The sequence below is a fragment of the Oxyura jamaicensis genome, chromosome 5 (assembly GCF_011077185.1).
Source record: "Oxyura jamaicensis isolate SHBP4307 breed ruddy duck chromosome 5, BPBGC_Ojam_1.0, whole genome shotgun sequence".
Lineage (NCBI taxonomy): Eukaryota > Metazoa > Chordata > Aves > Anseriformes > Anatidae > Oxyura > Oxyura jamaicensis.
The window spans coordinates 8,511,207-8,653,631 of record NC_048897.1 but is presented as its reverse complement, the minus strand read 5'-3'; the positions used below and the strand labels follow the sequence as shown (position 1 = coordinate 8,653,631).

General features: G+C 39.2%; 6 protein-coding genes and 1 long non-coding RNA gene across 9 annotated transcripts in view; 3 read left to right on the top strand and 4 right to left on the bottom strand.

Annotated features, from left to right (window-relative positions):
• Positions 1-1,472: 1,472 nt before the first annotated feature.
• Positions 1,473-13,522, bottom strand: LOC118167756 (acyl-CoA (8-3)-desaturase-like). The gene is made up of 12 exons (XM_035327540.1): positions 13,423-13,522; positions 10,603-10,751; positions 9,933-10,130; positions 8,913-9,014; positions 8,594-8,722; positions 6,735-6,792; positions 6,247-6,323; positions 5,202-5,299; positions 4,611-4,707; positions 3,373-3,452; positions 3,054-3,179; positions 1,473-2,228 (listed from the first exon to the last, which is right to left on the bottom strand). The coding sequence occupies exons 1-12, from the start codon at positions 13,520-13,522 to the stop codon at positions 2,177-2,179; spliced, it is 1,266 nt and encodes a 421-aa protein (XP_035183431.1). The 3' UTR covers positions 1,473-2,176.
• Positions 13,523-20,059: 6,537 nt separating this feature from the next.
• On the bottom strand, positions 20,060-35,842 carry ZDHHC13 (zinc finger DHHC-type palmitoyltransferase 13). 2 transcript variants are annotated; one of them, XM_035328767.1, is made up of 17 exons: positions 35,682-35,842; positions 34,935-35,077; positions 34,430-34,552; positions 33,895-33,972; positions 32,646-32,790; positions 31,381-31,445; positions 30,617-30,779; positions 29,476-29,601; positions 28,993-29,126; positions 28,157-28,257; positions 25,374-25,498; positions 24,232-24,294; positions 23,762-23,855; positions 23,271-23,354; positions 22,103-22,260; positions 20,891-20,988; positions 20,060-20,277 (listed from the first exon to the last, which is right to left on the bottom strand). In XM_035328767.1, the coding sequence occupies exons 1-17, from the start codon at positions 35,703-35,705 to the stop codon at positions 20,142-20,144; spliced, it is 1,860 nt and encodes a 619-aa protein (XP_035184658.1). In that variant the 5' UTR covers positions 35,706-35,842; the 3' UTR covers positions 20,060-20,141. The 2 variants fall into 2 exon arrangements, with proteins under 2 accessions (XP_035184658.1, XP_035184659.1); XM_035328768.1 differs by lacking the exons at positions 34,935-35,077; positions 35,682-35,842 and having other exon boundaries at positions 34,384-34,518.
• A 1,335-nt stretch (positions 35,843-37,177) lies between these two features.
• On the bottom strand, positions 37,178-40,287 carry LOC118167823. Its single transcript, XR_004751261.1, has 2 exons — positions 40,232-40,287; positions 37,178-37,301 (listed from the first exon to the last, which is right to left on the bottom strand). It is a non-coding gene; the product is annotated as an uncharacterized LOC118167823 (long non-coding RNA).
• Positions 40,288-48,144: 7,857 nt separating this feature from the next.
• DHCR7 (7-dehydrocholesterol reductase) lies at positions 48,145-55,242 on the bottom strand. Its single transcript, XM_035327635.1, has 8 exons — positions 55,184-55,242; positions 54,021-54,123; positions 52,923-53,145; positions 51,929-52,019; positions 51,022-51,235; positions 50,410-50,614; positions 49,399-49,530; positions 48,145-48,846 (listed from the first exon to the last, which is right to left on the bottom strand). The coding sequence occupies exons 2-8, from the start codon at positions 54,113-54,115 to the stop codon at positions 48,382-48,384; spliced, it is 1,425 nt and encodes a 474-aa protein (XP_035183526.1). The 5' UTR covers positions 54,116-54,123; positions 55,184-55,242; the 3' UTR covers positions 48,145-48,381.
• A 1,286-nt stretch (positions 55,243-56,528) lies between these two features.
• Positions 56,529-76,240, top strand: NADSYN1 (NAD synthetase 1). Of its 2 annotated transcripts, XM_035327634.1 has the most exons (21): positions 56,529-56,694; positions 56,806-56,866; positions 57,405-57,521; positions 58,442-58,495; positions 58,911-59,000; positions 60,205-60,256; positions 60,611-60,699; positions 62,711-62,828; positions 64,308-64,439; positions 65,270-65,344; positions 65,516-65,640; positions 65,810-65,858; positions 66,525-66,627; positions 67,245-67,413; positions 67,787-67,922; positions 69,371-69,477; positions 70,209-70,340; positions 70,784-70,853; positions 71,539-71,667; positions 72,340-72,516; positions 75,314-76,240. In XM_035327634.1, exons 1-21 carry the CDS (start codon positions 56,610-56,612, stop codon positions 75,368-75,370), a joined length of 2,127 nt encoding a protein of 708 aa, XP_035183525.1. In that variant the 5' UTR covers positions 56,529-56,609; the 3' UTR covers positions 75,371-76,240. The 2 variants fall into 2 exon arrangements, 1 of the variants encoding a protein (XP_035183525.1); XR_004751260.1 differs by lacking the exon at positions 75,314-76,240 and having other exon boundaries at positions 70,784-70,882; positions 72,340-72,476.
• A 1,495-nt stretch (positions 76,241-77,735) lies between these two features.
• Positions 77,736-108,338, top strand: TPCN2 (two pore segment channel 2). The gene is made up of 25 exons (XM_035328465.1): positions 77,736-77,920; positions 79,671-79,735; positions 80,887-80,963; positions 81,403-81,580; positions 82,247-82,363; positions 83,418-83,524; positions 84,358-84,430; positions 87,484-87,583; positions 87,934-87,999; positions 88,670-88,734; positions 91,901-91,998; positions 92,302-92,383; positions 93,537-93,623; positions 94,686-94,805; positions 95,104-95,163; positions 95,252-95,380; positions 96,030-96,079; positions 97,546-97,645; positions 98,557-98,628; positions 101,327-101,400; positions 101,752-101,842; positions 101,967-102,049; positions 103,225-103,306; positions 104,951-105,036; positions 105,766-108,338. The coding sequence occupies exons 1-25, from the start codon at positions 77,848-77,850 to the stop codon at positions 105,842-105,844; spliced, it is 2,214 nt and encodes a 737-aa protein (XP_035184356.1). The 5' UTR covers positions 77,736-77,847; the 3' UTR covers positions 105,845-108,338.
• A 19,652-nt stretch (positions 108,339-127,990) lies between these two features.
• Positions 127,991-142,425, top strand: part of SMIM38 (small integral membrane protein 38) — a 22,860-nt gene continuing 8,425 nt past the window's right edge. Inside the window, exons 1-2 of the mRNA XM_035329014.1 lie at positions 127,991-128,376; positions 137,620-140,003. The gene's annotated coding sequence lies outside the window, so the exon portion shown is untranslated. The remainder of the gene's footprint in view (positions 128,377-137,619; positions 140,004-142,425) is intronic.

The following is a 142,425-nucleotide window of genomic DNA, read 5'->3' as shown; positions in this document are numbered from 1 at the left end:
CTTTTCAATGACATCTGTTGGCTATTTTTAGGAAATAAACAAATGAGTGCTATTAGTACCTGCACACGCAAGTTGTAAATAAAGAGATGTTCTTAAAAACAAACAAACAAAAAAAAGAAGTCCAAACTCCTTCTGCTTTTTCTCTTTGAATCTTTAACTTATTGGGTTGGTAATATTTGTCACTTAGAAGAACACTGACATTGTCTGTAGCTGGTAATGCATGCAATTTGCTCCTCAATGGGTTGTAGATGTGTCTGCTTGTCCACAATGATATTTCACTTTAAGGTCTTTTATGTTTTCCTCTTCCGAGTGGTTTGTTCACTGAAAGCCTGAGGCACAGAGTTCTGGATTTGAATAGCAGAAGAGAATTCCTTTTCTTCCACTTGGTCTTTGCTCTTGCAGGCACATTGTCTACTTATTTGTCATTACAGACTGTATTCACAGTTTTAGGTCAGTTAGGTAAGTACACTACAATACAGGTTCTGCTAGTGTGGCTCAGTTGTCTCATAATGGATTACATTTTTTATAATTCATTTTAGTGACAATTCAATAATTCCTTTGCAAGGTCAGCAAGAATAATCAGAGGTCATATGCTCTTTCTAAAAGAGATATCAGTCTAAGAATCAAGATGTACTTTATTATTATTCTTAGATTTCTCTTTTTTTCTTTATCCCAGCTTTTCCAAATAACCACGTTATCATTACTCAGCTGTTACCGCCTTCTTTTTGTTTTTGTCCTGCTACTAACTGATATGCACACATCTCCTCTGTTCTTTCATACCTCCTCTATTTTGTCTCAGCTCTTGTCTTCTCATTTACAGTTTACCTTTCCCATAACTTTAAAGCACTTTCAGTGAAGATATTCCACTGCAGGCCTACTCCTCCTAGCTTCTCCATTTTGTTGGCTCTCTCACAAACCAATAGGAGAATTCTGCTGTTCTGAGACCTACTGTACCTTCCACACAGAGTGTCATTATACTTTCCACTAGCATAAAATGCACAGGACCATAAGTAGGGAGGGGCTAGGTCCTTCTTGAGGCAGGGTACAAAACCTATGAGTTAGTTCCAGGAAAGGAGCTGGTTCCTGGAGATGCTGAAGTAGAGGAAAAGTTTGTGAGGACCAGAGAGGCCTGCATGGAATGAGAGTTTGATTTATAGGAATGATTATTTATTTATTTATTTATTTTTTTCTGGATACAGGAAATTTGCCTAACAGCTTAGGTATGCAGATTCCCCTATGTCCTTGAAATCACTTGGAAATAAGTATTTAGATAAAAATTAATACATATAGAAGTCAATAAAATCAAATATAGGACCCCATATAACCTTGTTGTCTGGGACCACTCCTCAATGCCTAGGTTCCTGAGTCTCATTCAGAGCTGGTCTACTGAAATTAAGAGTTTTAGAAGTAGTCTAACATCAGCAAAAATGTATAAAGCATCAAATCAGAAAGCTAATCAGACAGCACAGTCACCACTCAATTAAATACATATGTTTATACGTATAAATAATACATACTATACAGACTTTTTGGACTGTATTTAAACTAGCTATTTTAGGTGTAAAATTTAGCATCCAGTTATCTACTTCCCTATGTAATCCATGAACAGTATGTTTTATAACACCTAATTTCACTAGCTAGAGCAAGTAGTGCACATATGATCACTAGTGCTGGCAACATACCCCAGACCATCTTGTCCTTTGTATACCTATTTTATCTATTCTAGAATACCCTTTAAAGATCACCCCCCCATCCTAATGTGTTCTGACTTCCTGCAGTTTGATTTGTCCTATCCACTTTCATTGAGCCACTAAGCCAGAACCACTATGGATTTCCATTTAAATTTTCCTGTAAGCAAGAAGCTGGGCTGCTTTCATCCCCCACCTACACAGCAAATCGGCCAAGCTGATTCAATATCCCCCCAAATTTAAAGGCCCACTTTAACATGGCTCTGAATGCTGAGTTTGAGAGCGGCACAAAATAGAGATATCGTGGTTCAGAACAAGGAAAAAAAAAAAAAAAAGTATCTTTAATCCATTCCCCACCCCTTCCTTTCTGAAAGCAGCTTTGCCCAGCTCCCAAATTCCTATGCCAAAAGCCACAGACACTGTTTGTCTGCACTGACTCTTTGCAGCAGCTGTCTGGTGAAGAGGTTCCCTCTGAGAGCCACCAGTTTCTATCCATGCAGATAGGCTTCAAGCCAGTGTTCCCCAGACTCCTTCAGTGAGCTGCCAGAAGAGAAATTAAAAATACAAACAACACTTATGGAGAGGCACTACTCGGGTTCAGGGGAGGCAAGTTACCAACAGTAGCAGTTCAGAGGGGAAGAATATATTTGCTTAAGGAATTAAGATGGTTTGAAATGTGGAAAACATGAAAAAAAAATAAATTAAAAACTGCATTGAGACAGTTATTCTAGAAACAGGAGAACTGGGAAGAATATAGTTATTACAGCAGACGAGTGGAATAAGCTGTGTCAGATACAGCAGCAGCGCCTGGAAAGGCTCCAATATACTGTGCCTGAGCTAACAAAGCAGAATTTGGGCTCTGGATAACACCAGACATTTCTCCTGTTCCTGACAGGTGGCATATGCAGCAAGGTGTGGTGGAAGGGGAGCTCAAAACATTCCTTCTTATTAAGAGAGTATCTCTCTTGGCTTCCCCAAGTGGGCTTGACAGTTTTAATCCCAGGCTTGACAGTTTTAATCCCAGGCATTATGCTAAATAGCTAGCAAACATTTTTAAATAGAATAAAAAAGCACATGACAGATATATGGAATGTTGTTTCCTTAACAGAAACAGCACTTCTACATATAAGGATGCCTGTATCATGGCTGAGGGCTGGAACACTATGATGGACCTGATACTGGGAATTCCCTCTCAATGAGATCATGGTCTCTCTCCATGTTATCAACTGCAATTAAAAGTGCTTTAAGGAAGAAATAAACAGGTTTGATCACGCCATGGATATCAATTTAAAATGGTTGCTAATGTGCATGTCCCTCACTTGCATGCTATTACAGAGCAAAACTGTTGTGTTAATTGATACTTACTGCAAAATATCTACAAAGGCTCTGAGTAAAGTCTTGCTTTTATACTCAATGCCATGCTTCTCACAAAGGGCTTTCACAAGAGGAGCTGCTTTCCAGTAGTTATGTCGAGGCATTGTGGGGAAAAGGCTGCAGAATTGAATAAGATAGAGCTATTGTAGTGCTTAGCTTGCATTATGCCCTGGTCACACCGTTCAAAGTATTTCCCAGCCATCCCCCAACATGAGAGCAAAGGATCTTCTGATGAATATGGTTTCACATGAGACTACAAGACTTTTATCACTTTTAAGTGCCCCATATTATTCCCACTAATCATACTCACTGGTGTTCAATTTGAAAGTTCAAGTGCCCAGTGAACCAGTCATTGAACTGAGATTGGTTCACATTGCACGTTGCATGGAGCTGAGAGGAAAAGAGACATGATTTAGGCATTATATTCTTGTTCTGAAAAATCAGGGTAATTGAACCCCAGCAACCATTTCCCATCCTTATCTAACATAAAAGGCAACTCCGTGTCAGGGATCATTACCTTCATTGCCCTTTAGAATTAAAGAAAGTATAGATTGAAATGGATCATTAAGATATAAGTTAATTTGGTTCTTGGCTCAGGAATAGTTTCTTCACTGACATCCACATAGGCCTGAATGTGATTCTTTTAAGAGCTTCTCCTCACTTCTTTCATTTGGATAGAAAGAAAAGATGCCTAAGAAGAAGAAGAAAAACATTCTTCTGGACTCCTCCAACTCAAACAAGTGGAATCAAATGGAGAAGTATGAGGACAAAGATCTGTGTGCACATGGCAGATGAGCTTCTTCTCCAATAACTTACACATCTTTAGTCTGAAATCTGCATCTGAGCTCTTCAGAATCCCTTTGGCGTCAATGGAGAAAAATAGAAATGTCTGTGGTGCCATTAATCTGATCTGCTTTAGATCTTTATTTCAGGACAAGATGAATCATGCTGTAGAAATGGTCATTTTCTTCAATTAATATTACAAGTATTCAGATGTAGACATTCAGGACAGATCAGATGAACACTAATCTTGGTCTTTTCCCCTTAATGTATGCTTAAAACCCATTCTGCAGGATTATACTGCTTTAAGCAGTATAGATGCCTTGTATAAATAAGTTGTATTTAAATACCCATTTTTATCAGACCTAAATTTAGTCTGATTTATCTGCAGAAGACCTGCTACCTGTATATTCAAAAATAATGGTATCTAATTCCAGTTTGCTTCTCTTTAGCTGGCCTAAGAAGATTAAGTTCTGTCACTGTCTGCACTTTTTCATGATGTTACCAAAGGGAAAAGTGTTGTGAAAGATGTGTCAAAAGCATTCAGTAGGGAGGAAAAAAAATATTTCTTACGATGAAAAATAGGACACTTAAATCTAAGAGTTTAAATCTTTTTGACTACTACAGAAATACACAGCTGAATGCAGAAAACAGCAATGACAAACCTCATTAATAAAGCATTAACGTTAGCTATGAGAAGAACAATGCTATCTTTGTCCTATAATTCAGGACTACAGATCCAGTTTCCAGAAGAAAGAAGATTCTTACCTGAGTAGATACCCAGTCTTTGTTCTTATCATAATCAATGTTCATTGGAATGTGATTCATCTGCGAGACCCAAATAAACCACGTACTCTCTAGATACCTGACCAGATAAACACAGGAACACAGTTACGGTATCTCTAATCCCATCCAAACTTGTCATTAAAATACAGTTAGGCAACTGACACAAAAAGGGCCAGGGAGCAGGAGGAAGCTTGCTTTCCACTGGCAGTTACTGAGGAGGCCCCAAAAATCAATTGTCTACTATTTGTCTATCCAGCCTCTTTTAAGTCTTGTCTTATGTAACAGGGCACTTTTACATAATTCAGTATTTTCTGTTCCCTTCCTTTGCCTCATAACTATTGGAGGAGTTGCCTTCTAAGTTTCTTTGGGAACCACTAAATCTGTAGTTGCAGATGGCCCTGAACAGCCTCCCCTCCATCTCCAGCTTATAGTATTTTTCTTGCCTATTTATTTCTGTGAAAAAATATAATTTTCTAAAGCCTGACTAGCATACATACTATGACCAGGTTTTATTGATGCTCATTATTGTTTACTGATATTAATTGTGGGGACTTTGAATATACTGTATGTTACCTGGACATCCAGTAATACACCATGAAATTGTTAAATCCCATTAAAGGAACGTACATTAGACAAACTCGAATGTTGAAAAACACAATCAAGAACAGTTCCTGTATAAAAAGAAAGAAAAAATGCCTTTGTTAAGGAAGTCCCTCTGTCCCTCCACATCCTCCTCTTCTCTTCACTTGAACTGCAGCATAAAACACGTTCTTTGTGCAATCAAGAAGTGACATCATCATTCTGCCTCCTGAGCGTATCCCTGAAATATTCCCATAGCACTCACTTTATCATCAGTAACTAAACACCAGCAAACAGACCCGTAATCCCACTCCATCTAGGTCTGATAGCTTTATGTTAGCTTTTTTTCTGCTGCTGAAAGCCTCATCCCAAAAAGTCACTCTGGACTTGTTGAGAGAGCGGCATTCCTGCTGCAGCACGTCTCAAATCAGCCTTTTCTACCCCTGACCCCACAGTCCCTAAGAGGCAGCTAAGCACCACACAGCCCCTTGCTCACTTCCCCACTCCCAGAAGATGGGGTAAGAGGAAAGGAAGAGTAAAAGCAATAGAACTTGTGGGTAGAGATACATATTGCTTAATAAATGAAGAATTGTAAGACAGAAAAAAGATACAAAACAAAGCAAGCAATGCAAAAACAATCACCACCTCCTACAGGTAGCCTGACATCCAGCCTGTACCCAAGCAAAAGATTGCTGATCTCCTTAAGTCTCTTCTTCTCCTTTTTATTGCTAAGCATGACATTTTATGATGTGGAATGTCTCTGGTTAGTTTGGGTGATCTGCCTGGTTGTATCTTGCACTAGTCACTGGTGGGTGTGGGGGGATGAGGGGCAGAGTGAGAAACAGAGAAAGCCCTGATACTGTGCAAAAGTGGTTTAGCCAGAGCTAAAAATGTTACTGTGTTATCAGCATTTTTGTCACAAACCTAAAACACAGCACTACATGATCTGTTATGAAGAAAATTAACTCCATCCCAATCAAATACAGTACAAGTGGCAACATTTGTTGAAAGATTTCTAGTCAGTGCAAGCAGTGCTTACCAACCACTTTTTCCTCTTGATTGCAAAGTAGAATATAGACAGCTGGAAGAAGGGTACAAGGGCAAGTGGGGCCAATACTGAAGGAAAGAATGAAAGCAGAGAAACATTTATAACACTCCATCATAAGTCTTACAGAAAGATTCTTATTTGCAGTGAAAGAAAAATTGCTATCTCCCATTTACACTAACCTTTGTGTTTCTATACATTCTGCTCCTCTTCTCATTCCAGCATCCACCACCTCTTCTTTTCTTTCCCATCCAGTTTTCTTTCCTATCCCTTTCTTCCTCACACCTGATTAACCCTTTTATAGTACCCAACATCACATAACCAGGGGCAGTTACTCTTTACATGAAGTGTCCTTAATGAGATTGTCCCTGTAGCTGTGACTTTAATGGGAGTATCTTTAATGCCATCATTTTGGGAAGGAAATGCAGGTGTGATTATTGGGTGGGGTTCCTACAGCACTCCAAGAAAGCAGAAATACTCACAGATGAAATATTTATGCTGATAATTGTAAGGCATGAACTTCTTCTTTTTTTTTCCAAGCTGGAAAAAACAACAACAACAACAAAGACATTGTGATGGGCGAGTTGGAGAACTGAGACACTTCATGAGAAATTACTTATTCTTGTATCATGAACTTATTTAACATACCTCTTATATCTATCTAATCCTACCTCTCTACTTGAAAAGCAGGTACTGAGTTCCCAAAGAAGTGGAGAGAAACAGATTTCATCGGAGCCTCTACATCCAGATATCAATACATGCAGATGTCAGAACACAGCAACTTTTAGGAAGAGTTCCAAAACTCATGACAGGATAGAAAAATACTCAAAAACAACAAAAATGCTCAGAAGGCATTTGAATTTTGCAGGGGAAGTTTTCAGTGATGGTGATGAACATCCCAGGTTTTTGAGTGGTAAAGCAGATAGTGGTCAGAAAATACATGAGAATTTGGATGTTATATCCCTATAATCCCATAATCCCTGTTATGTCCTTATAATGACTGTAAAATCATTTCTACAAGATACAAGTAGTATATACGACATAAAGGCATCTGCCTTTTTGTCAAATATTTTAACTTCATGAAACAGCAAAGAGATTAAATATCTATATAGCATAAATACTTTTATTGTTTCAGTGTTTTTTTTTTCACTATTCACACAAAAGGATTCTTGATATCATCTGCAAATTTTGTGCTCCTGATTCTCCAAAGGACAAAATAATGAGGTAGAGCAAACTATTTCCATAGCTCCTCTGTTACTGAGAAAAAAAATCAAAAATATTTACACTAGATCCAACCAACTGAAACCAACCAATCAAACTGAACTGAATTAAACCACCAAAATCCATTTAACCCACCCACAGCGTGCCTGACTCATTTCTGTTAAAAGCAGAAAGAGATGAGAACTAATTTCCTATACTTTCATTCTAGATACTGCATGTTCATGCTCATATGCAGCTATGAGAGATTTTTCAGAAGATAACTGGCTAAATTCTTCCAGGTTTCAGTTTTTTTTCTATGAATAAATACTTCATATCAGCTCTCTTCCAAGGAGTCTTTCTGAGACCGTGGAGCTGGAATTTTCTACATGCATTGGAGAACTGCGATTTCTTTGCTTATTACTAGCTGAAGGAGAAAGACACAGAATTTAAAGAGGATGCTTTAGCTAACCAAGAGGCCCTTTCTTCGCCCTGTGTGTAAGCAGAATTGCTGAGGAAAGAAAAGATAAAGAGACCTTACTTAGCCTAATGATATCTCAAAACACAGGAATGAGGGGGAGCTGTGTTCATGGTTTTAATTTTTATGAAAGTAAAAAAAATATGATTAAGGAATAATTTTGCTATAGTGGTGCAAGATTTAGGTGTAAAGCAGCTCCCACAACCAAAAAGACCACAAGGGAACATCTGACTATCTACAATATCACTAACAACATCTAACACCGATCAAGTGGACTGAATCACTCTTTGGAAGGGTTTCAAGGTGCTTACCGTGCTCTTCTAGCAACACAGAGAACTTAGGTACTGATTGTAAGACTTTACTTCCCAGGACCTAGCGCCTAAGCATCATGATAACCAGGTCTGAGGTGGGTGCTTAAGTTAGATAAATCAAACTGGAACCTTGGCATGAATGATAGACCAACAGATAGAACAGATAGACCATGAGACTGTCAGACCTTCAAACATTTTGGAAATTATCAGAGGTTTAGGCAGAAAGCAACAGTCCATGTTTTTATACTTCAGTCTATAGCTTTCTGTCTTTAAAATCTTTTATGGCATAATGTTTTTATGACTATTTGCTTCTCCAGGCTCTATCTTAGCATCGTCCAGGTGCCTCCACACTCACCTCCACTGAGAGCGTCTTTCCCAAGCTGAACAAGAGAGGGTGCATATTGAGATCAGGGTCTTTGCGGAAGCAGTTGGGTTTGGCATGGTGCTGGTTGTGCAGATGATTCCACCAGCTAGCAGGTAACCCCTGCAGGAAATGTCAAAGACCAGGAATTCAAATTCGAACAATGTCAGCAATTCCATCGCTATTTATTCACCTGTTATTGAACGCTGCACTGCACTTTCCTCACAAGTAGTGCTGCCTGAAAGTAGGGACACTCCCATTCATTGCTTCGACCAGATTAGCCCCAGAGAATATTCCCACAGTGAGGCAATACCTTCAGAATATTTATCACAACGATCTGCAGCAGATGATTCCATTTAGGCTTCCTGAAGACAGAGCAGTGTCCCAGATCATGTTGGAACCAGCCCATCTGGATCTAGAAGACAAAAGGATCACCAGAGAAACTGAATCACAGCAGCGCTGTATTAATTTGCGCATGGAAGCCTCTGTAACTCCACAGTGTTGGTTCATCTCCCTTCTGCTTTGAGGAAGAAACACTACTTGCAGTCCTATCTGCTCAGTGCTGAGAACTTTCTTCCTGGCCACTGTCCATCAAAGCTGCTCAATGCCAGGTATGGATTTTATTGTAGCAGCAAAGTGTCATTACAATTAATATGACTGTTACAGTGTATGTCTATGACTGACATTGCAAATATATATAATTTCCAAGTAACCATATAGAAAGTGTAAGACTTTCTAAATCCAGAGCCTCCACTCATTTCATGAATGGATGGACTAACGTAGGGTTTCAGCACTACTAAGAAAGTCTTGCTTTCCTCTCACCCTCCAACTTCTCCCACCCAAGGGCATAGAGTCCTGTTTCCTCCTTTCCTTTCCTACTCTGACCCTGGCATATTTCATGCTTTTCTATGAATTGAGTTAGTTTAGTAATCCAGCAGAAAACTCTTCAGGGTTAGCAAGTGGAGTGAGCTCCTAAAGGACCCAACAAACACCAGAGCCATCAGACAATAAGCAGAACCTGGAGCCGGAAGAGGAACTGGGAATGAACACTGCCTCTTCTCTCTAGTGTGAGTGATTAGATCAGCTCAGCTCATCTTGTGAAACTGCCAGCTCAACCTCCCAGCACCCCACCAGCCATAGTGAGCAGCTTGTCAGCAAACCTAGACTTGCTGGAAGCAATGAAAATTGTGATGTAGAACATGGTTGTCGTCTTCAGACAGCTTATTAGATCTAAGAGGAGGCAATAAAGTGATGACTGGAATATATTTCATTAATCCTCTCCATCTGGAAGAAATGACATATCTGTACTGATGAACTGCTGTCAGTGTTTTACCTGAGCAATGGTGAAGAATGCCATGCCAACAAGGAAAGGCACTAAGGATATCCCAAAGTACCAGATCGTGAGCCAGGATGCAGCATCCAGTACCAGGAGATGAAGAAAAATCATGAAGAAAAAGGTGTAATTTGGCTGAAGAAGTCCCATCTTCTCAATAGTGCAGCGCAGCTCACGAAAGTCCTCTAAAAGTGATTTCTGTGGGTAAAGTGAGTATTAATGGACTAGCTACTTTAAAAACATAATGCAGCAGACACAGGAATCCCAGACTAGCCATGGAACTCAGTGGAGATCTCTATCAGAAAGGTCTCTGTGCAAGAATGAGCACAAGATCAATAGATCTCAGCTTTGCTTTGACATTGGAAAAGAAGTTGCTGATGGGCTCTGTTAGTGAGACATCAGAGTAGGAAGAACTGAGAAGACTTTGGCCATTTGTCACACCCAGGTGTGGATCTAGCTTTTCTGGAACAGCACTGCATGTTTCCATGTGTGACTATGGGCAGCTACCTCCCCACCACCCAGCCTACAGCACAGTGTCAATTAAGCAGTTTCAGAAATTATATCTGCTACCTTTTTTTATTTTTATTTTTATTTTTATTTTTATTTTTCCAGTTTCTCCTCCCCTACTGAACTGCAATCCATTCCCACAGCTAGATTCTAGGACACTCACTTTTTTATTAGACTCAAAGCTGGGTTGATCTGGTGCCAGCTCCCCGATCAGCAGCGATTTCAAATATTTTCTCACCAGAGCCTTGTCATTGTGAAATGCTACAAAGGCATCCTGATAAATACACAAACAAATGCAATAAGAAAGGTATACTGTTAAATGCCAGATGCCAACCTTTTTTTTTTTTTTTTTTTTTTTTTTTCCCCAGATCATTGATACAATACACGATCCTGACTCCTTTTTTTCAGAGACCTTAAGATTTTTGTTCCTTTAGTTGCTCTTGTAGTTCCTTGCCAACAACAGGAGCTAGGTCCAAGGAAGCTGGAGAAGTTTCAAGAAACTAGATGGCATAAAAATATCTGGGTGAGGCTGGTAATAAGCATGAACATGTTTGATGAAAAACTATTTGCAGAGGGAACATGCTCTTTCATCTGTTAGTTTCAACACAGTCCTTCCTTAGAAGGCTTCAGCCAGCAGCCCTGCCCTATGGATAGGACTCAGGAATAGGAAAACACATCAGTGAATGACGTGTCTCTGCCATGCTTAGAATACAATGATGTTTTTGAAATCCTGTCTTTATTACACTAGAGCCAAAGGAAACGTATGCTGAAGTTCCATACACAGCAGGAATAACTGGTTATCTCTTACAGTTCCCTCTTTTCAGAATAATTGATATTCTGGGCAACTGAATTACACCAGTGACACAAACTGATCTGTTCAAGAACCATTCAGAGTACCAGTTTCAAAATTAAATATAAAATATGTAATAATAATAATAATAATAATAAATCACAGGAAACTCTAAACAAACCACAGCTCTTCTGTAACTCATCTCCTCAGTGAATGTTCCAGAAGAAAAGTGAAGACACTGACTGTACTCCTTTATCTTCCAGAAAGAGTAGATACAGCAAAACCCTCAGTGTCTGACCACCCATGCTCATGCTTATTTTAGCTCTGATAATAAATGGGGGTGGTCTGTTAGTCAGGACAAAATCAAATCTTCACACTTCTGGACAAGAATAGGATTTCCCTTGTGCAGTCATTCCTCTTGACTCTCTGTTCAGATAAGGCCCATCTTTGAGCATTTTAGAAGTCAGAGAAAGGTGACATTTTGAACCGATGAGCTTTCTACAGACACCTAGTGGCCTTTTGTCAAGGTGAATAATCAGAAACCCTGTCCAGACCCATAGGTCTGGGGAAATCTTTCTGTTATGTTTCTGTGCTCCTCATACTGTATTTTTTTGTACGTCTTTATGTAGGTTCCTCTACATAAGGTTCCTCTACATGTAGGAGCCTAAAAAAGGCGCCAGAGGCCTTTTATGCATAAGCTCCTATAGACAATTTCAGTATCATAGATCTTTATCAGAGAAATTAAAGTTTTTCCATGCAACATGTTGTTTATCCTCTTTGCTCTTAGGTTCTGATTAACATCTTATGAGAGGTTAACTTTTAGGAAATCATCTGCAAGGCACCTGACCCCCAACATTTGACATCAATGTAGTGCTCTGCAAAGCATATTGTCTATATATGCAAAGTAATGCATATAGAGGAAGATAATTCTCACCACATATTATGACAGATTATGAACTGTATTGGTCAAGATTACTTGGTAAAAATAAAAAATAAAAAAACTTTAGGCAATGCCATGTACCAGATAAACTCTTGAGACATCTTCCAGTTCAGCTTTTATGTAAAAGTGTGTATTTCTCAAAATCTATGAACAAGGGATTTAGCAGCACTTTAAAAACAAGGATAATAATAAAGATTAGCTGAGTAAAAAAATCAAAAACATGACAGAATGTCATCAAAATGAATAAATCCATAGTGCTGGATGACTGCAAGTAGTTCTGGTCCTTCTGTCTTCAAAAGAGTGTAGTATAGCCATACATAGGAAACAAAGATGGCGACAGCTTTCTTAATAGAAAATTACCTTGGAAAAGAGGTAACAGGTTAAAGAGTTTTCAAAATCATGAGTAGCATTCAGAAAAGGATGGAAATATATTCACAATTTCATAACGTAATATGATCAGGAATAGGGTTTAAAATGTACGACAGTAATATTGAGACATAATGAGGAAAAAAACAGATTGTACTATTATTGTTGCAGGGAATACCACAAGATAAAAGGTCATTCTTTGAACTCATTCATACCAGACAAATTCACTGTTGATAACACCTATGTGTGTCTATAAAGCATGATAATCTAAACACAGTATTGAGCTAGAGGTCCCTAGCAGTGGTGGCTGTAGAAGCTGGGAGGGCACAGCCTGGGGAAAAAAGCATTCTAAGTATTCCGTATTCCTATAATCCTTTTGCAAAAGCCCAGTAATGGAAACTGCAGGAGACAGCAACAGGGATCACCAAAATGTCTTCGTCTGTCTGGTCTTACGTTCTTAAGTTAGGCAGCCTCAACGTTTGTCCCTATTGCTGCAGCAAGCTCATTACAGCATGGCACAAAACATCAGCTGACAGGGTTGTGTGCATTTGAAATTGGCACATTAATCTTTAAAAACACAGTTTTCGTGGAAAGAAAGACTTCTAGCATGGGCAGCATGCTTAACTCTTTTTAAAGACTACATTGAGTTGGTATACACAAGTTTTACTTGAAAAGAATGACAAAGATTACAGGCTGGTAAGAGAGGTGACAGCGGCTGGTGGGCAAGATTGGCGCCCCTTCTTCAGCCAGCTCTTGATGCAGCACTATTGGCAACCTCACATCATCCTATACAGATGCTGCACAGTGGACAATCTTCCCTTTAGATCAGTGATGAAACTGCCAGCCTGTGAACCTACCAGAGAGCTAGAGAAGAAGACAAATGAGACCCAGAAGTTCTTCTTCATTTGAGAACACTAGGTATTTTTCTGCTTCATTTTCAGCTAGGGTGAAAGGAATGATTTCTGAGTAATAACTGCTCTGATCCATTTTGGTCAATGAGTTAGGAAATGTTATCCTATTTTACAAACTGAAAAATTATGAATAATCAACTTTCTTGAAGTTAGAAAGTCTTTCATGACTTTTCATGAAAAATAAATTGGGGTTCCCATAATGCAAGTTTATGTCCTAATCTTGGTCGTGCTTCTAATGCGCATATGACAATTCAGAAATTCAGTATCAACTTTTAGCAAATAGTCTAATTAAAATTTGTTATTTCTGTCAGTGACCAACAAATTAGAGAAATCCTGTAAATCAAAGGTTTTTGCAAATAATTCTGGAAAATCTACATTCAGATAATTATTTGTATAATTTTTCCCCATCTTATGCAGCCAAATGTCATTCCATTGATTTCTTGGTCATTTTTCCTGTATTTTACTTCTTTTTCTCCATCCTTTGAAATAGACATTTTGTCAGGACTTTGTTTTCCATCACCCACCTGTACAAAAAAACAGTCCTTCCCTTGATGACCTCCTTTTCTTGCTCTACTGCCCCCCCCCCAAATTAATTTATCTTTATGCTTGAGTATTACCTCCTCCTTATTCACCACCTTCCTCTCTCTTCGAATTTTGTTTGCTTATCTCATATCAACGTTGCTCAGAATCCACAATGAGCGTACCACCTCCCACCTTTTCACGCTGCTGCAACAGGAACACTTTTCAGGCACCTGGAAGACAGCCTGCCTGATCATGCCTGGTGGCAAGGCAACGTGCACAGCTACGCGCTGTTTACATCGGCAGGTTATGCACCCAAAGAGCTTTACAATTTGCATAGCTGGTAACTCTGACCTTGAGGATAACCAGAATGGTATTTTTACAGACAGCACAGACATATCCACTACGTTATCTGACCAAGCACCATGCCAACCAGCCCAGGTGTTCTCTGCTGCAGTCCCACCATGCCATCCTACCACAGCAATGGCACCACCTTCCTCCACTGTCACCCTACATCTTACCGTCGCATCTTGCCCAGCATAGTGGCTAATAACTCGGCTGCCTCCAGGGTGCTGTTTGGAAAACGTGCTGACATCGTAAACATTCCTGTCAATCACCAGCCACTGCTGCTGACTTTGGCCACGGCCGTTGTGGATTTTGATCTCTTCCCAAGTGAGGTGCTGTGGAAAGGCTGAAATGGGTTTTGCCTCCTTTTCAGTGGAGCCAGTCTGTGGAGCCATCTGCGCAGCCAGCTGTGCATTCAGCACTGAGATTAACTAGTCTAAGCTATGCCACACTGCGTCCAGACAGGTGAACCATGTCAGCCTACCCGTTATACAGTCCCACTGGTAACCACTCCCTGTGCTTCTAGGGCTGGTGACTCCCCACCCCTCCATAGCTCCCTCCTCTTTCATGTTCGCACCAGACTCTGACACACCCTTACATAAAAGTTGTTTCTTCTTGCCCTTTCTTAGTTGCCATTGGAAGGTCTGATTACTCATAAGACCTGTAGGCTACATCATGGAAGACAAATATGCATAAGCAGAAACCTTTTAGGAAGATAATGTACAAGTCTGTTATTCAGTTAAATGAGATGGCAATATAACAGAAATATATATACATTAATGACCTCCTTCATAGAGCATTAGGAACTGGATAAAGTAAACTCAACTTCTTTCCATAGTGCTGATTGAACATGGAGTTAGCCAGAAGAGAAATCTGAGGAAGATTGTTGGCTGCTCTTCTGCAGGAAATATTCCCTGACCTTCTCAGAAAAGTGAAGCACTATCAGCACCCTGTAATGCTTGAATTTGTCATTAATGTCAAGAAATCCTACATTTAAAAAATTTACTGTGGAGCTTCATAATGCCGTAGCCAAAATATATGGCTGCAAGGGAGCTTGTGTGGTGAGCCAAATGTTACCACTAAGTATGTCTGCTAACATATCTCATCCAACTGTAATTCAGTTTCATTTATTTTCTAAAACTCTGTTTAATGACACTGTAAGTCCTGTGGAAAATGACACTTGAAGTATTGTGGAACCAAACCTGAAATATCTCTGCTGTTCCACAGCATATACTAAAGAGGTAAGAATTATCAGCTGTGATAAGTAGAAAAGGCCCTGCTTTCTGATGGTGATTGGAAAATAAGGCTGTGCTTTCCAATGGAGTCACGTCATTTTTGCAGCTGACCCAGGAAAAATTAAGTCGACAATATATGAAATATTGCCCTGCTTCAGATTCAGGAATCACTTAATCTTGTTATTATTATTATTATTCTGAAATTACCACCCTTGGGTGCTTTTGAGGAAGGTACAAGCAGTAGGTGCCAGCCATGGTATCCCAGGCAGAAAACCATGGCATCCACATCTCTTGCAGCCTCTCCAGCCACAGTCACCGATGTGGCTACCTAGACAGAGGTCTCGGGGAAACATGTGGCCACCCAAGTCTTGAGCTGCAGGGTGTCCCTGTGTCTCCTGTCAGTGTCTGACAGCAGCAGCAGGGAGTATGCCTGTGGGAGGTCTGCCCACGTTGAAGAATTGCTCAGCCTGATGGTGGAGCTTCAGTAGATGAGTAGGCTAAGGAGCATCAGGGAGTCAGAAAGGGAAATTGACTGGTGGAAGCATACTCTACCCTCCCTGAGACAGACTCGCGAGCTTGCCACAATCTCCTGCTACACAGGACACAGTTCCCCCATCCCACCAGGCAGTAGGAGGGGACCAAGCCAAGGGGGGGAATGGAGGCAGGTTCCTGCTCGGGGTGGTAGGCGAGCCCTCTCCCTGCCCACCTCACCTTCCCATCTACCCTTATACAACAGGTATGAGGCTCTAGAACATGACAGTCAAAACAACGATGTAGACAAAAGGCCATCCCAGTTGGAAGGGGTGCCTAAGGCAAGGCAATCTACCCCTCGCATCACTACATCTTCTGTCAAGAAAGAAAGAAGGGTTATCGTCATGGGGGACTTCCCTTCTGAAAGCGACAGAGGGCTCGATATGCCATCTGGACTCAACCCACAGGGAAGTCTGCTTCCTCCGTGGGGCTTGGGTAAGAGACATTGCCAGGAAAGTCAGTTGCCTGGTACCGCCCACTGACTACTACCCACTATTGTTTTTTTAAGGCTGGTAATGACAAAGTAGCAAGGAGAAGTCCAAGAGTGATCAAAAGACACATTAGGGCTTTAGACCAACTAGTTAAAGTTGAGGGGCACAGATTGTGTTTGCCTCTGTCCTTCGAATAGGAGGGATCAATGTTGACAAGCAGGCTCGTCTTATTAACTAACACACGGCTTCAAGACGGGTGCAACCCGCAGAACTTTGGGTTTGTTGATCATGGGAAGGCATATGTGACACCGGGGCTGCTGGCACCAGAGGGGGAAAAGGATTTTTGCCCAGGGGTTAGCAGGGCTGATAAATAGGGCTTTAAACTAGAGTCGAAGGGGGAAAGGGATAAAACCAGGCCTGCCAGAGATAAAGTAAGCAATGGCACACTAGAATCAGAGGGATGGTGTGCTAATGAGGTCCTTTGTTCTGCTCCACAAGGTGCTGTGTGCAGTGAGGCACATTTGAAGTGCTTCTACTCAAATACACACAGTATGAGGAATAAAATGGATGAGCTAGAAGTCTTGGCCCAGTCCCACAGTTACGACATCATTGGCACAAGCAAAGCCTGGTGGGATGAGTCCTGTGGCCAGTGTGTTGCAGTAGTTAAAGGCTCCTCAGGAGGGACAGGCAGATCAGGCAAGGTGGTGGGGGGCGGTGCTGTACGCGAAGGAGAGGTGGTGTGGAACTGTGTGGAACTTGAAGTTGGCAATGGCAAAGTTGAGAGCCTCTGGGTAAGGATTAAGGGACGAACAAATAAAGGGGATGTCATTGTGGAAGTCTATTGTAGACCACCTGGACCAGATGACGACAGCTATGAATTATTCTTTGAGGAACTAAGAGATACCTCGAGATCAATTCCCCTTGTCCTTATGGAGGACGTTAACTTGCCAGACAGCAGCTGGGATTACCACACGGCTGACCTGAGCAGGTCCAGGAGCAGGTCCTAAAGCATCTCAATGATAACTTCTTGGTGCAGGTGCTAAGGGAGCCAAGAAGGTGCCCTCCTAGATCTGTTGCCAGAGAACAGAGAGGGTCATGTAGGGAATGTGGTAACTGATGGCTGTCTTGGTCACAGTGATTATGAAGTGGCTGAGTTTAAAATTTTTGGTGACAGAAGGAAAACTGCCACCAAAACTTCAGCCCTGGATAAGGGAAGAGCAGACTTCAGGCTGCTCAGGGAACTAGTCAGCAAGGTCCCCTGGGAAACTGCTTTTGAAGGTGATGTCCCATCAGTGCTGGTCAGTCTTTAAGCACTGCCTCCTAAAAGTACAGGATCATCAATTCACATATTTGTGTTACTTACATGAGCTAAGCAACTTCATTTTCCAAGCTATCAACAGGACACGCGTGACTGGAGAGCCCTCTGCAGTATGTAAAGAGAACTTTATTTCCTTACACCGCCCCACTCTACTCCCCCAGTAACCACTGTTGACACACTGAACAATTTGTAAAAGGTGTTTTTTGTTTGTTTGTTTTAAGTATACTACAAAACCCTTTTTTTTTTTTTTTGTCTTGTTTTTATAGGCATTCATAACTGAAAGCTTCATCCTCTCTTGATGGGGTAGGGACTGTCTCACATTAAGATTCCAAACCAGTGTGGCATACACAGTCACCAAGCACATGAAGAGAGTGCAACTGCTATTTTTTCCTTTCATAATTGTCTGGACCTCCATGTATATACAGCAAGGAGATACACTGGCCTGGTAGCAGGATCAGATTTCAGATCAGCAAAACATCCTAGAGAACTCAGATTTATCTGCTTTACCTTCTATGCCCATTTGCTGAGAGTAAGCACACACAAGACTGAACTTAGCTCTGTTAGCTCGAGGTGTTGTCTGTGTTTCTCAAAACATAGATACTTGCCTACTGAGACCTCAAATAAGCAGCTATTAGCACACATGAAAACATTCGGAATATTATTTACCCCCTCCTTTTTCAGTTTGCTACACAAAAAATTTTGGTCCCAAAGGAATCGGTTTTGGTGGCCTCACTCAAGCGGAAAAGAAAGAATGTGAATAAGAAGTGGATGCAACAGTCTGCTGTTAATATCAGCAGATAATAGTTGTCAAGTAAAACAAAAACATCACAAATTGCTAATAAACTAGAGCATTTGTTTAATATTCTACACCTTGCAGAAAAAGCTTGTGAGTTTGAAGCTTAAGAAATTCTTAGAATGGCCTAAAAAAAGTTACAGTGATAAAGTAAGATTTATGCGTACTTTAGAGCAAAAAAAAGACAAAAACTTATGTTCAAGGAACATTATTGCTTCTTAAATTACTATTTAGCATAGTTTAGACTGAATTTTGAAAGACTCAGCATACTGTCCCTTTAAGACAGAGATACCTTATGGATCACAGAGTTGTATAGGTCAGAGTGTTCCAACTTAGGCCAGTTTCCTAGTGGTGTTTTGAACATTTTGATGTTATTTGTATTATGGCAAAGGATAGGTTACTCACTTTGAGACAATTAAAAAGTACCTGAAATTCTCTCTCTCAAAGGGAGCTATTTCTGAAGAAATAGCAAGTTTTCTTAGAATACAGTGTTGTCAATTTAGTTATTATATGTTTTCAAGTACTATAAAGTACTCATATTGCTTTACATTTTACTTCAATTTGCTTGTGCTTTATGTCCCAAAATGTCAGATTAATGCATTTCACTGAGATGAATTAAAGCCTCCATTTCGTAACTGCAAGAGTTCTGTCTCATTGCTTTGCTTTACTTTACATTGTCAGTTCCAGACAGTATTTAAGTTTCATTTTCTGATCTTGATCAGTTTCTCTGCTAGTTTTCATTTTAACTGTTTTGACCTCTGTTCAAACACAGCCTGCAGCTCTGGACTGGCCTTTGCATCCTGGGCACATGACTGCATGATAACTATAGATTTATGTATGCAGTTGAGAATAGCTCCCTGTTATATACGCTGGTATTTCAAATCATCTAATTATTCATTTTCATAAACTAACAAGGCATACATACATGCAAAACATAAGGCAAACAGTCAGGCTTTTTCTTATACCTGTTCTTAAACTCTACTGGTCATACATCCCTTGAATTTATTTTAGTCTGTAAAGTAGACTAAGATGAATAGAGAGGTTTTTTGTTTGTTGTTTTTTTTTTTCTAAATACGTAAACCCACTGAATACGGAGTGCTAATACATTTGTTTTTTGTTTCTTTTTTTTTTTTAAACAACATAAGATAACCAAAAAAATTACAGGGTGTTTTATATTGAATTTTTAAATATGAACACTCCCCTTAATTTTCAAATATAATTTTTATTATCTGAAAAAGAACACTAAGTGTACCGACACAGTTTTGAAGTTTTGTCATAAAAACTTACCTTTAAAAATATATTTAGTGCCATCACATGAAATTTCAAACAGTTTAAGCTCATACTAAATATGCTAACACAGTGATTGTTCCATATTCAAATCTGCTGTAGCCTATACAAAATAGGTTTAATATTTAAAACAATAATAAAAATAAAAAGCAGCTTTCAGAACAATGTGTAAAAATTAGAAAATATCCAGTTTTATTTATCTTTCAGTTCAGCGGTTTTAAAAGTCAAGCAAAACTTCATACAGAATGAACATTTTTCTCCTTTACCAGATGAAAAAGTTTGTATTGCTTGGTCCAGTCAACTACATTGGGTTTGAACATACCAAAGCACGTACACTGAAAGAAGTCTGCAAGATTCTGGAAGCATCCGAGACTGAAAATGAGAGAAACATCCATTAATAAACCTAACAAAAGATGACTGCAGGCATAAAAAATACACATCCACCATTAAGCAGTACTCTTAAGGTATAAAGCTATCAACAAGGACAGCTCTAGGTGAAGAAACATAAGAGTTCTCTGTTCAGCATTATTCCTCTGTTGAATTTTCAACATGTATTACATTTAAGAATTAGGTAAGTTTAAGATCAACTCAAATACTTAAAATCAGTAAGATCTTATCTGCTAACACACAAGGGATTATAAAGTTCTTATATTACAGTGAAATCGTGGCACTAATTTCTTTAAAGAGCCAAATATTGCAAGACAAGTCAGAAAGGGGACAGTACGTTAATTCTTTCTCTGAATCTCCAGAACAGACATCAAGAGTGATAAACAAATTCATGAACAATTTGCTCCCCACCCCCCAAATAGTTTCTGCTAGTTAGAACTGATTTTGGCACAGCTTCTGTATCTCCTAACAGGCAGAACTGGCATGCCCACAGACTAGCTTTTTTTTTTTTTTTTTTTTTTTTTGCATTTACATAGTAGTGAAGCAAATCAGTACTGAATAGATACATGCCTAAAACACCCTATTTGTTAACACTCACTTGTATGAAGTTCTCCTGAGTGAAACAGGATGCTTAGAAGATTTGCTCTGCATCAGTAGGTTCATTCTCTCATGTGAGGTCAGTCCCAAGAAGGCAATCTTACAGAAAGGAAATTATAAATAACAGTGAAAACATGACTATCGTAAACTCAAATTCTGGTCATACCGAAAAATACTATTGAAAGAGGAGGGAGGAGAAGAGGTTGGCCATACCTAACAAACGTCTACTGCCATAATTAGGGACTTTGGGTAAAATATAATCCAGAAAGCTCTAACGTCAATCCTTGCACTGAGAAAGCAAGCTTAAATGGCATGACTGTAAAGATTACACTTTTATATAAAACTTCTGTAGAAGTTTAAGATCTATAGCAGTTAAGCACTTATCTCCTCAGGTTTTGTCTATATTCTACCATAGAAATTGTTAGGAAAAGATCCTCCAAAAAAGACAAAGTAAACAAGATGAAATAGTCAGAACTCAATGATAACTTACTCATTTTCTTGATTCCATGTCTTCTTGCAATAAGTTTCACAAAGCTCATTTTTTGTGCCCAGCATTTTTCCTTACCTATTCCCTTTTCCATTTCATTTTTTTCTGATGACATAATCTTATAAGCCCTTATAAATGGCAGCAAAATCGCTTTGCTGCATGACATACTAAGCATCATAAAGAACTACTTACAAATGACTGTGTACAAAACACAATACATCATCTTAAATATTCTACCTAGTTGGTTTTTTTCCCCACAGGAAAAAATGTTATTTTTTCCCTCAGTTCCTTGGGCATTACAGCAATCAAGCAGCACACGTTTACAATTGTGTATTTTTTCTTGTAAGCTGCTGAGCTCCATCATGGAGTTTTCAGCTGTGAGATTGAGTTTTCATGCCATTGTGAGGCAGTAACACCACTTCTGTTAGTTAACGAAGTTTCTTGCCTTTAAACATGCTTTTTCATAGGTGTGGAATTTTTGATGAGTAGTGAAACCAGAATTTAGTTATAGGAATGATTTTCAGACTGCGATCCTACTTTTAACAGGGGAATGGACACAAGTATCCATGAAACTTAATGGACTATTCTGAAATCTAAGAAAGCACCTAGATGTGACATGAACTAGAGAAGTAAAGCAGGTACAAAGCTTTTATGGGAGCAGGTCACCTAAAAGTTTTCATTTGGTAACTTGTTAAGAAAGGAACATAAACTAAAGCAAAATAATACCTGGTAAAGTTGAATAGTTAGCCAAAATGAAGTCCATGCAATATGGAAACAGGCTAGCATGAAGATGTAGGACACCCATGGAGAACAATACGTTATCTGTGTCACATATGTCCATGCTCCATCTTGATGGTAACTTGTTGAGCAGTGGTTTGACCAATCTGACAAGATACATTATCAGTTAGTTACCTTTTTAACATAAGCCACTTAAGAACTGAACAAAAATATATTTGCACAGATTATTGTATAGCCACATGCTCTAGAAATACCATTTTCTCACTTAAAAAACACCCACAGTAATAGGTGACTCCTTGCTAGTCTTGCTGTATAATCTTTCTGTTGTGTGTCCATAACCCAAAGAAGGAACACTCAAGGCATTAGCTAGATTTTTGTTTTGTTCTTATTTTGAAGTTAACTAGTAATATTGAAGTAAGATATTACCTCTTATTATCAAGCCTTCTGAAATTTTACTGCATGGTTATTTGTAATTTTAGGACAAGAATTTATCATTTACCTTAAACACCACCATCAATGAAAGATGACATAATTGTGAAAATTACAAGAAAGCAGTTTTTGCTATGTGAACTTATCATCAGGAATTACATTATAAGGGCTCTCCACATCTTCAGAATTTATTTTTTTTCCAATTTCCCAAGGAAACACTTTGGATTAGTAATAAGATATATAATCCTCTTTTCAAGATTATCACTACACTAAAAACAAAATGAAACTTTAGCAAGTGTTCAATAGTTATTTCTAAAGAACAACAAAAAACAATAAAGCATTTGAAATAATATATTTACAAACTTATTTTCAATTGCCGGAAGGGGTATACAGACTAGAATCTGTATCCTGACTCACCCTCCTCAGCACAGCTTGACTATGTTGTCTCTAACAAAAATGGTACCTGATATCGTATCTTCCAAAAATGGACAATCCCACTAGGGCTATATCTTAACACAACACACACGTAACAGACATTTGATGAGAGACTCCAATGTCCTGATGTATTTTCATTTAGAAAGAGAAAATTATCACTGATGAAATTTGGTATCATCTTATGTTATTTCTGCAGGTATAATTACACTAGATAGAAATAAAATGTTGAAAAATAATGACTATATGCACAGGTCCCTGAAAGCTAAATTAAAATAAACTCATTGATACATACACAGAAGACTTCCATAAAGCAGCCAGACGCTGGTCATAGCTAGGAACAACAGGAACAATAGGTAATAACGGTGGTTCCCCATGCCTGTATTTGAGACAAGGAAATAAATAGCATGTCATTTTAAAATTTTGCATTACTTGTAATGTCTCCTTAACAGGAATAAGAAGAATCTAAACAATTTCCTATTATTACCTTTGCTATCCACAAGAGAGTTTGACAAGGCTGACCTCTTTCTCAACTTTCTCCTGTAAGCCATCCTGATTTATATAACAGAATTAGCTCTGATAGAGTCAACCAGTCTCAACTCCACTCCTTTAATCATTTTATTTTTCTCTCTCTCATCTAAGTAATTTCTCCCTGGCACTTATTAGTAATCCCTTCACTATCAACTGTGTACTCTTCTATCTGTTCGCTTTTTAAGGAGATAAATATTTTAAAATGTTGCAGAAATAACGTGGAATTTTCAAATTTGATGAAACAAAAACTCTCACCTATGCACTGCCCAATCCACAGAGAATGTTGATCATATCTGGCTACACAGGAATCACAAGCAAGACAATGCACAGATCTCAAAGGCTTCCTTACCTAGTTGAACACGAAGGAAAGGTACACAATCATAGCAAAAGCATCTATTTTACTCCAAATTTGCAGCATCATCTGAAGGGCACTGTCATATATGGTAACTATTACTACATAATGGGCCTCACAACACAGATAAGAATTATGCATCCTAATTTTACCAAAAAGAAAAAAAAAGGTAGAAATAAAGCTATTTTATTAAGAATACAGTCCAAGGATCTCAAAACTTTGTCACCATAAGAGGAGAAAAAAAATCTAAGTAACACAGACAAGACACAGCATGTAATGCTTGCATTACAAGAAGTGAGGGGAAAAAACAGTATTGCAGTGTTGAGTAAAAAACAGGTTAGAAAAAGAAAAGAAATACAAAGGCTTCACTTACAAGACACGATGTGCAAAATGTTCTGAAGTCCAAGCAACCTGCTTCCGCAAGAGCTACGATGTTCTGAAAGACAAAGTTTGCGCTTGTATTTGGATCACATTTTATGGAAGATCTATGAAGATTTTTACTTTTAGGCCTTTTGCAGATATTAAGTATTTTGAGAGCCAAGCACTTGCTACTCTGGGACAAGCTAAATTCCATGACAAACAGAACAGCAAAAAATAATGCAACTTTATTCAGGTGGGATTATTTTAAAAAGTAGCTCTATGTTGCCAAAATGAATAAATAACGTGGATGAAATACTCTCACGGAATTAGATGGTATTAAGGCACGAGGTACGTCTCATATAGTCAGCTAGATATTAAAAAGAGGAGGAGAGCTGCTATATTTAGTCTTCCTTTATCAGTACTAGATAGCTAGTAATACTAGCCCTGTGGCAGCAATATTGACAAAGTTAAAATTCCAGTTTATTCTCCGTCAGTATGAAGAAATGCAACCACATGGAGAACAAAGAGAGATCACAAAGAAAATGTTGTTCATAATCAATAGGCTGAGGGACCAATGTTATATGGACTGCTTAGCCAACTCTTTTTGCCTTTGTAAAATACAACTAGAAAACAGCACGTAGTTTACATGAAATTTAAACATGAAAAAAAATCATTATACACATCTTCAGAGCATGTGACAATTTAAACCATTTCTAGCCTTTAGTGCATTTTATGAGATATATGTCCTTATTGAGGACAATTGTAGAAAAGCAGTGTGAGTACCTCTTGCTAACATTAGACAACTGGAATGAAAACCTTACAAAAGTTTTATATATTAAGTGAAGTTCTATGTGAGTTTATATCATTGATAACATCAGTGGTATGAATCCATGTGCTTGGCTGAAGCTCACAATTCAACGAGAAGATGGAGGCGAGGAAATCATGGCAGAATGATCAAGACATGGAAATAAGCAGTAGGAGGAGGAATTATCTACAACATACACTGTTTGACGATGGAGCTAAAAGTTCTTAACAAATATCTTACTGCTTTCAAATTTAATAAAGATACAGTTGATGACAAAAAAAGAAATCAACCAGAAGGGAATACGTGGTATAGCATGCTAGTCCCTCCACTTATTTTACAAAGTCACCTACCTCTTTTTTTTCTTTTTCTGAAGACTTAATATACCCAGGATCAGTTCTCCAAGTTTTATAGAAATAATAAAGAAAACCCACCAAGCTGAACATGACAGCAATTTCAAAAATGATGTTGGTTATATGTATTATTCAGGTTAAGGAATATATTCTTACACCAAATACCACCATAGACCACCACTATTTGCCAGATAAATAAAATATTCCAAAACCAGCGTATGAGATTTTATAAGCAATACATGAAAAGGAAAACAATGACTTTCACTTTTTACCACTCTGTCCCTCAGAGGCTTCTCCAGTTTGAGCTCTGGAGAGAAGCCTTTTACAACTGTTAAAAAGCTGCATTACAATATCCCTGTCATCCTCACTAGCAGAGTACAGACTTTCGCCTTTGAATACGTAACAGATATAAAATTAATTCCACTTCTTTTTTTCCCCCTCTGAAGACTTTTTCTTTTTCTTTTTTTTTTTTTTTTTTCGCATATCTGATTGGTATTAAGATTCCAGCAGCTGTGAGATTTGACTGCTGCACACACCCCTAAGTTGTCAAACAGGCTGTTATTCCGAGAGTTTTGAGTCTTGCCCTCTACTTTTTTTTCCTCCCCAGTTAAAACAACTGAATAAATTCAGATAGACAAATGCAACTTCCGTCATCCCGGAACTGTCTTTGTCACTCCAAAGACATACACTGAAAAACAACTTCTGAAGTAATTGAACAGCTACTGGGAAACCTTCTTTCCTCACAAATATACCAGAAAATCCCAAATCCAAACTGGCATTTCTAGTCTAATTGCGCATTTTTCATCCTGATTTTCCCCTTTACTTTTACCCGGTGGCTGACTGTATTAATTAAACTATGTGGAGGGAATTGATTTCTCATCAACTCTAGAGAAGTAGACTTAAATCAATACTTTTAAAATATGGTTCTTTGCTGCAGCTTCTCTAGCAGAGAAATTATTGTTGTACATATGGGAAGATAAATAGTCACTAGAAACAGAAATTCTGTTTCTGCATTTCTACACTGTGGACTAAAGACATCTGTAAGTCAGGTGAAAGGGGGAGAAAAACGTGAAGATTAATAACTTCCGTACAACAACAGAGGAACGTGGAGCAGGACAAGTCTCATACCAATTAAATTAAAGCAACCAACTTGAGAGCTTGGTCTCCTACAGCAAGGTCCATGAAGCCACCAAGAAGCAGTCAGAGTGCCCATGCCTGGATTCCAACTCCATTGCCTACCTAGCCATTACATAAACAACAAACATACTGTAACTTTTAAAAATTAAGAAAAAGCAGCCTTGAGGTTGCAGTACTCATGAACTAAAAATATTGCAAAGTAACTCTTATTAAAATCAAGAAGAAAAAATATAAAATAATAGCACTGTATATTACCAATCCTACATTATAACGTATCTATTCCAACACCATTGCAGGGCACCCTTCTGATCTAGTAAAGATGATAATGCATTTCCTCTGGATACTGGTTATCTATTTGCATTTCTAACAGGTGTTGGATCTGAGAGCAGTCCTTAATGAGAATTGCTGGACTTTCATTCAGTCCAGAGGAATAGTTTGACACACATAAATGTGGTTGACTGAAATACTCAGCGCTTTTATAACACTCAAATCCGTGGTTTCAGAGGGAAAACAGATTCATGAGAACAAGTGTTTGACAGAAAAAGAGAAAACTATCTCGCTAAGTCTTTAAGAACATTGCTGGGGTCATCATCTTCAGCAGAATTTAACTCAAACCCATATGGTGAGATTTTTTTTTTTCTTTTAATTTAATGACATGAAGAAAAATTTAAAACCTCACAATGCAACACTTAATAACAGGATTTTCATTTAGAAGAGCACGTGTGCAGGAATATACCTGATAATTTAATGCTAATAATTATATTAAGAAGATCTTAACTGAGAACAGTACAAAAGAAAAATACCACTTAAAAGACAAAGTAATTAAAAGTGAATAGCAGCATATTATAGCTGGTTTAGTACAAAATTATTTATATTTTAAATGTCTCCCTAAAGGCCTTTCTTTTCACAAAGCTTTATAATAAATGGATGACCACTGTGCAACTGAACAGGGTACTGAAAAGTGAGTGCAACCTATTAAATATTGTTGTGCTCATCAGTCCAAAGCATCTTCAAATAAAGTACACAAATGGTAGAAGTTAAGGTACTGTGCACTGAGGATGCAGCATAACCACAATAAACAAACAAAGGAGACTGGAAGATCTACTTCTGAGGAAAATCAATAAATTAGTTTGTCCATTTTTTTTTATTTTTTCTTTTTCTATGCAGAAGCATGAATAGCACTGTCAAATCCTTGTTATTTTATAAATAAGAAGTGCTTTAAAAATTGGAATGTATAATGTGAACGTTACCCAGCTTTAGTACATGCCAAAATACATTACTGGATGAGAGACTCAATGAGGAACCATGAAGAGTCACATGGAGATGCCAACATAGAAAACAATGTTTATAACAAAGACATTTTGATATTCTGGTAACAATAAAAATAATAATAAAAAAAACCACTTCAGAATTGTACACAAATATCTGATAGAGATAAAAGAAGAGATATACTTTTAGTCCATATACAACTTTCATTTAAGCTTGAAGTATTTAACCCCAGCCCAATGTAAGAAAACCAATCTTACCAGACATTAACAGTCATGTGGAATTATCTGGGACTGCTCGTTACTATTTGCTTGACTAAACTTAGATTAACTAGGAAGTGTAAGGAAAGTTCTATTGCATTTCTCCAGCAAAAAGGATATCAGGCAGAAACCAGATAAAACAGGTCACAGACATCCAGAAGACTGAACTTAGCATCAGTGCTGTGGGAATATACCTTAGATTCTTGAGGCCCACAAACTGCCTGAAACAATATGAAAAAAAAGCAGTATTTGTCTTTAATTTGTTTAAAACATAACTTGGTGGAATACACGTTTATCATCAGTTTTGTTATTTTTAGAAAACTTCACTCAGTATACTTTAAGCCTCTCTTAAAGCAATCAAAAATTGCCACTCAGAGGCATTCTTTAGCCAGATACATACCAGGGTTGAAAACACAAAAATAAACTAAAGAGTGCTCTGTTCCAGCCTAATATTATATATGTGAACTGCAGATGCACTGGGTGAAAAGAACTTTATTTACACGCTAACAATATTGCCATTTCAATGAATACTGACTGTTGTGGTGTGGTGACCACTGCAGGAAACAGGAAACCTGTGCAACAGCTTAGCATATCACTGTGAGGGGTGGGGAGCAGGGAGGGAAGGAATGGCTCATTAAAACTCATGCTGGGTCACAGATACAGAGGGAAAAGTTGAGATAGAGCACAATTCTAAGCATCATGAATGGGTATCTTAGCATCTACCAGATGCAGAACTTCAGTAACACTCTATCATTTAGATTACCTAACAGACTGCACCTTTGCTTTTCCTCAAATCTCTCAGTGATGATAAGCTATTACTTTGCACATCTAAAGACATTCCGTTTCAAGATCATTCTGAAAAGTACATATAAATATATATAGTAACTATAAAAAGTAAATATAGAGATATAAATATACAATATAAATATACAATACAAAGATATAAATGCACAAACCTCACAAACAGAGCCATCCCAAACAGCAGGAAGAGAAGCAGACATCCTTTCAAAAGCCAAGAATCAGAACTTAGGTTCATTACGTATCCTACGGCCCCCACCGATGTCAAGGAAGACACCAACAGCAGGAACAGCTATTAACATGACTATTGTTAAAATATGACAAAGTATCCAAGCAGGATTTACTTCAGGAGCATTCAGATAATATAATAACAAGTGCTGAGACTCAAGGTAGATAAGACAAAGCGACAAACCAATTTACTGGGGGAAAGGGTGGGGGGGGGTGGGGGGCAACAACAGGGAAAAGAAAAAAAATCCACACCTATACCACAACTAAGCACTTCTAAAGAATTTCATTTTTGTGTGTCCAATTTTGGAAGCTTTCAAAGATCCAGAAAAGCTCTCAGAAAATAATTTTTATGTATTATTCTGAGCACGGAATGCTGTAGCTTTATTTCCATCAATTATTACTCACAAAATTACCTCATGTTTCTCCATTATTCTCAGTAACCTGCTATTTCTTCTGCTTCTCGTTCTTTCTTCTTCCGTTAACATATAGACTATGAAGCGATTCTGAGTCTGAATTGCAAGGTCAAGCGGTGTCTCTCCCTTTAACAACAAAGTTTATTTGGTTATGTACTTCAGACATAAATGTTTTCCTTTGTAACAGAAATAATAAATAAATTTAGCCCAAAACAAGAACAACTCAGTAGTTGCTTCCTCCCAGCCCATTTTTCTTTAAGGCAAGGGTAGGGTAAATTCAGAGCTTGGTAGTTATAAAGACTGATACTTTCAACCAGACTACATCCATTTGAATCACCTTTGCACTCTCTCTGCTAACCTGAAATGCTAAACTGTCAGCTAGAATATGACATGCTTACTGAAAGGGAAGGTTTGTTGTTTATGTTAACTTCTTAAAACCAAACAGCAACATTCTAAGAGTCACACACACACACAAAAGCAGCAGATGGAAAAGCTGCATAGCTTAATACACAAACCCTGAGTAACGACACTATACAAATACCTATACAGGATATATATATATATATGTGTGTGTGTGTGTGTGTGTGTGTATAGTTTCAACATTTATACTTCTTGGTATCAGTTTTTACAAATATTAGGACTAAGATTTTCACATGACTAGCAATTTTGACTTGCACCTACAAACAGGGATGGACAAACATTTGGATATTTTCAGGACAACACATAACACATTCATCCTTTTGAAGTCTTTATGAGTCTTGGTGAACACCAAGACACTTATTTTTGGAAAATCTGGCCAGAAGAATTATTCATGACAATGTTTTAAAGCAGAGAACAGCTGAATAAAATAAATAAATAACAACAAAAAAAACCTGTGAATTACAATAATTATTCTCAGAATGATCAAAAAAATTAGCTGTTCATTAAGTGAATGTTGCAAAGAATCTCAGCATTCATACTTTGTGCCACACCACACAAAAAGTGCTCATTCTTTTGGGGAAAGAGTAAGGATGCTTGTCTTATTCACCTCCATGTTCCAGAGAATATCCAAAGGGGAGAGGACTCAGATATTTCTTCACATTCATTTGATGCATTCATGCCACATGGACGAAAGAAACTAAAATAATGTAAGAAATTGTACCTTGACATTTTTTATGTCCATGCTAGCACCAGCTTCCAGCAACAGATCCACTGCACTAATATTTCCTGATGTTATTGCCCAGTGCAGAGCAGTGTTCTTCTGAACATTGTCAACAGCATTGAGAGAGGGGTTAAACTTCAGTAGAAACTTTGTGGGTTCTTGTCTAGGTGAAAATAAAGTTAAACAGAAAATAATCTATACTGGAGAGGAAACTCTTGAACACTTTGTAAAAAATAAATCACAGCTCAGACCTGTGAAGTAACAGCAGATACAAGTGTGGTGGTACCGCAGATACAAGTGTGGTGGTACCCAGTACAACAAGATACTTAGTCTCTCAACAAGCTCATCAACAATACATCCAAGTTTAGAATTGGGGACTCACGCTCAAGCTTTTTCTCCAGACTATATTTTAACAAGCACGAGCTATACACACAGATTTTATCTTTCTACACTTTTTATAAGCTTGCATCTCCATCACATGTATTAAGTGCACTTACTGTGAACACCTTCATTTACTTTCATTTCTAGGAAAGCACAATGATGTTGCAGCTGGACCAGCCACAAACCTAAACTTCTTCAAGTTTGTTTTTTGTCTTTCTTTGCTGTACCTAGTTAGCTGCTTCATCATTTCTCACTTCTTAAAAACTGCATATCTTATACAAGTAAGAGAGAAAGGAATGTCACTTTAAACATTTTCAGAAGACTCAGGATTGTGCCCAAAAAGCGGTGGGCAACAGGTTCTTTTTAAGTTGTTCACTACTTACCCCATCACTTTTTGTGCTGATAACATTAAAGGTGTTTGTCCATTGAAGTCTGTTGTGTCTATGTTCTAAGTGTAAGAAAAAGATAACAAGCGAGTATCACTGATTTTAGTAAACACTTAGATGGTCAGATTCTGAGCTACACAGCTGACTTAGCCACACTGTAGAAGTGGAAAGAAACCAAAATACACTGGCCAAGAATTTTTCTTCCCTCCATGGGTCTTGCGTGTCATTCATTTCAGGATATGCTGAGTGTCCACTACAGATACTTTAAAATGAATCACATGGATATGATTCCTTTACTTAACTGTATTTCTTGTCCTCTCTTGAGCAAGAATACCATAGAGTTCACTTTGGGAAGCAACATTAACTATCTTCCTTGTGTAAACAGAGGTGTATAACAGAATGTCCAAGTACATAAAACTTGTTTATTAATAGAACAAAAAAATGATTACACATCAATACATAATTAGAGGTCTATCTAACTCATATTACCTAATCTTTTCCCTTCTCTTTCACAATGAAGGTTTCCTTCTCTCCTGCCTCCACCCATCATTGCATTAGAGCAGATTTAGTTGTTTTGTAATTGCTTGCATTTTTTAATAGAACATAAACTTTCATAAGTTTGTGATGTATACCATCTGTATCTACATTCCAGAAGGTGGTTTTCTATTTAAGAGAGCTCTTGGAGAAAGAAAATAAACTTACCACATCTTTAAATCTTATCACATGGTGTTTTGAAAAAACACTCTTTATCACAAAAGCACTCTCCTCTCAATTTTATTAGTGAATTGTTACAGCAGTCATCAGTTCTGCTTACTAAGTGGGCATGATATAAAATATACAGTCAGACTAGGTCTGATTTTTTTTAATAGAAAATTCTGTATTATGTATATCGCACATGCTTCAACTGATGGCCAATTGCAGAGATTACTAGTTACAACTCTGTAACCAAACAGTAGATGCTTCACGATGTACTTCACATAATATTTTGTATTCAGTTTTAAAAGCCAGTTATTTATACAGCATCACAGGTGTTGCTGAGCTTTAACAATTCTGGATTTTAAAAGGATGACAAGAGAACTGGAAGGCATTATTTTTTTTATTTATTTTTTAATTAAGTTTCTCTGAGCATATGGCCCAGGGAAATACTTGCCAAATACCTGCTTGTTGTATAGGAAACAGAACAGTAAATTCTGCAATGTATCAATAAAGCACAAGCAGCTACTCCTAACTAGAAAGCAATGCTTGGGACATCAACAACATACCTGGCCCTTTGATATGAGGTAAGCTATAATGGGCATGTGTTGAAACAGCACTGCTAAATGAATGCTAGTGAATCCTTCCCCATCAATAAGACTGGGATCTGCTCCACATTTCAACAATAATATGACCATGGGCAGGTGTCCTTGTCTGTAACGATATATGAAATGAAACTATAGTAATGACAAAAAAAATAAATCTTAATGAAAGCCTTGCCTTAGCAATTCTGAGGTACCTTGAAAAAAATAATTTCAGAATCTTGTATTTTTATTCCGGAGACTTTTTAAAAAAACTAAAGGTTTATATCAGAAGATTAAATGTTCATCTCAATAAGTCAATCTATAGCAAACTGGCAATTTAGCATACAGTGTTTATTCTGCAGTAGTTTCTCCCATGAGCAGTCAATGTCGTAAAAACTATCTTTGTTCAACAAAAGATTAAATCCATAGAAAAACAATACTCTTCCAGTACGAGCATTTGCTCTTAGAGTAGTTATTCTAGGAGCAGTACTTAAGGTGAACTGTTTCCCAGAAGAAAAGTGCATTGTTGTTCTGATCATTTTATTCAAGTCCTTTCCTAGAAGCCAGTATGATTTTACTCCACACAAGTGCTAACAGTTATTGTTGCTCAGAAAGAGGTACTTCATGTTTGCAGTGGCAGTTGTAAGAAGCCCAAGAAGAAAACCTGGCACTGCTGGGGGAAAAGGCCAAAGGAATCTATATGCTGCTGAGCAATGTGGTGTCATACTTTGGCTCTGCTGCTACATGATAATACTTTAAGTCCAGGACTGGAAGTGTGGAGCCTTACAGGTGCACCCCAAGCTAATTTAGGGCAGAAGCTAAAACAACTGAAAACAAATTAACTAGACATGACTCTGTCTGTCTAAGACCACAACATTTCCAGACTTAAACTATGCCCTAATAGGCATCAAAAGCTACCTTCCATGAAGGAACAATATTAAGTCTTCTTTGCCTAGTAAGGCAGAACCTAAGAGGCCAAGTTGAAAAGTATTGCTCTTGAGAAAATTCAAAATGCGAGTCTGACTAAAATACATAGATACACACGTAACTTTGTGGCCTGCAAAGTTCCCGGGAATCAGAGAACAAATTTCAGCATAATTATGGATGTGCTATGAAATTCTGTACGCGTGAATAAAGGAAACACAGCATAGATTTAAGATGACGACTTCTGTCCTACACAAAATGCTACTCTTAACACTAGTGCATTTACAGGGAGTAGTTGCAAGCAGCATACCTAATGGCCCAGTGAAGGGGAGTTGAATTCAAATCTCCACCCAGCTGATCCACTACTGCACCTTTGGAAATATAGTACCTGTATAAGCAATAAAATAAAAGAGACATAAAGCATTAAAATATTACACTAAAAATAATATAACTGTAGTAGTAAATAACTTATAGTGAAGTTTTCACTAAAAAAGCAAACAAGCAAGAATATTTTTGCAGTGAATGATGCTACTCTGAGAAGTTGTTTAAGAAAAAAACTATGGTAATTAGCAAGACACTTATGAAGTCAGCTTTAATCTTTCTTAAACAAAACAAATTTGGGAAAATCTAATGATTTTATGTACTACATAATTTCACATACAAAAAACGGTGGTAACTATATTTCAGTGACATTTTCACAAATGTAATTGGGTTAAAATTTGAATTTTATGCTTTTCTACTTGAGCAGCACACTCCCTTTGTTTTGAAGTACAATAGCAACAAAGCATTCATTGCTAACACTAGCAGAATATTTAAGTTACTTTCACAGGGTCTCTAAAGCTTACTTAACCAGCTCCTGTCTGTTGTTTATTGCTGCCCAGTGAAGAAGAGTCACATTTTCTTTGTCTGGTTGTCGAACATCATATCCTGCTTCTACCAGTTCTTTGCATCGCTCCAATATTCCATACCTTAAAAGAGAAAAACAAGTATTTACTTGTGTTTTACTTGTATTTCTAAAATATCCTCCAATTTAAAGAGTGTCATATACACAAAAAAAGTAAATCTCAATAAGCCTCATCCAACAGTTCCTACATGAACAAATTCCACTTTGTATTCAATGGAAATCTTGCAAAAAAAAGTTGGTCTGAACCTCGATATGACCTGGGTGATATTATCGTTGTTTATGATAAAAATATTTATAATAGCATACTTAAGTGATTTCTCTTCTTTCACTAGAGAGAGAGGATGGAACCTTCATGTTTGTTTTCCTTTTTAAAATAGCATAGCTTACATTGGAGGAAGGAACACCTATCTATTTCAGCATCTTGCAGACACAGAACGCATACTTACTGCGTAGCCTTAACAATATCAAACGAGCTCGGGTCCTCAACAATTGGATGTGATCCTGGTAGCACTGGCAGATCTTTCTCGCTATGGATGCTATGACAGTTGTGCATATGAGGTCGATGAGGCCCATGGCAATGGTTTTTACACTGTTGGTTAAAAAAAATATCTATCAACAAAGATTTAAACGGGGGATACCATCCCTCCCTCTTTACAAGCAGAGGCACACATTGTACTTGCCAAGTCGCAAGTACAAATAAGGAAGTAGATTTAAAGCAATTAAAACATAAAACCACCTGACAAGAGGCTAATCTTTCTTCTCAGCGCTGAGATGTGGGAGGACAGAGTTAAGCTCTCCGGGACAAAATTACAAAGGCACTCAAGTCCTTGCAGAACCAGCTCCCCACAGAACGCCCTGACCGTGAACAACTGCTCACCCACAGCCCAGGCTTTACGCCAGCTGCCGCAAGCTCCGTCCTTAACTTCTGAAACGCAAGAGCCCCGGGAGCCCCCCCAGACAGAGGCGCACACCCATGAGCCCGTTGCGAAGGACCAGGGAACTCCCCCGTGCGGCTCCCCGAGGCCAGCAGCCAGCGGGGGCACCCCAGTCCGGGGCCGTGCCGAGCCGCCGCCGGGGCACCCGTGGCCGGTCCCCGCCTCTAACCCGCCCCCGTCGCCAACGAGCGACCCGCCGGGCACCGATCCGCCGCCTCCCGGGGCCGTCTTCCCCACCGTCCCCGCGGCTCCCCTCACCGCCGGGCCGCCCCCGCCGGCCATCCTCCCGGCCCCAGCTCCTCGCCCGCCGCTTCCTGCTTCCTGGTTACCGGCGCCCGGGGCGGGGCCGGGCCGGGCCGCGGCGGCACCGAGGGGCACGGCTGCGTTCGGCCCTCGGGGCAGTGCCGCGGCCTTCGGAGCCCCGTAGCCGAGCCTCGGGCCCCGCCGCTCCGGCTGGTGCCGCCCCAGGAGCGGGAGAGCCGCCCCGGGTGGCGGCACCGCTGCTGGGGGCGGGCACGGGGAGGCTTAGGGGCGGTGCGACCGTGTCAGACATGGTTTAGTGGGCGATATTGGTGGTAGGAGGATGGTTGGACCAGATGATCTTGGAGGTCTTATCCAGCCTTAAGGATTCTACGATTTATTTATTGTTATCTCCATCTCTGTGTCCCTAAGCACCAGGTCCAACCTTTCCTTGAACACCCCCAGGGACGGTGACTCCACCACTTCTCTGGGAAGCCCCTTCTAATGCCTGACTGCTCTTTCTGAGAAGAAATGTCTCTTCATTTCCAACGTGAACCTCCCCTGGCACAACTTGAGGCCATTACCTCTAATCCTATTGCTAGTTATCTGCAATAAGAGGCCAAACCCCAGCTCCCCACACCTTCCTTTCAGGTAGTTGGAGAGAGCAATAAAGTCCGAGCCTCCTCTTCTCCAGACTAAACCCCAGTTCCCTGAGCCACTTATCATAGGACTTATGTTCCAGGCTCTTCACCAGCTTCCTAGCCCTAAACAAACAAAGCTGTGCCCCATTTACGACTGTCCATGAACTGGTTAAAGCACTATCTCTGCTCAGGTAGAAGCAAAGGAATATCAGGCTGCCCTACCCCAATCCACTCACAGCAGGGTCAGAGTACGACTTCAAGCAATCATAAATCCAGCCTCTAACCAGTGAGCACTTGCTGTTGCCACAAGACCATTCCTTCCCCAGGTCTGTGTATGCAGTTTCCCCAATTATTTTTAAGGAAAAAAGTTTCTGTTTTGTACAGTCACAGTAAGCCTTTCATGTATTATTAGAACAACATCTAAATATTTCATTTAAAAACCTCAGTACTCAGCAAATGACCAAAAGAACTTACCAGCTATCTTGAGAGAATCAGAAATACTTGTCAGTTAACAGAGTGGAAGGTGCCCTAGTTGCTTCCTGCTTCTTCTCCCTCTTTGACCCAAGGAAAATCTCCAGCCCAGTGCAGCATCAGCAGACAGAGACCTCAATAAGATTGTGTGTGGGACCTCAGTAAGGACCTCAACGGGGCTATGTGCGGGGATTTCTGATCTAGAAAGAGAAAGCCTGCTCTGGCTTATCATACCTGCTTTCAACTTGGTACTGTTGCCCTGGCAAAGGGATGATTCTTCATTAAGTTCTCTAAGACGTTCATGTCCTATTAGTAAATTTGCCAGCTACCAAAATTTCTGAGGCATGCAAGTCTGACTGAGAAAAGGGAAAATTTCAGCAAGAAAACAGAACAAAACTCAAATGCAGGTGTTTTGTTGTTCTTTATTAGAAATAAAAATAAAAACTCTTCACCATCCCGCCGCCTTTAGGCTTCCTGGTTCTCATGCTGGAAACAGTAATGAGACTTCCTCAAAATCGCTAGAATACTGTAAAGAGAAAAATGGTGGTAGCTTACAGATAGAGTGGCTATTAAAATGCTATATACCCATGAAAGCTACTCTTTGCCGTTTTACTAACGGATGATGGTGCCTTCCACGTTATATAAACTTCAGCTAAGATTTTCAAACATTTTAAATACATTAGTAAGCTGTTTTATGAGATAGGTAAACATTGCTCAGAGTACTCCTCCTATATACCTTGCTATTATTTGCTTTTCCTGTTCTTTCTGCCCTCTGAATTTACTGTCTCTCAGGCTTTGTCCTTCTACCTTCCCCCCCTACTTTTTCCTTCTCCAGTTCCAGCCTCCCTCACAGCTTCATGTGTTGTCTGGAAGGAAACAGACAGCTATATTAGGATTGACATTAACAGAAAAGAAGGATCAGAATACCACATTGAGGAATTGTGATGTTCACAAGTGTGCTGTATCAATACAGTAGTAAGCTGTTCCCCATCAAGCACTTCTTGTGCCTGTTCTGTGCTTGCTCTTGCAAAAGCTACCAGTGTAAAGTCATGCACAGACACCTACATTAGCCTGAGAATCAAGATCCTTAAGCCTGTGAAGGTGCAAGCTGAGTCACAGTATTGCAAAATGCATCTCTATTCATACTCCACATTTAGCACTGGAATATCCTGAATTGTATAGCTTACTGAATGGAAGGAATTAAAAATTCCCCCCTCCACCATCAGAGATTATTTGTTTAGATGTTTTTTTCTGTCCTCATCTCTACATTCCTGTTAATTTTGGGGTGTTAAAATATTTCAAAAATTATCTGCCATGCAACACATTCAAATTACAAAAAAAAAGAATAACCGATGTTGTCTAAATTAGCTCAAACTGTAAATGTGCTTATGATTTTTTCAATTAAAGCTGGTACATTTAGGAAGCTGTTGTGAATGCTGTGGGTATCTGCTGTCTTCCATGGTTGCCAACATGTGAGTGAATAACAGAAAGCTGATTCCAACAAGCAGAGAAGACTTCTTCCACCAGAAAATGTAGAAGGAGTCCACAAAAAATAATTTCTGACCACAGCTATCAAAGGCTGCTCACAGTATACACTACTACTACTTGCTTTCCAAGCGTTATTGTGAAAGGACAAATGTGGTGAATGCTAGCCTACAAGTTCGGCTAGATGCTGCAGAATGAATGTGAAATCAAATTCCAGTTAACATGTTAATACAGATTTTTCCTTCCATATGCACAACCGCCACATAAATAGATAACAAAGCAGCTTTACTTTGTAAATACTCAGAGCTTTAATTTAGTTTGATATCACAAAATCTTTTATGACTTCAATACAGAAATCATGATGGGGAAGATTAGGAAGAAACAGTCGTGTATTAGCTCTAGGATAGCACGATTTAGTAGGCATTTCAGTACCTTGCTATGCAATGGATCCCCAGACTGCCAAAATAAAACTGGAGAATTTGCCACTTTGGCATGCAAGAAGTTAGCATTTGTAAAAACTGAAGTTAGATAGAGATTTTCTGCATTCATGAACCTCAAAGTCCTTGATTTTATGGTATTGTATGACAATACAACTGTTGGTAGCAGTAATTGCGGTAGTACAATGGCCGTTTTCAAATAGATATCTCAATTTTTGTTACCTGTGGCCTTCACCTCTACAATCTTTTCATATAAAAGCCTTCCAGAAATAGGAAAGATGAATGCTTTCCTTCTATTGTATCTATAGCTGGCTTTACAAAAGAAGCCATGTTTGATCTTACTGAAATCTAGAGCAAAGCTCCTAGCAGGAGGCAAGATTTGGTTCTTAGAGGACAGGCAAACTGCCACTTAAAACTAAATATTATCTTTACTGTACTTGTGTTTTTTGGAACATACAGTAGCAAGCACTTTTTTTCCTTTTAAATTAGCCTGTATTATCTGACAGCATACAGGGATGAACTAAGCTCAAACAAAGACTTTGCTGAGCTGCTTGTGGACAACAAGCTGAGCCAGAACCGAACAGCTGTATATTCTTTCTGCACCTTGCTGCACTGTGCTATTAATGCTGCACTGTTAACACGTCTCATGTATATATAACTCGGTGAGTAAATTTGCTCAAAGAACTCAAGTGTTTGCATGACTAACAACTTTCAGTTGTTCACAATGTTTAAGAGACTGAAAGACTTCAGAAGTCCTAAAACAATCATTCTCCCTCCCAGACAACCTTTTACAAGTGACTATGCCTGTGATGAGTGTCATTTTGATTAGATAATCAGTAAAGAGATAGGTAGGTGTTCAGCAGCTTTCAAATAGCATTTTGCATTCACTTCACTGGGCAAATGACAGAAAAATATGTATAAAAATGCTATTTAATCAGATCAAATTGTATGAAAATTGCAATTTAAATAGTAAAATGCTTTTTGGTTATGCCAAAACATTATGCTTTAAAGTTTTCACCTATTGCTTTTGATGCTGCTTTATAGAACAGTACCAGCAATAAGCTTTTGCACATAAAGTGTCTTATCTAAGTAAAAAAAATTAGAGGGCAGATGGTTTCTGGTAATAATCTGAATGCTATTTCTTTATTTTCTCTCTACTAGATACTTTTTGCAGTCCTGCTGTCCAAGAACGTTTGAGTTTTTATGGAGCCACAGAAATAAAACCATAAAGGCCTGCCAACAGAAGGATCATTTAAATTCTTCCTCCCTTTACACCACCTAAAATAAAACCATCAGCTGTCTGTTAAATTTACATAAAATGGATCGCAATATATCCTCATGGTGTTTTTTCTAAGAAATCCTCCTTTACAAATTATTTGTAAATATGGCCAGAGGAAGTACAGAGGCGCTGAGGTATGAGGCAGTGACTGATACGCTCCAGTTTACAAGTTCATGGAGGAGGAGGAAACCAATGAGTACTGGCCAAGGATTCTGCATTGCCATGGACTGAACTAACAGCTATGAGGTAACGTACCGATTGCCTGTACATATGATTCAGAGCCAGATTTCTTTCCAGGGAAGACTTCTAAACTTAGAACAAAGAAAAAAAAGAAAAAACAGAATGCCGTATCTTCAAGAAGCATAGTTTGAAGATGCTTATGGATGCAGTTGAAATACTTTTTTTTCCTTGAAGTGTTCTGTATGGAACTACCTTTAGATCTAATGTAAATAGGAACATTAAAAACAACACTGATTTTGACTAAGCTGTTGTCAATAAGGCAGTTAAAACACAGGATACACCGAGTGGCTTTCAACAAGTGAGGTAAAAACATAAATACAGCGCTCAAGATAAAACATGTGCTGACTACTGTCTTGTGCATTGAGCTTTCCCAGTGGTTCATGAAGCAAAGCACATGAGACAGAATCAGAGTGCTGTCTGACTTTTAACTAATAAAAACCATCTTTCAGGAGAACTGACTTTTTTTTTTTAATGTTGGGGAAGTCCCAAACTGATCAGTGTTTTCAGCTAGAAAACAAGAGAACACAGTGGACAAGGCAACTTTTTTTCTGTGCTCTCCTTCGATAACAAGGAGGGAAAATGCTGCCCAAAGAGACCCAGATCATCTCAGCACCACCAGGTGCCTACAGGACACTAAGTGAAATAGATGCTGGAATGCACTTTTCTTCCTCTTCATTTACAGATTCTCAAGACTAAGTTATGTTACAGACACGATCCTTTCGAGACTTGTCTTTTGGGGGATGGAAGATGGGGTGGGAACAAAGAAAGAACTGTTAACATAGGGATGCAACAGTTACCTGGGAACACTAAAGTTCACTCCAGAACAACCTTACTTCTTTGTAGATGACCATACCGGTTCTTTAAAAGTAGAAGGATTTGAAGAGCATGTGCATAGCCTACATTTCCCATAGTTGTGGCTGAGGACATAGGACTTTATCACATCACAACACTGAACCACTTCATCTAGTTCACTAGCTACAAAAAGCATGAAACAAGTCTAGGAGCAATCAATTTAACATAGCAAAATTCCACTGAAGATACACAACAAATGGTATTAAATAATGAGACACACGTGTCACCATTGTTAGAGAAACTTTGTTAACCCAAAAAAGGTACTGTATAATATAACAGAGCCCAAATTTCTGTCACATCAGTCTAACTTTGGGGGATATTAGTTACATACATCACACACACTTTTACATGCAAGACTTGTTTATTATTCTACCCAACTCCTGCTAGAAGCACTGACTTTCACGACTGAACAACTAAAGAAGAGAGCTATGCTACACAACAGCAACTCTCAAAACCAATAAGCCAGAAACATTTACTGATGGAGTGTATGATGCAACCTGGAAGATGTAATTTTATCCAGGAACTGTAGAACGTTGACGTACCACTGGCAATTTCTATTAAACCATTCAATTCAGCTGCAATATTTTGAATGTTAACTTCATGAAAATGAACTAGGATTCATCTGTGCTCACAGTTGATTTTGCTGAATTGTCATGAGTTGTCTCCTCTTTAGGTGTATTCCACATATTTATTTGCCTGCTTTTTTTTTCTTTCAGGGTAGGTAATGACATACATGCTATATAATCAAAAGTTGACACTTAGTTGTTTTTGCTGGAGGAAAAGGGCCAAGGAGAAAGAACACTGTCTCTTCACTGGCAGGAGTTGAGATTTTTGTTGTTACAGTTTTACCACTTATTTTAAGGTAGTGCAAACCTTCCAGCTACAACTGTGAACAATTTACTCAAGTTTGCCATCTGTTCGTCTTCCTACCTTTTTTTTTTCTGATGTGATTTTACACACTAAAACCTACAGGATCTCAAAGCTACTATTTACCTAGAAATGCTTAGAAAACTACTTCATAGGCAACTGTAAGTACACCTCAGCAAATCACAAGAGGAGGTATCACTCCAGTAACATGATTTTATAATGACAACAATGGGATATTAAAAATATCAGAAGCAAGTAACATTTTAACATCTGATAGCTATCCTCAGTGCTGAAGCATCCGCGTCCTTTCTTTTTCTTTCTCCACCTGACTACATCACGGTTGTAAACCACTTCTTTTTGGCTGCCACTGGTGCCTCCCACACCAGGACTCAGGACTGCCTGGTACACTCGTGGACTGCATCAAAGATTTGCTTATGTGACTTACAGGGGGGGAAAGGGCTCATTAAGGGCTCACGTGACCTGCAGTTTTTTATATGACAAAACGATTCTCAGTATTAACTACCACACTCTGGCTACAAATACCAAATAGAACATATTTTCCATATGGGAGCTAGTGACAAGAGTGTCCTCAGAGGAAATAATATGCACACTTCGAAATAGTTTGTGAGCTTACAATAGCCTTTTGCTTGATATTTCTAGTGTAAGTGAAATTCTGGATGAGATATCTTGTTTTTGCTTCAGAAGCAATCCGTTTTGTAACACTGCTCACTGAAGATATTGAACAGTTGAATGCACTTCCCACTACTATTGCATTTTTTCTGTCTGCAGAGAAGTTTCTGTCAATAAAGCAGTTAATTTTACACACAGTGAAGTAATAGATTCTAACTCAAATTAACAGATTACTTAACATGTGCTTCGCTCACCTGCTTAAGGGTCTGAATCTAAGCACATTGAAATTGATAGCAAGCTTCCTTTTTCAACAAAGAGAGATAAAAGACAGATACGTGGTTGTAGACACTGCTGGATTTGGGCAAGCATTACTGCAACATGAAGCACATCAGACCAAGAAAAGTCCTAACCATATCATACAAATAAGTTATCCTCTAAGTCAGGTATTTACACACTGTGCAAAAAAATATTTCATTGTCCCGTTCGACTCCTTCTGTCCTACTTCCTGGCATTTTACGTTTGCCTGTAGGTCAAAGAAGGACATACTCAAACTTAATAAACCTATATATTATAGAAGTTTGTTCACATAACCATGCTGTAAATATCCTGGACTTAAAGTTGCTAAAACATTACCTTCCAAAGGAAGATACTTAACAGAAAAATTGGGTAATTCACATATGAAGCTTAAGAACACTCATAAAAGAATGATCTGGTTTTGATTCTTTCAGTATTTGAGTATTTTCAGTATTCAGAGAATTGAGGCTTTTTTCATATTAGGGAAGTTTGCATTAATAATGCTACCGTGTGGAGTACGATCAAATTCAGCAATAATAAATTCTAGTCCACATCAATGTCAAAATTATATCCTAAAGTTCTGTACTCTAATCACAGTAGCATGAATTCATGTCACGTAGTCAGTCTCTTTGAATTTACAGCTAGCTGATGGCTGATAATGTAAAATGGAAGTTTCAGAGTGCTAGTGTAAGGAAAATGCTCAGACAGTTGTCCTGAATGCAGTTATCTTGCTGCACTGTAACAGAACCACAACCTTCTTGCTAGCTACCACAACTCTCTTAAATGTTTCCCCAAGCACCCCAACTCCTAACAAACAGGTGCACCAAACATATATATGAGCTACAACTGTAACTTAACTTAAAGTTTTGCACAAATTGTACTTTTTATTTAATCTAGGTTTACTAAACTGGATCAGGGTTCTATCTAGTTCAGTATCCTGCTTGACAAAAAATGCCTCAGAAATTAACTCATGTATTACTCAACCATGAATTAATCAACAACTCTTCTAAGATTCTTTTGAACCAATATAAAGATTTGTTTACAATCTTTGTCAAAATATTTAACTTGAATAAGGTAACTAACTCTTGCAACTTGTTACCACAAAGTAAATTTACATATGTAATTTGGAAAAAAAAAATCCTTTTTCCTTTCATGCACACTTTTAGTCTTTTTTTTCCACCTGTATTCATTGAAGCAGAAAAGTACAATATTCCATCTTTATTTTCAATTGCACATCACTTTTAACCTTCAGTGCAATATTTCAGTTAACCCAACACAGGTTTGGGTTAAAGGCAGCATGTGATGTGAATTTACACTGATAATTCACAACAGAAAATATTTCGTGGCTGCCACCATGAGGCAACACCATGTATTGCTACTGTATGAATAAAGCTGGAACTGAGTAATCAAAATTCCTTATATTGTACACACAACAGTTTCAGCAAGTCACTGAATTGTACAGAGTTACGGATTTTAAAAAGGTGCTTACAGGTTTAAAGCTTTAAAAGCATTACGTATGCTACAGTCCAACACTGAAATGCGTCAGTATTCTTGCAGGCTGCATTATAATAAATTGAACTCTAACTTTCCATGAAGAGTTATAAATTAATAGCATTTCTGAAACCAGGCCTCCACCTTTCAGCATAAGGAAGGTTATCTTTCTGCAATGCCATCTAGTGATAAGATTTTTAAATGTGGGAAGGGATCCTCCCTCTAGATTTATTGGAGGTCCCCCACTCCCTGCTATCTGGGGATCAGATACTTACAGTCTACAGGAGCAATCTGCTGGAAGTTTGTGATTTTTTCCCCCGCTTAGATCTACGGCGATCTGGAGCTTGCTCAGTCTGTTGCACCCTGTTCATAGGCTTTTGTTATGTTTCTTCCTGCAATAGTCCAACCAAAGTAAATACATAAAAAGTACCATGCTTGTAACTTCTTTACTGCTCCAAGTACCTATCAGAAGCTTTTGTTGTATTTTTCCATTAGTTTTAAAATGGGTTTAATCAATATAATTTCTACAAATATTGTAAATCTTGTATTTTAAGTTTCCGACATTTTACAGACGTATACTGTCAACATTTGGTAGATAGTATTAACAGCATTATATGAAATAGCAGAGCAAAGTTAAACTAACACATGTCCACAAACTCTCTGAAGTAAAATACATATTGACATACTTTTTGGCATTCTGGAGGAAACAAATTCAAAAATGCCTATAACACAAAACGTGGCAGGTTTCACCCTATCTGACAATGAACAAGTCAATAGTCTTTTAAAATGATCCACTTTTAAAGGCTTACATCAGTTAGATACTGCTTAGAGCACTTACATATTATGGTAGCATGAAGCCTAGAGAATACATCTTTAATGCTTCTGCAAGTATCATTTATTTGTACGAAATGCAAACCTGAATGGAATTAGTACTCTTTCATAGTCAGATGCAAATCCCTGTTGAATGTACAGTTCATATTGACTCAGTCTGTATGCCACACAGATGGAACATAAATGAAGATCTGGATGGACAGCATGAAAGCCTGAAGAACCAGAATCTGTCATCCTTACAACAAATAGGATAAGAGTTTAATGCAGTGATGGCCTCTTGATTGAAAAACCTTGCAACTAATTGCTTCCTACCATGAGTTTAACAATCTGGACAACACAGAATTCTCACTTGTAGCAGCTGGATTACCTACAGGGTAAAACATTCTCAGCAGGGGCAGCAAATTCTGCATCAAATACACAAATACAAATCTTTCCATGCTTCACTATCAGACTGTACAGAAAAATCTTTGACTAGTATTAGACGTAACAGAAATTGCTTTAGATAATCATATGAATGCATAATACTCTAGTTTTCACAGTACTGCCATTCTTCTTCCAATTTCCTCAATTTTATTTTTAAAATGCTGATGTTTTTATTGGTCTTAATTGGGCGATTTCTTCCATTAATCATCTGGGATTTATCAGTGAGAAGAGCATCCTATGCTGTGCAAGGCTACTGTGATTTAGAGCCCAGATTATCTTGCAATATTTAAAGAGCCTTGGCATTAACAGCAAGCTGTCAAAACAAGTTCCAAGGTTATTCAAGAAAATGATGCAAGTACATGTTCCTAGGCAAGCTGAGAAAAGAAACTATCCAATTACCCCAGAAAAATCTGGGTCAGCCTAAAGCTATGAGGTACTAGCAACTGTTGGGGTCCAACAGCCCTAGAATCCCACACTATTTTCCTTTCCTCTGAAAAGAGTGCTCTCTAATCAACTCTATTACAAGCACCACCCTTTGTTAAACTGTTAAGGTATTGCGATGAATTTAAGTAAAAGATGATTACTATTGTTCTTTTTTCTTTCAGTATTTGCATTCAAATGTTCTACCACAGCAAAACATTTGTTGTCAGTGAGCATACCATTATTGCAGCCATTATTCCTCCTCCCAAGGCACCATGTTGAATTGGCTACTGCATCTAAAACAAGCATGCAGGTAGAGATCTTCAAAAGGACCATTAAACTGGGAGAGTCTACTTTCCATGAACAGAAAAGGTTTCCAGACACAGTTACAACATTTTGTAGCAGGTACTACCCAGCAGAGATTCTGCTTTTTATTTCCAAAGGAAATAGTGTTGTCCCCTCCAAACTGGACATTCAAATGAGAACAGGAGCTGTAGGAAGATGACCTACAATGACCTTTGAAGTTCAGAACAAACTATAAGCTATATAAATTATTATTTCACTGTATTACTTATGCAAATGCTAACAGTCCTTAAAGCAACACACATGCCTTGGTATACGTACCTACATGATAGAGACCAGCACAGAACTGTGTGGAAAGATCAGACTATGCCTGTTAAACCTCCAAATGTGACTATGAACATTTCTATGACATTTAGTACTGCCAGTTGCATCATTAGTCCATTGTGCTTAAATATGCAGTTTCCAAGCAGTATTTGACAATTTAAAGACATGAAGTCTGTAACCAGCCATTACAAAACCAGAGCTTTTTTACTCCATGGGAATTCTTTGAGATTTGAGCTAAGTTGTCAGATACAGCTACTTGCAGCTCCGTGAAATACACTGTCATGGAGTACTGACACATCTTACCCACAAAATAATAAAATAGCTGTGAGGCCTACAGGTAGTAGGTGCCAAATGGTGCTAGAGTTATGCTTCTCTGAGAAGGCATTTCTACATCTCTATTCGTGCTTGTACATCCAGCCCTGAAACAAAGCCAAACTTTGTGATGCATTTTTTCTCTAGGTTTCCAGAACCCCTTTTTCGCCTAGCAAAAAGGTGATATTCTTCCCTTCAGGGAATGCTGCAACAGAATTAAAATACATACTCACCAACACATCACATTCAAATCTGCCATGAAGATCAGCATATTCAGCAACTTCTACAAGAAGCCAGTACTTAGTTATCTACTTATTGTAAAAACTGTATAATTGTGAATGTAACTACTAAGCTCATTCCAAGAGGCACAGTTGGTATTCTGATTCCTCTTTTAATGTTTCTTTATGCACTCCTGAATTTGCTTCTTGGGTTGTATTCTTTGAAGAGCTCCTTTTGAATCCTATAACTTGGAAAGGTAACTATATAACAAGGAAAGAAAACAGATGAAAGGAAATGAAATGAAAAGGAATGAAAGGAAAATTAGCAGTTGTTTTTTTTTTTTTTTAATTGATACCACACATTTATTTCTTGAACTATTACAAATGTTTTTTTGCCATTTTTGCCTAAAATAAGTTTTCTACCCACACTAAAGTAGTCAATGTATGATTAGTATCTTCATCAAGAAAGTTTAGTTTCAGTATCAAGACAATACCCAATTGGTCATGGACCATGTTTGTCTGGTACTGTAGACTAATGCAACTAGTCTACTGTAATTAAATGTAGCTATACCAATTTATACCACCTTTCACAAATATTTGTGAGTCAGATTATACCAATCTTCCAAAACACCAGCTTAGGATAAGCCTCAGTATTTCCCAGTTTCAACTCTTCAAAAATCAATAAGCAATAAAGCCCCCTTCGTGGAATTACCAGTTGTAGGTTATGGCTGTCACAAGCAACCACAGCATAAAATTTCTTTCATAAATTGAACATACAGTTATTTTCCTCCTCTCCTAATTCACTGGCAGCTGGTTCCAAGAACCTTGGCGCTCTGCAAGGTAAGGCCTCCTCCCAGTATTGGAGAGATTTCAGGAACGTAAGTGCATGCAACTTTTATTCAAGTCCAAGTTAATTCGAAGAAAGAAAAAAAAAAACAGTTCCAGGTGAAACAGTCTTTTTTTTTTTTTTAAATACAAATATATCTAAAAAGGCCATTTCAGTGCCTTATTTCATTTACTTTAAACAGTCTGCCTGTTTACTAGAAGCATGTTCCTTCATTACATCAAGGATTATTCTCCAGACACCTTTTCTTTTCCCGAGCATTATTAAACGTCCTTCCCAAAACATTTTTTGTTAGTTTAACTGTATGGATCAACTCTTTTTGTCTCATTTTTTTTTCCCCAGATTCTGTGTTAGTCTTAAAATACTCCTGGTATAAGCCGGTAAGGCACTGCAGCAGTGTAGTGCTTCCAGTCCTTCCCATATTTGCTGAAACAACGGTGTTCATCCCTAATGCAACGGTGAGTCAACAGAATCGTCATATAAACGATGTAGAAATAAGGCAAGATGTGTTCAAACCCACAAGTCAGGCAGTAGGCCAGGGAGCCCATCAAATCTCCCGTGTAGTTAAAATGGCGTGCCCAGCCCCAAAATCCTGAGGTCATCAGCTTGCTGTAGTACTTGGTCCCATCCACAGACATGTAGGAGCACTCAATGTATTCTGGCTTCTTCCCCCATATCCTGCAGTTGCCGTTTGTACGACGGAAGAGATCTTTCTGGTGGTTCGTCATTCTGAAGATATAATAGCCAATCAAGCCCAACATCAAGACCCCTATGGCACTGGCTGTGCTGAGCTGCACAGGGTGGTAAACCAAGTACAAACCCTGGGGAGCAGAAAAGAGATAATCAGTGCTTCACTTTAAAAACATGCTTAGGATGTCAGACTAATTCCTTGACCTCCAGTGAACAGAGGGGAAAAGAAGTACCTGTAAAACTATGTAATATTTTCAGAAAATATTTTCTGCTTCCAACATTGCCTCTGTCTCTCTTTCCAAAATTGCATTTCATAGGACAAACAAGAATAAGGGAGAAGTTGTGAAGATGCAGACTAAATGAGACAGGGGAAAATAGAAGCACACACATAAAAACACCCAACATCCAGGAGTACAGAAAGGGCCTGAAAGAGTTTAGAAAAAATATACAGACAAAATAGACAGTGTCAGAAAGGGTTACAAAAGATGGAGAGGAAAAGATGTCAATTCCATGCAGGGACAGTAGGCTCTACTGCAAGTGTACTGCTATAAGAATATTACGATGGTTAGTTAGCATTCAAACCATCAAGAAAGAAATTAAAATACAAATCATTCTGCTGGGAAGAGTAGTTCTGGAAGGTTTCCTTCCTTTTAGCCCAAACATCTATTGTACCACATTTTTACCTGCAGAGTGTAGAGGTAAGGCAACCAAACACAGTCTCCCCAGCCCAAGTACCATCCAAAATGATCATGGCAGATATCAATCGTTTTCAAATACCAGGCTTCATTCCAGAAGAAGTCCAAAACATAAATGCCCTGAAACAGAAGGATTCTGCTTTAATAACACAGCACTGTCACCTGTCATCCTGTCTACCAGTAACAACCTAATCTTTTGTTCCCCCTTACAACAAAATCTCAAAGCCGATGTTTTCATTTTAACACTTCAAAAAATAAAGGCATTAAGAGGAACCCAACATATACAGCAGAGATCTATAATAAAATCTAAATCTAAAATCTAAGCAATAATAAGTAATACAAAGCAGTATTAAACAAAATAAATTAGCACATGGAAAATAGCTGCATTACTTAAGGATGCACATTACTTAGGAAATGCACTTGCGTTTTATTGCTCCTGCCTCTCAGAGAGTAGGAATAGAGCTTGTATTAAGTAGGCTCCCATTTATAATAATAACAATAAATGAATGAATTCAAACTGTTAGTTGTATGTATTACTTTGGGGTCTTCTCAGGAGAAAACAGCACTGGAGTGGCTATTTTTAGGTGTTGGAGACACCTGCAGTTCTGCATGTCTTGAGGAAAATAAAGTAAAGCTCTGTACTCAAAAAAACCTGCCGCAATCATGCTGCAACTAAAAGCTACAGAATTTTGTCATTGTTCTCCCTGGATTCAAGATCAAGCTAGAACATTGGCTCAGAAAAATCTCTCTTAATTTAAGCCTATACTGAAATCTGCTGGTGCAGACATAACCGTGCAAGTGGTAGCAGACTGGATTATTCAGAGTGACATGCTGAATGAAAAGTGTCCAAAGAAGCAAATCCCAAAGCATCAGCACTGAATGACATCATTCAGGCTAGGAAGAATAATTTAAGTTCGGTTTCAATGCAAGAGTTTTCTCTACTTTAATACTAGTTTATTTCCAAATTGGTATCTTCTTGTTTTCCTCCTCCAAATTTACCTGAAGGACATTTACAAGGATCATGGAGTTGGTTACTTGGCCATACAGCTCCTGTTGTTTAGCAGCATAGGAAAGGTTAATCAGAGTCCAGGCTACAATACCAGGGCGCCCATTGAAGAACAGCTTGAAATCAAACCACTTTCCTATTCGAGGGTTAAATTCGATCCCCATCATGTAGTCGTAAAAGAAGTTGCCAGTGAATTTGCTAGAAAGTATAAAAGATTAAAAATTTATATTGTTATAACAAATGCACATAGTATTCTGACTATACATTTCAGATAATTTCCTAAGGGGCCTGATAAAACAATAATGAAAATTGTAAGACCATGTAATGCAATATAAGGTAACGATTAAACTAAATTATTACAGTACAAGAGATAAATTGTAGTTTCAGAGGCATTGTGCTTAAACTTGCTATCACTTTTCACAAGTCCAACTATAACCTTATTTGCTAGTCATAAATAAAACAGATGCATCCATGACACCAAGGATGCCACAGTTGCATGACAAGCAGCATGAAACAACGGATGGTACATGTCTTAAAGTAAAGAACCACAGTTCTACATTACTGTATGCCTGATTTCCTTGTATGCTCTTATTAAAAGAACGTACCAGTCTTTGGCATTAGTAGGGAAAAAGTAGCCTTTTATCATCGCAAATGTGGAAACTACATATCCCAGGATATTGGCACACCACAGGAGAGGAATCCAATTGTCAAAAATGATGGTAGGCGAGAACCAGTGGAAGTAATAGGCATTTGCAAACCAAAGTACATGGGTTATGATCCAAGCCTGGAGTCCGTTGATTTCATATTTATTTACTACACCTAAAGTAGGAAGGAGAAAAAAATCAATATTACCAATATTATATTAGTACAGTTATTAATAAGGATATGCATAAAATAACCAGGTCCATCAAGTGCTCATGAAGTGACCTACTCTCCTTACCTTCCTTGAATGTCTCCCTCCGAGTTCAGTATCTTGCGGCACTTTTCTGAGTTTCATTAGATTCTGCCGCAACCTGTACACTAAGCTTTTTCTTAACTCTCTTCACAATAGCATCGATTTGTGAATCTCACCTACAATCAGCTAAGTTCTCAAGTTATCCTCTGTGACACTTAGCCCACAACTTGCATTATGCTCAAGTCTTGCTGGTTAACTTGGCTCAGATAGGCATGACTACATTGTCAGATTCTAGCAATAGTCTGCTGTTGATTTAAAGCAAAGTTATCAATCTGTATTTTTCCACTGCTGATATTGTCCTTGCTGTATTTTACTTAAGTATGTACTGATCACCTAATTACATGATAAATAGCTTTTTAAGAGACAGAAGTTCCGTAATTTATTCTAAAAGAAGATGAATATTACTTTGATTGTTTGAAATAAGCATATTGAAATTGAAAACATTCATGTTCACGTTTCCTGCAGGTATATACAGAAAATTAAGGACTAAGTACAGAAACACTATAATTTAAAAAAGAGTGCGATTATGTTGTGGTACATCCCAAGGAATAACTTACCAGCAGGAGTGACAGCACCTTCTTGTACACCTCCTACATATCCAGGAAGAAACTTGTGGCAGAAGTCAGGAACAAACACATACAAAATCACCTAGAAGTGAGGGAACATATTAACAGTAAGAAAACAGACAAGACAAAACCCCCCAAAATTTCATACACATACCAAGGATAACAGTAAGTTTCAGTTAAGTATTAGATAAGCAAATATTATTAGATTAGCTGTTGTGAATTTAGACCAGTAATGTGTCCAAACTACAGAACATTTTCAAAGACACCCTTCATATATGGTTGTAAGCCTTTTTTGGCTGAGCAGGAGGACTGTTTCTAGTTAGATTCAGGTCCTTATCCTTTAATTTTAAAACATTGTACTTAAGTAACTTTCCAATTTGGAAAACAATGGCAGTAGTTTGCTAAGTTTGATGATATTTTACAAAAAATTAAAATTTCACAAATACACATTCTTTTACAGTTTGTCGATAGAAAGATACATCCCTTCTGCAGTTAACTTATGATAATACTTATTATGTATTAATTTAAAGTAAATTAGCATTTTTTTACATGGTCTGTTTATCTTAACCATATCATCTTAGACTCTTGTAGAAGTCATTCATCTAAAGCATCTGAATTTATGTTGTATGAAATACTTATATCACAGTTAGCTGTGAGAACAAGCAGTACTGGGATTTATCTAGCTGCATTATCCTGTCCTGACTCACTGCCACACACAATGACTTAGCATGGTATTATATGAGACTCAACAGAAAGAACAGCAATTGTGAGGCAACCCTCTTTCACCATAAGACCAGAACTGGTATCCTGAGTGCTTAAAAGCCACATAATCTCTCAGTAATTCCTGAAATTTTCATCTGGCAGGTTGTTTTGCCATTACGTAAAAAAATAAAGCATTCCAGTTAGTTCTACCTTTCTTTCATCTGAAGGATAGCTACATGCCTGTACACACACACTACAACTAGACTGTAACTCAATAATATACCTGGAAAGCAACCCAAATAATATAGATGCCAGCAGCTGTATAGGTCAGTGTCGGAGTCCTGTTCCAGATGTCAGACAGATGTTTATTCCCCATGAGCAAGTCAATGAGCGGATCAGTCAGAGAGCACTGGTACTGGTCACAGGACATTATGAAATAATACACAATAAGCGGTGCAAACATGAGCAGGAACAGGATGCTTGCCAAGGAAAACCAGTCTACCTCCCTGTAATCCAAAACAGAACATTTTTTTCCAGCTTTCCGTTATGACAGCAGTTATGATAAAGTAAAAAAAAATATTTTTCACTCGTCTTTTTAGACTAACTGGATGAAAAAGGGAAAATATTTTTAGGGCACATGCATTTCCTTGGGTCAAATAGTGACAGGAAGTTTAGCATATTACATACTTTACCACAAACTGTTATAAACCTATGCTAGTTAATCAGAGCAACAGAACAGATAATATCTCCCCTCCAAAAAGCACACTATTATTAGCCTTTACATGTTTGATGGCAGTCAGATACTACTGGTATAGCGTTCAGTTGGAGGCGGTAATAGAATCACATGAATACTGTGCAAAGCTTGGAAACAGAGGAGATAGACCCTGAACAGCCAGAAGCTGAACATGCTCCAGCACCACTGTCTGTGGCAAGAAACTGACACCCACTGCTGTTTTCAGCTGCAGTACAATACTCCACTAGTATTTGCACCACACTTTGACAACAGGAATATGGGCCATAAACCTTGCTACTGCAGGTGGTGTCAGCCAGCAGCACCACAGATGGGTGCCTATTTTCCAAACTGCAGCAAATCTTTTGTTTAGCCTTTGAAGAAACTACAATTTTCACTGAATATTATGGTTTTTCATTTTGCAGGAAGGGTTGTATTTTAACCCAAGCCATCTGGCAAGCTCCATATTTAAAGACCTTGAGGAACTCTTCTTTGGCACCTGTTACTACAACTCATTAACCAGGAGCTTTCAATGTTAGGTCAATGCACCCATCTTTCAAAAACAGAGTAAAAAATAACGTAACATCTGTAAGAGCACGTAAGAACTGATTTGAAATACAGTGACTAATTAGGGTTATCAACTCCTCTCACCATGCTCTTCCCCACTGGACTTGAGAAGCTTGAGTATCATTTTGGATGTTTTTGTGGCTTCGTTCTTCAGATTTTTTCTCCTCGTGGGCTGCCATGGCGTTCTCTGTGAAATAAAATATTCATAACATTACTCCAGCTTGTTCTCGCTAGGTCTTTTGGCTCTACTGAAAAGAAATACAAGTTATTAAAAACAATTAAATAGCTTTCAATTATGAGAAGTTTGGGAGTGAAGAAGAGGAAAAAAAAAAATATTTCCTAAGTCCTTCTGCCCTGGGCTGGCCTCATCCCCAAGGCCCTGCCTGGCCATCCCAGGTCTATGTCTGACGCTGGTTCCCTTCACCAGGCCTCACCCTGACCTTCATCCCTTGGCTGATGGCCCGGCCCGGCCTTGGCCCAGCTGCATCACCACGGGCCTGCCTGGTAATCACGGAACGTGGCCCTGACCTACTGACTGATTTCCCTCAGTTATCGTTAAGTGCTAACAGCCACCTTATGTTTCAGCACAGACATGTAAAGTACTGTCAGAGATAGACACTTGGCTGAGATGTGAGACAGAAGTCACCTCATTCCAGGTGTAAATGCTTCCATGACAAAGTTTCTAACGCAAGTAAAGCACCGATCTAAAGACAATGCCATCGAGTATATTCAAGACAAAACAGACTGAAGAGACTTAGTGTACCAATGTCAGAGTGCAGAAGTTTAGTCCAGTTAGCGGTGTCAGTTTTGCTTTACAATAGCAATTTTCCCAAGACAGAAAGGCTCTTAACCAGGAAGCATCAGTCAGAAGAACTTTGGCTGGACGAAGCCTTTGAAGTCACTCAACTCAGCCCCACCTACCTGTGCTGAGAGCATGGCCAGCTTACACCAGACTGCTCAGAGCATTGCCCAGTGAAGTTCTGCGTATTTCCAAGGATTCCCATGATATATCAGTCCTTCTGAGAAAGCAGGCCTCATCTCTGAGCCGGAAAATAAATCCTAGGCTGAGGCTTTTCATAGCATTTAGATCTGTCCGGGGCTCCTATGTAACCAACAGCCCCGTTACTCCGCAGAGCTGGGAAAGGGATTTGAGAACTGCTCAGCCTGCTCCCCTCCGAGCACACCCAACCTTCCCCTTCCCGGCTCCTCAGCCACCTGCCCACCGCGAGGCGGCCGCGGGCACCCACCTGCAGGCAGCCGCCGCCGGAGCCTCCTCACCCCCCCTCACCTCACCTCACGCAGCTCCCGCCGAGCGCAGCTCCCCCAAGCGCCTCGGGCCCCCCACCCGCCCAGCTCGGTCCCGCCCCCTCTCCGCCGCGCCAGCCAATCGGCGCCGCGCTCCCGCCCGCCCCGCGCCACCCCATTGGCGGAGCGCGCTCAACCCATGGGCCGAGCCGCGGCGCGGGGCGCGGCGTGGCTCTGGGGGGGTCTCGCTGCCGGCACCACCCGGTGCGGCCCCGCCTCGCGGCCTCGGCCCCCGCACGGCGGCCGTGTGGCTCGGGGCTGTGCCGGCTGCTCAGTGCCCGGCACCCGTTCAACCGCCCTGCGCCGTCTGCGTGCTGCGGGGCTCCGCAGCTTCAGCACAGAGGCCTCTGTGCAACACCAGTTGTGTGCTGGGGGCAAACAGCCGGGAAGGCAGCAGGGCAGTGGAAGCCCCATTCACTGTGGCCTTCCTCAGCTCAGCACTGAATTCCCAGTGTAACCATCACCTGTGCCCCTCTGATGTTTTCCCTTCTGCTCCTCAAGGCACAGCTCCTCGCCCTCACACAGCATTTGCCACGCAGCCTGCAGGATGTGATCCCTCCCGGCTGCCATGAGGTGACATTCTGTCTGAGGGTCAGCGGCTGAGGCCGGTCTGCTTGAGCTTCCGAAGTAACAGCCACAGACACTGAACACACGGTGGGCGACTGGGTTCATGACTGCTTCAGTCAGCACCTTCAATAGGGCAGGCACACTGTGAGCAGTGGTGGCCCCAAAGGCCAGATTTGGCCGTCATGTAGGAAAGATCAGCACAAAGAACAAGGATTTTCAAAGAAAAGGAGCTGATGCCCAAGCAGACAATTTGGTACAGCATAACGTTAGGAAGCATCCCCTAGATAAGGAGGCTCACGGCAGCCAAACGCAGGACAGGTTAGCCCCAAGGAACCCTGCGACTTGGGGCGCTGCGCCCTGACATTGCTTTGGTGCTGCCTGAGGTCAGACAGCACCCAGACCTCTGGGTCCTGCTCCACACTGCCCTGTCACCTTCAGCACTTCCACGCCAATCTAGGTTCGACATATACCTCTCAGAGGGTGCTAAAATAAAGGCTGAGCCTGCCAAAACGGCCGAGGCGGGGTAAGGAGGTGCAAGGGAAAGGCCCACCGGGGAAGCTGCACCCGGGATTGTGGCAGCAGCTCGCAGCCCGACCGGGCTTTAGGCCTACCTCGCTGCCAGAGGGGGGAGCTTCTCACGTCCCGCCGCAGCCAGCACCCATCATTAGCTAATTAGCTCTCAGCGCCCTGGGCTTTGGCAGCGGGCCCCCCAATTTGCTCGGCGAGAGCCCCCCCCAGGCGCCGCCCCTCAGGCCCGGCCCCTGAGGCGGGGCCCGGCCCTGCGGCGGCGGTGGCGGAGCCATGGGGCGGGCGGTGAGCCTGGCGGCCTGCGCCCTCAACCAGTGGGCGCTGGATTTTGAGGGCAACGCGGGGAGGATCCTCAAAAGTGAGCCTTGGGGGCCCCGGGAGGCTCCCCTCTGCCCGGTTTGGGGTCCCGGGGAGGCCGGGCAGGGTTAGGGTCCCGACTCCTGCCTGAGCGCACTCGTTTCTTTTCCAGGTATTGAAATCGCAAAGGGCAGAGGAGCCAGATACAGGCTTGGTCCTGAGCTCGAAATTTGGTAGGAGCGCCGCGGTTATTAGATGATCGGTGTTTAAGAAACGGGGAATAATTAAGTACTGAAAATGGTTAAGAAAACATGTAGTAGTCTAATGTTTAAACTGGCATAAAAAACACGTGGCTGTCAGTGCAAACAGACACATTGCAGATGCAAGCAACGTATTGCAAAACCTGTCTTAAAAACTTACCTTATACCAATATTTGTTGGCTTATTTTAGTGAGATTTCCTCACGCTGTCTGTAGTATTTTGAGTTCTGCCTATGCTCAGGCAGCTTCTTTTGAAAGGAATATCCCAGCAGCACTGAGGAGTTTTAAACTGCCTTTGCTGCTGCTGTGTGCAGCGCTGCGTCTGCACGTTCTGTATGGATCGCGGATACAGCGAGATGCTCCGTGTCTGGAGTAGCTCTGGTCCTACAGTTCTGTTGCTGATAAATTTATTTCTGTATTATTTATATAATTATTTATATAATTTATTTTTTTTTTCTGTGCCTGACAATTTAGTTCTTTTTTATTTCTATTTTTTTTCTTTTTCTACACAGCGGTTATGGCTGCTCAGATCACTATTATGAGTCCGATACGCTCTTGCACTCGTTTCAAGTTCTGGCAAAGCTTTTGGAGTCTCCAGTTACTCAAGATATTATCTGTGATGTGGGAATGTAAGTCTTGCATAACCAGGATTAAGCGCAAACTCTTGAGAATGCAGTCTGTGTTGCATAAACAAATGTTTCTGGATAGTGAGGATTTTGCACCAAACTTCTAAGCACATCTTAGGAGCCATACTACTTCTCATTCTAATTTGCACCAGTAGGATTGTAACGTGCAAGAATTTTTTCTGATGTAATCCTTTCAAAATGCTTTTTTTTTTTTTTTTTCCTTGGGGGGAGGAGGAGTGAGATTCCTGGCGGCTGGGCCCTTCAAGAGAGAAGTAAAATAATTATTTTTTTTCTTGGGAATCTAAATGGCTGGGCCCTACTAACATGGATAAGCTTTTGGGTAAGACCTTGTATTATATGTAAAGCAAAGGGCTTTATAAAGTGACTTGTCTTTCAGGAATGTCATGGCTCATGTACCTTGCTTTAACTGACAGCTGTCTTTACAGGCAATGTACATGTATGTCATAATCATTGAAGCCATTTTAAGTCATGTGCTGTGAGTAAACAGTGATATTTTGTAATTGTAAAACTAAGGTATATGCATACCTGTTCATTGGTATCGAATGCGTAAAGCTACCTTTTCTCTACTTTGAACCAGCGTGGTGGTATCGTAGTCAGCCAATGGCACTGGGGTCTGCTGGTGTTTCTCAGGCATACCAGTAATATCTGGTAATTGTTGATAATATCTCAAACAGACAGAAAAACAAAGACTTTTGTAAACAACTTTTAAAATAAAAACATTAGAAACTACATATATTGTGTGTTTTAATTCCCTTGAGTGATATAATGTAGATTTGTCTTAAAATAGTTTTTGTGTAGTGAAGGAGATTCTGTAGCTTTTTTCTTTTTTCTTCTTTTTTTCAAAAAAAATTCATCTAATGAGGTTGGTTAGCCACTGGTAATTTTTCTTTTTCTTTTTGCAGGCCTGTTATGCACAAAAATGTTCGCTACAATTGTCGAGTGATCTTCTTAAATAAGTAAGTTGTTCTTTACGTGTTTTGCGAGCCAGAACATTAGCATATTGATTCAGAGACCTGTTTGGCCTTCTAGTAAGGTTTTTTAGCACTATGTAAAGGGATGGAGTTGTCTTCCTATCTCTTAAATTTTAAAGAGATGACTTAATGTTTTCCATCATCTGTTTTTCCTTTCTGACCTTGTAGAATCTAAATTTCAACTGTGTCTTGTAAGACTTTTTGAAAAGCCCAGAAAGAAAACTTTTAAGTCTACAAACAGAAATGTTAAAATAAATAAAAAAAATGCATGTTGTTTACTGTACGTCATACTAGAAAAAAATAGTGAGTTGATTTTCATCAATGTTTATATCTAGTCTAATGTGTTTGCACATCAGGTCTTAATTCACCCTTTCTGTTTTGTTTTACTTTACATTTTAAGAAAAATTCTTCTGATTAGACCGAAAATATCACTGGCAAATGCAGGAAACTATAGAGAACTTAGATGGTTTACACCATGGAGCAAAGCAAGGTAGGTTGGCTACTGTTTAACTGCATTTAAGAAACACAGCTTGCCATTTGCAGTTGCAGCAGCAGGATTGAAAAATATTGCAGTACATCAGTTCAACTACAGGGTGCACATCAAAACAAAGTCAGTAGAGCTACGTAATTGCAGCTCATTTAAAAAGCTTATTAAACATAAGCAAACTCTGAATTGCTGAGCTCGCAAGAAAAGTGCAGCTGAATGATCCTGCCACCAGTGAAGCGTTGTTGCTTTCTTTTTGCATGCTTTCTAGCCATATGCAGGTCAGGACTGGAGGAGCGTATATTTATCTGCTTGATTGCATCCTGCTCAATATTAAACAGGAGAACAGTGTAGAACGAATGAGCTCAGCTAGAATTTCATGACTGCAAAGGAAGGATGCTTCCTTATGTACCTTATGAAGCAGCGAAATATGCTTGGTAGACGTCTCTGGTGCTGTTTGCTCATCCTGCAGTCAAAGAATGGTTATAACTTGGTGGTCTTAGTAAAGTACTTCTGAGAGTTTCTGAGAATCTGTCCTCTTAATCCCAGTCAATTCTGGATGAGCTTCAAGTTACATCTGGAGTAGCACTGCAAAAGAGAATCTTTTATTTCAAACTTGACTTACCTGGTGTGTTCTTTATGGGTCTAGTTTATAACCAGAAGGGAGCAAGCATGAAAGTTGTGTACCCCTAACATTCACCACATATTATCATGTAAAATAGAGGTTATTTCCACTGCTGTGTGACCTCTTTAACTCTTGGAAGGGTGACATAATTACTCATACTAATTCACTTTAAGCATTCTTCATGCCTATTTCTCTGCAGAATTTGGGATGTCTCCTTTAAAGTTCTTCTACTGAAGAAGTTCACCTCAGGCTGTAGCCTGAAGACACGCTGTTTTAATACCTGGTTATTCACTGGAAAAAACAGAAGCAAGACTTAAGAAGCCAGAAATAGACAACCCAGTACAGTTATAAAAGCTTAAGCTTTATAAAATTCGTTTTTCATGTTTACCATGAATTTCTGCAGCAAAACAGGTTGTTGTTAGTTTTAATCTTAACATTTACATTTTTTTTACATACACAGTCCTGTACAACTTCAGTGCAATTTCTTTAATCACTGTTAAGAGTTGACACAATGCGGATATTAGAATCAGTTGTTATGCTATGCTTTACATGGCCATGTATTCACAGTTTATAAACCTGCTTTAGGCACGTGGAGGAATATTTTCTACCAAGGATAATTCAGGAAGTGACAGGACAGGTAAGTTTTTAACGCGGTCATTTATTTTTAACTTCACTATCTTCATCACTCAGCAATCTAAATGCAGAGAGTTAGTGTCATGAAACAGTAGAGCACCAAATTCTTCTGTCAGTCATGTTGCAAATTCAGGTGTTTCAATAATAGTTGTCAGACTGAGAACATAATTTAACCTAATTAATGTTATTATTTAGCAGCAAAACATGTAAGGCTTAAATTTGCCTCAGTTGTTTATAGGTACAGTGAGTATTCAGTTCTGTTTTTTTAAGGTTTGTTGGTAACTTTTTGAATTTGATGAAATAGATTCTTCCATTCCATTTAAGTAAGGATTTTTTGTTTTGTTTTGTTTTCTCTCAGGACACTGTTCCCTTTGGGGATGCAGTGCTAGCAACCAAAGATACCTGTCTAGGGACAGAAATTTGTGAAGAGCTCTGGGCGCCAAACAGGTAAAGCAGAAGAAATGGAAAGTAAACTAAAACATACCTTGGACCTGCCTGAAAGAAGTGTTTTTGTAAAGAATCTGCGTGTTATTCTGTGTAGTATATCTTTCAGAAAGTGTCAATAAGCTAAATATGATGAGGAACAAGAAACACATCATGGGAAAGGTTTCAGTACACGGGGCTCATTTTTTTAATGCTTGTCTTCACATAAAAATGTTTCACTGTTATCTGCTATGTGCCTAGTGCATTGCAGTTTTGGAATTTCTGCTGGTAGAATGTGTCAGCTTTGTCCAGAAACTGAGGACTGTATTTACAACAAAAACATTTCAATACAGTTTTCTGTATCTTTCAAGAAGTTGGATAGGTACCACAACAGGTCTGTATATGGTTCAGTTACACTCATGAAAATGACAGGGCAAGTCGTTACCCTATTGGGATTGCATGGACACAAATAAGGAGCTCCCATTTCTTATGCCAGATTCAGAGAATCCAGCTGATTTTCATGATGAAGGCTGTGTTCCCAATGAGAACCCATGCAAGGCTACTGTTCGATATATTCCAGTAGATTGAATAGCTGTAGAGGGAAGTGAGTAATTAGTGACCAGTAATAGACCAATGAGCCTGTGTTTCTATAAAATGTTGATCAGCTGGAGAAACTTGAAGTTCTGAGGATGAAATGGGAGATCTGCTCATTCTGTTGGAAAATACTAAGCGTTAAAAACCTCACATGGCTGAGATACAGAACATCATTTGAAATACTTAGCCATGTTTTAAGGTGTTCCTTTCTTTCAGTGCTTTGTATGAAGCTTAACCTGCTTTGAAAAAGAAGTATTGCTGACTCTCTGGGTCTTGGGAAACATTGGGAGTGGTAGGCACAACGAAGAAGAACTTATTTCAGTTTATTGCTCCTCCTGGTGTAAATATCGAATTGCATTCTTTCCCAAGTGGGAGATAGGTGGAATAAGCCATCCTTTCATGGTTTTATTTGGCATGTAGGCTGAATTTCTGGAGTATCGGTTTTGCCATTAATTATAATCCCATATTATACTATTTACTATGCACGGTCTCAAAAAAATGAGAGTACTAGTAGTTTGTTTGTTTGTTTGTTTGTTTAATTTTCCTGGACAAATAGAGCTTTGTTATAATTAAAAAGCTAGAGCTTAGGTTCTTAGATTGCTTAGACTTTGAGATGTATCGCATCACTTTGAGATGCATCTATTTACCTATTAGTTTAACCCTTCTCTATTTTGTAAACCGTCATCATACAATGCATGAAGACAGTGCAGAAGGAAACAACTAAAGGTCATTAACGGAAAGCAAAGTGTAATGCCCTTAAGTAATAGTTCCTGGTTTTACTTTTAGTTCCTGCTACAATTATAATTGTAGCAGTTATTAGTTCCTGCTACAATTTTAAGTTCTTCCCAATGACAAAGAAGAAACTATTCACAAAGGTGAGACATGAGGATAGGGAGAAGAAAAAAAAAAAGGTTGCATGAAAGCTGTTGTAGTTAACACAAAATGAAGAACTTGTTCCAGATGTCTTCCCAAGTCTTCCAACTCAAGTAATTAATTCCCTTATAACTGCAGGTGTGGTATGTTATAGACAAAAAGATAGTGTGATTTTTTTTCAATTTCTTTCTTCTGGCATTTTAAAAAGAGAAGAACAGTAAAGTCATGTCATATCATAGGGTCTTGGTGTTGCTCTTTCAGACCAAGACTGTCTTGTTTTCTTTCTTTGTGACCCAGACTTCTACAGAATAAAGTAGAAGGCATTTTATTTAGAATACAATTAGCAAAACCCTTCCTGCCCTCTGCAACCACTACTGGTCCTTGACAAGAGTCAAGTGATGCAAGAAAACGTGTTTTTGTGAGCCTTACCTTTGTTTGAGCTAAGACCTAGAGAAAAATGGCAACAACATAAATGTTCTGTGGTGGTGGTGGTTTTAAATGATACCTGCAATATTCCCAGCTGCATGTGATTGCCAGCTCAATGTTTTTCTGCCTGCTGATTTGACAGCCCTCATATTGAAATGGGACTTGATGGTGTGGAAATTTTCACTAATTCTTCAGGGAGTCACCATGTGCTTCGGAAGGCTCATACCCGGGTGGATTTGGTGAATTCTGCTACAGCAAAGGTATGCTTAAGGAAGGAGGGGGTGCTTTTTATTTGGCTCTTTTCCTCTTTTCTTTTCAGGACAGTCTCCTCTTTTGTGACAGGACATAGCATTTTCTTCCCATATGAGCTTAATGGCTTTGACAGACCTTGTTACTTGGGTGTTTTGAGGTGTATTTTTTTTTTATTTTTTATTTTTGGCCTGTGATTACCTTCCCTCTAGCTGCTGGGGTTCTGTACTTTCTTTGGGGAGCCCTGATGTAGGTAATGCTCTAATGTAAAGCATTGTAACTGGCTTCCAGTTCTGTGAACCCAAATGCCAGAGGCTGTTTGGTTGCAGATTAGCTCTGTCTGATCTGTGGAGCAGGAAAGCAGAAGAAATGCTATTTAGTATTTGCTTGGGAATATGGGAGAAACAAATGTATGCGTGTGCACATGTGAGGAGCACTCCAAGAAGGAACTTGGCAGGGGAACTCTTAGTTCTGCACTGGCATGCCAACTATATAATCTTATTTTCCACACACTTCTATAAAGGAGATTCAGAAACAGTTTATTTTCTTCCAGCTCTGGAGGCTTGTTGCAAAAATGCAATTGATATTCTTTATCTTAATCCCATTAAATTGAGAAGATAAAATACTGTACAAATATAGTGGACAGAAAATAGTAGTTATTCAGAGTAACTGACTGCTCTGTAATTGGAAGCATGAAATGTTGAATCTACTGCATACAGAGAAGCAACTAGCTTGAAAGGGCATAGTTGAACGTGCATTATCCATGAAGGACAAACTACCAGTACCCCTGTTTTTTCCCTGTAGTTATCTGTGCCTCAGCGGTGTCCCTCCATGTGCTTTACATACCGAACTGATGGCTCGTTACCAGCATGTAATTCAGTCAGCATAGGGCGATATTTTCCAGGCACAACATTCCAAAAGCTTTTCACAGTTCCTTTTCTGATCTTCGTTCACAAAGCAACATTCTCTTGGAGAAATATCGGGAACTGTCTCAGGAAGGGAAAGTAGAAATCTGTGTTTAAACTAAGCCATTACTTTTCCTGTCATCTTCATACTTAAAATTTATTTTATTTTATTTCATTTTTTTTTTGACATTGAAAATTCTGCCTATTTTAAAGAGAAGCCATCCAAACACAGCTTCTGCCATGATTTTTCTCTTCTGTCAATCTGTCCATGAACGTAGCATTTCAGTTTTGAAATGTAGCCCTCTCCATTTGGGCTAAGGGTATGACTCTTCAAACTAATAACAGGAGATGTGTTTTCCAACAGCAAGAAGGGGATAGAGTTTACTTATGCTATTATTTGTTGTGTGTATAGTGTGTAAAGTACTTTTTCAAGTGAAAAAAAAAAAGAGTCTAAGCCCTAAGTCATTCCCAACTTAGAGAGGGAGTATGAGAAGAACTTGAATAGTGGAAAAAGTTTATTGTTTATAATTGTCAGATACTCCATTCTGAATGTGTTTTTTGTCTGCTTGCTTGTTTTCCTCTCAGAACGGTGGAATATATATTTTAGCTAACCAGAAGGGCTGTGATGGTGATCGTCTGTATTATGACGGCTGTGCCATGATTTCTATGAATGGAGACACGATTGCACAAGGCTCTCAATTTTCACTCGATGATGTGGTAATACATTCAACCTATAGCTAACTGTTAGTTACAGCTGAAGTTAGTAGAGCTGCAGTTATGCTCAAGACTTTTCAGAAAATCTACTGATAGTAGAGACGTAAGTCTACTGATAGTAGAGACGTGAGTCTATGTCTCATAGACTAAAAATACGTTTTTACCATGCCATTCAACAGCATCAGAGGCTTTTCTTCATTAAATTGCCCAGACCTGCCTGATCTGCAGTAGCTCTCCTGCTTTTGCGAGCAAGGAAGAACTGTCACAGTGGAGCAACGTAATAAAAGTATTTGAGAATGTAATCACCATGTTTAGGAGAGACTCTCTTAATTTATATTTATTTATTCAAACAAGTAAGTGTGAAGACTGCACTGTTCTAATTATGACCTGCCTTGGTAAATGAAATGTTGGATAGGTTGACCGTTACTTTAAGAGCCCCCTTTCTCAGTAATTTGTCATCACAGCTGTAGGTTTCATCGTTTTTTGTGCCATGCTCATCTCTTTCCCCAGTACGCTTCTTGACTTTTTCTCTATTTTTTTGCTGCAACTGATGGTGAACTCGTTGTTCCATCTGACAAGTGCTATGTATTTATTGTGGTTTATACAATAAACCTAGAGAACTCAGTGAATTGAGTCAGCTGTTCTCATTTTGTAATGTAAGTAATTTTACTGAGACAGGGACAAACTTGTAAAGCGAGCATAAAGATCTGTATTGGAAAAAGTTTTGCATGAGTTTTTCTTCCCTAGGACTTTTTTTTTTGAGTCCAGTCATGTCAAGCATTTTTTTATCAGTTTGTGTGGCATCAAGTCTAATGCTGAGAGCCTTTCCACAGGAGGTGCTTGTTGCCACACTGGACTTGGAGGATGTTCGAAGTTACAGAGCAGAGATTTCATCTCGTAATTTAGCGGTAAGAACTCTTTACACTGATTGATTGTAAACTCTGCCAAGTTTGAATAGTTACTGAATTTAAAAGCTATTTGCATGTGTTGATTTTTACAGTGTTCTACAGATCTGCTGTTGTATGGGCTTATGCTTAATTAAAATTTATGTCTGCCAACTCTTCTGTATTTTTGCATAGGCAAGTAAGGTGAATCCCTATCCTAGGATAAAAGTGAATTTTGCTCTGTCATGTTCTGACGATGCAGCTGTGCCTGTTTGTATGCCAATCCAGTGGAGACATCATAGTCCTGAGGAGGAGATCTGGTAAGCACAATTTGAACCTATTACATGATAAAAAGTTTAAAACTAATGGAGATAACTGCAATTTCTTTATATTTAAGTAAAGACAGTATCTCATTGGGAGAGTTGTAAATTGACTTACTCAGGTCTCATCCCATAACACTCTCGAATTGAGCATTTTCTGTGATTTCAGCCTTGGTCCTGCATGTTGGCTTTGGGACTACTTAAGGCGCAGCAAACAGGTAAGAATTTTATTTTTTTTTTGTTCTTTCTCATAGCATATACACCTTCTTCTGTGGTACAGGGACAGCACAGATTGCTGTCTTGTGCTGCTGCTAATGCAGGGTGATATCGCTAGTCCATGGTGCAAGGTTAGATCTCACTGGTAGCTCATTTGGACTTGAAACGTGTATTCTGTGACTTTAGTATGCTCTGCAGACCTTTTCCTTCAGAGTCATGCTTTCTTTGAAAGCAAGTCAAACGTACCTCATTAAAGGGGATTTCTTTTGCTTTGGAACACTATTTTTCAGTCAGAAAAACATTTTTAATGGCATAGGGGGATGTTTAAAATAAGCAGAGTGACAAGAACTAGTAGTTCGGTTCAACAGTGAATTACGTATGAAAACTTTGGTCCTATTTGTGAGATCTTCTGTATTGCTAGAATATAAAGACAGCCTGGTAGTTTTTATATCCAAAAAGTTTACATTGACTCCTTGTTTGAATTTTTCCAGTTGGTAAGAGTTTAGGGGGGGTTGCTAGATCTGTGGGATTTTGTTGCTGTTTTTTGTTTTCCTGTAGAACATAACAGATTGATGCATATGTAATTTACTAGAGTGTGTTTCTGAATGGTAAAATACAGATTTTTCTGACTTTGTATTGTTGAATTTCTTCCTCACTTTGTTTTCAAGGCGGGATTTCTTCTGCCTCTTAGTGGTGGAATTGACAGCTCTGCTACAGCTTGCATAGTATACTCCATGTGTCACCAGGTTTGCCTGGCAGTCAAGAATGGAAGTAAGTAGATATACATGTCTGGCTAGCCATATTTATTAATGATTAAGGACAAGTTAGTATTAGCTAGGTGCAATGGATGCAAGGGTTCATTAATAGTAGACTTTTGCCCAGTTGCATCTCAGAAATTCCAGCAGAAACACAGGTTCGGATTTCAGGTTCTTTGAATTGGCTTAATAGCTTTCATTCTGGGTTTAAGAACTGGATGTGAAACTCAGACCAGTTTCTATCTAGACTATTGTTCAAGATGTTGGCCGATGTAGTTTTGGGATTTCCTTTTATTATGAGAATTCTTTCCTCGGTTAAGCTCAGCACTGCAGAACACGGTTGGGCATGGGTCAAGCCCTTTGTATACATGGAATCATGTTTCTGTGGAGCTTCTTTGAGGCACAGAACAAAGAGAATTAGTATTTCCTTGTTCAAAATTAGGAGCAAAACCAGCATTTCTTTTTTAATATATGAAAACATGTTTGGAGAGTTAGATGATGAAGTTATCTTACTTGTGAGGGTCAGTGTAAAGCTTAATTGGAATACAAGAAACATAAAAAGATATTTGCATACCCTGGACAGTAGGAGCACAACAATTTTTACTCATTTTATTTTTTTTCCTGTGTCGTCAGATGCAGAGGTGCTGGCTGATACACGCAAGATTGTGCATGATGAGACCTATGTCCCTGAGGATCCTCGAGAATTTTGCAAGCGTGTCTTTACCACTTGCTACATGGCTAGTGAGAACTCCTCCCAGGACACTTGCAACAGGGCTAAACTTCTGGCTGAGCAAATAGGCAGGTAGAGATTGGGAAGAAATAGGAAAAAAAAAAATTCATGTTCTGGAAAAGACTTGCATATAAAGCTTTCAAACTCTAAAATAGCAAAAATAGGAGAGGAATACTAAGTGTGCTAAGAAGGATATTATTACAGATATTTAAGTGTGTAAATGCAAGGCATGCTTGGAATCATTTGGTGAAGGACATAAAAATTTGGAAACAGACTCTGGAAAATGTTATGTTTTCTTAAGGTTCTTCATACCAGATCTGAGTTTGTGGCAGCCTTAAAACATCATTTTATGGATGTGTGTATTTGTTTTAAGAACTTTTTAATGCTTTTTATGTATGTAGTCAGACTGTGCTAGCTGAGTCACTTCTGCTTGAATTCTTGTCAGCTATCACATCAACCTGAACATAGATGCGGCTGTGAAAGCTATTGTGGGGATTTTCAGTGTGGTGACAGGTCGAACTCCATGTTTCTCTGTCTATGGAGGGAGCAGCAGAGAAAATCTGGCACTCCAGAACGTGCAGGTGTGTTTCACGTAGGCTGAATCAGGTCAGACCCTTTGTTTAATATAGTACAAAATGGCAAAGTAGTACTGGGGCCCTTCCTTTCAATTCTCGTGAAGACCTGAACTCATCATGGTGCGTTCCTGAAGATTTATAGGTTTCCACTAACTGATTGTCTGCAGCAGAAATCTACAATCCCATATAACTTGGGAGATAAGATAATGGTTGGTTGTGATTCTTAAAACTTCATGGGGTAGTCAGGAAGAAATAGTACGTGCCTGTATCCCATCTAGAGCATTAGTCCAGATCTTGTTTAGAAAAGCAGCAGAAAGTTGCCAAGTAAGGAAAATGAGCAGCAAAGTATTTTAATAGATGAGTCTTGAATTAGTAGGATTGAGGCAGGGCAAGACTTGAAAACTTTACTGATACATTCTAGACTTAACTCTGGTTAACGGTACCAGCCTGTAATAGGCACTGTGTGAGATGTCAGGCTTACCTATTACAATTCCTGGACCTTCTCAGTTTTAGAAGGTAGATGATGAGAATGTGCTTAAACAGCTTATAAGTGGCTTATAAAATTGTAGCTCAAATACAAATTTCTACTTAAACTTTTTCATTGCGACAGAACACATTGGTGCTGTACTTGGACACTGCTGCTATACATATTATGATCACAGAAATCATAGCTGTCAAGTGATTTCCAAATACCTCTTCTAGTCCCTGGCTCCAGATGTACATTTCATTGTCTTGATAGTTTTCTTTTTGGCCGGTTCTTAAAAGCTTCCACTCTAAGCAGCCAGTCTGCTTTAACACTGGCTAGAAGTTGATTATCTTGTTTGATGTTTTAATTTTTTTTTAGCTAAGGACATGGTCTTTCTTCCCCTGTTACTACTAGGTAACTCCATCGGTCTTCTCAGGAAGCAAACATTACATCTTTTATCATTTTTTTGGCAATGGCATAGGCTTGGTGACAAAATAATGTGGTGATTCACTTAACATCACACACAGTTGTAGCTAGAGCTGGAGGTTGAATTTATATCTTTGTTCAGTATTTTTACCTTCCTTGGAAAATGTGAGTTTTGGAGTGGGGACAGAAACAGAACTTCTTAGAAATTTTGTATAATTAAATGTAGTTAGTATAATACTCTATAAAAAGGTGTGTTAGATGGTTTATCTGCATATTTCATCCCTCTTGGATGCTTATCAGTGCTTGCAGGAATCCCAATTACTCCCCATTCTACAATTCAGAGTAAAATTAACTTGCCCAGTCACATCTGTGGCATTATCCAACACTGGACCTAGCTTTCCCAAGTGCATGTTCAGCATCCCCTCCATAAGACAGTCCTTGCAGCAATAATCAGGCCTCACATTTTGTTCTTTATGGGTTTGTTTAGAGAATTGTTAATTAGATGTGATTGGATAGAGATTACTTTGCTTTGTTAATTTATTTTTTTCATTTTGCTTTGTAGGCTCGAGTAAGAATGGTCCTTTCCTACCTGTTTGCTCAGCTGATGCTTTGGACTCGTGGGATGCCAGGGGGACTTCTGGTGCTAGGATCAGCCAATGTGGATGAAAGGTTGGTAAAAATTATAAGTCTAGGCAGGTGAACTGGGAACAGGTCAGTGCAGTTCTTTAGCTCTACCAATCCCAGTGTATACTGTTACCTCAGAAGAGGTAAAAAGCTGAGAGTACACAGATAGCAGTGAAATGAATGATAATAGTTGAATCAACCTGAATGGCAAAACTGTGTATTTTTCAGTTTACAACCAAACTATTTTTGTATTTTTCCAATGAACTACTATTACTTCCTCAGCAGGTCTGTTATTTGTTATATTTTCAATTCATCAATTTGGAATTAAGTTGTGAACTTTGAATTGAAAAATTGATTTCAAAAATCTGGAGTACTGGCTCTTGGAAGATAAAGATCCTGGGACTGATAACGTCAAAAGTTTGGAGAGTAGCGTGTGTTGATTCTAAGAGTTTGGGTTATTATTATTATTATTATGAATGGTCAGGACAGTATTTTATTTTATTTTATTTTTCACCAAATATATTACCTTAGTGTGAGTAGCAGTGCTTCATAACTGTTCAAAATACCATCTTCCTTCTCCTGTCAATTTCATGGCTTTAGGATAGTTCTGGTTCGTCTGAACACCAGTTTGTCCTTTATGTATAAATATGCTAACAGTATGCAGTCTGTTTGCCCCTGTCTTCATACCACATATGCAACCTATCTAATATAAACTGTTGTATAGTATACTAATGTTTCATTCTTACATGTTACATAAAATTTATTCTCTTGCTCAGTCTCCGAGGCTACTTAACAAAGTATGATTGTTCAAGTGCTGATATAAATCCAATTGGTGGAATCAGCAAGACTGATTTGAAGAACTTCATACAATACTGTATTGAAAACTTTCAGCTCACAGCCCTCAGAAGGTGAGTAGTGAAGCAGTGATGTTTTGGTGTCTATACTGCATATCGTGGATTTTTTTTTAATTTATTTTTTTTTTACTAACAGAGCTAAGTTGCAGTAATTTTGCAAATGCTAATAAAAGGTTTCTGCCCATCCCTGGTTTTAGATTATGGTGTGTACTTACACAAGACCAAACTAAGCGACTGGGAGCTACAAGTCTTAGGAGTTACTGTATGCAAGCATTTGTGTTGTTTAAAACCACTGAGGAAACTGAACATATGTTTTATGTTTTTGGTATAAGAATTGCTTTATAAACCTGGAACAGCTTGCAAGTACTACTTCTTAGGGCTATCTAGTCAGCTGCTTATGCCCTGAAAGAAATTTGAATAAAGCATGTGATTTTTCAGAAACGAGACAGTCTTGTAGTGATGAGACTGGGTAGAATTTACTTTTCTTCTTCTTACAGTATCATGGCAGCTCCACCTACTGCGGAGTTAGAGCCCCTGGTGGATGGACAAGTGTCTCAAACTGATGAGGTAATGGGCAGTGACTTTAAAATGCTCTGGTAAGCCTTATCTCCACCCTTGGTTTTTGTCCAAAAAATATTGTTTGCTGTTCTACGTATCTATGTGTATCAAGGAGTGTATCAGAAAATGTCTTTAAGACATTGACCAGGCACTAACTAGTATCTTGCACTAGCGTTATCTGTGTTGACAGCAGTCTACCAAAGAGCAAGTCTAAGGTGTGTTTGTTTTTGTTTTGTTTGGTTGTTTTTTAAATCATTCTATATTTAGGACACTTAGAAGTATGTGTGTTCTGAAATTTTCCAAAATTTTGTTTATTTTATAGTTTCTTAATATCAAAAGAGAAAAGGTTGCTTATTTAGAATTTCATGTCTTTCCCCATTTTGATACATCGTATGGATATATACTCTATTGAATGTATCTAGAATATAAAATGAACAGGTCTTTCTCTGGAAAGGAATGCTTTCACTAGCCAAATAAAATATATTCCTTTTAAGAATTTCAAATGTCCCATTTCAGAGAGATCCCAGTTATTTTCTTCCGTGTGTAATATTGCTCTTCTCTTGGTCTTTTTGATCATTGGCAATTTAATTTTGGTATTTCTTTTATTAAACTGGGTTATTGTAATTGGTCATGAAACTATTATATGTAACTTGCATGGTTGAGATCTTCTGTGGCTTCCTGTGTGTGATTTCAGGCAGATATGGGGATGACGTATGCAGAACTCTCCATCTATGGCAAATTGAGAAAGATTGCAAAAGCTGGACCGTACAGTATGTTTTGTAAGCTGATTAATATGTGGAAGGAAGTTTGTACTCCGAGAGAGGTAATGCACAAAATAAAAACCAAATTGTTTAATGTCTTTGCCAATGTAGAGTGTGTTTAGAGAATGTTCAAGTAGAGTTCCTCTTACCTGAAGGGGTGGTTTAATTACTCTCCTGTGTTTAGAGATATTTCACAGTTGCAACAGATTACACTGGAAAAGCTGGTGTGGCTTTCCTAAATTAATGTAGTTTGTTGTTTGTGTTAGAAATTGTTAGAACAGTAATTGGGTAATTTGAAAACAATTACTTCAGAATGGTACCTTCAGGGGAAAATTATTCCCTGAAAAATATGTGGCTAACTGTTCTTGAAGCCTTGCTTTGAAAGATTATCTACTTTGCTGTCATTAGGTTCTTATGTTTCTTGGCATAAAGGAAAATGCTCAGATTGTTACCTGAATCACAGAGGCTAGTGCTTACTGTTAGGTTTCTTAAGAGGCACTTCGCTATCGGTAAATGTTAGGGACAGAGACCAAGGTAGTGTCTGAAATAACTCTTGTAATAGAGTCATCCAGAGTGATTCCTACTGATAGTGGTAGGTAATTTATGTGCGTGTTAATGGTGAGAAATGGGTGCGTAAAGCCAGAACTCAGAGTCTCCAGAATACTGTTCTCATGTAAGATGTTAAATACTAAGAAGCTTTAGCTGACTGAAAGCTATATTCTTTTGTACACCAGGTGGCATCAAAGGTTAAGCATTTCTTCAGGATGTACTCGGTGAACAGACATAAAATGACCACCCTCACTCCTTCCTACCATGCTGAAAACTACAGTCCAGATGACAACCGATTTGATTTGAGGCCTTTCCTTTATAACACCAGCTGGTCCTGGCAATTTAGGTGTATAGATAAACAGGTAAATGTCCTCTGCCTCATATGGTTTTATATGCAAAGCTCTCAAAGGGACAAGCACGGTTCCAGTGAATCTCCAGCAGAGACAACTAACACTTAGGATAACAGAAATCTCTTTGTTCTTTTCACATAATTGTCTGGTTTTAGATGTTTTTTTTCTCCCATTGTTTAGTATACTTGCCATACTGCTAGGAAGGCAGGAGGAGAGGAACAAAAAGACAAACTTGTGTATGAAGGCTAGAAACTTTTATGTTATGCTTATACTCATGAAGTCCTGTGGCAGAAAGCAAGCTTATGTATTTTGGTTTCAGTTCAGGACCTGTCTGAAGGGATCTGTTTAATTGCAGGATTAAGACAACCTGGATGTGTGTGGGGAAAAAACAGTAAGAGGCAGCAATTCATTGTAAATCCCACCTGCTTCTACAACAATACCTCCTTTGAACCTTTAAGTCAGTTAACTCACTAATACGTTTGCTAAAATGCTGCAGAAGTACAGTGCTTAGTTTGAGCACTGCAAGGTGTGGAGGGGCTCAAGCAGCTATTGTAGCTGTTTATCTCTGGCAAAGAGAGAAGCTGTATCTGCTTATCTCTTTGTAGTTTTCAGTCACACCTCTGATGTAGTTGTAATGCATTTATTTTATGGCAAAAGTGTTGGGCTGAAGAATTTTAGCACCTTGAAGTTTTCCCTGCCAGAGATTTTGCACCTCCGTTGCTTTTAATAACATGTTTATATATGTAATAAAATATTAATTACCTCGTCTGTGAAATGCCAGACATGCTGTAATAGCATTTTACTACCTTGAAACCTAGGATAAAAGCTACCATGTGGAGCATTCTTGTAGGTCTGTACATTTCTTTCTATAATTCTGGAGTCTTTCCCACTGGAGTTCAGGAAAAAGTTCTTTTGGCCTTAGTGGGAGTTGAGTAAAATATTTTTGAATGGTCTGGACCAACCTGTAATTATTTAATGTTTACAGAAATGTGATTAAGGTATTCTAATGATTCAGGATACTGCTACAGTCTTTAGCTCGATTTGTATGTAGTAGCAGTTTTGCCTGCAAGAGTATTAGCCATTGCAATTTATTCTTGAAAATTAGGAGTCAAGTTTGGGGAATAATCTGTTGTCTGGGCAGCAGTATTTCAGAAGTAACTTGAACTGATAACTCATTATTATGAATAGCCTTTTGTAAGGCTGGAAAATAATGACTTGCCGTAATGAGTCAAATCTGTACTACTAAAGAAAGGGAATACTGTCAGAGTTTCCACTTACTATGCATATTCAGCACAACTGTACTTCTGAAGAGAATTGCTCCAGGACAATGCCTCGCTGGTAATTGTGCTTAATCTGCACTTCAGGTGTTTGGCTTTTTTGTATGTTTGTATAGTAGCAAGACTGTGAAAATATGACAAACTCTAAATGATGTAGTTCTGCCAGGAAATATCTGTATTTAGGCAATGCCAGGTTTTCCTGTAAGAGTCATTCTAGTGCATGTGCTCATTTGTGAATGGAAGCTGGTTTGAACGCTAACACCAGAGAAATCAGTTGGATACCTGTGTTTCATACAGTAATCAAGCCAATTCAGTCATTCGCTCTATTTAAAGTGCAAAATTCCCTCTGTATTTGTTGTAGGAGGAACAGTGGAAAGACGAGGTTTAGATGGCAGTGATTGCTGGGAATTACCAGATGGGCCCTTGGAGTCCTAATGCCAGTCAGCTCTACCCAGGTGAAGGGTCCACCTGGGTGAGGAAATTTCTAGCAGTTTAGATCAACCCTTGGAGCTGCAGTGGCACTGTCTGTAGTTTCTGGTATCAAATTATGGCTGGGTAAAGGTTGTGTGGCCAGAGCATGTACTTCAACAATTTCTAACAGTCAAAATAGTCATTGAGGTTTTAATAGCTGGCAAAATTTGACCAAACAGTGACATAGCTCAGAAGGAAGCTGACACAACCATCCCCAAAGATTGGCTATCTGCAATCTGTCTTCTGTTTTTTCTCAGTGCTTCTTGGTCATACTACAAGAATAGAAGATTTGGTCAATCCAAAATGTCTCCGAGCTTGAGTGTGACCTTTTCACAACCAGCAGCCGATGTTGAGGGAAGAACATAAGAAAAATGTATTTATAGTATAATTTCCCACCCCTGTATCTCTCCATAGATTTTGGGAACACAAAACTCAGCTTTCCAGAGCCGAAGAAAACATGCAGACTATCATGTTTAATTGTTGCTGTTGTGCTATCCCCCCTGAGCTTGTGGAATCCTTTCTGAAACTATATTGTTAATCTTAACAGTAGCCTAGCCAAACATAATGTGATTTCTTAAGTCTTAGGAACAGTGAAGGTCAGTCTTAGAAGGATGTGTGCGTGTGCATGAGAAGCATTTTCTTGTGTTTATTTTTTCCCAGTTTTTGTTGAGGGCAGGGTTCCAGCTTATGGCCTGATCTGGTGTGACAGCTGTCACTGAAAGGGAAAGTCTTGCTTCCCTTTCTATTTATCCAACCTTCTCCTGAGGTGGCTTGGGTGCTTGTCTTACTGCTTTGTCAGCCAATGAAGAAAACTAGGAACCGATTGGAGCGAGCAGCTGGGGGCTGTTGAGAGGTTGGGTTGGATGGAAGAAAGTTTGGCTTTCTCTTTTGACTGCAACTAACAGAGCCTGTTCTGCTGTGTTGTCCCTTGGAGTGTATCCCACTGTCAATTCCTGATAAATCTGGGCTCTACACTGACTTGTGATGGAAGCCAGAAAACACAGGAGATGTTAAATGCAACTTAATTTTACTAGTGAATCTTGTTTCTTTTTAACTTACAGGTGTCTGATCTGGAAAAAAAGGAAGAAACTTCTGTAGTCAAAGATGTCGAAGACTGATTTGTTCTCTTGTTCAATGCTGGTAATTAATTTGGTAAATGATGTTCAAAACTAGGGTATACTGTGATGAGTAGAGATGACCCAAATAATAGCTGAAATTACCACTGTAAATGGTATTTATAATCAAGTCCTTTTTTTTTTTCCTTTTTTTTTTTTTTTTTGATTATCTCTGGTTTATTCCCAGTATACTTGAATGCTACTTTGGCTAAAGAATCATTCATTAAGGATTTTCAGTAGCTACTTCAATTGATTGAAAATATTTGGATAAGCCCATCAAATAGAAATGCACGGCAGTCTTGTGAAAGTGTATACACATACAAATATTAAGTTTGGTTCTAATGACTTGGGTCTGATTTTTAGCAACATTCAAATGAAAGAACAAAACATGACAGTTCTGGCATGTGCTGTTGGGGGGGATCATTTCACTTTTCAATAAACTAGTAATTTTATAGTAATAATTTACTCAGGTCTTATTTTACATGGCTTTTATGTATCTAGCATTAGCTATGTAGACTGGTCCAGTGTTTGAACAACTGTGTAAGGATTAATTGAGCAAGGTATCAGAGGCATGTCCAACTTGAAGCATATTGGTCATGTCCTTTTTAATGGCATCCAAACTAGCTCAACTTTTTGTTTTGCATTTACTTGCTTGTAACTAGTGGCAATTCATTTCAAAATCTCTGATTTAATTTCCTCAGAGAGGAGTAATACCTACTTCGCACAAACGTTCAAGGACTGTTTTAATGGCTACCATTCTTTTTCAGCTGGACTTCAAGGCTTTTGAATAAAGTTGTCATGGTGTCAGACATTTTTGATGTGTAAGAGTAACTCAATTTACCTGAAATAAAAAATATTTTCTGGCTCATGGTATGTTGAAAAGAAAACACAAGTTTGGTATCCACGCTACTGCTATTCCTACTTGTTTAGGTGCTGACTGGCCACGAACTGAGTGAAGTCTTTTGTCACTGACTATGCAGTCAGTGGCTGGTTTGACTTGCCCACATAATCCCTTTACTGTTGGAATCAAGCTTGTTGGGTGTAAAACATCTGGAAGTGGAGTGAGTATTGCAGAAGGAATTATAAAGTGAGCTTTGAGTTTAGTTAGTGTTACCATCCTCTCACCTACTGCTTGCAGAAAGTTATTTTAACCTCACAACTTCATTAATCTTTTTAATGGTCCAGAGCTATGGAAAAATGAAGGAACAAGTCTATCCTTGCACTATTTTCTATGTGAGTCCTTTTTCTGTTTGTTCATTTAATGTCTGGCTGTTTCCTTTGCCTATTTTTTTTTCTTCCATTGGATTTGAAAGATGCGTTTTTAATAGAGGAAATTAGAAATTAATTTGTGAGGCTTTGGGCAAACAATGCTGTAACTGCTACAGCAGGGAAGCTTAGACCAAACTAGACTTTTGTTAAAACAGCCATACATCGTGCTAATGGAAAATGCCTGGTAAACATCATGTTCTCTACTGTTGTTTTCCACATTCCAGAGAGACAAGAGAGTTGATTCACACAGGGTTAAAGATGTTGCATTATTTTTGGTAGGGTTATTGTATGGTATTAGTTTAAATACATCACTAACATACCTCATTGGACACTGATGAGGGAAACTGGACATATATGAAGGACAATCCCAGCTCAGATTCATTTTCCAGTAGTTGGGTATTTCCAGTTCTTTAAGCTGGAGGAAAGGGGTGACTTTTGAACAGGAGCTCAGGAACCTCTTCCACATCCCAAGTCTTCTTGCTTGCTTTCTTCCTCAAGCTGTTGCTTCCCTCCCTAGCCAGTCAGACTAAGAAGGAAACGGTTTCTCTCCAGTCAGCAGTAGCATAAGCAATGGCCTGTTTCCGTGCCCCCCTGGCCCTGTCGTTACCCTGAACATTTCAGGCAGTCAGCAGAAGGGCACTCGAGTTCCCCAGGCAGTGGCACTGAGGCCGGCTGTGCAAATGGCACTTCATGTTCTTCTGGCTGTGCTGAGAAGTGTTTGCAGCAGCCTTGCCGTGCCTGCCTTGAGCTGACCTGGCCCTTCCCCCGTGCCTCCTCTGCCCGAGCCCTGCGCTGGGGTGAAGCTGGTGAGGGCTGTCCCGCTTTTACCACTGCTTTCCCGCTCCGGTTGTGAAGGGGAAGTAGCGGCTGGCGCCCTGGCAGCCGCTGGGCGATGATCACATCACCCCTTTTCCCCCTCTCACGCTGCCCCTGTCAGAGGGAGGCGGGCGGCGGCGCCCGCCCCTTCCTCACTTCCCGCCCTCTTCTCCCTCAGCTCGGGGGCGGCGGGCTCGGGGCGGCGCCGCCGGGCGCTGGAAGGCTGCGGCCGCCACAACCGGGTCCGTGCCGTGCCGAAGGGGCCGTGCCGTGCCGAGGCTCCTCCCTGCTCCCTCCTGAGGTGCCGGTCACAAGCGGTGGGGGCGGTCGCCCTGCTGCTGCCCCGTCCCGCCCCGTCCCGGTGGCGGAGCGCAGCCCAGCCCAGGTCGCCGCTGATGGAGGCTGGAGCCGGCGCCGAGACGGAGCCGCTGCTGCCCCCGCGGAGCTGGCTCCGGCGGGCTGAGGAGGGTGAGCGGGGGGCGAGGAACGGCCCAGAGGGGCTCGGCGGCGGGAGCGTGGCTGTGGAGTCCCCCGGGAGGGCTCCTCCTGTGGGGGGTGACCCTGTGAGGGCGCCCCGCGGTGCCCTCAGCCGCGCTGTGACTCAGCGCCGCTCGCCGGCACCGAGGGCTGGCGGGATGGGACAAGGGCCCGTCCGGGCAGCCAGCGCGGAGAATGACCTTTTAAAAAATAAATAATTCGGGAACTGCCCAAGTCATCGTTTCTTGGGAGTTTCCATGCGTTAGCGTGAAGAGAGGTTGCTCAGCTTCTGCCCTTTTGAAATCGTTGGGGTCAGCCCTGAACTTGTGGTGTCTGCTTCACAAACGTAGAGCTTCTGCTGTACCTCATATCCATAAACTAATGCTGTTCCTTTAAACAACTTTTATTTTTATCTCCCTGGCGTGGCAGGGCTTGAGAAAGATAAAATCTGCGTGCATGTGATAGCGCGAACCTTGCTCGTCTCCGTGTATGTTCCATTTCCCTCATGTTGCGGTTTAAGTCGCAACTGGTACAAAAGACTTGCTTGTGCTCATATAAACGGTGACATTTGGAAGGAGTCTGCAGAAAACTGATGCTGCTGAATCATGTGGAACATAATTGCCAGGGACCCAAATCAATGGTGCTTTTGGCATTGCTTGATGAGTAGCATGGAGAGCGCACGGGATCGAGGCGTTCTGCAGGGTCCCTTGCTGCGATTGCCGTCCCCACGATGGCACAAATTGCTCCTTCAGCCTAACCCTCTCTATGGGAAGGTGACACTAGTATGTATATTTTATGTCTGTAGCCCCCTAAGCTTTCTCTGAAGGAGACTCTTCTTCATAAGTTGGCTTTAACCGCCTGTCTTGTTGGGTTAACGGCCAGGTTAGTTATTCAGAGGTCATAAATCAAGCGAACACAAGTCATTGACCTTTATTCTTAACTTTGTGAATGTCTTCATATAGACTTAATAATGGATTTTGAAATGTTGCGTAGAAACTAATTTGCAATATTTTATTTCACTTCGTGTACTTTTACCTCTTTCTGTGTCTTGAACTCTGATCTATTAGCTGCGGTAATAATAACTCTTGGGACTTTTTTTTTTTTTTTTTTTTTTTTTGCTTTTTAAAGGACTTAATTCCGTTCTCTTCTGACAAATCTCTGTTGGCTTTGGAGAGAACAATATCGATCAAAACCTTAGTACATTTAACAAACAAAATAAGACTGTAGAATGCCAGTGTCTCATATTTCCAGCTTGGATCCCCACTTTATCAAAAAATAATATTGTTAAAGCTCCATTAAATAGAAATAGATTTTTGCTGTCTTATTTAGAGGTGATTTTCTTGAGACAAAGACTGATGAGGATGTGAAGTTATAAAATACAATGCAAGCGACTTACGATTTCTGTCTGTATAAAAATATAGCCTCATGATAGTTATTTATTTACTAATGTAATGTAGCTACTTAAGCTAAATGTAAGAGTGAACCTTTTTGCAGAATATGGAAAAGGGAATGATGTGTCTTGAAATTATTATTGCTATTAATTTAATGCCCAGTGCTGCAAAACGTGGCAGGAGTTGTCTTTGCCTATTTTCTCAGCGTGCGTGTGTGTTTATACAGCGCTGTTTATTGTGAGAACCGTGGCCGTGCAGCTTCTGGTCACTAAGGTTAACTGTTAACTAAGCAAGCTGCAGGTTTTATCCAAAATGCAGCAAGTAATTCTTATTTCTTTTTAATGTTGTAGCTACTGGATTGGATAATGACCTTTATATAAACCAAGCCGTAGTGTTTATAGAAGACGCAATCCAGGTAAATACAACTTGTTTGTTAGCTTTCCGTGCTGGGTATTTGTCACGCATTCTGCTAGCTTCCAAGTTGTTATTTTGTTGTTGTTCAGGCAACTTCCACATAACATTGTCTTGTTTTACAAAGCAAAATCAGAATATCAGATTCCTGTGGTATGCAAGTTTCAGTGAACATCTGCCTGGAAGAAACATGTTTTTGCACAGGGTAATTGTGTTGAGCTAGTGTCTTCTTTTCAAGTTTGTCAAACCAGATGCCGATTATGTTGATTTATGTGTGGGTGTGCTTTGTTTTTTAATAAAGCCCTTACTGCTAAGAGCAAGTATGTGGGCAAACCCTGTAATTTGCATCTAAATCTGGTTACAAAGCTTGAGAGTTGGCAAACTTTGAGGTTGGCTTTAAGCAAGAAGCTGGAACTCTTGCTTTAGCTGAGCTTACTGCCTTTGCAGGTCTCCATTTTTGTCTGTCTCTGTCTGTCACGGCATACTTCTGAATCCTCTTGCCTTCCTGTTATTAGTCATGGGCAGTGTGAATGCTCGAGGGCAGTTCTGGAGCTTTCTTTTGGTTGGTAGATTTCAGGGGTTCAGATATATTGAATGCATGCACACCCTTCTGGCACTTGCTACTTCTCAGAGGAGGCAGAGTAAGAGCAGCCCAATGGGGCTGTGGAATTTGAGGTCTCCTACTTTCAGAATTGATTTTTTTGCATCTTATGGCTTTTTGGAGGCACAAGACAAAAGAAGATCCATGAATGGAAGGAATGCCGGAGAGGTGAACCAAAAGTCTGGGCCTCTTTAACCATTAGAACAGTAGGCACTGAATTATTACAGATGCTGTTAAATGTGATGAGGATAATGCTTGCTTCAGATAACTGTCACGCTGATTGATTATCTGACCAAATGTGTGATCCTTAGAATAAAGAACACTTTAGTAGAACCTTTCCCATTGCATATATGTAGGCTCTAGCTAAGGTATAGTCATTAGTGAGTGTCATTTTAATAATAACTTGTACAATATTTTCTTTATTTTATTGTCAAACTGGATTTGTCTTGAGCCTTGTTGTTTAGAGCTTGTTTTATTTTTGTAAGTATATTTTTGTCGTTGAGACAGACCACGTGTATTATTTGAATTATCCTTTTTTTGCTTTCTCCCTACAGTATCGATCTATAAACCACCGTGTGGACTCTAAATCCCTGTGGCTTTATAGGCGGTATTATTCAAGAATTTGCCAATGGTGAGAATTTGTTATTCTTGTTGCTTTTTAGTTTAGGACTATAATTTTTGTGTTTGTGTGTTATTTTTATTAAATAATTAGGTAATTGTGCACTTATCCTTAAGAACTCAGGGTAGGAAGCAGGTGGGTGACTACATGTGAACATGGTAGAAGTGGAAAGCAACAAGGCATACAAAAGTCTTCTAAATGTCTAACTGTATTACATATTAATAAGACTGTTGTTGTTAGTTTCAAAATGACAACATCCTAAGCTTGTTTGGTTGTCAGCAGTAGTTATTGTAATGCAGACAACATCATGCTAATTAAGTGCTGTGTTACGGTGCAACCAATTTTTGTTAAATATGACTTCATAAAGCTTGATTTTCTTCTAAGAAAATTGTTGGACTGTAAATATTTTGTTATTCATTTTGCTCGTTTTTGTTCATCTCTGCCCAAACAGCATTTTGAGCTTGACCATTACTATAATCCTGGCTTTGGCTTTCATTGAAACGCCTTCTTCGCTTACTATCACATCAGATGTACGATACCGCCTTCCTGCCTGGGATCCTCCGTGTGGCCTAACAGAAAGTGTTGAGCTGCTTTGCTTCCTCGTGTTCATAATTGATGTGTCTGTGAAGGTGAGCATCGCTTTCATCTGGCACTGAATGAAATGCTATGTGTGCTGGGCAGCTCAGTAGTTGTAGTCAGTGTTGCTTTTATGTTTTGGGAGAAAGGCTGAAGAACTGTTACTCAAATTTTGGATTTCCGCAATGAGATTGCTTTGTGGTGTTGAAGTCCCTCTTTTAGGAGAAATTACTGCAGCTTTAGGGAAAACGTACAGCTTTTTTTTTTTTTTTTTAATAGAAAGTGTATGGCTACTTCCCTAAGAAATATAAACTCTTATTTGTGTGGAATAAGAAAAATTCATTTTGCTAGGAATACAATGGCTTTGGCTTGGTCGCTTGTTTTAAGCCATAAAAATTGGCATATATAATAACCAAACAGGACTGTTCTTTGGATCCTTCTTTCCTTCTTTCTGGAAGATCTTCTTGTGGTTACTAAATGGACTTTTTTCTTGCATGCAAAGGGTTCTTCCCACATGGTCTGCATTCACCTCTCACTTCTCTTGACTTTTTTTAATTATTATAGAGAAATTCTCTGATCAATGTGGATTTCAGGGAACTCTTTATGAGCACTAGTGTAGAACTATGAATACTTGAAAAACAATTGGTGCTAACTCTGTTAGGGTATTGGAATTTATTGTTAAAAGAAGATGTGTGTTTTTTTTTTTTTCTTCCCTTCAGAGTTACTTAGTTGGATGGGAAGAGTTTTGGAAAAACAGATGGCTGATGGCTTATATCCTGACATTAATTGTTTCCCTTACTGACTGGGTTGTATCGCTGAGTTTTTTCTGCACAGAGGTAAGAACTGCTTGCTGCTTTCTACAGAAACCATCAGCAACATAGCTGTGGGGAGAGGCAGGGGAGGAGAAGCTGCCGAGGGATACTCATCAGGGCATGTGTGATCTCCGGGAACTGTTGACCAGGGTGCGACCTAGTAACAAAGAGGTCATCCTAAAATGTTGAAAGAATGTATTATTTAAGCCTATAAACATCTAGCTAACTTTATGAAAAATATTTACATCCTTTTCATTTGTTCAAACAAATATAATATGGCTGAAATAAGTTAACTGTCTAGGCTAAAAATTGTGCGTATGTTGCGAATGTGTCTTAAGAAGTGATTCTAAAATCTTGGTAGTGGACTAGTAGCTTGAACAGCAGGTTACAATACAAAGGGGTAGATTTTTGCTGTCATGTAGTGCTGAGAAGCCTGATACTAAAATGCAGGATGCTGAAATACCTGACATAGCAGGCAAGTCACAGAAATAATTTGAAGGCTGGAAAGTGTCTTGAATACACAGATCAAATAGATTACTTGCTTTAGGTTATGTTAAGGAAAATCAGGGCAATCACCTATGTGAGTTTTGTCAGAGGCAGGAAAAGATGTGTAATAAGCAGAACATGTAATTAAAAAAAAAAAAAAAGGAAAAAAAAAAAACTACTGAAAATTGAAATCATTTGTTTAAAAAATGTGTATCTATTTCTATTGAAAATAGCTTGCTATTGATACCCCTTTTTGAAGTGGACCTCGGCAGAAAATAGGAAAATGCTATCTCTCAACCTTCCTGTTATGTAAAGTTAAATTGTTTATAATTAATGGACTGGTGAGGCTACTGAAATTTCAGTGTGTATTTTTAAAGCAGTCTATCATTCTTTCAACTTGAGACTTATAAAGTCTCCTTTGTGCCTTTTCTAACATCAGCGGGACAGATTCAGCTTCTGAGCGCAGCCTTTTTATGTTACACTGTTGATTTTTGTTGATGTATATCATTTTTTTGACAAGCCTACATTAAAAATATTTGTGGTACTAGTCTTATGAGAACTCAGTATCTGATCCATTGTTTTGTTTTTGCAGACTGTGAGAGTAAGAAGAATTCTTCGTCCTTTCTTTCTCCTTCAGAATTCTTCAATGATGAAGAAAACATTAAAAAGTATTAACAGCACATTGCCTGAAATGGCAAGGTAGGTAATAGCATAGAAAACATCCTTGCACAGCAAGCATGTCATTACTGTTGGTATTCTGGGGTGTGACATCTGAGCAGCTTTCTTCAGGCCCTACCAAAGTGGTTGGTGAGACCGGGTAGTGACAGATGGAAAGTTGTGGTAACTTTTTGGCCCCTTTAGTCTGTAAAATTTCTCTAGAATGCATGTGATGTGACTCTGTGTGTGACATACAAGGTCTGATTGAGTGGAGTTTTTTAATTATGTGTATGTTGTGTACAGCCCTTTTGCAAGAGTTACGGGTACTTGCCTCCCAGTCATGAGTGCCCCACAACAAGCTACTTTTTATACTTTTTTTTAGAGTTCTTTACTTTAGGTTTTTAATTTCTAAATGGTTTTGGCAAAATGTATGTTAGATCTTATCATTACAAATGCTGAACTGGAAATGCCATTGGTGAAATGGCAACCAGGCAGCATGATGCTTCTTGAGAGCTCTTCCTGTTTGCATAGGTTTTGTTACATACAGCTTACAGATCTTGCTGTCCTTGCCTGTTACTTCTCAGCTGGGGTGTCCTGGAGAGGCTATGCAAGGCCTTATATTCTCTGATCAAAAAGATATGGTTCTAACTTTAGGAACAAAAAGAGATATTAAAATCTTACTGACCTCACAACTGTTCAAGCTAACGCTGTTGTGTCCTGAAGAAGTGTGATTCTTCTGAATCAAAGCTTAGATGATCTGTTATCTCCATGTAGTTTCTTAAAAATATCCTTTTTTTACATAGCATTTTTTACATTTTTAGCAAGAGATGTTAATAATAAAAATATTAACGCCTATGATGTGTTCTTTCCAATAGCGTTGTTCTACTACTAGCTGTTCATCTGTCTCTCTTTACCATGTTTGCCATGCTGCTGTTTGCTCGAACAAAGGTAACCGATTATATTTGTGCATTGATAGATCTCTGCTTTTTTTCTTACTCATGTTGATGCTTGTCTAGTTTTCTAATCAAACTGGTGAAACTTGTTTCCCCAGGAAAGGTCATTTTACCTCGTCAGACTCACTGGGTTGAGTTTAAAGTCTCTTTAGAGAGATAAAAGGTCTTAATAGTACCCTTGTGTAGTTCTGCTTATGTAAGTGTGCATTAGAAGGCTCTTAGGATAGTGTTAAAATCTCATCATCTTTAGTGAAGATTTTATTTCTCCAGACTTCTCTTTGCTACTTAAGTGATAACACACTTTACAACTCCACAACTGCAACTTTGCAATTTGGCATATAATTTTATTAGTCTAGCCCTGCTGCTCAGAGCAAGGTTAGATGGTTCCATACTAAAATGTGGTTGACATCTTTATTTTTTTATGGTCTCACATATTATTGGTATTGATGCTGTTACCACAGGTGAGAAGTTTCAAGTCTGTTTATACAAGCAGCTTCTTGCTACAATTCTCCAATTTGGTCCTTTGAGTTACTTCTTCTGCTTTTGTTTAAAGTGCCTATGCTGTTTTGTGTCCAAAGCTCTTAAACTTGGTGCTTTTTTGTTTGTATGATCACTCACTTCTTCTTTTATTTTCTTTTTCTTTTTTTTTTTTTTTTTCCTTTCTCTATCTAGCTTTTTGCTAAGTTTACTTTCTTCCATGTTTTCATACCTTATCTACAGTACTGGTATCCCTGGCATTGCCTTGGTAGGTTTCTGCCTGTATTTCTCTGATGCTTTGGCTTCTGATCTTTGCTTCTTCCTGTCTTTTTTTTTCTTCCTGCTTCCCAAAAGCAGATTTGAAATTTTGTGGTTAAAATCACTTTTGTGTTCCAGTGCTCTTGGTATGTTCTTTCTGCTAATCTTCCTGTATCTTAATGTATCATACTCAGGTTTCATGTTCTTTATTTTTTAGGGCCTTCCATACATGTATTTGTATGATCACTAAGACTTGTGCACTTCTGTCAGTAATCTTAGTCCTTTCCTTAGTCAGTCTTGCACCTTCATTCCTGCTGCAATTTGCACTTTGCCTGCCTCTAGTCTTCCTTATGGTCAGGAAATTCCTTAAATTCTTGTTATAGAATATCTGGAATTACAAGCAGAGCTCTGTTTTTCCCTTTTTTTAGTTGCATTCCGTATGTTTGTATTATCTTTCAATGTCACACCTAATTTTGATTATAAGCTTTCCCAGCAGATGGTAATGTATTTAATATACATGTATCAGTGTTATTTTATGCATTTAGGTGAAAAATAACAACTTAGGGATCTGTTTTTTCTTTTTTGATTTTCTAGCTTGATACCCGTACAAACTAATTGTATCTAACAAGGCAAAATACTCAAAGGATGTTCTAGAAGAACATTCAGTTATGAAATTAATGCCTCTAGATTTCTGCGTTGTTTTGCATATTTCTTCTAGAGGTACAGTTTGCCAGTCTTCTCAGCAGATTTTATGTCTGTTTACTCTGTACTACAGGATTCACGTTTGTATTGTTTGTACTCTGCATATTTTTTTAGCTGTCAGTATTTGTTGGGAAAAAAATATGTGTATTATCCATGTTCTGCCTCCCAGTGTGTTTTTGATGAAAATCCCTGATGCTATCAGGGCTTCAGCAGATCAGCTGATGTTTTCCACTGAGCCACAAAATATTTCTGAAGACTGTAGTCACCAGAGTAATTGCAAATATTTCTTTGGGTGCTGTAGCACTGATCTTTTTTTTTTTTTTCCCCAAGATGTTTAAGCTCTGTGTGATGTTTTCATTGATACCATACATAGCATTTTGAATCTTCTCCTAATCTTTTTTCAAGATAGATCAGTTATGTTTTCTGTATGCCTAATAACTCCTGTAATGTGTGCTAATTCTGGTCACTGTGTATTGTTTTATGTTGTGTGCTGCTAGTTGTGTACATTTTATTTCCTGTAAAATAAGATAGGGTGAGGGCTGTCCTTGCACTTGTACTTTAAGTATGTCTTCACATACTTTATTGAAGAGGAACCTAAAACTGTGTTCTGTGCAGACCTTGAGCTTACAGTAATCAAACACAATCTGCCATGAACGTAAAGGAATGACTGGAGGAAGGGGAAAACTTACTTTCCAATTAGTGCTAGTAACTTTGTGCAAACAACTAATTTGGAGAATGTTAAAAGTTTTCCATTCAGAATTCAAAGGGAAGGTGAGAGAGACATTTCATATTTAGTGAGTATGCTAGGAGCTGCAGGTGCTTAAACATAGCTCGAGCTAGACAAGAATCTTCTGTAACACAAGTTAAGGCAGTTCTTCATAATTGAGGAGGCCCTGGAGTCACCTGGGTGTTGCTGTCCGTTTTGTTTCTATCCTTTGGTATAGACAGGGTTTGTTTTAATATTGTATCCTCAAATTGTGTTACACTTCTGGACACATCCTGGAGCCTAAAATCAGGAGTCATTAGTTCTCTGTCTATGCTGGGGTACAGCGTTGTGTAGCTGGAATAAAAAGCAAGCAGTTTCTAATCCATGCACAATTTTTATGTGAACTGAGATTGAATATGGGATTAGTCTGTGTGATTTTTTTTTTTTTTTTTTTGGGGGGGGGAGGGTTGGAGGTTAAGGGGTGTCATGTTTAGGGGGTCCTTTTAGCTCCAATACCCCCCAGTGTTTCAGGTTAAAATACAATGCTTTTTCTATCAGTCAAGGGTGGCTTTAGATTCCTGTACTGCCTTCTTGTGACACTGTTGTCCTTCCTGCATCTGAGATGTTAGATGTGACCTCTGTATTGAGCCTCCTGTGTCTGTTTTAGATTGATGTTCTTCCTTATGTATTTTATTTACTGTTAATAAGTGAAGTGATTGGACTGTATTCCTACACGTTGTCCTAGTTTTTATGCTTGCCTTATGTTTTTTTTCACATGGTAGATTTGACTGTGTGCATAATAAATTGATTAGTGAGAGAATACCTGTATATTTTTATTTTCTTGGTAAGACAGTCCTAGTGATTCTTCATGTTTCTCTGGTAACAATGAGCATCTCTTTGACTAGGATGGCCAGCAGGATAAGGAATGGGTGGGGTATTTTCGGAATTTGCCCGATTCACTGACATCGCTGCTGGTCTTGCTAACTACAGCAAATAATCCTGATGGTAAGCAGTCTGTTTTGGAAATAATTCTTGTCTATATTTTTAGTGAATCATTGCATATCTTCAGGCTACTGTAACCGTTCTTTCAGCAGATAGTTCTTAGTACACCCAGAGGAAGGTTCTGTAAGATTTTCTGTGTTTTAAGTAGCAGGATTTTTGAAGGTTCTGTAAGATTTTTTGTGCTTTAAGTAGCAGGATTTTTGTATTTTCCGTGGTGTAATTCATATGTATCTATATGCAGCTCTAAAGTCGAGCAATATAAGAGCTTTTACCGTTTACCAAAAAATTGAGCCATCTCTGTTTTATTGCTCTTAAGCATAAAATGCATTTTTTTTTTGTTAAATCTGATACAGTAATGATTCCAGCGTATTCTAAGAACCGAGCTTATTCAATCTTCTTCATACTCTTCACTGTATTAGGTAAGTTGTTCCATGTCTTTGTTAATTTAAATGCACTGAAACATTGACACTTGTGCATACCAGCTAAAAGGTGTTTTATTTTACTGTAAGTTTTATCACAAAGTTCTTTTTTTTTTTTTATCTTTTTTGCCTTTCTTCCAATTACAATGTATTGTCTTGCAAAATAAATTTCAGGGAAGGCACTTATGGTTTGTTTTTTTAGGAACATATATAGGAGAACAAATACGTGACTTCATATTCAATGTTAAACTTTATTTTTAGAAAATGAATGGAAGAAAATATTCTTTTGAATTCAGGCCTATGATTTATTATGTATGTTTAAACTTGTTCTCAGTGCTTATATGATATGCACTGAAATTTCTTCATTCTTAAGAGGGAAAATTCTGTTAAGCTTGTGAATCTTACATTTATTAACGTGTTTGAAAAATAATAGCTACTTCTGGTTTATGGAGTATGCTTGAAATGTATCTTTTTGGTGGCTATCCAAGGTTTTTTGTTGTTATTTTAGGGGAGACAAACATTTATATACTGTGTTGTACTTTGTAAAATGTGGAAATGCTTAGGTTTAAATAGTCAGAGACCTAAAATCAGAGAAACACAATGCATCTTGAGAAGCACAAATATATTCCAATAATTCTCATTGATTTTTATTTTTTTTTGTCTTCGATAGGTAACTTATTTCTGATGAACTTGCTTACAGCCATAATATATAACCAGTTTCGAGGATACCTTCTGGTGAGTAAAACATTCCCCACTTCTGTGTTCGATTACAACCTTAGCACTGTGAAATCCTGAGCATTTATAGTTTTAACTGTGTATTAAGTCAGTATGCCAATCCGGGCTGTAGATGCATTTTTAACATACTAAAGGCTCTGTATATGCACAGGTTTTTACCTGTATGCGCTGTTGTAGCTTGATCATTCTCTGAGTAAATCACCTATTAAAATACATCTGTGTGTGCTGTAGGTGTGCAGCTTTGACTATCACAGGAAGAAAAACCAACACTTAGAAAACTGAACGAGGACAATTAACAAGTAACTTAAACTTGTTCTCTATGTAGAAAACCTGCAGTACTATTTAATAGCTATTGTTGCAATTCCTATCATTTAATTTCTCTAAGTAGGACAGGCTGAGAAGCCTTCAATAAAAACAAATCGCTGATTAAAACATGTCCTATTTTTACTTTATCCTTACTGCAAGTAGATGTGAGGTTAGAATGACTGGGACAGTCTCTTGCTTCTTGGAGGTGGATTCGAGTGTGGTGACTGACTTGTATCAGAAGCAGCTGCTGGTAGGCTATGTGTAGATACCTGGCCTTTTGAATTAAGGTGTCAGAGGCAACTGGATGTGCACCTAATCCGTTCCTTGTATGTCTGTACAAACCTTAATTTTACTGGGGTATCTGCTGTAAGTTGAAATGGTTTTCAAAGCACTGAATTACTGTAAGACCTGGATTCTTTGGAGATGTTCACGCAGTAGAAGATAAGGAACTGCTAGTCTTTGTTGCTTAATCTTCCTTCCTTTCTTTTTGTGTTATGAGCTAAAAAGAAGTTGCTTTCTGGTGTAGTAGTTATTCCTGTTGGTACTCAGCTTACACTCCATGTGATGCCAGAGTCATCAGCGCAGTACCTCAGTGTGCTTCTGGAAGGTGGCTCATCATACACAGTGCTTCCCTTTTTGTTTAATAGGAATCTGATGTGTGGTGTAATGGCCTTTTTTTGACCCATGTATCTACATCAGAGAAGTAAAAGGTGACAAAGTAAATGTAGTTGTGCAAGGAACATGACATTTGTGGTGGTGATTAAACTCAATGCTAAAAGTTTATTTTTTTCTTCTGTATTACCAAGCTGTGTAGTTTGCTTTGCTGCATTATGAGCACCAGTTTAGTCTCCAGCTGGCAGTGTAGTCTGGATTTCCATAGCAGGAAAGGGTGTAAGCTCTTTTGTTTTCTGTATGAGATAGAGTAGCTATACAGTCTGGGAGGAATTGTAATGAGCTAAGGCAAGAGTATTTTAGAAAGCAGGGACAACATAAATCAGATTAAAGTTGATCTCTGCTACTTCCAATAAAATGTTCTTCCTCCAAGAGGATGAATTCTGTGAATTTCCTAGTGCTGTTTGAGAAAGATGTAGCTGACTGGAGAGGTGGGTAAGGAAGAGGCTTCATGGGTGCAGCTGGAGATCTCCAGAACTGAGTTTGTCACCAGCAATGAATATAAAACATGCAAGGTGCACCACAGTTCTTAGCAGTTAATACACATAGTAGATTAATACAATTAACACAGTGCTAGGCTAACTATTAATATGCTTATCACATTGATAGCATGTGACTGAATTTTTGGTCAGGCAATCATCAGTCAAATAGGGAGCTCTCAGGCTGTGCTCCTCAACAGGCTAAGTCTAGATCTTGCTGAGGTACCATCTTCTGTTTATGTTTATTTTTATTTTTTATTTTTATTTTTTTCCTTTGGCTTTACAATTTTCAAGGTAATTTTTTTTTATCTCAAGTCTTTGGTTACTATTAGTACTTCAGGAGTTTTGCTACCTCCATTTTTGTAGTTGTTGTTTTGGTTTTTACTTTCCTGCTGCATATTTCATATAACTTCACAGCCCAACAGCAATATTTTTGGTAAACCTGACTCAAGGTAGTGGCTGTGCTACACAAAAGCACTGGTCTGACAGCTAAACTGCTAGGCTGTAGCTTAAGGGTAGAATGAACAGCAGTTCCCTGTTACGTGCAGAGCACCTTGTCTTTTCTCATGCTTGCTGTTTCCTGTCGGTTTGGTGTGTGTGTGTGTGGGGGAAACCACCAAACCACCTTGGCTTTGTGTTTGCTTCCCCTGTATGTCATTTGCATACAGACCTATAGTACTTTCCTTCCCTTAGAGGTGCGAAGAGTGGAGCTGAGGGCTTGAGGGAAAAGTGAAATAGTAGTTGCTCTAGGTAAAGGTCCAGAGAGAAGGTGAAGTTTGTTGCGTAGAAAGTCATAAACAATATTACGCAGAAGGAATGGCCTCCACCCCACTGTGGGAGAGGCATATTTATATGTAATGTGTGCAAATATTTTTTTTTTCTTTTTTCCTACTCTACGTGTTTCTTCTCTTTTTTTTCTCCATTTTCTTCTTGCCCATGGGAGACCATGTCATAATCTGACTCCCCAGAAACCAGTTAATAGAGATTTTGAGGGTGATTGCTATGAAAAATTGAAGCACAAAGAAATGTGGATCTGACTTCCTTCTCTTTGGTAGGCTGTCCAACAGTGGCATGAATTTCTGTGAATACTTGAGCTCTACAGTTGCCATTGTCTCCAGAATAAGCAAGTGCCTGTGCAGGCAAGAATTAAAAATAAACCATGACCTGGATGTTTACTTGAACTCTAGAGATTTGTCTGCTTGGTTCCTTCCTTCTCTTTCACAGAGGTCTTGTAAGGAGTGAGAGCTAGGTCTCTTCTGGTCTCTAATCACAATTTGGGTGGGGATGTGTATGTGTGCCAGAGGATCGGTGTATTATCTGACCACAGGATGTAGAACTGTTGGGGGTGCTGGGTATTCCTGCTGGTCCCCGAGACCTTCTGGTAGGCATGGGCTTTGCTGATTTCAGCCTTTGACTCTTAGCAGTATTCCCTTTAAACTGTGGGAGTGCCTGTCTGGTTGCACCTGGTGTCTGAACAACTAAATAGAGTGGCTAATGATGGGGACTTTGTCAGGAGGAGAAAGAAAACAGCTTTTTGACTTCTTGGAAGCAATTTTATTTGAACAGATACAGACTTTTCTGAATCTTGCCTTGGGTTTTGTCTAAGGACTAGGCAAATAGTTTACAGGTCACATTTATATTATCTAATTGGTTTTCCTTTAAACCAGTGTAAGTAAATTGTCTCCTTTTGTGGTGTGTTTACTGTACAGAAATCAGTTCAGTCCTCCCTCTTCAGGAGACGGCTAGGAATCCGGGCTGCATTTGAAGTGCTTTCTTCCCTGAAAGAGGCTCCTGCTAATGCAGAACAGTAAGTGGAGGATTTTGAAACTGTAGTTCACCTTGCAGAAAAAAGCAGGTTTCTGTTCCTCTTGTTTAGTGTATTTACTGAGGATCCCTTTTTGAAGAAAATGACACTTTTGCTTATCTTTTTATTTTATTATTGATTCAAGTGAGTATTTATAACCTGTTGTCTGGGACTTTTTATGGGGTCTGTTTCCTTTTTATTTCTGTGTTTCCAAAATTAAAAAAAAATGAAACAACCATCTGCCGTCAAGATAGCTATCTGTTTCAGGGCCCATCCTCTAAGCACATCCTGTCTTCTTTTAAATAGGTCATACGTCAGTGTTGGGGCCTTGCTTCAAGTGCTGCAGAAAGTTGAAATGGATTCTCGCTGCAAGCAAGCAATCATGAGGGTAGGAGTTTTAAAACTTTGGTGGCTAGGAAATGTCTGATGGGACAGCTGTGGAAACTGGAGTGCTTTTAATCTCAGAACTGGTCTAGGAGCAGTAGCTTTCAGGTCAGCTGCTTGTATGCTGCTTTCTTTAAGATAACAAGCAGAAGCACAGCTCACTGTCTGTTTGTGTGTTGGTCTTTGCGTAGAGACAGTTTTTGTTGCAATGATTTCACCTCAGTATTGCTGCTACTGTGGTTACTGTGAAGAGGAGGGCATCCACCCATAGGTGGTGTAGGGTAATGAAGACTTTCTTTGTTTTACAAAGCCAACTTTTGTTTTACAAAGCCATAATTGTCAGAGGACAGAGAAATTGTCTCTGACAGGAGATAGAAGTTGCAGGAGTAACAGTATGTATGAGCGTGTTACCCAAAAGTAATGTTCCTTTTAAGAACAAAATTGCAGCAGGCTTTGGAAGTACATAAGGTATGAACTTCTGCCAAGAGAAAGTGATAGTTAAGAGCTGATGGTAATAACGTGCCAGCAGCTGGTTGGCTCCAGTCTGAAGGTTGGAAGTGTACATGAATGAGGAAGTGTACGTGTGTGCTTCCCATTGTTGTCTGGGATAGGGGTTGCGTAAACAGAGTAGCCTGCAAATAAACACCATGCTCTCTAATTATGCCAAGCTGTCAGTTGCATTATTTAAGTACGCAAATCCAAGTTTTAGTTCTGGTTAGTGGTACGTGTACTGAGGTTGCAGTTAGCATTTAGCATGCTAAGGAAGGGTCTTCTTCATTTTACAATTTGTAAAATAATACCATTTTTACATGTCGTCATTTCTGCAAAACAGTGATAACTAACATACCTTTGTTCTTGGGATCTCTACAGAATAGCAGTACTAGGTGAGACCAAAAATCCAAGTATGTCATTAGAGCATGCTCCTTCTTAAGAAGCTTGTAATCCCATAGAGGGAAAACAGAAAGGGTGAAACAAATCCCACAGTCATTTGGCATGTTAGCATTAAAACAAAGGATATCGAAGCTTGCTCTAATACCTTGTGGTACTGGCTGTGTTACAGCTGTATTCCTAGGCTTTTGAGATACTCTGAGGGTGCTCGCGTGTTCTGAAGATGGATCTAATGCAGGTGTTGATCTGATTTTCTCTTTCATGTGAAGTCACTCAAAACATGGTCTGGTGACCAGCTGTCTGCCACCCAGTTCCAGAAGCTCTTTGAAGAACTAGACAAAGATGCCATTAAGCAAGTATGTACCTTACAATTATTTATCAAGTGACAAAAGTGGTCATGGTTTTGAACAAAAATAAGTGATAGTATTATGCTAGGTGTAGAATTAAATACATTTTACAGTTCCTTGAACACAGGGAATGATCAGGTGTCACTGATTTTAAGTTGATTATAGATTGCTCTTACAGTCACAAATGGCATTGCTTTGGGGAGCTTTTGCAGCATTAGCTTGGGATTGCCAGGTAGTGTTAAATAGATGAAATCCTGGTTGTTTTCACAGCATTTTTAACCTTCTTGGGCAGACAAAATAGGTGAGGGCTGTATTTATGTTTATTTTGTTTAGTAGGAAGGCTAATTATGACGGAATGAGGAAGCTTCCAGCACAGACTTTCTGAAAAAAGTGCTCTTGAGAAACATGTATGTCTGTAGTAAATCCTTTTTTGATGAAATGCAAGGGATTTGCCATCTCATGACAGCCCTATATTAAAACAATGCATATCCACCATATGTTAGTGTTCGCAGAGTAACAAATACATTCAAAGACTTTTCTGCAGACTGTAAAAAAAGGATGAAATATGGACTTCAGCTGAAGTCCCTCTTCAGGTGAAGATGGGCAGAAAGAAATCTTCTCCCCTTGGGGGACAGGAAGATGGTGTGTGTGGAGAGATGAACTTTGTAAGGGTTAAGAAATGTTCTTTTCTATGTTTACATGGAACTAAGACTTTTGAATTTCTTAAGGGAGAGACAAATATTGGGAGAGGTGGAAGAAATGTATACATTAGCACCCTGGTGGTTAGTTTACCTCCTTAGGACACTGAAGAGGTTGGATTACCTTCCTTCTTTGCCATTGTCTTGTATTGTACTATAATCACCAACCCATCTGTAATTCAGAAACAATCTCTTGCTGATAATAGCTAGAGTTTGAAAGCACCTTCCTATTTAAATGTAGTTAAAATTACAACGTGCCTTGTGAAGTTTTGCTTTGAAAAAGTCTGTTAAATCTGATATTTTTTTTCCTGCATCATTATTAAAATGCTTATATTTTGCATATCAGCAAATCCTTTTGTGTTTGTCTTTTCAGCATCCTCCCAGTCCAGAGTACCAATCCCATTTTATGCAGAAAGTGCAGTTTGCCTTTGGCCACCCTTACTTTGGCTACCTGGGGAATATTGTAGCCCTTGCAAACATTGTTTCTATCTGTGTAAGTAAGACTTTTATTTATTTTTTTCCTGCTGAAAAATTCAGTTCGGTTTTTGTTCTTTTAGTCTCTGTTGTGATAACTACTTTCTGTGGTAGGTATCTGTGTTTTGCATGCTTAGTCATGTAGAGTCTTAGAGAATACTCTTGGTTAAGCCTTATATTCTGGCCTGCAGTTAAGGAATATATTCTGAGCTGCTTGAAAAGATCTGTGTAAAGTATAAAGGAATGTCCTGTTCTCATGCGAAAAAATCTGCTTTGTGTAAAGCAGTGGATTCATAAAAGATTCCTTGTTTTTTAAGGTGGTTTTGGTGCTGGATGCAGATAAGCAGCCTTCCGAAAGAGATGACTTCTTCTTGGGGGTAAGATGTGACAGTATTCCTATGTTTTTTGCATTTTGCTGATGCGTTTAATTCTAATCATTTTTATTATTTGGGGGTGGTGGTGAAGGCTATCAACTGCTTCTTCATCCTATACTATCTGCTGGAAATGTTGCTGAAAATCTTGGCGATGGGCTTGAAAAGATACTTATCGTACCCAAGCAATAGGTTTGATGGACTTCTGACTGCAATTTTGCTGGTAAGATATTTTTTTGTTGTTGGTTGATTGTTTTGTGTTTTCAACTTCTGTATTCCTGGATTTGGTGTCTAGGATGATGAGGAGGTGCAAGAGCTAGTAGAATTGTTCTTTATTCAGCACTGTTTAATGTGCTGAGTTAAACAGCTTGAGCCAGTATTGTGGTTTTCATTGGCATGAAGGTTTTGGTATTGAATGGTACTCTTCGCATCCCTTATTTGGAGGTAGGTTTCTTGAAATTGATGGAAAAGTTAAGATTTCTTGTTAACTATCCTTTTTAATGTTACGTGGAAACATTCAGTTCTTAGAGTTATCACATGAGGAACTCTGTTACATAGCTAAACCTAACTTTTCAATTAAAAAGTGGCAGAAGGTTATTATTACTGCTTGGTAAAGGCCTGAAACCCATATGGCAGATGAGGTCAAATTCACTGTTAGAGTAATTCATTCAATAGCCTTGTATGTATCACCATTGGATTACTTTGGGGGAATTTCTAGTCAAAAACATGTCAATTTCAGAGCTTAAAACTAGGTCAAATTAGTATCTTAAAGCTCTCAAAAATGTTTCCTGTCAAGAAATGTAAGTAATTTTTAAAACTTAGAATTACAAAGTTAAACAGTTTTGACTTTTATTCCCTCCTCCTATCTAAAGGTTTTGGAGATTGCAACTTTTGCAGAGTATGGATTTCCTCATCCTGGTTGGTATGTAATCGCCTCAAACTGTTGCAATTTCTTGGAAGTTCAGGGTGGGTCAGGGGAATACACACACACATTTATACACGTTATGCTATAATTGTCCATAAGTTTCCAAACCTAGTAGAAGTTTTTGCTATTATAATCGCCAAAGGCTAGGCAAAATGGATAAGTGAAAGAAAATTATTTAATCTTTTCATAAATCTTGAGAGTTCTACTTCTGTGTTTTGAGAGAAGGTTGTGTTTGTGTTACTTGTAATCTGATCTGAAATAACATCTTAGACCTATGCTTCTGAAAGGTGCAGGAAGAGGAATTTGATACAACATACACAACCAGCTACTGACCTCATGTGTTTCAATATCAGACTGTCCATAAGCCCAATTATGAACTGCTAAACAACTAGCAAGTCCCCTTTTTACCCTGTAGATTAAAGACTGAGCTTTATTTCATTCTGTAAAATTTAGTTGGAAAAATCCCATAGATCTTTAAACTCTTTATCTGTACTAGAAATAAAGTAGTACGTAAAAGTATCTTGGTTTTCCTAAGTTCAAACAGTTCTTGGATTATGATCTTAACCTTTTTTCATCATCAAAGCCACAAAAGTAACAGTTTCTACTTTTAAAATGCATTAACTGCAGACACACCAGAAGAGGAAAGCAAAGGACTTTTGGAGGACTTTGTGAATCTTACTTTTAGGGGGGGACTTAAAACACATTTTGATACTTTCTCTTCATACTAGCTCACTCTTTTAGGACTGCTGACTCTCCCTAATTTTTCAGGATATTTGTTATGTTGTAAGTTAACTTTTTTCATTACACTAGGTCTCTATAAAGAGACCAGGTGAAGTAACAACTAACAGTGAGTTTATTGTGGAACACTGTTTTTTCCCATCACTCAAAAGCATTGCCATAGGGATGTTAATTGCTAACAATTTAATGTCATTGACTCCCATTGTCCTCGTTGTTGATAAGTGCTTCCTTGTATCTACTGTGAGCTGCCCTTGTTTCAGCATAGGCTTGTTATCCCTTGCCCTCTTACTGTGTACCATTGAACAGCCTTGCTTCTGTCTTCTTGGGGACCTCTCTGTACATAATAGAAGGATGTCACTAGAGTGCCCTGAAGCAGTCTTTTCTCAGGCTGAGTAAGCCTAGTTCCTGAAGCTATAGTGGCAGGGCAGGTACACCAGCTCCTGGCCATATATTGTTGGCCCTCTGCTGGTCTATCTGTGGTTTATCTCTTTCTTGTACTGGTGATCCCTGAAGTGGTTGCAGTGCTCTAGTCGGTCATAGGATGTAAAAAGTGTTTATATGAGGAAATAATATTCCTCTTTTTTTTCCAAAACAAATTTTAATATGGCACAGTTATTAAGTAGAAGCTGTGGGGAATTTGCAGTTATCTGCAGCTTGGTAGCTTTAACTGTCTTTCTGTCGTGAGTTGTTTCTTCTGATTTATTATTTTCTTCCATCTTCCCTAGGAGACCTGAGTTCATGGGCCTGTTATCACTGTGGGATATGGTTCGATTGGTGAACATGCTAATTGTGTTCAGGTTCCTGCGGATCATTCCTAATATGAAGGTGTTTGCTTACTCCTCCACACTTCTGATATCTTTGTTAGTCAAATTATACATTTTACTAAAGCCTGTTGTAATACTGTGTACTAGCTTGCAGTTCTTTCCCACCTGAGTAGGCACAGCACCTTACAAACTCTCGTTAGGTTATTTTCTCCATTGAAATGCCAGGGAAGTTCTGTTGATGTCATTGCCGTTGAAGTTAGGATTCTAAAGTGGGTAGAGAAACATATCCATAAATACTTGCTTAACTTATGAAGGGCTTCAGTCTGAACTAGTGACTGGATGTGAAATCCTTGAAGAACTTTGCACTCAGGAGGTGATGGGCTTGCTCTCACCAGCTACTGCCAGACAATTTAGTTCTGTAAATGTTTTGGAATTAATCTCTTTGTCACTTTCTAGTTATGCGTATTGATACCAGAGTTCCCGTACTAGAATCTGAAATCAGTTTGAGTTGTCTGACTGTTTGTTATAATCTCACGCTTAGACTTGCTTGAAGACTAAGTCCAAATTCACATCAGGAGTAGGACTTGTATCTTAATAAATATCTACCTGGTGTAATTTCTGTGGAAAGCGTAAAATAGACATGCTTCCTGTTCAATCCATACCAATCACCCTGAAGTTGTAGGGGTGCTTATGATCATTATTTTCCCTGTTCTGATCTTTATATATAGCCTGTTAGGTCACGGGAGCTTAATTGTACCTAGAAGTTAGCATGATGGCTGCATATGAAAAAGAGAACAGCACTGTTTGTTCATTTTAAGTATCTCATGCAGCTACCACTTTATAAAAGACTATCCTCATTTAGACATATCTCTCTTTCTTGATCAGTATTTATTTGTCCTTTTAGTAAAGATAATTTGATACAGATTTGAAGTGTGGTGAATGTAATGCGTTTCAAATTCCGCTTTGTTTTAGTTCATGGCTTTGGTTGTTACTACATTGCTGGATCTGGTAAAAAACTTGAGAGCCTTTGCAGGAATCCTTGTGGTAAGTCATAAAGCAAGACTGATGAACACATACCACTTATTATACCACTGTCTGTAAGAAAGGAAATGACAAAGTAAACCAGGGTCTTTGGATGACAGTTTCCATGAACTGTAGTATTTCACCATCATCAACTAATTCTCTAGAGCATGTCTTGCAAAGCCGTAACAAACTACTGTTTTGTTACGGCCAGCATGCAGTGACCTCAATTACCAGTTTCCTCCAGGAGTGCCTTTAAAAGGTTATTGAAACTTCTCTAAAGTACTTGTCTCAGGCTGGAAATTCTACTTTCAAGGAAAAACTCATCTGTTTCTAAAGTGGCCTCTCTTTCCTTACCTTGGCTTGCTTATGTTAAATACCAAAACAACTTTATAATTGTTCTCAGTTGAGAAAGTCTTAAGATGGCTGGCATGTTTGGACACGAGGTTTTGTGTAAGTCCCTGCCATCGTGTTCAAAGTGTGTTGGATGTGTACAACATACACTCTGTAAACGGATGATTCAAGGATGCATCACAGTGTGTGATGCTGATTACATAAACTCTACATTTCCTAACTCCTGAGTTTCTGGATTGGCAACTGTGTCTTCCTGACAGAGCAAATGAGTGTGTTTCTTTATTTTATGTTGTTCTTATTTTTTAAAATACCTTAATTTGAAATAATGGTTAAAGAGCAAGGTTTTGCTGTGTATTAGGTGTTGTCCAAGAAGTTGTTCTAGTATATCAAAACAAAAACTGATTTAGCATGCAATTTATCCAGAATATCTGGTTTTTGTCCTTACTAATCTCTGCATTCATCTGTAGGGGAGGGACCTTAAATTGTGGCCTGGAGAGGTTTGTGTTGCAATTTGAAATAAAAATGTTGGCTTGTGCAAAGATAAATCGGTAACAAACTTAGTTCTGCTTTGCAAGTCATACATGCTGTTGGGAGCTACTCTTAAAAGTGAGAAATACTTTAGGAGTGTGCAAACCAGGACATTAGCTTTTACGGGTAAAAGTAGGAGTCTCTTTGGGTTTGTAGGAGCCTAAATACCAGTCTTGTATTTATAGGACCAGCTTCTGTGTAATGGGAAACTTTTGACAATTATTGGAAATAAATAAATTCCTATGTCTTCCCAAGGTGACTGTAGAAAGTGCTGCTCTGCCTTGTGGTTGCTCAATGCAATGGGCAGTCTAAAGGCTGCCTGTACTCTTGGTAATTTTGAGATTTCCTGGTGAAGTGAGTACACCACACTAAAGGAGCATGCATCTGCTTGTCACCCCTGTCACAGGCTGCTAGGGTTGTTTGGTGGCTAGGCTGGGGAGGCAGTGACTGATGTTTGCTGCTGCTGAACGTGACAGAGCCCATATGTCAGAGCCCTGGGAGAAAGCACTCATCAGGTGAGCTCCCTTGTGCTTTACAGTAGGACCCCAAAGCTGTGCTGCTGCTGGTATGGCTGTACCTGAGCTACAGAATTCTGCTGGTGGCTCCTTGCAGTCCTGACAGACATAGCTAAGATGGCAGGAGCCTGCAGTAATAGGCTTCACTTTTATTTTAGAAATGATGCTTTAGTGTGCATGTAAGATATAATGCTCACGAAATGTCTTCTGCGGATTGTCCTCTGTGCTGGGAGCATCAACTATAGTTTTGCACCAATTGTGAGACAACTCTGCAACAGTGTTTGCCACTTCCATTAATTTAACTTACTTTTACTTAAGGCTGAGTAGAAGCTGTCACTGAACCTTCTACCATAGTCAAGTCCGACTCCATTACCTGCTGATGCAAAAAAGCTTTCCGAATTTTAGCCTTGAACATATGCTGGTAAGGTAACATAGCTTGTTAGCTAATATGTTAGGCAGTACGTCTGTTTAAGTGTAATATATCATAGAATAAAATCGACTTTATAGCAAGGGCAGATGCCCCATCTTCTGGCAGGTTGTGGAACGGCAGCTTCAACTTACTCCAGTAGCATTTAAAATACTGTGATTCACAGATCAGAGCACTCTCTTCCTTTGTTCCCAGACCTTCTTGGGGCTGTCTTCTAGCAAAATACAGAAAAGTGACTAATGACGTTTCAATTTCATCACTCACCTTGTCTCAGGCTGTCCTAGAACAAATGGTTCCTTACTCAGAGGAGTATAGATTATTTCTAGAACAAGCTTTTTAGGTCATTTTGCAAATTTTAATAGTAGGTAACTGCATAAGACTGCAAAAGCTTTCTTTTTAAAAAGAGGTTTGTGTTTTCCTAACAAGAAAAAGACTGCAGTTCCAAAATCATTTTATTATGAAACCTTGTCTTTCAGATTAATATAACATTTTAGAAGAAGTTGCTGTTGTAATTCCAGCTTATTTTTGTCCTTTTGTTAGCTTTTGTAAAAGCTGATCTTCAATGAATCTAATAGAAAGCTCTTCAAATACTTAGATTATTCCTTGTACATAAAGGTACTGCTTTTCTTTTTTTTTTTTTTCTGACAGATCATAAATTAAATTGATGTAATGCATTTTAACAATGGAAAGTTAAATATAATATTAAAAAGTAAGAGCAAGCAATTAAAAAAAAACATCCAGACATTAAGAAGTATTTTAACTTCAATAGGTTTGGGCATTTGTTCATGACCAGAATCTTTTACTTGTGGAACTATGGTGAATTACATATTTAATTGCATTGTTTGCCTGTTTAGTGACAGAAATATTCAAAACTAATACTTAAATATATTTCTTCCAGGTGGTTTTCTATGCATTTGCTATAACTGGCATAATGCTGTTTAAAGGTGCTGTGGTTCCTATGGGAAATGTCAGGTAAGCATCACTATTCAGAAAGTTGTACTGTGATTTTCAAAGGCATTTGCGACTGTACCTCTGGGCTGTTTGTGTTTGTTTTTTCTTCTTGCTCTTGAAGCTCCCCTTAATTTAATTTTCAATCACACAGACTCTTTTCATCTGCTACTCTTTCAGGTTTTTTCTTGGTGTTTTGGAATTGCCAGTGTGCTCATCTATAGCTCAAAATTTTAACCTGCTGTTGCTGTAATATTTTAACAATTTCCTATGTTTTCTGTGCACATGAGGTACTTAACATTAATCACAGGAATCTTGTTTTTTGAGGTATAGTATGTAGAAAGCTGTGCTCATATCAGACTAATTCTCTTGTAGTGTTGTCAATACAACATATAATAATGGCACTCTGCAGTGCGGGACCTATGAACAGCTGGAATATTGGCCGAACAACTTTGATGACTTTGCTGTGAGTCTGATCATAGATGGAATCCAGACCTCTTTCCCTCTGTGCCTGTCCCTTTCCCTCATTTTCTGAGGCTTTTTTGCATGTGATGTTGCAACTCAATTTCTGTTTTACTGGTGTTATTCAGGCAGCAGTGGTGACTCTCTGGGATGTGATGGTAGTGAACAACTGGCAAGTCTTTCTGGAAGCGTTCTCAAGATACTCAAGTCCGTAAGTAGCAGTGGTAATACCAGTATGGAGCCATGTAAATCTAGCTTATAAATTAAATGAACAAGTATTATACACGTAGTACAATTCCTAGAAGCTAATAAGAGGCATGCAGCTAACCTTTCCTTTCTTTCTAAATATGATTTCTTTTCTTTCTAAATACCACTTAGAAGATATTGGAAACTGGTTTGGTAGCTGTCTTGCTCCAAAAAAGTGTGAATTGCGTAAGTGTGAATTTTAAGCTGTTTTGCAACATGCATTAGGTAGGTGGGTGGCTCTCACTGTAGAGCCAATCTCACAGAAGAGATGTAAATGAATCACTGTCAGATGTTCTGGGTTGCTTCTGTATTTTCCTTGGGGTTAAATAATATTAAGTAGACTTAGAACCTTGGGCATATATTTCATATGCATTGCATTATTTTATGGGAATGTTTGAATTAACTGGATAGGCTCTGAGTTGAAGCTGTTTCTCTGATGCTTGGTTGGTGAAATCTTAATGCAGTAAACCTGGGAAATTTGCCGTTTTTTGCCGAAATTTCTGTGGAGTCCCGATTTTATGATTTCCACATCTTGAATCAAGCAGTTTGAATCAAACAGAAGGAAGTGGTTCTTCACCCAGCATGTAGTTAATGTGTGGAATTCAACAGGCTGTTTGTGATAAATGTTTATTGTGGTCTGGTGAAGACTGGACAAGTTGTGAAAGAAATCCTTTGGGATCTACAATGAATGGAAGCTACCTCTAGTTCAAGAAATCTCTGAACTGCAAATGGTTGCAGATCAGGAGAGCTCTGAGGGGGTAGCCTTGTAGATATCTAGTCATGTTCTTGAACTTTTTCCACGTGTTTGCACTTTTGAACACTCAAAAGACACTAGCCTAGATGGATCTTCTTCTGTGATCCAGAACAGCTTTTCCTAGGCTGTTTTTCTGTCCCTTCAGGGTTTGTTTAGGTATCTTAAGTGGGTGGAGAAAATCAGTTTGGAGAAATCTGTTTGCTTTTAACTTAATGAAAGGCTAAGATTATTACTTTTTATTAGTAGTAGTTTAAAATCTCCTTTTACATTAGAAAAGTAGTAGTATTACCTTTCAAGTTAAAAATTCAATTTCATGTCTTCAGTCACTTTCAGGCTGAGGTTATTTGCTGCCTACTTTACTTATTGTCTGTTAATCTGATCTGCAGGTGGGCAAAGATCTATTTTGTAGCCTGGTGGTTGATCTCATCTGTCATCTGGGTTAATCTCTTCGTAGCTTTACTTCTAGAGGTAAGAAAGTGTGTTTATTTGGTGTTGGATCCTGACAACAGGTTCCGGTCTGTATAGAAGGAACCCAGGGAACTTTCTGGGAAATGCCAGTTGGTTTTGCATGTTTGCTTAATCTTCTTCCCTATCTCCTTCTCTCACATGTTGAGGAAGCATTTTCTTTTTCCCAGACAATTGTGTATTATTATTATTATTTTTTTTAACTTTTTCAGAGATCTGGTTGCATTTCACTGGGTGTGTATGTTTTTTGTTATAGCTAACTCACCGCAAAGATGTGTTGTGATATTTTTAAATATTGTAGAAATGCTTCTCTTGTACTTTAATATTATTAGTACTTTAGCATTTAACTCCCAAGCTGCAAATATTTTTTGCATTTGATTTGTCAGCAAATGAAACTATTTAAGCTTTACATTTTTGTTTTATTTGGTGGTCCTGTGTCTCTTCCCACCTCCCAGTTTGGATTATTACCCAGTTCCACACTAGACCACTGGAACTGATCACTTGTTTTGAAGAGGACTTCTTTTTTAAAGAAGTCATGGAAACGTAGGTACCTAGCTAATGCCATGATGAACATGTAGTTTTGTTGGTCTCTTGTGTGTCTGTACTCCTCTGAAAGTTTGTCTTTTGAGCTTTTTTATGGTGAAGGCAACAAAGGAACATTAATTGTAGCCATCTAATCCATGTTAATCATATAAGCTTTGCATAACTAATGGAAGAAATGGAACATCTTTAGAGGGCACTTCACCCCATCTTAAAACCAGTGATAATTCCTCTTTTGGAGATGTGATGGATGTTGTGTTTTTTTGTTGTTGCTTTTTGATTGCATAGAGAACTAAAGTATACCGCTTTACGTGGAATGGTAACCAGATCAATTCAGGTGAGATGAGTCTCATGCGAAGCCTCTATCTTACCCCTGGGCATGTTAGGAAAGACTTCCAGTTCTGACAGGAGGCCAGTCCTGTGAAGTTTTCTGTATGCTTGCTTCTGAAGGGCTCTGGACACAGTTTGCTGTAAGAGCGCAGTTCTAGCAAACTGGAGCTAGAGAGAAGGATATCACTAAGATATCACTATTTTTCTCTTTTTTTTTATTTTTTTTTTCTTCCTCTTTTACCCCTAAGCCGTCTGTCCGCTCGTAGGTACTGATTCATACAATTAAAAGTGGATAGGGAAGGATGAAAAAAACAGAAGCTGAGTTTTGTGACTCCTGGACTAAGAATATGTTTTATACGTCCATCCATCCATCCATATATATATATATATATATACACACATATATACATATATATATTTAGAGGAAAAACTTCAAAGCAGGTGAACTCTTGTGAGTAGTAGTTCACACAGTTATCCCAGGGAGGCAGTCCTTGCTAGGCGTAGAAGGCAGCAGGGTTATTTTTCGTTCTGCTGTTCTTTCAGTGTGATTAGAAAGTTATTCAAAAAAAAAAAAAGTTATTCCATTCCTGAACAACAGATTTGAATAGTGATCCACAGTCAATAAATGACTAATAAATTACTGCCAATAAATGAAAACTGCCACTGTTTAAAGCAGTCCCACTCCCCACCTCCCAGTGTATTGATCTGACATAACCTCTTTAGTGATGTCATTAGAAGTAGCCTTTGATTTTTCTTTCTGTCTCTTTTATGTTCCAGAACTTTATCCACAAGTGGGACCGTCGCTGTCATCGGGAGTCTCTCTCAGATATTGAATACCAGAGGACAGTTGAACTAATGTTCAGGTGAGTTAAACTAGGCTCGATACTCTACTTAGTATGCTTTTTTGTTTGTTGTTCATCTCTTAGTGTGCTAGTTGCAAGAGGGTAAAGTGCTTGTCTCTTATTTCCTCTGTCAGAAGCAAACTGTTTCATCTGTTACCTCGGAGAAATTCAGCATGTGCTTTGGTTAGGCTTCCTTTAAGCTGACTTGTTATCCTTAACCTTTATATGCTTCTTGCCAATAGCATCGTGGGCGAAGAGGTGTTGGAAGTGTGTGTGTGTGTGGAGGGGGCTGTGCTGAGAGGTAGAAGAAAAGGGAAGATGAGGAAAGTGATGCAAATTCTTGGCTTATTGTGAAATTGTGGGTGGTGAGTTGATATATGATGATCAAGCACACGTAGAAGAACTTCTGGTGCATGTTGGATATTCAATAGTAGCATTGGGAACATGTTCTCATTGGGGAGATCTTTCAGGAAAACAAATTTACTGACCTTCAGTTGTATTGTACTGTGTGCAGGAAATTGTTTCCCTGCTCCTTATGGGAAAACAGCTGCTGGTTTCCATGACACATCTGCAAAGGATGGATCACTTGCAAGTAGATGCATCTTTAGGGAGCATCAACTTTATTGTAATTTTAATTCCTTGTTTCAAGAATGAAATGAGCACATGCTGCATCTCAATGTGTGCATTGCAAAAACAAATGCTGAGAACTTCCCTTTGCTGTCCCTAACAACTCATGCTTTTTCTTTGTAGAGATGTTTTGGAAGAACCTACAGAGGAAGAGTTGATGGAAAAACTGCACCAGCATCCACACCTGCACTTATGTAGGTGACTGGTGGGAAGGACTGATTTATTTAGACCTCTGTTTTCTTGAGGTTGTCAGCTGGAAGAAACTGGATGGATTTTCTGTGAGGTGCTGTTAGGAGAGGCTTGCAGGACAGTATGTAAGGTTTTGCTTGGTAATTCTTTGCAGAAAGATTTTTTTATTGTTGGTTAGTATCTTTTTTTTTTTAAAAAAAAGATATTTGAATCTTTGCTATTTTGACTTGGTTTTAAGTTGCAATTCTAGAGGAATATTGCAGCTACTATTTTTATAAACTGTTAGTACCGCAAAATTTTATTTTCTTTTTTAAGATGGTAAAGTGTTAAAATGACAGTGCACTTTAAAACATGAACTTTGTAACCACTAAGCCTGCTACTTTGAAAAGCACAAGAAAATGGAGCTGCCTTTTATGGTAGAGGATTGTAGTGAGGGCTGTGCCCTGCAATTCAGGAATGGATTAGGCAGGGCCAGAACAAAATCCTTCACCTTTCCATAGAGAGACTGAAACACTATTTTTCTGAAATGTGTCACAAACCTATCTTTCATAATTTACAGGATTTAATCACTTTAGAACACAAATTCACTGTATATAGTCACAGGGAGTGTTTACTTCAAACCTCTTTCTTTGTTTTTGATCTAGGGCTCATGCTAGTTGCACCATGCTGGTACCTTTGAGCATTTGTGGTTTTCAATGTGATAAAACGCAGCTCTCCTTTAGAGTAGATATTCTCTGGTGTTGCTTTTTAGTGAACTTTTCCTTCATCTTCCTTCCAAGCCCTGTTCTACGCTGTATTGTGTTCCATGAAAAAGCTGAGGGGAAGGAACATTGGCCAGAAGGTAGCATCACAATCACTGCAAGTCTCCCACTTAAAGGGAGGGGGAAAAAAAAGGCTGAATGGGATAATCAAAGCTTTTAGCAGTTCAGTTTTTTGAGTCTAGGAAATTGAAAGTGCTCAGCCAGTGTTGCAATATCATGTTCTTTTATGGTTTTGTGGCTACTTGCTGTATACCTGAGTGGTACTTTTTGTGTAAATAACTTCGTCAACAAATCTAAATTTGAGAAATAACAGAAAGTTATATCTGCATGCTTTTCATTAGCCCTTAGTATTCCTCTAAAAAAAGGTGTTTGTTTGAATCTTTGTCATGGAACTAGTAAATCACTATGAAGAATATAATCAATTCCAACTAAAATTACTATATGTGAAAATGAAACTAGCCTTTGGGGCACGGAATTTTCACTGAGACACTTGTCACTAAAATAGACATTGCCGTCATTCTCCGCACTGACAAAGGTGTGGGGAAGGTAAATGGCAATATAGCTCTTCATAAATTTATGAATTACCTGGTCTTTTTTAGGTAACAAAACATTTTAGGAAAGTGCCAAGCTCCATCCTATTTACTTTTTCCCTTTCTTGCTTTCCCTCTCTTGTTTTGTTATTAGTCTTTTCTTAGTTTCCTCTCCCTAATGCAGGAAACAGTCCGGGATAATGGTGCAGTTGAGCTCAAAAGGGTATTTCTGCATTGTTGTCTCATTGTTTAGAAGGTATGTAGTGGTTCTTGTGTTTCTTTATCTGCTACTAATTTTCCTTGTGCTTTGGAAAAAAATACATGTCTTGTAGTTGGCATATGTGTAGCACAAATCTGAACTGAGCGCTGAGACACTCAGCCATCTTTCTATACTTCTGTAATCTTGCATCTGAAGCCTTGCTCTTGTTTTGTGTTCACTCTCTTTTCTCTGATTTGTAATCCACTCAATAACCTAGTTGCACAGGTTTCAGTGGCATTACCGTATTTATTTTCTGCCCTGAGCTTAGAACACACGTTATAGCAAGTAGATAAAAGTATCAGCACACTTCTTCTATGTTTTTTTTTTTTTTTTTTTTTTTTTTTTCAGCAGGATAGTTTCCACACCTTTTAGCTTCATTTAATCATAAAACACCAATTTATTGGCACTGTTAATGGATTACAAATACTCTGTTTACCTTTTCACTCTACTTTTTTTTGTGTGTTTTCCATTTTTCTAAGTACTTTGAGAAGCCACTTTGGCTTGTCAAAAAGTAAGTAGGTGGCCAGTTCCTGACCTGGCCAGCTTCTTTTGCTTGCTTCTGGAAAGCTTCTTTTTATTTTTTTCTGTCTCTTAAGCTTTTTCTTTGACTATTACATTTTACATTCTACTACAGTCTGCCAAAGCAACATGACTTGGTGTGGGTTTATCAAAACCTTCATAACTGTCTCCACTATGCAGTTTTCACATCTGGACAAAAGGGAATAGTCTTAGTCTTGTTCTTGTTTCACTTGTATGTAGTAGATGGGAAGTATAACTAAAAGTTAATATAAAATTGTGGTATCTAAAGGCAGTTGTACTGGAAGATGTAAATAACTGCAAGTCTTGCACAAAAATTGTATAAATAATGAAAATGAATGTATGTAACTGGGTAAAATTTGAGGTTTGTATTATTAAAAAGAAGTTTCTTCTTAAAATATGAAAATAATTGAGGTGTTATAGTGATTCCTGTGTTGTTTTTTTATTCTTTTTTTCTCACCTCTCTCTGCTACTGATTTATCTTGTGTTCAGTACCTATTATCATTTTTAGTTGGAGGTTGGGTGCGTGGAAGGGGTTACATGCAGGTGGGACACAACTGCTTGATTTCAAAATGCAGAACCTAAAATACGCTGCCCAGTTACCTCCACTTCTAGAGGCATATGGTGTCATCTGTGGGTACCTGAGATGCTTAGTTTTTAAGATTAAGCTTCTTTGGAACTGAGTGAGGATGTTGGGGAGTTTGGTTTCCATATGCATTTTAGTCTTTGATGCATCTGCAAACTGGACTTATTCTTTTGAATCAGGTTCTGTTTTTATAAGAACAAGGGGAAAAAAAATCATTTCTTGCTCAAGCTAAAGGCTTTCTTAAGTTTGCTAATGTCTCTGGCAATGGCTTAGTGAAACATGTGAGAGCCAAAGCAAATAGAAGGTGATCTTGCCTTATTAAATTGTGCTCAGATTTTGCTAGCTTCTGAAGGAGGGCTTTAATCACCAGACTGTTGGCTAATTTGAGATTCCTTACATGTTATTTTTTTTTTCCTTGTCTGTGATGAATTTTTATTACTTAGAGATTTTAGGAGTGGAGAGAGAGAGGAAAGAAAATTCATGTGTTCTAAATTCCATCAATAGAAACACAAAAACAGTGATCAACCTCAAAAGAACACTTAACTATGATGAAATTTTAAAAGCTCATCTCAGTCAGACCTGTAAATAGGGCAGCCAGAGTGATTTTAGTAACTCTGTAGAAGTTGCAGACAAAGGAAAAGTGTCCTGTGTTTCAAGGAATTACGTGAGTAGCATGTGTGATGTGTGCTTTCTTGGTCTCCTTATTGCATTATTCTTGTACATCTCTTATCAAATTTTAGGGAATGTTGCTTTTTCATCTCTCCAATATTTTTTTAACCTTCAGAAAAATACAGGGATGTAGCAAGCTATAAGGAGACTGATAGGGAGTATTGATTAATTATCTCTGAAAGGTATCTTGTAGCTTGTTAAGTGGTTTAATTTCACCTGTCAGTATGCCATGAGCAGTAGCAGCTGTACACAGTGTTACTGTGACTACTTCTGTTGCTTAACATTCCTTTAGTCAGATGAAGTCATTTCGGTTTTCTGTGTGTCTTGACTTTTCATTAAAATAAAAATAGGTGTCTGCCTGCTTTTTTTTTTTTTTAGTGCAGGTGTTGATTTTTCTTTCCCTAGATTTCTGTCTAAATAAAAGCCCTTCCAGCTGAGGGGAGTTTTACACAGGTCAAATGGTTTTGACTTAATTTGCAGTCTTTTAAATATTTGGAGACATTTATTATGCAAACTTTTGGGTAGAAATAGGTTGGAGGGGGGATAAAACTTGGTTTCTATTTCAGCTATAAACATAATAAGATACAGTTCCAAATGACCTTGATAACCTAGAGGAAATTACCAAAAACTATTGCTATAAAATTTAATAAAGATAGGCTATTACAATTCAGAAGTACAAAAAGGGGACCAAGTGGTATTAGAGGACAAATCTTAATGGTTTTAGATATATTGCAGACTAAACAGCATCTGAAAGAGGTCAAAAGAAAGTTACTTTGATATTCCAGTTTGAACTGCCATTCAAGTTTTGGGCCTCACACTTTAAAATGACCAGGATGGGGAAGCCATTTGCTACAGGACAGTAACAGGTTATAAGAGATTTGGAAGCTGTGTGTTGGAAGGATTTTGAAGGAAATGGTTTGCTCAGGAAAACGAGATAGACAAATTGTTTTTAAACAGCATTTAAGTATATAAATGTTTTGAGAGGGATGGTGGTTTTTGTTGTGTAATCTCTGTGTGCTGATTGTAGGGCAAATCATAATTCAGATTTCATCAGAAAGAGTTCCTAGGTAAGAGGAGATGCTTCCTAACTCTGAGCACTGAAATCTCCCCTTCACTGGAGGGCCTTGTAGGAAAGGGTTTGTCAGTCACCTGCTACAGCTTTGTCTGGATGTTTGTTAACCTGCCCCAGCTTGGTGATGCTTCAGCTGGTCCCGGAGATCCTGTCCCGCCTACCTCTCAGTGATTTCACTGGAAGGAATTCCCATGGCTGTAACAAACCCTGCTTTTGTTGTTTAGAGCAAGTGCTGTTGGTTCTAGCTAATGGCTTACAAATGTTTACAATACACAAGTATTTTACAAGTAGGGATAGCAAAAAATAGGCACCTTCAGCCCCCCGTAGCCAAGCAGTAAGATGAAATTTAGTTGTATGTGTTATGTCACTAGTGTTCAACTTAGCTTCCCTCAGTCACCGCATCATCTCCCCGTAACAGTGCAGTTTTCCCCACTTTTTTTCCCTTTCATCTTGTTTCTACATCTCTCACCCCTTCGGACAAGAGGAACAAGGTGCTGCCCTTCTGACAGTTCATGCATTTGCTTATTGGCAAGCCAAGCAGATGAGATGACTGTTTGTCTTTCCTGTGGTTGGAAGACTTAATTTAGACACTCTGCTCTACTTGCTACCAGTTGTCACACAATGCATGAGACTTTTTTTTTTTTTTTAACACATTAGGTTTTTAGTCAAATATGGTTTGGTGAATGAGTTAAAAAATGATCAGGGGACTGATGCTCTGTATGATTCTTACAGTGAAGCAGCTAGCAAATCTTACAAAAAGTAAAGCTGGATTGTTGGGAATTATGTTAATTAAAATTGGCATGATGGTTTGCTGGATCCAGGGTGACTTGGGATCAGAATACTTTTATTGAGAATTGAGCGCTTAGTCTCCGCTGGGGAGAAAAAGAGTGCTTCTGAGACTGAAGTGTGCTCAGCATTAGTAGTCTGCAGAATGTGGGAAAACTTCTCAGAACTGTGAACTGGGCTTTCCTGTCTCCATCCTCCAGGGATACCATCACTTTTTTTTTTAAAGATAAAATAGTTCATGGACTATCTAAATAATGGAGGTAAGGTAATGGTAGATCTGTTGCTAACCCAGGATTAAACACCAGCTCCTTGGACTTCCTTATTCACAAACCTCGTGTTTTGTTCTATTAATCTTTTTTGGTGTTTATAGAAGTACTACTTTCCCTGCATAAAAGGAGAGAGGATGTTCAGGAAAAAGCTTTAAGGCTAAGATGGTGCTCTTCAAATACTAGCTACGTACAGATACCTACAGCAAACTACTGGGGGAGTTACCTGTAGTTACCTCCCAGAAAGAATATGAAAACGATTTCAAGACTATGTATAAAATGGGGTCAGAAGGGATACTAAGTATGTTTGTGTTTTTAAAGTGTCTTTGTGGACTAAAATGGTTGCCATTTTTGAGGGAAAAAAACTGGTGTTATCTCTGTTCCAGTTACCTCTGTTGTATACACGTTTGTTTTCCAAAGGTAGCAAAATGATGTTTTGCCATGAATTACCACTTTTATCTACTAAAAGAGAAAATACAAGGATCTGTCCTGATTTCTAATTCTAGCTATTCATGTAGTTTATTTGCAATGATTTTCATATCCAATCTTATACTTAATTATTTTTTCCCACAGTAATTATATAAAAATGGCTTGCCGATTTTAATTTTTTGACCTTCAAACTGTAAGTTGAAGCTAATTGCAACTTGTCCTTTTCTTTAATGCTAAACATTCCTTATAACAGGCTCAGTCATCTTTTTTCCATTAAGCTAGTTGAGCAGGTGTTGTCTTTGTTCTGTAAGGATACTTTCATGGCCCCCATCATTGCATTATTTGAGTGCCTCCCAAGTACTTTACTGAAAACATCCTGTTGGGATAGGAAAATATTACTATCCTTATTTTACAGATGATCAGCTGAGATATTTGGTCATCTGCCCACAGCCGAGCTTGAAATCCGTGGGAGAGTTAAGAACAAAACCTGGAGTCCCTGCTCACTGCCTTTGCTAACAGACAATGCTGCCTTTTTTCTTTGCAACAGCTGTGAACTTCAGGTGTATGTTTATAAGATGATGTTGATGTTTCCATGTCAATTGGTTTAGTTTTGCTACTGCCTGTTCTTGCATGTAACACTTTTGTTTACTGTGTTTTAAAACTGCAGAAAAATCCTGGAACCTCTAAACTTCTAACTCTATTTATTTACCTAAAAAAGGAGGATTATCAATGATCTGCCATCTGATTCACAAATATTTAGTAGGAAGGATCTAAGGCTGGCCTCTGTGCTGGAAGTTTAGTAAATGTAAGTAAGCTACAAAATTTTAGTAACTAAGGTGCTACTGTACTTGTATAAAAAGACAAGGGGGAAAAAAAAAAAAGATGACAATCCTTAAACAGCAGTTATGTGACAGCTTCAGTTCTCACCGCTGTCAGGCCTGGAACTCACTTCAGGAATGCTTAGTTTTTCCTTAGCATCATCTCCCTTCATACAGCTTGTATTTTTCATTGAGATAAAAATGAATGGTCCAACTTTTCAGAGCTGGTGAGTGCCTGCAACAGCATATTGAATTTTGAAAGCTATGTCCAATTACCCTGGATCACCTCACTAACAAAGGATCATCAGCATTTGAGAGGATGGAAATTGATGTCAAAATAGAAAATGGAGTACGTTTTTAACACCAAAGTCTATTGTATAGCAGGTGTGCATGTCTGTAATGTGAAATACAATCTCTAATATGGCTACAGGTTGCCGGGCTGGATGCAGAAATTAGAGTCAAATTGTAAGGATTACGTTACACAGGCTGTCACATCAGGTAAGCATATAAACCCTTTCAGGTCTTAAAGTTAGGATTGTTGTGCAGGATTCTGGCTAAAATCAGACAGGGTTCTATTAGCTTCCAGAAAAGAACCATGGCTTTGTGTGTGATGTAAAACTGTAACACTATAGCATTGAACTGGGTAATGGTAGTATAACAACGGTCTCATACAGTGAGCATCCAATTGAGGTGAACTGGAAAGCCAGTCTAACCCGTATTATTTTATGATGTTATGTCTCCTTCTTGCGTTTAGGAATGAATTGGTTCCACACGCAGTGAGTTGAGCTGTTGCCAGTACTCGTTTTATTAAGTAATGATCTTAGAAAGTAAAGCTTAAGTCTTTAATGTGGCTTCCCTTACCTGTTTAATACCAGTGAGAATAATCTTGTATTTCAGCAAAGCTACGAGTGCTTATTTTCCAGCATCCTGGATAATTGGTAGTTTCTCTGAAAAGACTTGAACAATTACTTGCTATAGAAAAATGACTCTAAAGAAAGAACTTCTCTGTAAAATCAAAGGTGAAGATGTTAAACCCAGACAATAAAACTTAGATCAAAGTAGCCAGCGGAAAGGGCCATAAGAAGAGCAGATTGTCTTTTAAGCTTCACCACGTTGTGCAGGGTGTTACCTATCTCTGCCTCTAATCAGATTTTGTGAAGAAAGCAAAGCTATTCTTTTCCGATGTAATTCAATCAGAGCCCTCAGCTAGATCAGCAGGAAAAGCACCTGCCTTTCTTGCTTTAGATTGGGTAGGTAGACCCCAGTTTTTGATAGCAGTTAGTTAATCCATAACCCAGGCATGTGCCCACAGCAACACCTGCCATGCAGGTGAGCTTTTGGTCTTGTTAATATATAAATATAGCATGGATTTTTGTATTTAACTCGCACACTTGCACACCGAATAGTGATCGTCATAAGTAGGAGAATTTAATAAAATGAGATCATAAATGTCTAATGTACTTTTTGTTGGGCAATAAAATTGCCCACATGTTGTAATTGAGGTCTGAAGTTAACTTGCTTGCTGGGGCCTCTCTAGGGTAGATTACAATGACTAATAGAGCACATGAAAAAATGTTTTTCATGCTCTGCTTTTTCTCCCTTTTTGTCCACTAGCCTTTCTTCCTTAGCTCTATCTTGGGTTGGTGCCCACTGTAATATCTACTGCCATCAAACTCAGTACTTTAAAATTAGGCACACATTTGAAACATCTGCGTGACCGAGACCCTCCGCAGTGACTATTAAGCTTTTGTCTCTGACATTTTCCAAAGTTCTTGGTTCTCTCCTGGTCTCCTGAGTGATCCTGATATAGTCCTCCAGAGATCTGTAAAGCAGGCTCCTGTACTTTCTAATTTTGCAGATATTGGAAAGTGAAGTGTGGGTTGAAGGCTTGATTTCAGGCTTAAGTTTTCTAAAACTGACCTACATTGCATATAGGTGGCCACTGTGAAATTTAGGTGTGGAGGACCTTGTATTCAGTTGTGCCCTGAAGTTCCAAACATGTGATGTCTTGATTTGTACAGAGTGGGGTGTTAGCTGACTTGACAAGGCACTCATGAACAGGTGTTTGGCGAGGGCCACATCTACTTACTAAAGGAGTGGCAGGGTTGAGTTAAATCCCATGTAGGTAATAAGATGGTGGTTCAGTGAAGAAAAAGGGTTGTGATCCATCAGTGTATGGAAGAATCCCATTGAGAGGATGGGAATTTCAATTCTTTAAGATAGGATTCACAAGCATTGTCCAGGATATGTTATGTTACACTTGAGTTTTCTGTGGCCACCAGCAGGTTAGTGTGCTAAAAGATAGCTAACAATTTACAGAACGTTTTACTGTAACATTTTACAGAACAAACTCTTTATGGGGCTTTTGCAAGGATCGTGTCAGGTACCTCATTGCTGCAGTTGCATTCTTTTCCCTGCAAGTTTACAGTAGCTTGTGTCCTTGAGACTATCGAGGAGTGCTGTGGTCCCTCATGGCTTTTCCTGACATTGCTTTTTGATGACCTTTGGTGACTGTTGCATGGTTTCACTTTCAGATTGAGGTAAATACCTTCCCGTAGAAGGGATGTTTTGATGACATATTATTAGATCTGGTTGTCTCTTACACCTTGTGGTGCTGATAAACTCAGGTAAGATATGTATACAATGCTGCCATTTGAATTTGGAAGTACCTTACTACAGAAGTGAGCTTCCAGTGGGAGTAGTGGCACTGGAGTCCTCTGATTAACACAGTCGGCTTTGCCATATATGCTTCAAGTCATGTTACAGGATTATGGTTACAATGCTGCACAATACTCCTATATGTATTTGTCTGTTTAGTTGCATCTTTGCTGGTTAATTGCAACTTAAAAATGAATACTCCTGTTGAAGATTGTAGTAGGTCAGACCCAGTGCTCTAGCAACACTTTTGGAATGCATTTTAAAAATGGATACAAATGGTATTTGTTTGCTGTTGAACAAATAAAAGAATTACATTAGGAAATGACAAGTCAACAGCCAGTTTGTGACCTGTCACAGAATCTGCCCTGTGAGCTTACTGGGCCTTGCACTCTCTCTTAGAGTCAAAATAGATGAAAGGAAGAAGGCAAGGAAAAATCACTTTCCAGAGAGGGACTGAGACAAAAGGACTTTGGGCACAAGAAATTATCTCAGGAGTGGGAACTGAACACAAATCCCACAGCTGACACTTCATTACCTTTAAAGGACCATTCTTCACAGTAAGTTTGACCTTAAGTTAAAATTTTGGTCCTTGACAAAGCGTCTGTGCTACAATGGTGGGTTTCTTTCCAGCAGTTCTGCCAACTTTTCCTGTAAGGGAGTTATCATTACATTGATTGTCTCATCACAGCTACCATGCTCCATGTGGTCTGTTGACATTGCTTAAGAAGGAAACTGTGCAGAGCTCATCTCCAGAGCTTCCCAGTCACAAACTGGTGCTTCATGGGAAGAGCAGATAGGGAGAGCAGGAGTTTTCCTTTCAGGTGCTATAATCTCACTTTGAGACACATACTTTCAGAGGCTGGTAGGCTTCAGGTATCAGGATGCTGGTGTGAGTGCATCTGAATGCTGGAAAGCCAAGTAGCAGGGCAGCTTGGCTTCTTTTCTCTACCCCGTGGAGAGGCAGGAACCCAGGGCAGTATTTTCTCCTGGAAGCAGAAGCAGGTGCCTATCACCTTCAGTGAGATGGAGAGGAGAAGCCAGCTGTGAATAGGAGAAACTGTAAGTTGGAGAGCCCTCACTGGGAGTAAGTGAAAGGATGTGTGAGGATATAGATGTTATAGAGGTGTACAGAGGACCTAAGACCTGCCTTTGTGAGTTCATGCCTGGTATGTATGTGTAAGCTGAGTTTCAATCCTAACTATTACAGAAAATGAAGAAGAAGGGAGAAAGTGAGAAGACATTAAAAAACAGAGGACAACTAAAAAAAAATGCTCAAGCTATCATGATTCTGTTGTGCCCTTTCCCTTTATCCTCCCCTTCTTTTTTTGTTTTTGGTTAGTTTTGACATACTATTTTTCTTCGTTTGAGGGTATGGTGGTATTTATTTATTTATTCCTTAGTTGTAGTTTTTGCCAGCAGAGGGAGTTGAAGACACCCTTTTAGACTTGGACCATGCAGGTTGGACTGCAGGAGCAGCCCTTCTGGATGCACTTAATGGAACATTCTCAGCATAGTTATGTGCTGGGGCCTGCATCAAGGGGTTGGAATACCATCGGGTGGGCTTTTTGGGTTGGTTGGTTTTAATGGAAAAATCTGGGAAGATATGTTTTGAGGCAATGAATTATCAGCGTTAAACATCTGTTTGTTCCAAAATGTTTGGGCGTACCAGTTTGAATGCTTCTTGTTGTGCTTGGGGTATGAAAATAAAGTGAAATGCCTTACCACTTGGTTAATACAGTTTCATTGTCCCATATGAATAAAATGTAGGTGAATAACATAAACTGCAGATGCATTTCAAAACAATCTCTGATCTTTAACAATCCCAGAGGTGGACAAAAATTTTTGAAACTAACCTTTACATTTTAACACAGTGTTCAATTTTTCTTTTAGACAGTTCTAGGGAAAGAATTGCTCTTTCTTTCTTTAGATTTTCAGTGCATACGCCAGGACCCGTATGTTCTGGTGACAGGGACATCCTGCTGTATCTTATGTGCCAAAACAAGAATAATAATGATACATGTGAAAATAAATCAGGCACTGCTGGGCTTCCTTTAGATGTGTAATTGTGGTTCCTCTGTCTTTTGACCATAAATCCCTCAGTTGAGCATTCATCCATTGAGCAGTCAGGGTCTTTTATAGCATCTCAAGCTGATAACTGAAATATAAACCACATCTTAAAGTAATTTGTTGTATAAATTGGCTTTGCAAATCTCAAATTCTACTGATTTGAGCAGATACCCATGTTACTGTCCTAGCGGTGTGGACAAATTCTTCAGACCTGAGTGGCTTGTTCTTCTTGTGCCTAAATATGTACTGACAAAAATTCTTTGCTAGTTTCTTGAATTTCTTTAAACCAGCATCCTGTGACTGTATATTTTCGTTGTGAAAAAAGCTGTAGTGTTTATAAACACTTGAAGGCTTTTCAAATAATAATTATAGGTGGGATGAATCTTTAGATACAAGTAACTGTTTCCCTATTTCACTTAAACCTGGTGGACTATCACTTATGTATAAATACCATTGCAAGCTTAATTTAGGTGTAGTAGTAAGGTCTAAAACAAGTGATTTGTAAAGAAACCAAAGAAAGGAACTAAACAGTGCCTGAGTGAAAACAGTGAGGGGAATCGGCGTGTCTGCAATTGACATAATACTGCAAAATCAATGCTTTGATCAACTATAAAGCATAACAGCTACGTGAAAGGTTTGCCGTGGTTAGCTGGCATTATCTCTTGTGCAAAGCAAAGTACATTGTAAACCAGTAAAAATTAACTGCCAGAGCACAATGATGTTTTTGTGACTGGGAATTCAGATAAAATTATGCTTTTGTTGGCAGAACGATAAAAAGAACTGGGGCCATTTGCATACAGGTGAAGAGGGACAGTGATGTCCCTTGTTACTCAAAGTCCGAAGCACCACAGGTATGCAAAGTGCTTCAGCTCTAAGTGCTGTCTTTAATTAAACTTTTTTTTTTTTTTTTTTTTTATTTACCTGGGTGGTTATCAAGCGGAGGGAAATGGGCAATACCAAGATAAGTCATTGGGTGGCAGCAGAGCATTTACCACTTACTGTGGCATTCCAACAAAAGAAAGGACCATAGTTCTGCTTAATTTTCTTGTAGGCATCTGAAAACAAATCTTGCACTCTAAAACACTATCTCAGAATATCTATGAGAGAGCTCTCTGAGAGAGGAGATTTCCCTCCTGAAGGGTGTTAGTGTGTGTGTATATATAAACATGTATATAATGTATTCGTGTTTAAACATATGTGTACGTGTGCACATAAAAACTGTGTCTCTGTGTGGCCTCTGCCAGTTTTAGCTCTGTGATAGAGTAGCGAGGAGCTTTAATGTGATTACGACAACTACCAACTCTCAAATTAGATCCCGTATCCCTGACAGTTCAAGCTTGTTCCTAAGATGTATAGCTTGGTGCTGCTGTGAGTGAAGCCATGTCATCGTTCTAAATTATTTTCCTGTTAGGAGGAACTAAGTGGTTCTGTGAACGTGGCCAACGTTAGCTAGTTAACCAAAACTGCCAATGTTTTTATTAGTCATGTCTAGCTTTCTGTAAGAAAAGCATGAGAAGTAGGACTGTTAGTATTTATTATCCTTTTAGGTAGGAGTTCACGTCTCTGTATTTATTCTACAATTTAAATATTGGGTCTCTCTTTTGGCTGAAAGATGCAGATGGTGCTTCAAGGACTTTGAAAATACTGTTTTCTTTTGGAACTAGAGAGTAAGTGTATTCTTCGTGTATTTTTTCATTTCAGTGAAGAGCTCAGATGTTCATTTTCACTTGTTTTGTCTTCTACTTTAACATCAGCCCTGAAGAGGGCTGATTCTGTACACCTCACGATGTAGTTAATGCAAAGGAATGTTCCATGACCTTAAGGAGGATCCATCAAATGGAGCATGCATTGGTACAAACATACATGTTTCCTTTTCCTCGTACACATTTTGAAGTTACAGTCAGCTATAGGAAGATCCAGTTATTCTTTTCTTTAGTTCTGCTCACCCATTCCGAGCGAGCAGGCACTTAACCAATGTAAACTGTGCAGGTAAAGTAGTCTTTGAATACCAAGTACGACCAGTAGCAAGTAGTTTGTAACCCATGCATGCTCAGCACCCTGGCCAATAATCTGTGCTTGCTTTCCACTCTAGCACTACACAATAAGTGGGTCTTGCAATGTGGCAAGGAGGTCAACTCTGGAAAACCCAAAGCAGAAAATAAATTCCATTTTTTGTCTTCACCAAGTGCATCCTGATTTGATCCTTTGTGATGAAGCCCTGCTGCTGTGTGTTTGTGCCTCTCTGTTCAGGAAGCAGAAGGCACCGGGAGTCAGAGCAAGCACAGATGTTTCAGGTGATCTCAGCTGTATGGTAACATGGAGAGGGGTTAGTCTGGGGCATCAGCACTGATTTGTTAGGCCAAAATGAAAACCTCTCTCATGTCTTAACATGTTTTCTGCGAAAAATGTAAGATACTGCATCACTTGCAGAACAAATCAAGGTGGAAGTTACAGCCAAGGGATGTGCCTTTTGTGCTTAGTGGAAGGCATAAAACCAAGAAGGGGGAAAGGTGATGAAGACAGTATGATGGCAGTGAGAACTTTTTTGCTTGTATTTGGACCGTATCTCAGGAAGTTACTACATTTTGGGATATCGTTCTCGTTGTCTGCAAATGATTTAACTATAATGAATTCACTTTTTTTCTCTGCCGCTTTCTCTTATTAGCTTAAATAGTTCTTTTGTTAACTGGTGGATCCACACAACTCTGGGCTTATTTGAATTTGCCTGTACGTGAGACAAGTGTCCCCTCGTGTGCTGTTTCTTTATTTACTCCCATGCTCTGTGGTTAACTTCTGCAGAATGTTAAGAAGTAGAGTGGAGATGATAGGAATCGTGGTACTGAGGGTCAAGCATGAAAAGTCTTCCGATACCAGTCTTTGCCACTAATGTGCACACGTGCTAGGAACGGAGTCAGCAGTGCGAACGTGTTGGTAGAAACGACACTGAGCTTTTTATCTGTAGAGAATTTGTTTGGAGCCACTTTGGATTTATGTCAGACTGTGGGTGATTAAGAGAATTTGTGGTAGAAAATGAAGGTGACTAATGAGAGTTCTATCAGTTTTTGTCTGTTGTACTTGTAGCAGATACTTTTCATTTTCTTCTGGACAGACAACAACAGTTGAGGAGAGAAGTACCGGAAAATGTTAGAAGGCTATTTGCAATCCCTTATAAGGGTTACGGTACTGATGCTTCATGTCTTTCCAAGGCTGTGTGCTGCTTCTTTTTGAGGAATCAGCTCTCTAAATCTCGAATAACCCTCCAGTTAATTGATAGACAGTTTCTTTGTTATTGTGCCGTTGTTGTTGATTTTTTTTTTTTTTAACAAATTGCTTCCGGCTTTCATTTTCTTCCCATTCAGGGGTCCTTCAACCTGATTGCAGAAAAAAACACTGTGCCTGTTGTCCTTCACCTATTTTACATGCTGACAATAGAAAACCTATCTTTTCCCACAAGTTTGCACTGACATTCTCATCTTCCCTAAGGGTTACTTCAAGATAACCACCATTTCCTCCCAGTTAAGCTTCCTTATGTCAAAGATACTTGATCACTTCCAGTGGATGGAAAAGGGCAGTTTGCAAGCTGGTAATTGTACGTGTACCTCTGCAGGCTGTTGTGATCTTATGGCAGGTCTCTAGGAGATAAAAACTTGGTGTTAACAAGACAGCATGAGGATCTGTAAGATAAATACTGCCTGGTGCCCAGAGTCCCTACAGCTTCAGTGACTGCAACTGAAGGTCAGATCTGCTAGTAACTCTAGCAGGAATTCCTGAAGGTTCACTTGGATCTGCCTTGGATTCAGCAAAAGTGCATTGAAACCCGACAGGTGTCACAGAATGATGCTAGGTTCAGTGCCTTGCCTATTTTAGCTATTTTAGCTAGACAGCCTTGGACTGTAATTAGGGAAGTCTCTACACAAACTGTTGAGGAAAGGAAAGAAGCCACTGTCATTTTGAGGAATGCCAATGTAATGCATCAACGCATTCATGTATTTTGGGGGAAACCTGGGATGAAATGCAGTTTCTCTGAAGTGGCATCTCACTGTAGACAGCAGGGCAATGTACATGTGACCATATGAGCCTTGCTGGCATCTGGTGGTTCCAGATGCTTTGTTGTTCTAGTCTGCATACTGTCCTCAGCGTGGAACTGATTTCCCAGGGAAACTGAAATGTAAACGTTGTAGAGTAGCTCAGTTTGAATCTGCGCTGAGAAGGAGCTATAATGGTGGCAGGTAGTGCTATCGATACCTCTGCGTGTGCTAAGTAGCTGTCAGTAATCCATGTTGTTGTATTAATACTGTGAGTTCTGCTGCGATATAGCCTAGGACGTTTCAGATACGGTCTGATCACAGCTGTCCAGAGAAGCATCTATGCTGCTCTTTCTTCAGCATTTTGAATGTTTGTGTTCAAGTCCTGACATACTGCCCTCATTCAGTGGTAAATTAGGTTCTGAGATGACAAATCAGGTTTTGGTGCCTCTTTTACGGTGTACCACAGAGCTTTGGAATTTCATGTGGTCTTATATAAAAGGAAATAAATGTGCATTATTCATAAAATAATGTTTCCATCTTTTGGGTGTTTCCTCTCCATAAATTCACCAGCAGAGGGCTGAAGGATTTACTGCCTACTTACCTTACCTTAAAATCACGATTACGCTACTGAAACTTCCCTCCTGAAAGAACTGTTCCTGCCAGGTTTTGACCATAGAACTAAAACACTCGGTGCTGTCTGAATGCATGATGTATGCTGCATACCATACTAAGCTAGGACGTACATCCTTTACATCCTTTCCGTGTCTGACTAATGTTCCTAGCAAAAACTTCAGATGTCACTTTTCAAGCAGTATGACATTTCGAAGCATTATTGTTTTACATCAGAGCTGCTGAGTGGATGCCGTTCCATGAGGAGCAGTTTTCAGCTAGTTAGATCTGCCTGTTAGTTTCTGGTCTGCGTGAGGGATGTTACTAGGTAAGGTGGCTGTAATGGTCAATCGTGATCTGACTCTTACGTCTCTCTACAGCAGCCTTGGCTGGCAACTCAGTGCACACTCAGGAAAGTTCTTCTGCTCTCCTTGTTGCGTGCCCTACTGAGTTGGGTTAAAAACAGGACTTTGTATTCTGAGAACATAGCCAAAGGTGGAAACTTGAGCTTCATGGGAAAGTAAACAGATTCTTTTGGCATCTCAGAATGGGCTAGTTCCTGCAATAACCCAACACATTTTTCCTAACTAGAAGACTGGGATTCAGATTTCCTGCTCTTAAAAGTGGTAGAAATTCATTCACTACTCTACAGAAATTGTGGTTGAGTTTCTTTTGAGCTGTTCTGCAGAAAATGGAATTATTTTTTGATTCTAAGTCCACTGAAGAGACTGAAAGATTTCCACTGGTTTCAGTGGCCTTTGGTCAGATATGTGATGTATTATGAAAATAGCAAAGAATGTCACTGTGGGTTTTTTGACCCTAAAAGCAGATTGGCAACATACATATAACCTAGCTCTTCGTGTTTTCCAAGCGCTTTGCTGTTAAGAAAATTAAGTAAAACATTATTATAAAATTTTCAGTTAAAAATATTTAGATGGACACGTTCAGAGACCATTTTAATGGTTTTCAGTGTGTCTTCCTGAGTCTTTTGGATTCTTCTATATCCAAATGTGATCTCTCAGGACCATTTTTGCCAATGGAATGTTTTCTTAATTGTATCCAGGCAGTTCAGTGCAGAGAAGGAGTGACTGTGAGCAGGAATAAATCACTGCTAAGTACCCTGAAAAGAAAAATGAGCAAGACTTGAATAAAAACAAATTTACCACCATGACTTACTATTTCTAGGTGCCTAGAGTAAAAGTGTGATCACATTTCTTGTTATAAGCCTTGTTTGAAATGAGTGATTGTTTTTCAAAAGAATTAGTGACTTAGATTCTATACAATTTTGCATTCTTGTTGTATGCTTTCTAGGGTTCCTTTTGCAAAGATGGATAAATATGATTAATATCACTCTGTAAAGTATTTACCTAGGGCAAAAGCAGTTTCTTTTTATTCTCTGCTTTTTATGGTAGTGACTGGAGGCTGGTTAAGAGCAGGGCTGTCTTGCATTAGACGCAGAACAGAAATGATCCCTGTCCCAGTGAATCTGTAATTTAAAAAGACAGCATGAAGAAAGGGACTTTCAGAGAGGTGATAATATAATAAAATCATATTAATTTTAGCATATTTTTTTTTTTGAGATATTCTCTATTCTGGGGGAAGCTAAGTGGATTGGCAAAGAGAAAGCAGCTTTCTGATTTGCAAAGAAGGTAAAGGATGATGGAATAAAGCTGAGATGAAGACTGAGGGTCTCCGAAAGGTCTCTCAGCATCAGTTGTCTTCTTTCCATTGCGAAGTGCACATCTATGTATATATGAACATATGTGTTTAATAGCAGACTTCAGTCTGCATGCACTTCACTAGTGGTTTCTTAGTGAGCATATCCGTATGAATATTTAGCAACGTTCTTATCAACATACTAGGTTTTTCTCTTTGTCCTGGGAAAAGCAGGAAAGACAGAATATCTGAGAAATGTATTTCTTGAAACTGGCTTCCCATAGCATATAGTGCCTCTTCAGTGTTTCCTGCATTGTGCGTGCAAGGTGAGATACTGCCCCGGTCGTAGCTGTGGCAATACCCCAGCACGGTCAGTGGTGGAATGTTTTACGGTTTGAGAGGAAGTGCTGACTTGGTGTAAAGCAACAGAATACTTCATGGCAGTGGTGTTGAGACCAAGATTATAAAGCTTGCTCGTTCCCTTTGTGTATCATGGTGTTCAGCAAGTTCAGTTTCTGACATCCCCAAATCCTTTTTAAAGCTATATATATATATATATATAAATATATACACACACATATATCTAGTGTATAGTATATGTATAGTGTATATATATGTATATAGTGCCTCTGTCTTCAGAGGTGCATCATTTCCTGTACAAGGTTCATGGTTCTGAAATAAATTCAGGGTGCAAGTGTTTGCGTTGTCAGTATCTCAAACGTGCTACCGCCTGACCTTCTCAAAACTTTGATTAATCTCCTTATTCATTGATGAGGAAAAAACAGGTAAGTTCAGAACTTCCTTGAGTCTCAAAAACTAAAACACACAAGTGCACACGCTTTGCAGTAAGTATCTCTGCTGAAATGCTCAGATAAAAAGTGAGGTCATGAAACACAGGATTTTTTTTTTTTTTTCTTACAGGTTGGAGATGAGTTTGAAGTTATTTTTTCATTTAGCCAGGAAAGTTGATTATCATTAATAATGCTGCCTCTAATGTTTCATTGTAATCTTATTTTAAGGAAATGTTTAAGCATGAAGCGTTTTTCCCACAGCAGTGAAACAATGTACCTTTCCCTGCCAAAGATCACATTCACATATATCCTCCTCATTCCTGTAGCTGGAAGGTAAAGTTTGGAGTTTTTCCAGTAGCCCAGCTGCCAATTTGCCATCATTGATCATTATCAGGAGCTGTTTGACTGAGTTGTGTGATGTATAGCAAAGTATGTTCTTGGCAGTGTGTGATGTATTAGCTGTTTCAGGTCCTGGGGTCCCACTGGTACTGCTTCATGGAAGGCTGCACTTCAGAACTGATTGTAGTTTGCTGAGAGAGAGCTCCTGTGATGTAATTAAGTTGTAGTGCATCGATTAGGCAACGCGTGTGTGATGGGGGAGCGAGTTTGCTGGCACCCATACTATAAACAGAATACCTAATCCAATTCCTTGGCATTCAGAGGAAGTTCAGCTATTGAATTCTGTGAGAGGAGGTGCATGCCCACCGCTCTTTTTGACTTAGTAGCCAACTCCCAATGTCCCTGAAATGTTGCTTTTTCTATAAGGAGATCGAGAGTTGCATTCAGTATCATTCTCAGCATTAAGTAGGGAAAAAATGAAAAGAAAAAAAAAAGTATATATGAAGCTCTTATTTCAGAAGAACAGAAATGCAATTTCTGAGAAGTGAAGGTACATCGTAGTATTTAACCCCTTGGTTTGCTAGTAAGAGATGACTGCAACTTGTCACATCGTGATAATGCAGAGATGCTGTAAAGTCTCTGGATGCTGGATTTGAATTAATTTCTGAAACCAAGATTTAATCACAAACAAGAGTTTTTCTGTAACAATCAAGCACTTCAAGTCAGCATCGCATTTTCATTAATGCCTTATTTAAGCACTGTAGCTTTGTATCTGTAGCTAGCAAGCTAAGATACAAAAATCAGAAGGAATTAAAAAAAATACTAAGTTGATCTTAGTATTTTATTATCAGTCTATTTTGATTTAGTGATGCTTGTTTCACTTTGAGTTTTTCAGTTCTGCATCGTTAGAATTACATATGCCATATGAGCATTTGTTTAAAAATCATTTTTTATTGGGAGTAAAATAAAAACTGGAAATCTTTCTGTTATTCTAAGGCATTGTTACAGCTTGTTTGTACAAAGTCTAAATTTGGAGCCAAATTTGACTTGTGCTTTAAGACAATAATAACCTCAGAACCCTGCTAATAAATGCTGGAGGTTTGTCAGTGCTCAAACAAGTTGGAAAACGTTTGGATTATTGGCCGTACTTAGTCTTTACGCTGGTGGAGTTCAGAATAGAATGTATGAGTCTGCACTGGAATTCCCTAAAAAGCTGAATGTTTGTTACTAGGTGTTTATAACAGCTATCCTTAGTGTTTGTAGCTGTCTTTGCTTCTTAACACTTTCATAATCTATTAATCATTTATTAACCCTTTATAAACCATTTATAAATGTACCCTGAATAAAAAGTGTGACCATTCAGTTTTTCCCTCGAGTTGAATATTAAAGGCAAGTCCAAGGTCAAGATGGGCATAGGGAGGCTTTGGGGAGCTGGTATAGCTTATATTTTGGTCAGTCAGCTGAGGAACCACGTGGAACTAAAATTAGTAAAGTGTGTGCAGTGAAGAAAGTTCACACGGTGTAATATGCTGTGGGCAGTATTAGCGTTGATTTACCCAATCTGTTAATGGTGTGGGCTGTCCAGACCTTTGGAACATTCCTTAGCTCCTTATTTAATGGAGGAGGAATCATTTCTGAAATTAGCATATAAATTGTCCAGAGTCAGCAGCCCTTTAGAACCCTGTTCTACCCTTGTGTCATGGCATGATCACTGTTCTTAAAAATCCCCAGTCAGGCATGCTATTGCGAAGAAGCTCTCAACTTTAGATTGCATACTGAGAAAAGGGCATAAAGCCGAGAAAAATCATTAAGTTTAAAATGGGGGAAATGGTCAGAATTTGCTTTGGTAAGTTGTATTTATTTAGTGATGTTAATAAGGGGAAGTGTATTATGATAGGGAAACATCTGGCAGGGTCTGTTCATGTAGAAGGCTTACACGTATGTAATTGAAACTGGAGAGTTTTCTCATTCTGACATCGCATTTGTTTTCTTTCCTTGGTCTTCCCATAACATGTAAATACGCCATGCCCTATGTTGCACTCATCCAGGGCTCACCCCACCTGAGCCTTGCATGCGAACGAGCCTGCTCCTGGTACCGCGCAGCAGGCTGCTGGAGGGAGGAGGTGCGAGGAACCTGTTGGAGGCAAACCCTCTTCCCCAGCTCCTGTTTTTGCTGGCTCTTCGAGGTGCTGTGCTTGTTCGCAGCTCAGTTGCCAAGAGAAACATGCAGCGCCCTGATCTTGGTTATCGTTTGCAGAGAAAGATAATGGAGCGCGTTTTCTGCTTGTGAATTGTGCGGGAATCAGGAACGCGCTTTTTAAAAAGGGTGTATTTGTGTATGGAGACAGAAAATAAATGGTGATACAGTGTGGTAAGTTCAATTGGCGTGAATCTCAGATGACCACACTGAGCAGTGAAGCCAATAAAATCTTTGTACTACAAAATCATGTGTTCGGAACATGCCATGTACTTACAGAAAAACTATTCCAGGAATGTTGTTAGAGAGTTTTATATGTTTATTTGGTACTTATTTTTCGTCTCCCTTGCTCCAAGAGCCAGGTGCTTTAATCACAACAAAATCAACTGCCCAGGTCACAGAGAAATAGAACTGGGAAATAATGTAGTTCCAGAGGCTCTTAAAAATCATCTAAAAAAGCATTTTTGTATGCAACTGACTAACAATTTTAAGTTGGGGTATTTCCTTACTTCCTAAGGGTTAAATACTGAATTTGATACTGAAAATGCTTTATTGAAAAGCTTTTTCCATTCCAGAAAGGGTTGGCTTGTGGCCAGGAAAGTCTCCAAGATACTGGATCTTTAATTGGTCCTGGTCTCCCAGTGTCCATCCCATTTGTTGCCCACGTCTTCTGGGGAAAACGTGTTTCAGAAGAGGGGGGGAAAGAGCTTTTATTGTAATAAATAGTGAAGGAAAAGTGTTGGAGAAAGAAAGAAAAAAATCTAAGGTCCCTTGAAACAAAATAAGCTGCTTAACTGATGTTAGAGTAAGGTATGAGAAGAGTTACTCTGTGAACTCAATCCCATCTTCTATTCAGTACCTTTAAAATTCTTTTGTATGTGGGCAGCCCCAGTGACCTTCTGGTTACAAAGTCCTGTTTGAGCTTACGTTACTTTGTATATGAGGATCTCAAAACTCTTAGTAGTGTTTTCTTTTGTGTGATTTTTTTTTTCTTTTTTTGAAGGCTCACAGCTCCGATGGCTAAACATAGGAGTGCTGATAGGTACCGGATTACGTGCGGTGAGCAGGTGTTGTGTTCTGCCTTACTGCTCTGCCTGGCACAGCAAGGCCTTGGCTGGGGTCTGTGGGCCACCAGCTTGATGCTAAACAAAAATCGCAATAGCAACGTGACAGTCTTCTCGCCAGACGAGCGATAGCAGTTAGTTTGTGACTGTGAACTTAGCAACTGAAGAACTGCATTTATTTCACAGGCTTCTCAGAGTGTCTGATCCAAAGATAACCATGTGCAAAAGTGTCAGAATGTTCTGGATGAATCAGAGCAGGCTGTTGTTCATGCAAACGTGAGCTTGACTGCCGTGCTTTTGGACAGGCACAGATTTAGCGAGGTGCTATGAAAAGTCTCAACACGCCTCTCTGCGCACCTACCACACCTCTGCCGGAGCACTCCTGGGCCTCACTGGAGCGCTGCATCTGCCAAGTTTGTGATGGTAAGTTGTGATTTTGACACGTGCTTCCCGGGGACCTGACTTGGGGTTATTTTCCTGACTGAGCTTGTGGCCCAAGTCAAACAAAACCCTATGACGTGAAAAATGGCCGACTTCATTACAGCAGGGCACCACGTTTCTGGGCCACAGAGTTACGTTCATACAGTCTGGGGGTCGTCAGGGCCACGTTTGTTTTTTTCTTTTTCTTTTTTTTTTTTTTTTTTTTTTTGAGAAGTCCCAGTGGGAAACATCTTTGAATTTTCTTATCTATAGTCCTCTCTGACGTTCTGTGGCTTGTGGTAAATGATGAATGCTTGCTTTTTTTTTTTTGTTTTTCTTTAAAAATATTTATGCTTCAGTGGCACTTTAAATGTTTGAAGGGTCCCCCCCCCACTCCCTTATTACTCAGTTTAATTGGAATTATGGTGCCCATCAAAAATATTACTCCAAGGTGACCTGGAAATAATCATTTCCTTTCATCTATACCAAACATTTGTAGATCATTAAAATGTCACAAATAAAAAAGTCTTATTCACAAAGAAATGGCTTTATATGAGCACAATAAAATATGAGATTTCATTATATACAAAAAGGCTATGTTTTGTATTCGTGGTTCACAGAGCAAACGTCCAACACATGTGGAATGCATGGCAGGATGTAGGATCCTCTAAGGGTTGTATACAGATATATGAAGGGAAGGGGGGGAGCACTTGTGGGTCTGAGGAAACGACCCCTTTCAGGAACAAATGGAGCATGTGCTCCGGGTCTCTGGGAGGATTTGTGCAGGGATCTCGCTTCCCATGTGTGCGCATTCCTCTGAATCAGACAGGTGTTAAAGTGAAATGGTGCCCAGAGGACGCAGCACCCTCCTATGCTATCAGCAGCCCAACCACATGACGGATCCGAGAGCAGCCAAGCACAACTGCTGAGGGCTTTGCCAAGGGGTTAGATGCTGAATGCTGAGAGGGAGGATCCTTGCCAGCTTGGCACCTTTAGGCCGTGTGGCTGCTCCTGGCGTGGAGTTGTCATTGTAACGTGCTGGGGAGAACGGAACCTGAAACTCTGTCTTAACAGTTCCTTGTGAATGAAGATAACTTATTGTTGTGAATATAAAATATCAATTACCTTACAAGTGTGTTTGGGAGGCTGTGCGCGGCGTTGGCATCTGTCCATAGCTGCAGTGGTGAAATTGCCTCCTGGCAACTGAAATTGTTTGCCCTCCCCCCCCACCATTGCACTGGAAATGAGTAAGAGAAACTGTTTGGAAACAATTGACATCTGGGGAAAGATGTTCATTGGCTTCTGGGGCTTGAATCGGCCCCTGAGCTGGTGCCTTAGGAGTGGATTTAACCAATGCTGTAATCTTTTGGCACCTGTTGCAGTTATTTTGGCAGTGGCATAGGACTGCTTTGATTGCACTGTGACCAGAGTAGTGAGCATATGTCTGATGCCCACCCCAGAAAGAGCAACTCAGTGCCCTTAATGCCTTTCCCATTGTTTTCCTTCCACTCCCTCTTATTCATCAAGCTGCTGTTAGTAATTATCATTACGTGCAGACAAGCATCTATCAGCATCACCAGAGCTAACAAATGAAGGACGAAGGAAGAGGAGAACAGGCATTAGGAGAGGTCTGTGTTGTTGTCAGAGTCCAGCTGCTTTTTGCATTTGATTTGGAATTGTTTATCTGGCCCTGAGTTTTAAGAAGTGTGGTAAACAAAGGACTCCAGGCAAAATGATACATGTCCTAGTGTCTGAGATGTAATCAGAAGAAGAGTATTTGGCTTTATAAATACGTTAAGCAAAATAACCAAATATGTATCTTCAAGAAGAGAATTCAGTGGACCCATTAAAGGAAGTCTCTGCCTACATGTCTCTGCACTGATTGTACATCTGTAAATGGCTGCCGTCCAGCAAAGCTCTTAAGTGCATGCTTAACTCTCAGCACAGCTTGGCTACAGCAATGTTACTAACTTTGGCATGTGAGCCTTTATGCATTTGGGGCATTCACATGCCTAGTATTAAGGGCATGTTTGTGTGCCCTTCTGGGTAACTAACTCTTCCTTGTGCCCCACAGGCCTGCAGCCAGGAGTGAGTCCAGTTTCCACCTCTGTTTCCTGCCGCTGTAGAAGGTTTTGAGGATGACAATAGGGACACATCATCTACAGCTCTTAGAATTTTACCCTTCAGGTGGACATAGCTGAAATACAGAGGTACAGACCCCTGAATAATGTCATGAAGCCTGCCAATACTGCATGTACTTTACCTTCTCAAGTGCCTTAGAATTCAGGGACTCTCAGGCATCTCTAGAACATAGTCTGAAATCTGCTAATCAAAATGTGGTGTTCCCTTTTCTGAAGGGGACTGTAAGCCCCTGCAGTCACCAGGGCTGTTCATTAAGCTCTGATGGACAGACCCCATCTTTACAGACTAAGTTATAATGAGATTGTCCATAGAGGCCCCCATTGTCGCAAATTAATGCATCTTAAATGTGTTAGCTGTACAGTCTGTGTATAATTTACCATTTTGTTGGAAATGACTCCTCGGGTAAGCCACGTGGCAGAGGCAGAAAGCACAGTGGCGCACACAGGTATCACGCGCACAATCCATATTGCTGCGCTGCAGTTGTACGTGCCTGTACTGACAGCTGGTCTGAGAGTTACGGGTGGTAAAATCTATCATTGCGTTTGCTGCCTTGTGAAACGTCATTCTTGAGAGGTGGAGTTATTAGATTTGAAGAGAAAGTCCTCAAATCCTTATGGCAGTTCCTGGAATTACAACTCAGCTTTGTTAATCTAGAAAGACTGAGAGGAGCTCAGGCTTCCTGTCTGCCGACAGACTTCAAGTGAGAAGAATGTCAGCAAAGACAGCTCACATGCTAAAGCTCTTAAATGGTGATCAAGGAGAAATTAATTGAATATAATGTAGTAGTCACAGTTCATAGATTTCATTGGGTACCTCTTAAAAAAAAAAAAAATACTTGGTTTAAAAAAAAATAAAAAGCAAAAAGAAAAATTCCATCCGTAACAAACAACTGTATTCATAAGTAAAGTCCAAGCAAGCTAACCCCAGCAAACTATTCTGGTGTTCATGGTTCAGAGTCCACTCAGATATTTTCCGGTCTCCCATCTGTACAAGACAGTTGCTGGGCAAGTAACTTGTTCTCTCCAGTAGTTTCTTGGTATGCCCGAGGTGAGGTTCCAAAAGAGAAATAGCTGGCAGGTTGCTGTTTTTTTGTTGTTGTTGTTTGTTTTTTTTTACCTTCACCAAAGCCTGTTTGTATTACTGACATCTCTGGTCTTTGGTACTTGTAGTCATGTATTTTAAGAAAGTTAATTTCTTGGACTTCATAAAAAAAAATCTAAATGGGAGAAAAATACCCTTTTGTGAGAAAGTTTCTTACCTGCTGCATTGAAATAATTGAAAATGGCTTTCTAAACAGTCCACAGAAGTTCATTTAAGGGCTAAGACCCAAATGCAAGTTTGAAAAATACTTTAAAATATCATTGTCCAGCTTTTTGCCCCTGGAGGAGGAAAAGAGAAATCTAGAAAGCACCACATGTTACAGATGCTGTTCAAGATGCTTACCACATTACTTAAAGATGCTCTGTAACCGTCATGTTGTGAGTAATAAAAGAATGTGAATGGGATGGAAGAGGAGCAATCCAGATTTACTGTAACCACATCTGTAGCCTTGCCACTCTCACATGATGTAAAGAGGTCCACAAACTTCTGCCAGTTCCTGAGGTATTACTGAACGTATCTCTGCAGTGCAAAGCAACATCAGCTTAGGGAGCCTCCAGGTTACCTCCAAGTGAGCTGGCATGGCTGTAGTAGACTACCCCACACGGATACTAGCTTCAGTGCCAGAAACAGTAAAGCTCTGTTACTGCCATACATAGTTAATTAGCTCGGGTGTCACACGGAGCAAACACAGCTATATTGCTTCTGGTTCTGCAGCTCAGTTAATTGACGCTGGCTTGGGGATCTTTGCCCCAATGTGCAGTGCAGACATACCCAGGAATGCGCTCCTATTGTTGACTGAATACTGTATTTTCTCATAAATGTGGCAGGAGTATAATTGCGGGGTGGAAAAAGAAGGGCAATATACATTCACTTCACTTTAGAAACTAAATTAAACCTTTGACTTAACTCACTTCTATACCAGCTCCCTGCAGGCATTTCTACAGGCTTCATTAGAGCCAACCTAGAGGCCATGGAAAAGGTCTTACAAAAGACTAGCCAGGAAGCCAGTCACAGACCCAGATCCTGCTGCTACAGAGCACAATCTGCCTCTTGGCACCTCGGGCTTGCAGCTGCCAGGCACTCTCCTTATGTGGTCACTGGTGTTGGCTCCGAGGCTGGAGCAGATAGACGAGGAGGGCTGAGGGGGAACACATTCATCACTGCCAGCAAAGAGCGGAGGCAGTGCCAAGTCACTATGTAACTAAGCACATGTGCCAATTTGCTCAGTAATTGGATTGCTATTTGAAAAATTAAAGTGGTGTCTAGAAAATTCTAACCTTCACATTTACGAAGCACGAAGCTTGCGGCTGAGAGCCCCAACAGGAAGAATAAAGGTGATCAAACGTAGGTGTTTAGGAGAGCGAACGTAGGAAATAATTTGATTGATTTCAAAAGTGTTGCCCCAGCCTCACAAGCAGGCACTCTGTGTAGAGAGACAAAGAGCAAGACACAGTGCAGTGGAAAGCTGTAACATTATGGACAAGCTGTAACCCATTGCTTACTAAGGAAAATTAGCGCAGACTTGTCAGCTGAAAGCAATTCATATAAAGAAAACATATAATTAGAGGGAAGGGCTTGATGTACTTGCTGTAATTTTTTCCCTAAAGAGGGAAAAAAACCCGACGACTGTTAATGGGCATTATAATATCTTTTCATTTCTTTCTGAGCCTGGAAATTTGTTGCTTCTGTCTGCTGTCGTATACATTACTCAAATGCATTTGCTGAGCAAGTCCTATGTACTAATATCAAAAAATAATTATATTGAATTATCCAGCTAGAGAAAACTTATTAAAAACAAAACTTCCTGTCCTCCCCCCCCCCCGGGGGGTCCCCCCCCCCCCCCCTCAAAAATCAAATTCAGACTTTGCTTTGACTTTGGTAGAAGCCTAATTATATCCCCAAATACAGTTACCTAAACAGTCCTTTGGGCGTTTCATTATTCTTTGCAGTTGAGCTCATTGACCACCCTTATTCAGCTAAAAATTTTGAGCATAGGGATACAACGGATTATAAACTTTTCCTAAGATAATATTTGCAGTTTGAAGTATAATCCAGTTGCTCGTAGACATATAAAAGTAGTGCCTGGGTTCTTCATCACTGTTAAGCGGAAACTCAAGCTGGAAGCCCTGCGTTTAAAATAATAAAAAGTAAAAATGTATGGACTCGTACTGAGGAAGAACTATTTGGAACCTCTGTGAAATGTCTGGTTATTTCTCATGCACTCAGTCCTGGTAGAATGAGGTTAACACATGTCAAAGCAGAGGCTCGAGAAATTTTGGGTTACATTTCTGCCCCTAGATGGAGTATTCTGCACACTGGTATTTTTGATATTTTGGGAGAATGGAGCTGTGTGTTAGGAGCCTTGAAATGCCTCTTGTTCTGAATTCCCTTTACAGTGTATCAAGTGCTGCCCATTGGGACCAGAGTAACTGGGTCCCAGAGACCATTTAGAAGAGAAAAATCAAAATAGGGTTTGTTTGTATAATTGATTGGGCACTATAAAGGGCACTGCAGTTTCTTAGTGTCTCTTATTTGTTGGTTAGTAATAGATATGTACGTGAAAAAGCAAGAAGTCTCTATTTTATAAAGTGCCACTAATTACTACGAAACATCTGATATTTGCAGCTTGCAGTGCTTGGTGTTTCTGTGACTTTCATGGTATTCCCTTCTCTTAGTATACTGTGAGTGCCATGGTAACGTTAACTGCTTGTAAAACATTTTAATAGTGACCACTGTAATATAGTGGTTGTGTGCAAACAGCATGCACCATTGCTTTGGAGGAGTTTGTAACATTTTGTTTTTGTCACAATCTGAGTAAAATGCTGCCAGATTTCAACAACTGAATCCTAAACTTGCCAAATGGGGAGCTGCAAGTAAGGTCTTCTCTTCTGCAGCCTCCGTCTTTGATCATCTCTGGAGTTTCATTGATACATTCCTGCCCAGCACTCAGGAGCTTAGTGAAGCATGGCTCCAGAAAGCTCGGAGTTGCTTGGGAAAAGCATTTGGCTGCAGACACTGTGCGTGGAGGGGGGAGGTGGGTGTCAGCTTCGAAGCCAGCTTTTGAAAAACCTAGATTGTTTTATGCTGTGAGCGAGAATTCAGCTGTAGGCTCTTAGCTCAGGTATGTTCGCATGCGGGCTTCTGGTGTAGCCCACTGTAACAGGAGGGACCAGCTGCAAAGTTTGTCCCTGGACTGGGAGCTGGATTCCTGCAGAATCCAGGATTTTGGTTTGGACCTTTTTAAATATGATGTAAATGCCAGCAGCTTCCTAACAACTGTTCCTGAAGCTCAGAGCAGAATTTAGAGCAGACCCTTGTGGGTTAGGGAATTGCACAAGATATTCCTTCTCAGAACAGAAAGAAAAAGCCCGACAAAACCTAAGCCATCTGACCAGAGTCCTGAGAAATGCTTTCCAGCTTTCAAAGAAAGAAAGGGTCTTAATTCAGATTTGCCGGAATCGTCTAATTAGTCCCTTTAATGCCATGCACCTTATCGTCTGCGCCACCGGATTCGTCCTATAAATGAGACGATGGGCTAATTCATCCTGGCAGCAGTAAACAGACCTTGTGATTGTCCTCCTTACAAACACCGGCCTGATTTTAGGAAAATGCTTTGACCAGGCCTGTGTCCCTGCTCCCTCCCCCCCCGCCCCCCCTATTCCGAGCGCTGCCTGTGCTTCTTGCCCTCCTTCTTCCCCAGCGACCCACCCCACCCCGTCTCACACACAGTGACATACCTCACACATTTGCCACTGCTAACAACAACCTGTCAACTCTTTCTTTGCACCGTGCTAGGCGCCCTTTGTTTCTGCAGCCCAGCAAGCCTTGCAGCTGTTGTCCGAGGCCTGCTCCGACAGCCTGTGATCAGTCAGCTGCAAAATCCTCCCTGAACAACTCGGTATTCACAGCTCTAATCGGGCCAGCGGACTGTTTCCTCCTCTCTCGCAGTAAATCTTTATCACTTGCGCTCTGCTCGTCAGTTAGTGGCGCCAGCTCTTTGGGCTGCTCTATCCCTTTCCCATACTCTGCTGCGCCGTGTGCTCTGAATGCTAACTCCAGCCTTGTTTAGACTCGGGGCTGCCTCGCTGCTGCGGTCCACATGTTGGGAAGGTCCAAATTCCTGCTCCCTCCCCATTTTTAAGCTGCACGGACACCAAGTTTATCTCTCTCCAATTGCAGAGATACTCAAAAACTCCCTCCGTCTGCCTACTTCGTGTCGTATCCATATAAGTTAATTATGTGATTATCTTGCTGTTTCTCCCCAGCAGTCTGTCGTGCTGCTGTTTAATAGCTGCCTTTGGTAGGAAGGCGAGGGTGAGCTGCCCAGACTAGGGAAGCTGGGGATGGCAAGGGAAGCCCTGGGGAAACTGGCACAAGCTTAAATTTGATCGCATGCCCAGGGCTATTAACCTTCCTCCTAATGGTTCCCCCACGGACGGAAACACATTTCCCTCCATCCTGTTCCTGACTTGATGCCATCTCAGTCTTTTAAAAGATTTACGTCAAAGATGTTGAATTGTGAAGCAGATTTTTAGAGAAAGGATCAAAGTTTGCTTTCTTAGGATCCCGGTTGAGCTGAGGAGAGTCCACGAAGCTTTTCTGATGAGGTTTGTGTCAATCTGGAGTTGCTCAGGATTTACGCTTGTGGAGCTGAAAGCACAACTTTATCTGTGCCTGTTGCAGCTCCTGCCACAGCACGAAAACTCCTCCTGCCTCCTTTGCAAAGCGTTGTGGGTTTTGCTTTCCTCTGTGTTGTGCTTGGGCCTGGGATTTTAGATGACAGAGAGTGCAATCGTTGCTCAGTTAAACAGCAAGCTGTGCAAAGAGACTCATCTAGCTTTCAAGTAGAGCTTGCTGGAGATTACTTTTAAAAACAAATTATCCCGCACAGTGAGCTTTTATATGTGTTTGTAAGGAGCCTGGGAAGCTTTTGCCTGAACACTGGTCTGATGACCAAAAACTGCTGTTTTTTAATCTTGTCTCTAGTGCTGAATCCATTTCCAGCACTGGAAAATCCATTTCTCTTTCTGCTTCAGCTTCCCACACCTTAAAGTCCTTATTTTTCAGCCCTTCCAGGTGTGTGTGTGTGTGTGCGTGCACAGCGGTGAAGATTAGCCAAATGTAGAAATATTCCTTTAAGAGTAAAACATGAACTGGCTTTAAAAATATGTTGTTGCTATTAATTTTACGAGGCAGCTGTAAAATAGATGCTGCTTGGAAAATCTGGGTTCACTTCCACTCAGACGTTCTGCTCATCAGTATAGTGGAAGGCAGATTTGCTTGATCAAACATAAACTCATCTGTACAGGATTTGTGTGTTGATGGTCAGTTTGAGCTTGTAAATAGATGCACAGGGTAAACTTGATGACAACGGCAGTCACTCTGACGTGCAGAGGAGTGCTGCGATTAGATGGTATTAGGCAGGTATGGCCAGCAATACGTGGGTAACGTGAGGCACTGCTGAGGCACCGAGCTCAAAGTTTGAGTCTGACAGCCTCATGTCTGTCTCCTGCCTATCCGCAGCAGCCTGCAGTCGTGTGCACTTTCTGGCCGCTGTGGTTGTGTTCTGTTGATGTGCTCCCATATACATCTCCAGATGGGATGTTTTGCTGCTGTGTAACCAGACCTATAAACACATTTTAGGCTTAATTTAGGAAAAATAGCTCAGAACTTTCTGGTATTTGCTACAGAAACGTTTGTCGGTCTCAGTGTGTTCTTCAGTGAAATTGAACATCCGTAAACAGGATTTGAATACATTTTTTCTGTAGGCTGTCTGCAAGGGGAAAAAAAGTCTACAAGAAAATGGGCTGGTTGAACCATTTGTTGCGGGAAGCTTTACTGTTGAAAGTGCTCCTATGGTCAGAGTCAGTTGGTGGGGCATCAGATAAAGAAGATGCAATAACATCTTGGCAAGCCCCAGGCAAGCATCTTAGATAACCGTTTCCCTTCCCCTAATTATTTTTTCTCATCTTATTCTTCTTTGTTCCTTTCTTCATGTCCCAGGGTTTTACCTGTCATCCTTTGGCGACCCCAGTTGTCTCCAAGGTCCTGGAGGCTCCTGTGAGACTGGTGCCCTGGCTGAGTTTTGTGGTTTGGCTCACATGGCTCTTGGCACAAGTGATGACGCGAGACCTCCTGTGCAGTCAACCAGCCGTGCTTCATCTGTACTTGAAAGTCTCATCTATCCTGTGAGCCTTGATGGAGTTTCTTTGTTTTCAGTTTTAATAACTGCACCCTTTGGAGGAAATATGGGTTGTGAACCCTGACACCTACCAGCTAAAAGTGTAATAGCAAGTTTTACCCCAGCACACCTTCTTATTATTTTTGTCAAATAGTCTGCAGTAGGCTGAATGCAGTTATTTTTTGATATGAATATCTTCTATTTTATGAAGCAGTTCTGCTTCAACATACTTGGAAGAAAACTTGTCCAGTTCCGCGGCATGAAAAGCAGTTTATCTTGAAGTGTTTCTCAAGCACTTGATGTCCTTCAACGTCCTTTAAAAATCAGTATGTTATACATTGCATTTTTATTTGAGTAAAATCATGGTAGCTCAGGATTTATCCATAACACTGATACAGGGGAAGGAAACATTTTGTCTTCTAAATTACAAAGGAAGGAAGGTGCTTCTGTCACTTCAAAGAGTCTGAACTGAAAGTAAGTAGAACAAGAAGACTTTCTCAAAACTGAGCATCCAATCTCAGCTCCCTGCTTCAAGAGGCAAGCACAGTCTTTGTGTTGACCCAGAGCTGCAGTGCAGGCTTAGTATTTTTTTTTCTGTTAATGGTTACTGCTAGAAGAGTACCTGTTCACAGCTGAAGGATGAGCAGAGTTTGAGAACAGCTGATCCATTCCCTGTTCCAAATCGAGAAAGGACTTGACTTGCCTTTTCTATTGTACATGTGTATCTGAATACATATATAGGAATAGGATATTCTATTGCTCTGTTTTTAAGGAGCAATGTCAACACTTCTCTAGCTTCTTCTGCATCTGCTGTAAGAAAATTCCAGACGCCAGCAACATTCTATTAGGATTTTTTTCCCGAGCTGCTGATAATATGCTTATGCTGTAATTCCATTTTAAAATAGTCTTTTAGTCTAGGAATTTCCTCGTCTGATTTGCCTCAGACTTTCCAGAAAAATTCTACTTTGGCATAAAGTTTGCACCTGTGAAAGTTCAAGGAAATCGGGTTAGCTTTTGCTAAACGAGGAAGGGATTCTGCCAAAGTTGGGTTTACAATGAAAGGCTAGTTTAAATATGGACAGACTAGTCTCTTCATAATTATTAGGTAATATTAATGTATAATCAGTCCCATAAAGAAAAAAGAAATCTAAATGGACTTTATATTGCTTATAAAAATGCATTTCTGTTTCTTCTTTGGCTAGTCAAGGGAGAATGTTCGCTATTAACCCATCTTGTTTAATTTTGTGAGCCGCCACTCGTGTGCAAATTTCCTGTACATCTTGAACAAAAACATGTAAAAGATGAACAAAGAATGAGGGGGGAAATTATAAATGGATCCATGTGACTGCCTCTTCTCCAGAGATTTTTTCCCTCACTTCGGAAGTTTAGAGGGAACGCAGGGCCATGCAGTGTGTGTTAAAGCTGATGGAATATCTTTCTCCCTCAGGGTATTTCTTTAATCAATGTTTCTTTATACCATTAGGTCATCTCTTCTTTCTTTCTTTCTTTATTTTCTGAAGAATCCTTGTTTTGTATGTTTTCATGCATCCTGACATTTATTCTCAGAATTATGGCCTGATCACTTCCTGTCCTCTTCCTCAAAATTTCTCTCATTTTATCTATTTTAAGTGCTGAAGCACAAAGATAACCCCATCATAGTTCTCTCGTTTTCCCCAGCAGTTCCCCCCCTTGCCTCCCCGCAATGAAAAATGAAAGGTCTCATGGTCTTACAGATTTTCTTTATGCTTATTTTGGCCTATTTGCAACCCAAATACATCATCATGCTATAAGACGGCTCTCTAAGGCTCTTGGATCAATTAAAGGTAGCCCTATTCATTGCCAGTACAAACCTTTGCCTATTAACTCTTTCAAAGGGCATTTGTCATCGCAAAAAGCTGTGAATGCTGTCTGGGTTCATTGATTTAAAAAAAGGTATTGTTTTAAGGCTGCTGAATATCTTAATTAGTTGTAATCAGAGGGTAGCTTGTGTCTGTAAAGTGATACAGTTACCTTTCACCTACTTGCTTTATTCTGTGTGTTTTTAAAAGAAAAATATCTCAAATGTAATTTAAGCAGAGTGTTTTTAGGGTACAAGAGGAGTGCACTTGCTGATCAAAGTATAATTTATGACGTTATTTTATAAAGCCAAATATTTAATGTGCTAACTCAGAATACGTCTCATTGGCTTACAACCAGCCTTGAGAGGGTAAGTGGAGCGGCGCTGCTCATTGCCAGCTATCATCCTCCTTTCTTCGCTCACAAATCCAATGTCTGTATTCTGGAAATGTAGAAATCCATCTCAATTCTGTAAGCACTCGCACGTGTGCTTCGCTAGAGCACATGAATAGTCTGCTAATACAGGATACGTGCAGCGCTGTTTGCCAGACCAAGGTAGAACTGGGTAACTTTTTTTTTTTTTTTTTTTCAGATCAATAGTTCATTTACCACAATTGTGCTCTCAAACTTGCTGCAGCTATTTGTGAATTTGTACCAAAACAGTGAAATGGTTTAAGCTGGGAAAATGTCTTTTCTGCTGTCCCTTGAATCAAAACAGTGGTTAATAATAATCTGTTTCTTATTCAAATAGACCCCTCTGAAAATTAAAATCTGTGTTTTTCCTTGGGCTTCATGAAAAATTATGGTTGCACTTGATGCTCTTTTGGTTTATTTTTCTGAGAAAATAGTTTGCATTTCCCCTAAAATATTTCACTCAAATCAAGTGGTTATTTATATGCCTCTGATGGAGGCATTGGGGTGTAAACAGATCCCTTGCAGTCATATGTCTCGATGCATCAGTAGCTTGCATAATCTAACCCTCACCCTCTGGAGATGCATTTCCAGAGATGATGATTTAGGGATATATGCTTTTGTTTCCATATTTGTGTAAATATCTTACAGGGAAGAAAAACACAGTTGGCAGAAAATCTTAAGTTAAATCATGGTTGGTAGAAATGCGTGCTTTTGCTCTTGGAGACTGGATAGAATAATAGCAGTAAATGACATTTTATTTGTTTCATTTTGGGAAGGGGAGGAGGGCACAAATGGTGTCTTAACGGGGACACCCCCGTTATTATCTGGGAGGAAGTATCTTTAGAAAGTACCTCACACACTGACCGGGTGCATTTTGTTGCTGATGCAGTTTGGTGAGCTGGAAAGCAGGGCAGTGCCATGTCTGGGAGCCACCAGACATGTGAATCTTTAACACTTACTCTCAACTTGTGGCTTGCTTGATGAATTTTACTATGAGAAATCCATGCATGCTCACACAGGGGTTCTCAAGGTAATGTGGCAGACTTACGTAAATGCTAACAGTACTGTATCCAATCTCTTATTTTTCAGTGAATAAGTATGCTAAATAACACTTCCCTCACAGGGCAGTTTTACTATAGATGCTTGGATTCGTATTGTGAGTACCTTACCTTCTTTTAATTTTTGTAATAAAAATTCTTCAGAAAGACTAGTTCTGTATTCAGTTGACTGTAGTCATCCCTGTCCAATAGATGGGGAAAAACAGCCTGATAAAGATTAAAATCCTAATTCAAGAAAATGCGAAAACTTTTGGACGTGTTTTAATGTTCCTGTGATTTTGGTGTAAACTGTTCTGAAAAGTTTCTCTGGGATGTTGTCAGAGGCAAAAATAGAATATGCGTTTGAGTTGCAGACAGTGCCTCAGTCACAGTATTCCTTGCTGCAATATGTGGACTTGAGGATTTTTCTTTATTCTTAATGATAAATGTGAGGCATGGCATGGTTATGCAGCAGAGGGATTTATTTTAGTAGTTGCTTATTGAATTCAGTGATTTATCTCCACACCAAAATTAATTTTAACGTTGTAGTGTATCAGTGTAGTTCTAACCTCTTCCTTCAGCTTTGTACATTTTCACTGCATCGTGTAGTGCATCTTCTTCGGTCAGGTGCCTTGGAAATAAATTTGAAGAAATAAATACGCACATTTCTACTGTAACTGTGGTGTGCATATGAATTTCATTGTGTGTCTTGCTCTATACAACATTTTTAGTTTTTTTTGTAAAAGTAGGAGATGATTTATGAAGTGTGACTCATTTTTCCTTCTCCACACTGTTCCAGTGGAAGAGCTCAGACTGCGATGAGAAAAACTAGTACACGTTATTACGAATTCTGATAAAGTAGGCTGAATAAATTTGTTTTCTTTGTGAGCCTTAATCCTGTGTTGTATTGGCTTCTTGGACATGGCTAATTTATTTGAAATTCCATTCTGTTCCCGACAGCATTCCTGATTAGCAGTTTGATCACCCGGAGCAAAGTTACATACCAGCTTTCAACTCTTGTAATCTAGCAGTGTAATTTTTTCAAATGGACTCTTTTCTTTCCTCCTTTGCCCTAGCTCCCCTTCTTTTTGTGTGCAAAGAGACTTTAAAAATAAGCAGGATAACCTGTTAGTAGACTGAAAGATTTGTTCAAAACACAATGCAGTGTGCTGAATGCCCAACTTGTGTCTGACCACAAAGCATCTGATGCAAAGTTCAGTCTAGAATATAGAAAATTCCAAAATCATGGTCAGATCATTGTGTGTTTATTGTGAGTTCAGTGTTTTGTAGCTATCAAAATGCAGTTTAAGAAAGCAAACGATTAGGGAGAAAAAGCTGAAG

Bases quoted from the DNA above. Each gene is read 5' to 3' on its own strand.
- LOC118167756 (XM_035327540.1), bottom strand. From the start codon at position 13,522: ATGGATCAGAGCAGTTATTACTCAGAAATCATTCCTTTCACCCTAGCT. The intron at 4,708-5,201 runs GTAACATACAGT...TTATCTGGTCAG, and splicing joins GTGTATTACTGGATGTCCAG to GTATCTAGAGAGTACGTGGT. The intron at 2,229-3,053 runs GTAAGTATCAAT...CTCTTCTGGCAG, and splicing joins GCCTTTGTAGATATTTTGCA to CTCACTGAAGGAGTCTGGGG.
- ZDHHC13 (XM_035328767.1), bottom strand. From the start codon at position 35,705: ATGGCCGGCGGGGGCGGCCCGGCG. The intron at 25,499-28,156 runs ATATCCTTTTTG...CCTGAATAATAC, and splicing joins TTTTATCTGGTTTCTGCCTG to ATATAACCAACATCATTTTT. The intron at 24,295-25,373 runs GTAGGTGACTTT...TTTGTCTTTCAG, and splicing joins CAGAAAAAGAAAAAAAAGAG to AACATCGTAGCTCTTGCGGA.
- DHCR7 (XM_035327635.1), bottom strand. From the start codon at position 54,115: ATGGCAGCCCACGAGGAGAAAAAATCTGAAGAACGAAGCCACAAAAAC. The intron at 50,615-51,021 runs GTACGTTCTTTT...TATACTTTCTAG, and splicing joins CCTACTAATGCCAAAGACTG to CAAATTCACTGGCAACTTCT. The intron at 48,847-49,398 runs GTAAAAATGTGG...TCTGCTCCCCAG, and splicing joins CTTACCTCTACACTCTGCAG to GGTTTGTACTTGGTTTACCA.
- NADSYN1 (XM_035327634.1), top strand. From the start codon at position 56,610: ATGGGGCGGGCGGTGAGCCTGGCGGCCTGCGCCCTCAACCAGTGGGCG. The intron at 62,829-64,307 runs GTATGCTTAAGG...TTTTCCTCTCAG, and splicing joins TGAATTCTGCTACAGCAAAG to AACGGTGGAATATATATTTT. The intron at 69,478-70,208 runs GTTGGTAAAAAT...TCTCTTGCTCAG, and splicing joins TCAGCCAATGTGGATGAAAG to TCTCCGAGGCTACTTAACAA.
- TPCN2 (XM_035328465.1), top strand. From the start codon at position 77,848: ATGGAGGCTGGAGCCGGCGCCGAGACGGAGCCGCTGCTGCCCCCGCGG. The intron at 101,401-101,751 runs GTAAGCATCACT...ATTCTCTTGTAG, and splicing joins GTTCCTATGGGAAATGTCAG to TGTTGTCAATACAACATATA. The intron at 101,843-101,966 runs GTGAGTCTGATC...GGTGTTATTCAG, and splicing joins ACAACTTTGATGACTTTGCT to GCAGCAGTGGTGACTCTCTG.